The sequence below is a fragment of the Elephas maximus genome, chromosome 10 (genome assembly GCF_024166365.1).
Source record: "Elephas maximus indicus isolate mEleMax1 chromosome 10, mEleMax1 primary haplotype, whole genome shotgun sequence".
NCBI classification, from domain to species: domain Eukaryota; kingdom Metazoa; phylum Chordata; class Mammalia; order Proboscidea; family Elephantidae; genus Elephas; species Elephas maximus.
This window is the reverse complement of record NC_064828.1, coordinates 79,972,569-80,084,386: the sequence shown is the minus strand read 5'-3', so window position 1 is coordinate 80,084,386 and position 111,818 is coordinate 79,972,569. Positions and strand designations below refer to the sequence as shown.

The following is a 111,818-nucleotide window of genomic DNA, read 5'->3' as shown; positions in this document are numbered from 1 at the left end:
GGTCTTAACTGGTTCTGTGGTCTGCAGACCCCAGCCACTTGTTTTTCTTATCTTGGTCAGAAAGTTGGCCAATTGCCTAAAAAACATCTGCAGGAACCAGTTAGAAGGAGAGGTGGCTAATGCTACCCTACTTACAAGTTGGAGGTTGGTAATTGTCCCCGGAGGCTGGGGTCTCAGCTTCATTAAGCATAGATTATGGTACATCCATACAGTAGAATATACTGCAACAAAGAAGAAAAATGAGAAATATCTGCTGTGGTGATATTAAAAGATCACCAAGAATATTAAGCAGGAAAAAAAAGCCAAAAGTTTAACAGTCTGTGTTATTTATATTCTTTCATGTAAATTAAAGTACATGTACATTTTCTTAATTTTCTAGAGAAAATTACAAGAAACGGTTCACCATGTTTCACCTGGGGATCTGGTTAAAATAAAGGTTCTGGTTTAGTATATTGGGGGTGGAAATGCAAATTCTCAGCAAGAGGTCAAACAGGAACAAACTGGTTCAAAGCCCTGGATTATCTGGAACCACCCAGTATAAAAGTAATTTCCTGAAAGAAAAAAAAATCTTTGCTTGTAAAGAAAATGGGTAAGATTGAACAAGTTTAAAGAAAAATTGAAAATATACTGTTCATCTGTATGGTGGGATTTTAAGGGCCTTGTTTTTGTTGGAGGTGGCTGTTGAGTTGATTTTGACTCATGAGAAAATCCAATAAAATAGTTTCCTCAATTTAGTAGTAACAGAAATTCAAACAGGAGAAATTTGGCTCCTGCTCTATTTTTTAGAAGTAAAATGTTAAACTGCTTGTTACGGATTGAGTTGTGTCCCCCCAAAAAATGGGTGTCAACTTGGCTAGTCCATAATTCCCAGTATTGTATGGTTGTCCACCATTTTGACATCTGATGTGTTTTTCCTATGTGTTATAAATCCTACCTCTATGATGTTAATGAAGTGGAATTTAGCAGCAGTTATGTTAATGAGGCAGAACTCAATCTACAAGATTCGGTTGTGTCTTAAATTAATCTCTTTCAAGATATGAAAGACAGAAGCAAGCAGAGAGACAAGGGGACCTCATACCATCAAGAAAGTAGAGCCAGGAGTATGCATCATTTGGACTCGGGGTCCCTGTGCTGGGAAGCTCCTAGAGCAGAGGAAGAGCGATGACAAGGACCTTCCTCCAGAGCTGACAGAGAAAGATTCCGCCTGAGCTGGCACCCTGAATTCAGACGTCTAGCCTCCTAGACTGTGAGAGAATAAATTTCTCTTTGTTAAAACCATCCACTTGTGGTATTTCTGTTATAGCAGCACTAGATAACTAAGACACTGCTCTTAAGCCACCTGCCTCAGACAGAGCCTACAAAGAACCATAGATTTTATTTACTGTGCTTTAGGTGAAAGTTTACAAATCAAGTCAGTCTCTCAAACAAAAAGTTATACATACCTTGCTGTGTACTCCTAGCTGCTCTCCTAATGAGACAGCACATTCCTGCTCTCCACCCTGTATTCCCTGTGTCCATTCAACCAGCTCCTGTCCCCCTCTTCTTTCTCATCTTGCCTCCAGACAGGGGATGCCAACATAGTCTCATGTGTCTACTTGATCCAAAAAGCTCAGTCCTCGCCAGTATCATTTTCTATCCTATAGTCCAGTCCAATCCCTGTCTGAAGAACTGGCTTTGGGAATGGTTCCAATCTTGAACTAACAAAGGGCCTGGGGACCATGACCTCCAGGTCCCTCCAGTCTCAGTCAGACCATTAAGCCTGGTCTTTTTACGAGAATTTGAGATGTGCATCCCACTGTTCTCCTGCTCCATCAGGGATTCTGTGTTGTGCTCCCCATCAGGGCAGTGATGGGTGGTAGCTGGGCACTGTCTAGTTCTTCCAGTCTCAAGCTGATGGAGACTCTGGTTTATGTGGTCCCTTCTGTCTCTTGGGCTCAGCTTTACTACATGTCTTTGGTGTTCTTCATTCCCCTTTGCTCCAGAGAACCACAGATTTTATAGAGCATTCTTTTATAGTGATGTTATTTTATTTTTTCATTCACTTTATGCAACAGATATTGATTAACCAATTAAAAAAGAAAATCAACTATTAAAAAAATACTGATGAAGGTTATATTGTGTGCTGCATGCTGAAGGTATAAAGGTGATCAAAATACACTTAAGTTATCTTCTTCCTGGAGCCCTGATGTCGTGGTGGTTAAGAGCTCAGCTGCTAACCAAATGGTCGGCAGTTCAAATTCATCAGCCATTCCTTGGAAGCCTTATGGGGCAGTTCTGCTCTGTCCTATAGGGTTGCTATGAGTCAGAACTGAATCCATGGCACTTACAAACAACAACAACATCATCCTCCTGGAGCTTAAGTGTCAGCAGATACCCCAGTCACTTGCTATAGTCGTATGTAGTAAATGTTATACGTAAAATGTCCCAGATGTCATGAAAGCACACGGGAGGAGCACTGAATACAGACTTGAGGGAGGTCAGCGAAGGCTTTCTGGAGGAAGTGACACCCAGGATATAAGTACAGGGAGATAGAGGAGGGCTCCAGGCAGAGCGAACAGCTTGTCTGAAGTCCAGAGACCACATAGCGCCTAACTCAGAGAAAGAGAACTCATCACAAGCTGGAGCCTGATCAAGGTGTTGTGACAAGTTCATGTGGGGTCTTTTAAGCTTGTTAAGGAGCCTGGGCTTTATCCCACCAAATAATAGAAAGATACTGTAAGGTTTTAAAAAAGAGGTAGACATGATGCAGTTTACATTTTAAGGTCACTTTGGCTGCAGTGTGGAGCATGGATTAGACAGGGGAAAGGGTGGAGCAGAGAGGTTAGGAGCTGTATTTGTTTCCTGAGGTTGCTGTAAGTACCACAAACTGGGTGGCTTATAAGAACAGAAATTTATTCTCATACAGTTCTGGAGGCTAGAAGTCTGAGATCAGGATGTCTGCCATGTTGATTCCTTCTGAGGGCTCTGAGGAAGAATCCATTCCATGCCTCTCTCCTACCTTCTGGTGACGGCTGATGATCCTTGGTGTTCCTTTGCTTATAGGTGCATCACTTCCATCTCTGCTTCCATCTTCATATGGCGGTCTTTCCTCTGTGTGTCTGTCTGTGTCCCTCCTCCTTTTTTATAAAGACTCCACTCATATAGATTAGGACCTACCCTACTCCATTATGATCTCATGTTAACTGATAACATTTTCAAAAACGTTATTTCTAAACAAGGTCATGTCCATAGTTACCGAGGATTAGGACTTCAACATATCTTTTTGGGGAACACAATTCAGTCTATAACAGGAGGTTTGGGCAGTAACTGAGGCTTCCTGTAGCCCTTAGAATAAAGTCTAAATTCTTAACAAGGACAATAAGGCCCTCCCTTATAAAACCTCTACCTTCCACCAACCCCCATCCCTCTTCTTTTAGTTTCTCAGAGGTGGGCATATTCTTTGCCCCATCTGAACCTTCTGTCTGGATCACTCTTTCCTTCCTCTTCACCTGGTAACACATCCTCAAGGTCTTAGCTTAGATTCCACTTCATTCAGGACATTTTCTCTGATCTCTCGCCTCTATCCTAGACTTGGAGGGGTACTTTTGCCATGTGTCCTTGTAGTGAGGACAGGAACAGGGTCTATCTCGCTCACCTCATATTTCCCCATGCCTGCAACATTGCCTAGAACATTGCCTGTAACATTGTTGTTTTTAGCTTTTGTGGAGCTGGCCTCTGACTCATGGTGACCTCATGCACAATGGAATGAAACAGTGCTCTATACTACACCATCCACATGATCGGTTGGTTGCAGATAGGACTGTTGTGATCCATAGATTTTTTGCTGGCTGATTTTCAAAAATATATCACCAGGCCTTTCTTCTAAGTCTGTCTGAGTCTGGAATTTCCACTGAAACCTGTTCAGCATCATAGCAACACATAAGCCTCCACTGATGGATGGGTCGTGACTGTGCATGAGGTGCAGGGCCGAGGAATCAAACCCAAGTCTCCCTCATGGAAGGTGAGAATTCTACCACTAAACCACTAATGCCTCCGCTTGGAACATGTCGTTGTTATTGTTGGGTGCTGTCGAGTCAGTTCTGACTCATAGCAACCCTACGCATGACAGAAAGAAACACTGCCCGATCCTGTGCCATCCTCACAATCTTTGCTATGGAACATAGTCAATGCTTATTAATTTTTTCAAATGAATGAATGATCTCATGGTAGCCTGTGAAAATCTACAATTTAAGGGGCAGGCAGAGGAAGAGAAACCTGCAAAGATGGTCTAGAGAGAGGAGGAAAACCAGGAGAATGGAGGACATAAAACCCAAGGGAGCAAGTGTTGAATTCTAGTTTCCATCTGGCTCATTTCACTCTTGAAAACCACCGCAAAGGGACAAGGAAGGAAACAAACAGAAATTCTTATCTTTGATAAAACTAGGAGACAATTATCAGAGAGATCTGCAATAAAAAGATTTTAAAAAATTATGGAGCGACACTGTAAAAGATGGAAAGGAAGAAAACATGAGTGGGATAAGGTAAGTTTGCTGGTATGGTGGTGGAAAGTTGAGGGAGCTTATATCTGATGGCTTCTATGTTTTCTATGAAGTAAGAGAAGAAATCACCTGTTAACAGTTCAAAGGGAGCTGATAGGCTTAGTGGTTTATGCATATGGAGTGGATATGAAATAGGTGTTGTAACTTTAGACAGATTCACCATGAAGGTTTTGAAGCTTACATGGGCCCCTGTGAGTAAAGGAAGTTGTTGGAAGTTGCAGTATTCTAGGTGGAGAGGGGCAGCCAGATTGCTATCAGGAAGTTTTTTTTTTTTTAAAGAATTGCTGGTAAATTCCTTAAAGAGATCTCAGAAGACCTGAATTGCCAAGGCTCCAATAACCCGTGATATTTTTTCTCATTCTAAATCAATGTCCACTTTTGTACCTAATTTTGTATCTGTAATTTTATATTCTTTTTCTAAAATATGGTCTCTCAAATTGTGTAAGCTTCACTGGATCCATCTTCGACTGTGGGAGAACAGGTGGCCAGACAGCACTGAAAGCTTGGTTGACACTGGTGACCATCAATTTATGGTGGCTCCAATCTGAGTGATTTTTTCCAGCAGCACTCTTGGCATGTAAAAGTGAGAGAGCTGGATTGCTCCTTGGTTGGCCTTTGCCAAGCAGAAGTGGTAATGGGGCAAGTTAACTGGCAAGGTGATAGGCAATGGAGTCTAAGCAGACAGTGAGAAAAGTAAAAACAGGAAAAGACAAAAAGAGGAAAACGATACAAGTCAGTGGACTGGAGGGTCCAGGATGTTAAAGAGTGAGTATAGTTGAGTAACTAGGGAGAAAGTAAGTTGTGTTACAATGGGATGTTTGAAATTAAGATGTGTGAGGAACAACAAGTTCATGTGATGACAAGATGTTCAGGTGTGGTATGTGTCATGGGAAGGGGGAATTAAAGAGGAACGGAGGAGAAGGTCACTGGTGATGAGGTCAGGAAACTGAGTCTGAGTGAATATATGGCACACTGTCAAGTGGCTAGTGCTTTGGGCAACCCATTAAATGTGTATATAGATAGATAGATAGTATAGATATCCATTCACTTGGTCTTCCTTCAGTACCATGTTATTATTTGAGTTAAGGTGATTACTGTTGAATTATACTCTCTCAGATACTTCATGAGGCAAAATTCGCATATGTTCAGTAAACACTCCATCTTTCTTCCATGCCAGTTTGATATTAAACCACTGTGATATGTACGTGAACCACAGCCTCATCTACCCTGAGACCAGAAGAACTAGATGGTACTGAGCTACCACTACCAACCATTCTAATTAGGACCACAATAAATCGAACCTGATAGACTGTGAGAAAAATATGGGACAACCACAAATTTAAAAAAAAAAAAAAGCAGACCTACCAGACTGGTTGAAACTGTTGCCCTGAGATACTCTTCAAACCTGAAACAGAAACTACAGGTCACCTTGTAGCTAAATAAAAAATTCACTAAAAAAATAATGATTATAAGTAATGTGCCCCTTTTAAAAACCACCTATATGAGACCAAACAGTCAACAATGACTTTAAAACAAAGAAGAGACTATAAAGGGGCAGAGAAACTAGATTAATGGCAACAGAACAACCAGTATGAAAATAATGAGAATGTTCATGCATTGGGAAGAATGTAACCAATGTCACTGAATAACTTGTGTAGAAGCTGTTCAGTGGGACCCTGAACTGCTGTGTAAATCTTCACTGAAAACACAATAAAATATGATTTTTAAAAATTCTATGGAAAATGAAAAAAACACTATGGTAGACACCAAACAGGGTGGCTGCCTGGCACCATGAAAGGGCCTGTTCTCTAAGAATTCCTAGGACTGGGTCCCCAGTGGCCATGTCAGAGTTATATGAACAGTACTGCCCTTAGAATCTTGCAAGAAGGACTCCTGCTCTCATCCACACACTTTAAAAAATCCTACATTTCACAAAAAGTGCAAAGAAAACAGCAAATTTTTTTAAGAATACATGGAAATCTATGTCACTTGGACTCTGATGATAAATACCGAAATAGCACAATTTGATACCCTAAAGTTCTGCTCTCAACACTAACACTGTTTAGGCCCCAGGTAAATACTTCTCAACTCCACCCACATGCTTTGAAGGCATGTAGATTTTGCTGCTACTTCTGAGTGCAAGGAGGACTTGAACAGAGGAAGCCCTACGGTAATAGAAAACATAATTAGCTTGTCAGATTCTTCCCGTACATGAATGTAATACATTCTTGAATTAAAAAAGATATCATTTGGGAGGGGGGAACAATTTGGAAAGGTGAGTGAGAATGGTTGCACAACTTGAAGAATGTAATCCGTGTAACTGAATCGTACATGTAGAAATTGTTGAATTGGTTCCGCTGTGTATGTTCTCAGCAACAACCAAAAGCCAGACCAAACCCACTGCCACCAAGCTGATTCCAACTCATAGCAATCCTATAGGACAGAGTAGAATTGCCCCCACAGGGTTTCCAAGGCTGTAAGTCTTTATGCAAGCAGATCATTAGGTCTTTTTCCTGCGGAGCCACTGGGCAGGTTCAAACCACCAACCTTTCGGTTAGCAGCCAAGCACTTAACCTTTGTGCCACTGGGGCTTCTTAGAACAAAATTAGTGGGTGATTATAACAACATAGTAATTTTGTTGAAATGAAGGTAGAAAAATAACATTTATAGAATAAGCACATAATATATTATAAATTATATACGTCTTTATTTTATTATCCATCCAAACATCACTGGTCCAGAAATGAACCAGCCAGATATGTGCCCCAACTCACCCCATTGCCCTCAAGTTGTTTCTGATTCATAGCATACAGTAATAATTAAATTTGCTATTTTTTCTTTTTTTTAATTGTACTTTAGATGCAGGTTTACAGAGCAAATTAGTTTCTCATTAAACAATTTTGTGACGTTTGTACAATTATTAATTTTTGACTTCCAAGTAAAATGTAAAAATATTCAGCTTTAAAAATTCAAAACATCTTCCATCAATCCTCTTCAGGGACAACCTCTCTTAAGGGTTCATTGTATATTCTTTTAGATCTTCTTCTATGATTTTACATAACTATATACATATCCACAGAAAAAATATAGTATCATTTTTATATGCGTGTAATTTTTTAATATAAATCTTATCATGCTACACACATTCATCATTCTGCAATTCGTAAGTTTACCTAACTATCTATATAATTTTTTCTATAATGCGGCATAGTACTCCATTGAATGATTATAAAAAAAAAAATACTCAACATTATTTAGCTTTTCTCCACTTGATGGACTTTCAGTTTGTTTCCAATTTTTTGCTCATGTAAACGATGCCTCCTCACATGCATGTGCTAATGTTATTGCAGATATTAAGAAGTGGAATTGCTGGGAAGAATTGGCTTTACCACTTCTTCTACTCATACCTGCAGGGTATGAAAATATCTATTTTCATGTCTTTTTACCAACATTTGCTAAGCTTTCTAATTTTTGACAATCTGATGGCTGAAAAGTGGCATCATGGCATCTTGCTTTAATTTGCATTTCCCTGATTACTACTTAGGTTGAACATCTTAGGTGTATTGGCCATTTGTAATTTTTCTATGAATTTCATGTTTTTGCAAAGTCTCTGTTGGGTTCTATGTCTTTTTTCTTATTGAGAAACAGAAGTTCTTTATATAATATGGGTACTACTCCTTTGTCTGATATATATATTTCTGCAGCAGATACTGTGGTGAACCACCCACATTCCTCCCTTCAGAAATAGAACTCATTCCCCGTGGTACTGGGAGTGTACTTAGCTGAGAGCTCTCAACCGAGTCTCTCTCCAGAACTTGCTCTTACCAAAAACAGCCACCCCTCTCAACTAATGTCTTCGCCCTGGAAGCAGCGTACATCAAATGACTGGTCAATATCGGGGTATAAAGGCCAACCCCTTTCTTTAATCCAGGACAACTCAGCTCCGGACCTCCCTGTGGAATCAAGATCCTCTGAGCTACTGTTGTGACTGCATCGAAGTTCCACTTTTCCTTCTGCCCAGTCCTGTTTCCTTCACTCCCCCATAGATATTGATCCCAGGAATATCCCAGTGAGCTTCCTGCTTGAAAACATCTACTTCAAAGTCTGTTTCCCAGGATACCTAGCCTGAAACCATAACAGATACTTTCACCCAATATCGCTTGACTTTTAATTTTATTTTTGGTGTTTTTTTTATATGTATTCCTTTTTTTTCTGTATATTTTTTCCCTTTCATGTCTTAAGAAGGCCATCTCTCTTCCAAGGGCTTGAAGATGTTCTCCTTTATTTTCCTCTAACACATCATGATAAACATAGAAAAGATTGAAGTTGTCAAGAATTTCATTCTACTGGGATCCACAATCAAGATCCGCGGAAGAAGCAGTCAAGAAATCAAAAGACGCATTGCATTGGGCAAATCTGCTGCAAAAGACCTCTTTAAAGTGTTAAAAAGCAAAGAGGTCTTCTTGAAGACTAAGGTGTGCCTGACCCAAGACATGGTGTTTTCAATCGTTTCATATGCATGCGAAAGCTGGACAATGAATAAGGAAGACTGAAAAAAAAAATTGACGCCTTTGAACTGTGGTGTTGGCGAAGAATATTGAATATATGTTGGCGAAGAATATTGAATATACCATGGACTGCCAAAGGAATGAACGATTCTGTCTTGAAAGAAGTGCAACCAGAAGGCTCCTTAGAGGCAAGTATGGCAACATACTTTGGACGTGATATCAGGAGGGATCAGTCCCTGGAGAAGTACATCATGCTTGGTAAAGTGGAGGGTCAGCAAAAAGAGGAAGATGTTCGACAAGATGGATTGACACAGTGGCTGCAACAATGGGCTCAAGCATAACAATGATTGTGAGCATGGCGCAGGAACTGGCAGTGTTTCCTCCTGATGTACACAGGATTGCTGTGAGCTAGAACCACCTCAACGGCACCTAACAACAACAATATATATATATTTTTTAATTTTTCTGGTATTTTTTATGAATTGTATGAGGCAGGAAATCTAACTTTATGTTTTCATTTGGATAGCTATTTGTCCAATACCATTTATTGGACTGTACATTTTTCTCTCACTGATTGAAATGCTCTACACCTGTCACGTTCTTACATGCCTCTTCCCCACTTAGCACAGCTGAATGCTTCACAGTGCGCATCTGACCCAAACCAAACCTGGAATTTTTTTTTTAATACTAAAAACAAGAGAGAGGCACAGTGCTGCTTCAATGCTAAAAACTGTGGGGGTGTGAAGTTTGGGAGTTTTCAGCAGTCAAGTTTCTTGCCATTTATTCTGAAGTGGCAGAGAATAAAGTTCACATTTATTTCTGTTGTTGGTTGCTGTTGAGTCGGCTCTGACCCATAGCAACCTTATGTGTAGCAGAACAAAATGTTGCCCAGTCCTGTGCCACCTTCATGATCGTTGATACGAAGATATGTTTGAGTCCGTTGTTTTAGCCACTGTGTCAATCCACCTCACCAAGAGCCTCCCTTGCCTTCACCAAGTCTCTGCTTTACCATCCACGATGCCCTTTACTAGGTCTTGGTCTTTTCTGATGACATGTCCAAAGTAAGGAAGCCAAAATCTCACCATCCTTGCTTCTAAGGAGCATTCTGGTTATATTTCTTCTAAGACTGATGTATTCATTCTTCTGGCAGTTCACAGTATATTTGATACTATTAGCCAACACAATTCGAATGCGTCACTTCTTCTGTTTTCGTTTTTCGTTGTCCAACTTCTGCATACATATAAGGCAATTGAAAAGACCAAAGCTTCGGTCAGGCACACCTTAGTAATCAAAGTGAAAGCTTTAAAGAGGTCTTTTGGGGCAGATTTTCTCTATGCAATATGTTGTTTGATTTCTTGACTGTTGCTTCCACAGATGTTGATTGTTCATTCAAGTAAAATGAAATCATTGACAACTTCAGTTTCTTCCTCATTTATCATTTAGAGAAAGACAAATATGAGAGCACTAGAGAAAGAATTCTGGAAGTATTTGAGCTCCCAGTTCTGGTTATTCCTGAGATAAATCTCTGGCTTTCTCACATTTCAGTTTCAACTCTTCCTTGAGTTTATGAGCCAAATATACCAATTTTTGACCTAAGTTTGTCAAGGTAGGTGTCTATCTTGCAATGAAAAAGAGCCTAATACACAAGGTAGCCCCTCCAGGGCTTGAAGGCATGGCAACATATGCAGTGCTGACTTAGACGAGGGTCAGTGCCAGCCAAGGTAGTCTGCAGCAGCTAGTCATCACTCAGGTAATCTGTGCTCTGGAACTTGTTTGCTTCTCAACTTTCAGATCATCTCTTTGATTTCCTTTTCCTTTTGTTTCCCAGACAAATTTTATTTTCAAAAATTCAGGCCAGTCTCAGGTGAGCCAAAGGGCAAGGGGATTTCCCATCCCTGGGCCAGGCTAGCTAAGGTTCTCAGAGCATAAGGGAAGCCAGGAATAGTGAAGGCAGTGGGACTAGGACAGTTAGAGAAGCACCAAGGAGAGAAGTCAGGGATGATTGTAATCCCGAGCCTTTCTGTCCGGGATCTTGTATCCTGTATCCTAAGGGGAACTCTGCCAGGCAGGAAGCCATATTTGTAGCATGAGTAGACTGGGAGAAAACGGCCTGTGTGGTCACAGGAGAATCTAGAAAGCAGGAATGACAAGGTTGAATTGTGACTCATACCCAATTTCTAGCATTGCTTGTGCTGTGTCAAGGCCTTTCGCTTGCTTGGCTATTAACTTAGGGCAAGTCTCGTTTGGAAATACAACAAGAGGCCAAGGCTGGCACTTGTTCCTTGCCTGGGCTGTACAGACTAGATAATACTTTTGGCATTGAGCAGGAAGCTGTAGAGAGGCAAGATGTAGCCTGAGCATGGGGAGATTCGGAAGAATTGTGCTGAGGGAGGCTGTGCTTAATGGGGACACTTGGGCACCGTAAGAAATGATGAAGTCTAGAATCTAAACAAGTGGAACAGCAATGGTTAAATAACAACTTTTAAAACCAATATCCACACCTAATTTCTTTTTTCATTCTTTGCTGCTCAATTCTCACACATTTGGTGTCACTTACTGTTAGGTGTAGATGCATCCAACAATTTGGAATAGGATAGAAACCTTCAGATTCAAAATACTTTCCCTGACCAAGTAACATTTCACAAAGCTCCTTTGTATGAGAGGCAGTATAGCATTGTGGTTAGAAGTAACTACCCCCAGCCCTGCAGAGCTTTGAGCTGGGTGAGTTGCAACCTTTGCCAAGGATTGCTAGAAATGACACATGCTTCAGGAGGGAAGGGGCTCAACAGTGTGGAAGTTATGGTTGGGGAACTAGAATTGGAGCAATTTCTGTGTATTCCACAGACCAGGGTTAGATAATAACGCTAGAAATGACACCCTCCTCCCTAAAACCATTGAATTCAGCTTCACAATCCTCTGCTTTCTCCCAAGGGAAAAGATTTCTCCACCAAACACCATGTCCTTAAAATCAGTCCTCCAACCCCCAAAGTTCCTAAGGCCGTTAGGCTATGGGGTAGCAAAGTCCTTCTCTCTTGGGTGGCTAGATGCTAGCTCAGACCGTCTTCCCAATGTTGTACATGGGGTTGCCATGATCTGGGGCCCACTAGAAGGCAGCCAACAACAGCAACAGCAACAACTACTACTACTTCTAGTCCTAATCTGTGGTGGAGTTAAGTACTTCATAATTTAAGCTACTCCTATCACTTCTTAGGTAATAAAATGTTAGAACTGGAAGAAACTTGAGAGAATCACCAAATGGACCATCTTATTTTGTACACAAATGCAATATTATAATAAGGCTATGGGTGGGTGGGTGGGGTGTGAGACTGCTCACTAAACTAGAATGCTGGCTTCACTTCTTTGCTCCATTTCTCCTTTGCTACCCTGAGGAAATAAATAAGGCAATAAGATGAATACACAGTCTTTATTTTCTCTAAAAATTGAGGTAAAGGAAAGTCTTTAGAAAAAGAAACTTCTTCATGATTGAAAATAGGAGGGCCCAGTTTCACAGCAGTGATTCACAGTTGCTCAGCGGAAGGACTCAAACTTGGCCTGGGTTAGCTAAGATCTCCCTGACTGGTCCAGACTGCAGGGCTGTGACTAGTATTTCAAAGAGGAAAGCAAATAGTCAAGAATTTGAGCCGATGTCCCTGGAAACACATAACACTGATGTCGTCTCTGGTGAAGACACAGGCTGGAGTTTCTGGTAGATGGTGAGGGAGGAAACCAACCCAGAGTCCCTTCAGCCACCCTCATGCTCAGCCTGGGATTTGCCTAGTCCTCCTCCCCCCAGAAGGTAACCACTCTCTATGTCTTGGAGAATATGGCTGTGTAGGCATGAACGTCTCATGCCATAAGCCAGACTCACAAGAAAGATAAGTGTGCAAAGGTTGCCAGAAGGATTAGGAGGACAGGAGCAGGGCCCAAGTCACAGCAGCAGCCAGCCAGGAGGGCAGTCCTTCAGGGTTGGCCTTCTCCTCGGTCCCCTTTCATGATGGCCTGGACTGGGCCTAATAAAGGTGTGGCTTCTCCACCAGCTACTCCCACTGAATTCCTAGAAGTTCACAGCTGACGTTCCACAGGCGCTCAGCAGTTTTGTTATTTCGGGCCCTTGAAGACACCCAAGTCCTCTTGCAGTCACTGAAGGGCAGAGACAGAGTGTGAACATACATGAGTGGAGACTGGGATAGAGGGACCAGCCCCCAGCCCCAATGGACCAAAGACCCAGAAACTGCATCAAGTCCTTCCTCATCCTGTCCTGTGTGGCTTGCCCTCTTGGATCCTTAACAAAAGGAGCAAACCTTTACACTTCTTTATTTCAGAGGCTCTAAACCTGTCTTTGTGCTCCAGGCCCCTTAGGTGGTCTGGAAAAGTTTATGGTCTCTTTCTCAGAATATATTTCTAAATGCATAAAATATAATACATTTGATTAAAAGAAGCCAATTGTATTGAAATGCAGTTTAAAAATATTTATGAAACAAATTTGTGACACGGTAATACATAGGGAACCCTGGTAGCATAGTGGTTAAGAGCTACAGCTGCTAACCAAAAGGTCGGCAGTTCAAATCCACCAGACGCTCCTTTCGAAACCGTATGGGGCAGTTCTACTCTGTCCTATAGGGTCACTATGAGTTGGAAATGACTCAATGGCAACGGGTTTGGGTTTTTTTTGGTAATACATATGATTCTTTATTAAGTGCATTCTATAACAAGATATAGTATTCGGCCTATTAACTACCAAATTTCAAAGTAGTGTCAAGCAGAAATGACATTCTGAAATACCTGCAACAACTGTAATACCTGTCACTGAAAATGCAGTAAAACCTGAGAAAGCTGGAACCTGTATAAGGTGGAAACCTGCCAGAGAAGGAAAACTCACATATTTTCCACTAATAGACAGCGATAGAAAAGTGGTAAAACTGTACCCTGTCAATGGTGGAAAACTTACAGGACCCGCAAAAACAAGGCATTCCCATTGAGTTCCAGCTCTCACAGGCTTCCCTGTATTTATTATTTTGTTGCTGACAAAGTCACAGGGATCACTACTACTATTGTGGTTCATTGTCCACATTCATAATGGAAGGACATGTTCATTTCAATTGGATGTCAATAAAATTATTTTTCCATCCAAGTTCACCGAACTCATACACGTTGTCATCAAGTTGATTCCAACTCATAGCGACCCTATAGGACAGAGTAGAACTGCCCCATATGGTTTCCAAGGAGCACCTGGTGGATCCGAACTGCCGACCTTTTGATTAGCAGTCATGGCTCTTAACCACTTCGCACCAGGGTTTCCCCCAAGTTCACAGACCTTTGGAATTCTATCCACTAGCTCCTTTGTGCCCCATGAACCCCATGCTAGTAACCCCTGTTTCATTTGTTTTGGAGGAAATGGGGGGCATGGGGGCTGGAAGAATGCATGGGGTGAGGGCAGCACCCAGTTTTTTAGATAGCATTTAATCATAAAAGACCGTGCAGTGACAATTATGGGTGATGGTTGTGCAATGTGATTAATGTAGCTGATATCACTGAACTGTACACCTGAAAAGTGTCGAACTGGCAAATCTTGTTATGAGTATATTTTTCACAACAATAAAAAAAAAGTCCCATGCAAGACTTGGAAAATACAGTGAAGTACTGATAAAAGGAGAAAAGTCTGTTCTTTATCGCTTTTCCTTACAGTCTTGTTTGCTTTATTGCTGTGTAAATAAATACGCAGTCTTTGTTTCTCTCCTTTTATGCAAAGCTGGGATCAGACTTAACCAGTGTGGGAAGGATTTTCTTTCTCTTGTTAAAAATATGTTTTTAGCTATATAACAAATAAATATATGATCTATTAAACATTTTTTAGTAGTAAAAAAATACCTAGAGTAAAAATTTAAAATCCTCCTTCACTGACTCTCTCTCAGGCTCCTTAGGAGAAATCACTATTGACAGTTTGCTGTGTGTCCTTTTGGACTGTTTTCCATGCCTTTCCAGTGTATAATCATGTAATTCTGTATTACGGTTTCTTTTTCGTTTTGAAACATTATGTCACCAGCATTTTCCTGTTAATTAAATTTTATTTGAAAATCTATTGAATGGCTATATAATATTTAAAGACAGTGAAATTAAGCACTCAGACTCTAGATCAGTACTGTACAATAGAAATATGACGAGAGCCACAAATGTGAGCTACTTACACAATTTTAAACTTTCCAGTAGCCACATTTTAAAAAATAAAAACAGGTGACATTAATTTTAATGATATATTTTATTTATACAATACATCCAACTTACTTCAGCATGTAAGCAATATAAAAAATTATTAATGATATTTTACATTCCTTTTTTTATACTAAAGCTTCAAAATCCAGTGTGCATTTCACATTTGTAAACTATCTATCTCAGTTCAATGTGTCACATGTGGCTAGTAGCAACTGCATTGTACAGCTCAGCTCTGGGGCCAAGCTTCCTGGATTTAAATCCCAGGTCTACCATTTAAAAGCTATAGGATTTGAGCAAGTTTACTTAATTATTCTGTGCCTCCGTTTTCTCATCTGTAAAATGGGGATAATAATATTACTTAGAGTTGTGATGATTACGTGAATTCATATATGTAAGACACTTAGAAGAGTACCAAATACATTATAAGAGTTCAAGCAACATTAGCTATTATCATTTATCCATTTCCCTTTTATTGGGCACTTAGGTTATTTGCAGTATTTCACTTAAAAAATGGTGCATCAGTGAACAACCTTGAACAAAGTGGGGTAAAGTCACAGAATAGAAAGGAGGCTTAATCCTGGGCTCCATTCTTTTCCCAAGCTCTGATTGCCCATTGAGTTTATCATAAGATTCAACACTGAAATTTCTATTTCTGTATTCTAATGGATAGTGCCAATCTTGGCAACAGTGGGGAAAAGAGTTCACACTGAGGAGAAGTGACCTTGCTCTGGTGCTTTGTGCCAAGTGATATTAAAGAATTCATGAAAGGAGTCAACCAAATGTTTCCAGGAGGAGAAAAAGAATCCAGAGGGCCCGTTAATGATCTTTCCATAGCATCACCAGCAGGGACAGTCTTCTCTAACAGCTCACGGAAAGCCACAGAGTTTACATGCAAACATGGCAAGCAGGTATAAAATAGAGCCATAAAAACAACTCTTTCCAAGTTTCTAACATAAGTTTCCTTGGAAAAATGACATTTGGTTTTCAGGCACAACCCAAACCTATATCCTAATATCAGACACAAGCTCAGCCACTGTGGGTGCAAATCCCAGGAAGCCCTGTGCCTCACCACGCACAGAGACAGTGGAAAAGAACCATGCTGTTTCCCACACACCTGAAATACTTGCCACTCAAGGGCTCCAGACCCTCAGCCAGGGCGCAGTGCAGGCTGGTCTGTGCCCCTTCCCGCGCTGACTTGACGAATGGGGAGAAGAGCCTCCAGAGCAGGCACAGGAGGAAAGAGTGCCGGAACAACTCAGAGCGGACTATGCCCGGGTGCACCGCATAAGTGGTGACCCCAGTGCCTAGGGAAAAGCAGGCACAGTTAGACCAGGGGCACACTCCAAACCCAGGAACACAATCTATCCCCTGCAGCTCAATGGACAAATGAGAAGAAAGGACTCAGGAAATGGGCAGTGCCCCCAGGGCTCAGAAGGAACCACTCCTAGCCGTGCAGATTCACACCAGTAACTGATCCCTTCTAGAAAAATCTATAGCCCTCTCAGCCTTCTATGCTCCTTCTATGCCTGGTTCAATGTCACCTTTACACAGCGGTATTAATAATAAAGACAGTAACATGTAGTAGTAAAATTATCAATTATCGACAGTGGTATCTTTAAAATTTATATAGGAGGGGCTTAGGGGTTGCAATCTGTTTGGAAGGTAGGGGCTAGGACCTTGTTTTGAATTACATTTGCCTGGCAAGCATATTTTATGAGGTGTAGATTGAGAGGTGCTAATGGAGATTATAAGGGTTACATGCCCTCCAAAGACACTCCTGGTGCCACTGCTATTTTCAGTGCTCATTTTGTGCAAGGGTTGCACTAGTGCTTTGCATGCATTAACTCATTTAATCCTCAAAGAAGTTTGTGAGGTAGGTAATATTAAGATGCCGATTATACAGCTAAGGAAGCTGAGTCACAAAGAGGTTAAATAAATTTCCCAAGGTCATGCCTTGTAGGCTTCAAGGCCAAAGTCTGAACCCAGTGTAGAGTAAGGAATTGGACACTGGAGCTAGACTGTCCGATCTGAATCCTGGCTCAGCTAGTGCTTTTGCTTGGGCAAGTTATCTTACCATTTCTGTGCCTGTCTCTTCATTTATAGAGCGCAGAAAATCATATCACCAACCTCACAGGGACGTTGTTTTAAATGAGTTAAAACATATATAGTACACGGCGCACAGACAATCCTCAATTACTATTATTATTAATTTTTATGATTATCTTCTTCTTCTACCTTCAGCATTCTGATAGGAAAGACCATTGTTCCCAAAGTCTGGTTTATCCACTGTACAAATGGGTCCCCAGAGTCACGGATGTCAGAGTCAGCAACTCAACTAAAACTCCAGGGGAGCACAGAATCCTAGGATTAAGAGCTGAGTTTATGTCATTTTACAGCAGAGGAGATGAAGTCAGGTGAGGGTAAAGGAACATGTCCACATACACATGTGGTTAACATGTGGTAGAGCTAGGAACCAGGGGTCTGACACACAGCCCTTTCTCCCTGACTCCAGGCCATGGCAGCTCTGTGGTTTGGCTCACTGTGTGACCTTTAGCAAATGGCAAGCAAAAGAAAGCACCCTGGATTTAAAGACACTCTCATTCCAGTCCTGACTCTTACTTGTCATATAACCTTGGGCCAGCCACTTCTTTAGGCTTCAGTTCTGCCCTACAAAATAGGAATATTAATACCTGCTTTACCTATTGCAAATGGTTGTTGTGACAATCAAATGAGATAACAGATATGAAATAAGATATAAGATAAATGTAAGGTAACTTTATGAAGTTCCTTACCCATATTCAATGTTAAGATTCCCGACGGCAAGAACTCTATTTTTATTCCATTTATAATCTCATTCTCCTTCACACAGAGTTACCAATGGAAATATGCATGTCTGACAGCCTGACTTCAAACGTTTCTGTGAACCTCTAATCTTGACTGAGGACCCTGTTTTTGCTATCTTAACCCCAGCCATTACTCTTGACTTACCTTGGAGCTTCTTGGCCAGCTCACGAGTAAAAAGCACATTGGCCAGTTTGCTGTGGCAATAGGCAAAACCCCGGCTGTAGCGCTTCTCACCCTGGAGGTCATGGAAGTGAATCTTGCCAACATGGTGGACCACCGATGACAAGTTCACCACCCGTGAAGGAGCAGACTCCTTCAGTCGCTCCAGAAGCAGGTGGGTGAGAAGGAAGTGGCCTGTGAGAAGAGCCAGCAGGGGAGACTGAAAGGTGGAGTGCCAGCCCAGGCTCACGGTGTAGAAGCTGATGACAGGACTTCAGTGTTAGCTTACTATCTTCTGAGTGTGAACAAACGTGAAGCTATGTGTAACCCCACGCTAATTGTTAGTCAGTGTGAGTTAGTAGATTCCTCAAGTCAAGGGCCAGAGCTAGACTATAGGTAAAACAATATAGACTCAATCTGTACCTATTTGTACGTCTGCCCTTGCCCCAGTCAGGAGTAATGCACACCCGCTTAGCTTCTGATTCCCTGTCTGGCCATGATGCCACAACTCTGGGCATCAGAGAACGTGCTCCATGCTCACCTCACTAGAGCCATCACCTTGATCTCTGAACCCTAGCCTAATTTTTCAAGTCTTTCCCAACTCCTCGAGGTTTGCCTGCCTCCATGGACCAACCCTTGGCTTGACTGCCCTCAGCTATGGATGTGCCCCTTCCTCCCAAACCAAGACTCCTACACCCTCCAGACTTGGTCTTGCCTGGCAAGTCTTACATTGCCACTGCCTCATCCAAGTATTACATTCTTCTCCCAGGTATCTCTTAAGATTTTGGGTTTCTTAATGGTATGGGCAGGAGGATATCACTTTTGTAGACTGGTCAGCAGAGGGACAGTGAATAACAAACCAGTACATCTAGTCTATTATAATCCTGGGCTTTATGAGGACCACTGGGCATTCTCAGCACTGGTATAGGTTCATCTCCCTAACAGAGAACAAGGTGGTGTATGCCTTGCTTTTCAGTCACTAGATGATATTTACCCAGGTGGTTGACTCCCAGGTGGGTCTCAAAGCCATCAGCTGTCTTTGAATATGGACACATCATCACTCCTGCATTATTTATCAGGATATGGAGCTGCTTCTCCTCTGTAAAATACAAGCAAGGAGACCTGGTGGTTATCAAGGAATCTGTTAGCAAGGAACCTGTCACAGCTCTGAGTATTTTTCCCTTGCCTTTGCTCTCGAGCTGTCCTCACTGGGACAAGTTTTTGATAGAAATTGTTCCCTTTGCTTCTGTCTTCTAAGAGAAGATATTGCCTCAGCAGTCAATAACTATTCCCTTTTGGACCCATCCCAGTGAAACTCAATAGCCATTGTCTCTAGAAACAAACCTAAGTTGGGTTTCTCATTTTAGTTAGTTATATTTTCCTGGACACCATTCATTCATTTGTCCGTTCAGCAAATGTGTACTGAGTACCACCAACTCTGGGCCAGGTCCACTCTGGTGGGCACTGGGAATGCAGTAGAAAACAAGACAGAGATGGTCCCTGTTCCTCATGGACTTCATAGTCCTACGCAGAAGCTGGTCATTTTGCAAGACCCAGAAGAATTATGGCCACAGAAGGTTGATTCTCAGGATGAAAGAAGAAAGTGGCATGAGGGCCATAACTTAATGCCAAGGTACAAGCCCAGACAGGAGCTGACAACTCCAACATTCCCACTGCTGAGTCAAATACGAGATAAGGATCCTGCCCAGCTTGCCCATTTTCTATCCCTCTGCCAAGTCCCTGTCCTGCTGGTTCATGTGGCAGAACCTGTCCAGTGGAATGGATGTTAGTTCTGATGTAAGGGCCACAGATGGTCCAGGGTGGAGCAGCCACTCCCACATCCAGCCTACTGTTTTTCTAGCTACCCAGCAAGTCCTCACCTGCCAGAAAGCCCTCAGCAAAGGCTCGGATGGATTTGGTGTCTGATAGGTCCAGTTTCTGCACCAGCACCTGGGAGTTCTTTGTATCTGCTCGGATTTCACTGGCGGCAGACTCCCCTTTTAATACATCTCGGCAGGCAATGTAGACTCGGGCTCCTGGGGCCAAAAAAAAGAGAGAGATCCTAGGCTGAAAAAGAGATCTGTATTAAGTGAGCTTGGGACTGGTGGACAGAGCATTCTCCCAGCTTCCCCTAAAGCAGTGAGTGGTCTTAGTGCCACTTCAGGATTATCACAAATAGTACTGTCTGGTCTTATTACTGTCAGATTAGCCTCAGGCTGGAAACCCTCATTTTTTACACATCTGCCTAAAAACCAAACCCGTTGCTGTCTAGTCGATTCCAAACACAGCACTATTTAATGTTGTTTAGTATCGCCTTTTAGAATAACTGACTTGACCAATATTGTACATGGACTTCGTTGTTTTCCTTACTTTATATGATAGGGAAAAAGCAGGAAAGAAGGGAGATTTATTTAAGACCACACAGTAAGTTGGTGACGCAGCCAGACTTGAATCCCAGGTTCTTTGAATTCCTGATCAGAGCCTCCGGGCCCAGAAGGAAAGGCAAGAAAATGGGAGACAGAGCCACCAAGGAGAAGGGCAGGAGGCGCTGCCTGTGGGAAGACTTGCCTCTGCGAGCGAGCTCTCTGGCGGTCTCCTTGCCAATGCCTGTATTGGCGCCGGTGATCACCACCACCTTCCCAGAAAGCTGCACATTTGTTCTACATACCCCACCAGCAAAGAACTTCCTATGGGAAAGGGAAAAAACAGCATTCATGCACCATCCTTCCCAACACCAGGCTGAAATACATAAAATCTATCAACCTCAAAGAGGCATTTCTTTAATTTGTAGCCAGGAGATCCAAAGAAGCTAATCTTCAGGAAACACTGTTCTGCTGGGCAAGGTAGTCTTCTCTTCGGGGCAGGGCGGAAGCTCGCATGCCCAGAAGCTACAAATGATCCTTTGGGCAAACAAGGTAAAGTGCTCCTGAGCCAAGACCAATGGGGACCTTCCTTGTTAGTTGGCAAAGAAATCTAGCTTTTATCCCTAGCGGTTCCCTGAAGTCAGCATCTCCTCTAGCCTACGTTCAAACCATATGTACAATGAACATTAGTGGAATCAGCAGTCCTAAGCCCTAGGTCTTCAGTAAGCATCATCAGTAAGTAACTGATGAGCAGCACTGCATAGGGACCCCATTCAGAATACCGCTCTGGGGCTGCCTCTCCAGTTTTAGAGAGCTGGCATCTTTAGAGGCTTTCCGCCATGGTACTAGAACCTCTGGACCTCTCTGCGGAGCACCATTTTTATGCAGGGCTTACTTGACAAGTTCCAAAAAAGAAGACTGGATAGGGGCAGAACTAACATGTCTTGAGCATCCTCCCACTTCCAGGCACTAGACTAGGCACTTTACATAGGCCAGCTATTTTAGTCCTCTCGACCACTCTGTTAGTATCGTCTACACTACAGTGGAGAAAAGCGAGGCTCAAAGAAGTTCAAGTCACCTGCTAATGGTGGCAGAATGGTAATTTACACTCAGGTTTCTATGCCAGGACCTACAGAAGCATTCTGCCCTTGTTATTTCCATTTAACCTTTGTTATTATTGGTAGTTTTTCCAATTCTCCACTCAGAACATGTTGTCTCTGATACCTCCTGAAGTCCTGCAGGAAAACAGCCATCTTGAAACTTTGGCTGGGGGTAGTCTCAAGGGGGAGAGAAATTGTTTCCCTCCCAAAGTGCCTGGTGCTTAACAATGAGTCCCTTAACAACGACTACCCATGATAACCTGACAAAAAAACCTGACAAGGCCACCCTAATTAGGGACAGAGAAGAAAGAAAGATCTTCAGATAAACCCAGGGGAATAGGGTGAAAGAACAAGGACTCCCACCTAAGGTGTCAGGCGAGCTACCTAAAAAAGTCATCCACTCAGCCTCTCACTGGCATCAGAATTCAAACCAGTCCCTCCTTCCCCAGCCCCAGGTGCCTCCTTCTCAGTTTTCCACCAAAGCACCCATAACCACTGCCCTCCTTCCTGCTTTTTCTGCCCTAACTTGCTCCCTCTCCCTCCACCTCCATCCTTACCTCCTTCCAGCAGCTGAGAACTGGCTCCCAATTCAGGGCTATGTAAAATATTTTATGAGATGCTGAATTAAGACAAACCTGATGGATGGAGCTGTCATATACAGGAAAGAAAGAAGGAAACTGAGCAGTCCCAAGATAACCAGCATCCTCTCAACTTCTTTTGTTGCTGCTGCTTTTGCTGCTGCTGCTTCAGCTCTGACCTCAACTCTGGCTCGGGCCCCAGCTCTTAATCTGGCTCCAACTCTTGACTGCTTCTCGCTCCTCTCACTCCTGGACGCTCAGCAACAGCCTAGCTCTAAACACAGCCCAGAATCCTATTTAAATCCGAGAGCTGTCAGAGCACACCCTGCTGGGAGATGCAGTCTACTCCCAACCCCCACCCCCCTCAGCAGCCAACGGAGGAAAGGTTAGAACCTCGCACTTACTGGCAAAAAAAATGTAGCGAAATTGAAGCAACTGCCCCCTAACACTCCCACCCTCACTTATTTCTCTTATGTAGGGAATGTGTTCTCCCAAACGCTCCACCTCTACTCCTGAAAGAGAGAATATTTTTGATTTTAGCAACAGACTCTGTGACGTTTGAAATACAAGTGTGATTAAAATAGAAGGATAAGGAAGACACTTCCAGAAAAGTGGTGAGACAGAAGCCTTGGTGGGGAGGGACAGTGAGTGGGAGAGGGCATGTCAGGAGCTAGGGAGGGTGGGGTCTGGCTGTGTTCTGTTCTTCTGAGCTGGGCGTTGGTTATACAGGTGAGCTCACTTTGTGAAAGTTCATTGTCCTGTACTCTTACAATTTGTGCATTTTCTGTGTTTTATGTTAGACCAATAAAGTTAGTATACACGTGCACACACCAAGAAAAAGGAATTGTGGTTAAGGGTCTGGACTCTAGAGTTAGACCTCCTGGTTCAGATCCCAGCTCATCTATTTACAAGCTCCATGGTTCTGGGCAGGTTCTGGGCAGGTTACTAAAGCCCTCTGTCAACTCAGTTTCCTCACTTGTACAATAAGCATGGTAAATAGATACCCCCCTCAGAAACTAGCACATAGTAAACACTGTATAAGAGTTGGCCATTGCAATTAGCTGTGTTGATTCCTGTCTCCCTTGCTCTCCCACCCGCTTTACTCAAGGGTTTGGTGTGAAACAGGGAAAGGTCTAAGAGAGGGTGACCTTAGAGTTGAATGCTATTAGAGAAGAGGGGAAACACATGAGAAAAGCTAGCAGATGTTTTCAGAGCACTTTGCAGGTGTGTGAGAATGTGAAGGGTGTGGGAGGGGTCACTGCCTTTGCTCACTCAGTGTTTCTCTCCTGCACAGGAGGCAGGGACAGATTATCCAATAAGCAAGGTAAGCACAGACTGATTTGTGCTCACTAATCTGTACTGAACAATTTCACATGGGTTTCACTTTGATGTGTCGTTGTGAAACCCATGTGTAATTATTCACTATAGGTTAGTAAGCAATAAGTATGCCCATGCTTACCTTGTTTATTGGATAATCCGCCCCTGACAGGAAGACAGGCAAGGAGCTGGGGCTGGATCCCAGGACCCGTGCACCAGTTCTGCTCCTTCCTAAGATAGGCATTTGCTCCCTTATTCATTCATTCATCCATTTACTAAGTGCTTCATGGCACCAGACAAGAACTGTTGTTGTTGTTGTTAGGTGCCAGTCAAGTCTGTTCTGACTCATAGTGACACTGTGTACTACAGAATGAAACATTGCTCGGTCTTGCGCCATGCTCACAATCGTTATGCTTGAGCCCATTGTTGCAGCCACTGTGTCAATCCATCTTGTTGAAGGTCTCCCTCTTCTTGACTAACCTTGTATTTCAGCAAGCACACTGTCCTTCTCCAGGGATTGATCCCTCCTGATAACATGTCCAAAGTATGTAAGACGTAGTCTTGCCATCCTTGCCTCTAAGGAACATTCTGGTTACACTTCTTTCAAGACAGATTTGTTCATTTTTTTTGGCAGTCCATGGTATATTCAATATTCTTCACTAATACCACAATTCGAAGGTGTCAATTCTTCTTCGATTTTCCTTATCCATTGTCCAGCTTTCGCACGCATATGGTACAATTGAAAATACCATGGCTTGGGTCAGGCACACCTTTGTCTTCACAGTGACATCTTTGCTTTTTAACACTTTAAAGAGGTCTCTTGCAGCAGATTTGCCCGACGCAAAGAGTCTTGATTTCTTGACTGCTGCTTCCACGAGTGTTGATTGTGGATCCAAGTAAAATGAAATCCTTGACAACTTTTATCTTTTCTCTGTTTATGTTGTTTATTGGTCCAGTTGTGAGGATTTTTGTTTTCTTTATGTTGAGGTATAATCCATACTGAAGGCTGTGGTCTTCTCCTCAGTAAGTGCTTCAAGTCCTCTTCACTTTCAGCAAGCAAGGTTCTGAATCTCCACAACACGGGTTGTTAATGAGTCTTCCTCCAATCCTGATGCCCCATTCTTCTTCATACAGTCCAGCTTCTCGGATTATTTGTGCAGCATACAGATTGAATAGGCACGGTGAAAGGATACAACACTGACGCACACCTTTCCTGACTTTGGCAAGTGCTAGGTAGATACAATTCCTGCCCCTTGGGAAGCCTGTAGACCTGCTGAACAGAGCAAGGGGGGGATCAGATAATTCCAGGGGCAATCTGTCTTGGCTGACAGATTACCTCTCCCATCTCTTTCTGCTTCTCCTGCTCTGGCTCCAGTTGCCTACAGTGATGTGGGCTGCAGAGACCTCGAAGTCCCAGGAGCCCCTGAGGAGAGCACATTGCTGGCCCTCCCCAGCATCTGCCTCCTAGAGCTTGATGTTCACTGGGCCAACACAGCCTGCTGATTGGACAGAGTACTTTACCCCCACACCTGGTGACTCTGGGTCTGCAATATCTCACAGATTATACGTGAAAACAAGATCTTTTGGTGTTTTATACTCAGAGTCCCATGTAACGCCGTGTAACCAGAGCTGAAGTCAAGCAGAGGGCCATACTATGCAAGAGACAATACATCTAATACCCCCAAATCTGGGTATCTTTGTACTAATGTCTTCTGGGCTCCCCATTGCTACTGAATCTAATCCAATATCCCCCACATTTATGGAGATGGCATTCAATTTATCTTCAGTTTTCCTAGGAGGCATGAGAGCCCTAAAGAATAGCAAACAGTTCTCCAGAGTAACATAATAAAGAAATTAGAAGGAATATGAGGCATCTAGCATGTGGAAGAGGGCAGCGGTTTTTCAGTGATAGAATTGTCGCCTATGAATCACAATGATCATCATGAGTTGGGGACAACTCTACAGCAGCTAACAACAAACAACAACAAAGCATTGTGGAAATACACAGATAGTTTGCTAAAAACTGATGTTAAATATTATAAGCCAAAGACCACCATCAAGTGATTGATTAGTCCTACCAAATGCTAAACTGTATTATAAAGTTATAATAATTTAAGCCCCATGATATGGGCAGGTGAATAGCCAAGAAATTCAATAGAACAGAATAGAGAATCAAGAAATAGACATATGGCTTCATCTAAAGCACACACACACAAAATTAAACTTTAGAAAAATTAAGGCTAAAATAAAAAACAAATAGACATAAAGGAGTTGGATATGATAAAAATGCCATTTAAAATCAGGGGAGGGAGGGTAGACTATGTAATTATTTTAACACCAAAGTATCTAGTTGGGAAAAAGTAAACTCGATCCTTACCATACTCTTTATACCAAAATTCCAGACAGATCAAAAATACAAATATAAAAAAAAGAATCCATAAAAATATTACAAAGAACCATTGGAGAAATTCTAATACAATTTTAGAGTGGTAAAACCAGAAACTCAGAAATCAAAAAAAGAAAAGACCGACAAAAAGAATCTTCATGACAAAAATCACCACACGCAAGGCAAAAAGGATAAGAAACTGGGGGAATATATTCACAACACATTTCACAGACAAGAAGCTAATTTATTTCATATGTAAAGATTCCTCATAAATCAATAATAATAAGAATAACAGTCCAACTGAAATAACAGTTTATAGGAAAGGAAATACAAGCGGTTCTTCAACTTCACTCATAATAAGAGAGATGTAAATTAAAATTACTCTTGGATGAAGGGAAGGACAACACTCAGCACAGTGGAGGTCAGCACAACTGGACTAAACCAAAGCAAAGAAGTTTCCTGGATAAACTGAATGCTTCGAAGTTCAGCGAAGCAGGGGCAGGGGATTTGGGACCATGGTTTCAGGGAGCATCTAAGTCAATTGGCATAATAAAACCTATTACGAAAACATTCTGCATCCCACCTTGAAGAGTGGCGTCTGGGGTCTTAAATGTTGCTAGCGACCATCTAAGATGTATCAATGAGTCTCAACCTACCTGGATCAAAGGAGAATGAAGAACACCAAGAACAGAAGATAATAACGAGCCCAAGAGACAGAAAAGGCTACATGAACCAGAGACTACATCATCCTGAGACCAGAAGAACGAGATGGTGCCTGGCCACAACCGATGACTGCCCTGACAGGGAACACAACAGAAAACCCCTGAGGGAGCAGAACAGTGGGATGCAGACCTCAAATTCTCATAAAAAGACCAGACTTAATGGTCGGACTGAGACTGGAAGGATCCCGGTGATCATGGCCCCCAGACCTTCTGTTGGCCCACTACAGGAACCATCCCCGAAGCCACCTCGTCAGACATGGATTGGACTGGACAACGGGTTGGAGAGGGATGGTGGTGAGGCGTGAGCTACTTGGCTCAGGTGGACCCTTGAGACAATGTTGGCATCTCCTGCCTGGAAGGGTGATGAGAGGGTAGAGGGGCTTAGAAGCTGGCAAAATGGTCATGAAAAGAGAGAGTGGAAGGAGGGAGCAGGCTGTCTCATGGTGGGGGGAAGTAATTGGGAGTATGTAGCAAGTTGTGCATGGGTTTTTGTGTGAGAGACTGACTTGATTTGTAAACTTTCACTTAAAGCACAGTAAAAATTAAAAAAAAAAAAGGAACAAGGAGATACTATCTGGTATAAAATCAGGAAAGGTATGCATCAGGGTTGTATCCTTTCATCATACTTATTCAGTCTATATGCTGAGCAAATAATCAGAGAAGCTGGACTTTATGAAAAAGAAAGCAGCACCAGGACTGGAGGAAGACTCATCAACAACCTGTGAAATGCAGGTGACAGAACCTTGACTTGCTGAAAGTGAAGAGGACTTGAAGCACTTACTGATGAAGATCAAAGACTAAAGTCATCAGTATGGATTACATCTCAACATAAAGGAAACAAAAATCCTTACAACTGGACCAATAAGCAACAAGTTGTCAAGGATTTCATTCTACTTGGCTACACCATCAACACCCATGGAAGCAGCAGTCAAGAAATCAAATGACGTATTGCATTGGGCAAATTACCAATGGCTAATTTCCTCCTAGCACATATTGGTTATTCACAATTCAAAGTTCAATTTAAATGCCACTGAAAAACTGTAATGGAAATTTCATGTTTTTAAACATTTCTGGAATATTAGTCCTTTATAAATAGTGAATTATGGGCTTTGAGTTGCCATTTTTTTCTTTTCCAAGAACACAAATAGGAAATTTTTATTCAAAATGGGCATTTTCTTGTTATAAAAGCTCAATGCAAGACAAAAATAGGTTTCGATTCTTTCACGGACTCATAAATTTCTTGCCATGTATGAAAGTTTATGTTTGAAATATCTAGATAAATCTTTAAATATGGCTAAACGTCAATCTATTACTTTTAGTATGCATAAACTGTGAAGTAAAATGCATTTTGTACATTAATTAAAAAAAAGACTGGGAAAGATCAAAAAGATTATAACATGGTCCATTGGCAAGGGTGTGAAGAAGCAGACACAGATGCAGGACTAGTGGGGGGGTAGATTGTTTCAGCTAACAACAACTAAATCTGTTTGGCGGGTAGGGCTGGGCATACATCCAGTGATCTCATTCATCTACTTGAAGTCTTCATTGGCTTGATTTTAGGGTAGAGTTCTATCTCTAGCTTGGCATACTAGCCCCTTCATGATCTAACTTCTGCCTGTGTCTCTGACTTCGTCTACAATCCCTCACCCATACCCACCCTTGATTCAGTCTCATCCGATTTCTTAGAACACTTTGAACTCAATCACATTATTGTGCCTTTGCATCTATGTTTGTTATGTGTGCATTGTCCTCTCCACCTCATCTACCAGCTTGTAGTTAGTTGCCTTCAACTTGGTTCCAATTCATGGTGACCTTACGTATAACAAAACAAAGCATTACCCAGTCGTGTGCCATCCGGGTAATTGTTGTATGTCTGAGCCCATTGTTGCAGCCACTGTGTCAGTTCATCTCATTCAGGGTTTCTTATTTTCACTGATCCTTCGCTTTACCAAACATGATGCCCTTTTCTAGCAACTGTTCTTTCCTGATGACGTGTCCAAAGCAAGCAAGACGAAGTCTCACCTTCCTCATTTCTGAGGAACATTCTGGCTGTACTTCCTTCAAGACTGATTTTTTTGTTCTTCTGGCAGTCCAAGGTATGTATATTCAATATTCTTCCCCAACACTACAATTCAAATGTGTCGGTTCTCCTTTGATCTTCCCTTTTCATTGCCCAACTTTCACACACACATGAGGTGATTGAAAAGATCACAGCTTGGATCAGGAACACCTTAGTCATCAAAGTGATATCTTTGGTTTTTTAACACTTTAAAGAGGACTTTTGTAGCAGATTTTTCCAATGCAATACATCATTTGATTTCTTGACTTCTGCTTCCATGGGCGTTGATTGTTGATCCAAGTAGAATGAACCTTTGACAACTTCAATTTCGTCACTATTTATCGTGATATTGCTTATTGGTCTGGTTGTGAGGTTTTTCATTTTCTTTACGTTCAGGTGTAATCCATATTGAAGGCTGTAGTCTTTGAACTTCATCAGTAAGTGCTTCAAGTTGCCTTCACTTTGACAAGCAAGGTTGTGTCATCTGCATATCGCAGGTTGTTAATGAGTCTTCCTCCAATCCTGATGCCACATATAGTCCAGTTTCTTGGATAATTTGTTCAGCATACAGATTGGAGAAAAAAAGTGAAAGGATACAACCCTGCTGCACAGCTTTTCCTATTTTAAACATGCAATTTCCAGAAATGACTGCCTAAATGACAAATGAATCCATGTACAGGTTCTCCATGAGCACAATTTAGTGTTCTGAAATTCCCATTCTTCATAATGTTCTTCATAATTTGTTATCATCCACACAGTCAAATGCCTTTGCATAGTCAAAAAAACACAGGGAAACATCCTTCTGGTATACTCTACTTTTGGTCAAGATCCATCTGACATCAGCAATGATATCCCTGGCTCCACGTCCTCTTCTGAATCCAGCTTGAACTTTTGGCATTTCCCTGTCAATATATGGCTGCAACTGTTTTTGAATTATCTTCAGCAAAATTTTTCTAGCGTGTGATATTAATGGTGTTGTTTGATAATTTCCACATTCTGTTTGATTGCCTTTCTTTGGACTGGGCATGAATATGGATCACTTCCGGTCAGCTGGCCAGGTAGCTGTCCTCCAAATTTCTTGACATCGATGAGTAAGTGCTTCCAGAATTGCATCTGTTTGTAGAAGGATCTCAATTGGCATTCCACCAATACCTGGTACCTTGTTTTTCACCAGTGCCTTCAATGCAGCTTGAATTTCTTCCTTCAGTACCAGCAGTTCTTGATCAAATGCTATCTCCTGAAATATTTAAACATTGACCAATTCTTTTTGGTAGAGTGACTCTGTGTATTCCTTTCATTGTCTTCTTTTTTTTTGTTATCTGGTGCTCCTTGTTCTTTATTGTTGTAAAAATCTCTCATCTTCTTTTGATGTAATTCAATTTTTTGCCACAGGGATCTACCAGGTGCTCCTTGGAAACTCTACGGGGCAGCTCTACTCTGTCCTATAGGGTCAGTATGAGTCGGAATCGACTCGATGGCAATGAGTTCTTTTTTTTTTTTTTTTTACTGTGTATGTAGTAGTATTTTACTGTGGCTTTAACTTGCATTTTCTTATGACTAACGATATTGAGCATCTCTTCATATGCTTATTTACCATGTGTATATCTTCTTTGGTGAATTACCTGTTCAAACCATTTGACCATTTTTTAAATTGGGTTGTTGGTTTCCTTAATCCTGAATTTTGAGACTTCTTTTTATATTCTGAATTAAAGCCCTTTATCAAATACATGATTTGAAAATATTTTCTCCCAATTTGTGGTTTGCCACTGCATTATCTTAACAGTGCCTTTCAAAGAAAGAGCAGAATTTTCTGATTTCGATGAAGTCCAATTTTTCAGTTTTTTTCTGTGAATCATGCCTTGAATGTAGTAAGTGCCTACTTCTTGAAATGCTTTTCAGCACATTCTCCACCACATTCTCCAGGTTCCCTCCTGTGCCAGTTATCCATTTATTGCCTTTTAGCTCCAATTAACTTTTTTATCTGCTCTGTGAAAATGGAGATGAAACTGTGGACGCTAGAAATCTATGTGGAGACAACATTTATTTACTAACCCAGTTAGTTCATAAGGGACATAAAGCTTCTAAAGAAAAAGTCCAGCTGGCCTCTACTCAAGTTAAATATTTGGGTAACCTTTCTGCCAAAGTTGTCACACTAAACCCCAGCCAGAAAAGAGCAATCTTTAACTTCCCACCTCCTAAAACCAAGAGGCAAGTCAGATAATTTTTAGGGCTGTTTTTTTTGGCTATTGTTGGAAACTCTTATGGAGTAGTGATTAAGAGCTAGGCTGCTAACCAAAAGGTTGGTGCTTCAAATCTACCAGGTGCTCCTTGGAAGCTTTATAGGGCAGTTCTACTCTGTCCTATAGGGTCGCTATGAGTCATAATTGACTCAACAGCAGTGGTGGGTAGGTGGCTATTGTCAGACGTGGATTTTAAACTTTTCATTAATGGCTCAACCCTTACACAAATTATTAAAGGGAAGTGCACCTGATCCCCTAACTCTGGGTTCAGATGAGAATAAATCTATTGATAATTTTAAATGTGCTCTGTCCTCTGCTCTGGCTTTAGAATATCCCAGTTATAATTTAGATTTCTCTCTGTTTATTCATGAGAGAGAAGGGACTGCCCTTGGAGTACTAACACAAAAACATAATAGTCAGCAAAGACCTGTATGATCCTTCAGGCTGGCAGAGGATTTCCTCAAATTTGGCCTAAAACCTTCACTAATAAAACTCTGAAAAAACTCACCCTGGAGATGAGACCTAATCGCATGGTGTACGGTAATGCTATTCAGCTATATGCATCCCCTCCCTAATGGAATCAGCTTTGCTCTTCCCCGAAGCATGCTGGGGATGAATTCAGGCTGGACTCGGGCTAAGGTACAAGGCCAGGAGTGGCATGACTGGGCCAGCGGCCAAGGCCGAAGAATGTCTTAGCAACAAGAAGGAAAATATCTGGGCCTGGATGTGAAGTCCCTGGGAACACTAACTGCCCAAGGACGTGGGTCCTAGCTGGAATGGTATATAAGCTTGGGTCCCTTGCTAGGTGGTTGCGGAAAATACTCCAGCTGGCCGCCACTGAAAAGCAGCTGCTTGCCTGTGTCAGTAAGTTTCCCTGAACATACGAATCTGGAAAGGGCTATGTGTCAGCTCTTTGGATTATCTGCCAGGATGCGCAGTGAGGGTCTTCCTTTGCTGAGGCTGTCTCCTGACACATGGCAAGGTGAAAAAAACAACTATGAGGTGAAATAACATTGAAATAAGGTAAACTACAGAGCACTCAATAAGAGGTTTTAAAAAAAAATCCTTGCAGAAGAAAGGTTACTCCATTGTGGGTGATTAGCACCGCCTGGCAGAAGCTTGGTCAAAACGGGGATTTTGTGAAGGCTAGAAATCTATGAAGTAGCCCTGGTGGTACAGTAGTTAAGCACTCAGCGGCTAACTGAAAAGTCAGGGGTTCAAACCCGCGAGCCACTCTGTGGGATTAAGATGTAGCAGTCTGCTTCCATAAAGATTTACAGCATTGGAAACCCTATGGGGCCGTTCTACCCTGTCCTGTAGGATCATTATGAGTCAGAATTGACTTGACAGCAATGGATTTTTTTGTTTTAGAAATTACATGGAGACTAAAACAAATGTGGAAACTGAGCACGACATTTCTGCCAAGTCTGGAGAACATGGCTGAAACCTGGTCTCACAGGGCAAATGTTTAAGATATTAAGTAACCTAAACTTTAGAGATAATAACTAACTTGTTTCTTTAAGTTCATGTGTAACTAATACTCTTAGAATAGCCTTACATTCCAGACAAGCTGGCATCCAGCTATTTAGAAACCTGCATTGGCAGGTACTGATCCCTCAGACCTGTGTCGTTTGTCTTCTTAGCCAAACACAATTCTGAGGAAGAAAGAATTTTAAGAGACATTTTGATGAATATCCAGAAGATTCATCAGAACCACTTGGACTTCTTTTTCTTTGTTCCTTAGACTATAAAAACCCATACTACCTCATCTCTGATGCAGTACCCAATCTCATACTCTGCGTTGTCCAATTTACGAATTATATGATTGACTAATAAATCCCCAGCGTGGTTTTAACTTAATTTCAACTCTTGGAAATTATTAACAGAGCCTTTAATTTTTTTTTTTTTTTTTTGCCATCTGGCACAATGTTAAGCTTTGTTGCTTGTCAATACAGGATACTGGAGAGACATTGCGCGAAGAAAGGGGTTTGTTTCCTGATTATGCTATGCTAGCTCATCAGGCTTCCTCAGTATACTTGGCTTCTCCTAGGCTCCTGTGGCACTCAGTGACCAGCAGCTTCTTCCCAGAGGTTTCGGAGCAGAATACCTTCAGTGCGACACCTCCCTATGGAATTAAAAGAGTTAATATATGGAGTGCCCTTAGGCAGCGCCTGGCACAAAATAAGTGCTGTGTTAGTGTGGGCTATTATTGCCATTTCTGCCACACCCCTTTGTCCCTATGCCCCAGCCAAACCGAGTGTTTTTTGTTGCTTTCTGCTCTCAGAAAGGCAAGGATTTTTTTTTTAAAACCTCTTATTGAGTGCTCTGTAGTTTACCTTATTTCAATGTTATTTCACCTCATATCTGTTTTTTTCGCCTTGCCATGTGTCGGAAGACAGCCCCAGCAAGGGAAAGGCCCTCACTGTGTATCCCGGCAGATAATCCAAAGAGCCCTCAGCCGGGCTTTTCCCTCTGCCTGGAGCACTCTTGCCTGTACATTGCTTGCCCACTAACTCCCTCAGGCCTCAGGGGAAATGTTATTTCTTCAAAGAAGTCTTTACTGATCTTTAGACCAATGGAACTCTTCCTGCTATAAGCTCTCAAAACTTTCTCTGTTTCACTTCACAACCCTCATCATGTTTTATTTACAGTGATCATTTGTTTGGGGCCTCCCCTGATAGTCTATAAACTCTGAGAGTGTAGTGGTCATGTCTGCCTGGTTCCCTGCTGGACCTCAGCACAATTCTTAGTATCCTGCAGGAATACCCCCAAAATTTGTAAAATGAATGGTTGAATGAATAAAGAACAAAAGACATGAAAGGCCTTTCTAAGTTTGTAAATCCAGGGGCTCTGCATCTGTGGATTCAACCAACCACCAATTGAAAAAAAAATTGCCAGAAAACAAAACTTGAACTTGCTGCGGTGCAGAGTACTACGCTGAGTCATGTGAATGAAGTGATGTGCAGGCATACCCTGCTGTAGCCTCCGGCCATTTCTCAGCTCCTCAGTCTCTCTGCAGCACTGCTTTTGAGCGTGGTTCACCTTGCGTCTTGTTTGGGTCCTTACTTGTGTTGCATGCACCCTTTGTTTCTGTGAAAAAAAAAATTACTCCTAAAAACCAATTAAGTGGTCAAAGCAATCCCTCAATGGTTAAATATGAAGGCATTGAGGAGAGCGAGAGGAAGGAGTTTCAGTCTAGTAAGAGATGGCTGGCTAACTGTGGAAGTCGCTACAGCTTCAAGGGCTGAAAAATCATGGGAGAAAGGGCATCAGCTGATGCCCAGGTGGTATCAGCATTCCCCAAAAAGCTCCAGAAATTCACAGAAGGGAAAGGCTACCTTCCAGAGCAAATCTTCAATTGTGATGAAACAACTATTTACATAATATTTACACTGTGATAAATCATCTAGAGATGATTTAAAGTATACAGGAGGATATGCATAGCTTATATGCAAATACTACACCATTTTATATAAGGGACTTGAGCATCCTCAGATTTTGGTATCCTCGGTGGTCCTGGAACAAACCCCGAGACAATATGGAGGGACGACTGTACAAATACTAGGTAACACAGTAATGAGGTAACAAAATTGGGTGATTATTAGATAGTCTAATGTTAGATAAGTAGGAGTTTTTACTGTGTGAAGGAAACTCCTCTCCAGTTGTTATAAAATATATTGATTCAACTCGATTTTGGAACAAGTATCTTTCAATCAAATGGAACTGAATGCTCCAAAAGAACCAGAAAATATAAAACACCCAATCTCCACCCCCAGGAAACCAGATATAAGTCTCAGATGCCAAAGCTGAAAGAACCAATTCAGCTTGAACAGGGAATCTGCTTATTCCCAGAAAACAGTTTCATGGCGTTACATCAAGACAGGATTAAACATTTTCATGAGTTGATAGAACCAACTGTGCCAACCTGAGAAATACACTGCCTGAAGTCAATATAACTGATCCAAGTGATCAGGAGGTATATTCTATTATCATTTAACACTCATCAAACACCAGGAAAAATATGATAGGCTACAATTATTCAAACAACATAATTCAAAACAGATACAATAGAAGTGATTCTTCAGGGAATGTCTTCAAGGTTTGATCACTTCTGCTAGTTGGATGAAAGAATTCCCGTGAAGGAAGGGCTCAAACCTCCGCACTTTACCAACTGTCAGGCTCCAACCGCTCCTCCTGTGTGAAACTGGCCTTAGAACCTTGCCCAGACACCAGTATTTGATCTCCAGGACAAACAATGTGGCAACTGCCTAACCGTGACTGGGGAGAACCGAACCAGGGTCTGGGTTTGGGCAATGGGAGATAGAGAACTGAGATTTGACAAGAATCGTTAGTGGTCAGAAGGGCTGGGGGAGAGCTGGTTGGATGATTCCGATGGCCCTAGATCTTAGATGATTACAGATTTGTCTTCTAAGTGGTGCACGGTTTAACTTTTCTCAGCGACCGCAACGTTCTTGGTGCCTATTAGTCCAACGCCAAGCTTCGGACTACATTTCCCAGAGGGTTTTGCTCCCGCCTGCTGTCGTAATCTGAATTAAAGCGTGTCCAGGAAGAGAGAAGCCAAAGTCGGTGCGAATCGGCGGGTCACAAGCTTCCGCTGCTGCAGAAGCTCTGTCTGTCTCGGCAGAGATGGCTGTGGTCCTACTCCTGCTCATCCCTCTCCCCTTTCTCCTGTACATCGCTGCGCCCCAAATCAGGTCTGTGCAAATTTATTGTTTTCCCTTGCGATGTCGTTTCAGGGGAACATTAAACCCCACTGAAGCTATTTCTCCTCAAAAAAAGAAGAACTCCCCTAGGGGCCCCCAAGATGGCCGAGGCTGGGAGTTCGGTTGGTGGGAGGTGAGGTCTATCCTGTCCTGGATGCTGGGAGGTAGAACTGTGGCTGAACCAGGCGGCCAGTCCGGGAGACCATATTCCATAGCTGAGCCCGTGGGAAGGGTCTGCAGTCCCGGGCATCCTGCGTTTTCCTCTAACCAACCGCTACTTCCAGTGTCTAAGAAGTCCTGAAAGCAAAGCTCCCTCAAACATTTGAGTTTTACAGCTTTGGGGTTTCAGGCCTTCCAATGGAATATGTCTTCCGAGACTGTTTTTCCCTTAACTCTCGCGCTTTGTAGCAGTCCCGTCTAACTTCTAGCCTTTGAGGTGGTACAGAGGAGCGATTCAACTTGTTCCTCTCTGAAACTGCCCTTCGATGGGAATCAGGGCATCTGCAGCCCCATGGCATACTCTCTTTTTGCAGTTAGATTCGATTTTCTCTGAGCAGATGTGGTAAAGGAGAGGAATGAAAGGGGAAGGTGTTTCATTATGAGTCCTATCCTCCTTTCTGATTAGGAGCATCGGAGGGTTTGGGTTGTACTCTGGGGGCAGGGATGAGGACGCTGGAGTTGGGGTTGCGGTGAGGGGGAGTGGCATTTGACTAGATGACAGACCAGCCCTGGCTAACCAAGCACACCGGAGAATCAGGAGAGGGCTGCACAACAGGCAACTGTGCCATTGGCTCTGAGTAAGTCACCTGAAGTGAAGGTGGACCAGTGATTGAAGACATAAACACTCTTTCTACTGGGTGGTGAGAGGTGGATGCCTGATTACAACTTCGAAGCCATGCTCGATCACACTGTGCCATTTTTTTTTACCATGCGTACCTTTTCATTTCTTTTTAATTTTCTTGTCCCCCCTGATGCCCTTCTTCCAGTTGTTTTTTCTTTCTTCTGAATACTCAGGAGCCCTGGTTGTGCAGTGGTTAAGCATTGGATTGCTAACCAAAAGAACGCCGGTTAGAACCCACCAGCTGCTCCACTGGAGAAAGATGTGGCAGTCTGCTTCCATAAAGATTTACAGCTTTGGAAACCCTATGGGACAGCTCTGCTGTGTCCTATAGGATCACTATGAGTCTGGATGAAGTCGATGGCCGTGGGTTCAGAATACTCATCCCTAGGCACACATGGGTGCCCACACTCAGATATAAAAGCTGCCTTTTATCTCTTTCACCACCAGGAGCCTCTTAATTCCTTGTACAATCTTGATGAAAAGTCAAACATTTTCAATGTGTATACCCCAGTGGGAAACCCTGGTGGTGTAGTGGTTAAGTGCTACAGCTGCTAACCAAGAGGTTGGTAGTTCGAATCTGCCAGGTGCTCCTTTGAAACTCTATTGGGCAGTTCTACTCTGTCCTATAGGGTCAGTATGAGTTGGAATCGACTCGACGGCATTGGGTTTGGTTTTTGGTTTATACCCCAGTGAGGTTTTTCTGGGAACAATTATACTCCAAGGGCCATATCCCCAACCACCTCACTAGGTAATAGGACCCACAGTTGGACTTTTATAGTTGATTGTCTCTTACATTCCTAATGGTTAAAGATAAAGAGATATAATTATGAGTCACAACACTTGTGGAAAAGTGAGCAGGGAGGCTTGTTCTCTGAGGAGAAAGTTTGGTTGGCACCATGAATTAGTTTGCTTCCTCGTCGGCCTCCAAGAAACAGGTGGCTTCAGTGGCATTGCATTTCCAAGTTACATGAAAAAGGCTGAGACACTCTTTAAAAATGCATTACCTGGTAAACAGATTCTTTTAACTTTAGTCCCAGGGTTGCAGAGAAGAGAAGAGAATCTGAGGAACGCTAATACATATTCGTGCATTCATTCATTTGGAAAGGCAGTATTTTATAGTGGTTAAAATTGACGACTATGAATAAATTCTATTAAGAAAACATTCTGCATCCCACTTTGAAGTGTGGCGTCTGGGGTCCTAAACGCTAACAAGTGGCCATCTAAGATGCATCAATGAGTCTCAACCTACCTGGGTCAAAGGAGAATGAAGAACAGCAAGGTCACAAGGTAATTATGAGCCCAAGGGACAGAAAGGGCCACATGAACTAGAGAGTACATCATCCCAAGACCAGAACTAGAGACTACATCATCCCGAGACCACAACTAGATGGTGTTCGGCCACAACCAATGACTGCCCTGACAGGGAGCACGACAGAGAACCCCTGAGGGAGCAGGAAAACAGTGGGATGCAGACCCCAAATTCTCATAAAAAGACCAGACTTAATGGTCTGACTAAGACTAGAAGAATCCTGGCGGTCATGGCCCCCAAACCTTCTGTTGGCCCAGGGCAGGAACCATTCCCAAAGCCAACTCATCAGACGTGGGTTGGACTGGACAGTGGGTTGGAGAGAGATGCTGATGAAGAGTGAGCTACTTGCATCAGGTGGACACTTGAGACTATGTTGGCGTCTCCTGTCTGGAGGGGAGATGGAAGGGTAGAGGGGGTTAGAAACTGGCAAAATGGTCACTAAAGGAGAGACTGGAAGGAGGGAGCGGGCTGACTCATTAGGGGGAGAGTAGGTGGGAGTATGTAGTAGGGTGTGTATAGGTTTATGTGTGGGAGACTGACTTGATGTGTAAACTTTCACTTAAAGCACAATAAAAATTATTAAAAAAAAAAAAAAATTAACGACTCTGGTTCAGCAAACCAGGACATGAATACTAGCTACCTTTTAAACTTAATCTGTGTCTTTTCTTTGTCTTATTTTTAACACTGTGTGTGTGTGTGTGGTTTTTTTATGTTTGTTTGTTTTGTACCAGGTTCAAAAGTTTTCCTAATTTTAACTTCTTGTGTATTGAATTAACTATGTCTCAAGGTTATAAAATGTCAGTTGTGGGCAGATTGACATGCATGCCTTCTTCTTCTGGACTGAGTTTTGTGATTCCCTAAGCCAAGTGTTCCTTAAGGGAACTCAAACCAAAGCCAGGTGCCTGACTAATTAAATATCAATCTAGTTCTGATACGGCACAGAGTAGCTCTAAGGTTTGTCTTTATAATAGAATCACTTTTGTTTTTGAGCAGGAGCTGAAAACTTTTGTCTTTTCTCCTCCGATCTTTCTTAAATCTACCAAAGGACAACAGTGGAAGGAACCAAAGTATGTCTTTATCTTGGGATCCAGAGATACAGGGAATCACAAGAACTCCCAGCTGAGGGAAGGGAAGTGAAGAACTGATGAGCTGTCCTCTCTCTGCAGGAAAATGCTGTCCAGTGGAGTGTGTACATCAACCGTCCAGCTTCCTGGGAAAGTAGCTGTGGTCACTGGAGCCAACACAGGCATTGGGAAGGAGACAGCCAGAGAGCTGGCTCAAAGAGGCAAGTTCAGCTGCTTCTAGTTCCCTCCTGCTGCTGACATTTTTGGGGTCCCTAGTTGGTGTACCCGGTTAAGTACTCAACCACTCACCAAACATTTGGTGGTTTGTACCCACCCAGAGAAACCTCAGAAGAAAGACCTGGCAATCTGCTTCTGAAAGGTCACAGTTTTGAAAACTATGGAGCACAGCCCTACTTACTCTGCAACACGTGGGGTCACCATGAATCAGAATCAACTTGATAGCAGCCTGTGGTGGTGGTGGTACTACCGTTTTAGCCCTCATGGTAATGTCATTCTCATCCTTTCCTCCCAATCTGGGAATTCAAGAACACTCCAGGTGCCCCACTGATTTGGTCTGAACCTAGTACAGTGCTCCACATACAGTGGGCACTATATAAATACATACATTATTTTTCTTTGCTGATTTGCTCATCAGATACCCACTTTGTGGAGTAGGGAAGAAAATTCCTGTTTTTTTTAAAAACAGTAAAAATAACGTTAAACATTGATGTTGTTGTTGTTGTTAGGTGCTGTCAACTCAGTTCTGACTCATAGCAACCCTGTGTACAACAGAATAAAACACTGCCTGGCTCTGTGCCACCCTTACAATGATTGTTCTGCTTGAGCCCTTTGTTGCAGCCACTGTGTCAGTGCATCTCAATGAGGTTCTTTCTCTTTTTCACTGACCCTCTAATTCACCAAGCAGGGACTAGTCTTTCCTGATAATATGTCCAAAGTACCAAAGTACGTAAGACAGAGTCTCACCATCTTTGCTTCTGAGGAACATTCTGACTCTACTTTTTCCCAAGATGATCTGTTCATTCTTCTGGCAGTCTATGATATATTCAATATTCTTTGCAAACACTGTAACTCAAAGGCATCAATTCTTCTTCAGTCTTCTTTATTCATCATCCAGCTTTCGCATGCATATGAGGCGATTGAAAAATACCATGGCTTGGATCAGGCGCACTCAAGTCTTCAAAGTGACATCTTTGCTTTTTAACACTTTAAAGAGGTCTTTTGCAGCAAATTTTCCAAATGCAATGTGTCATTTGATTTCTTGACTGCTGCTTCTATGAGTGTTGATTGTGGATCCAAGTTAAATGAAATGCTTGGCAACATCAATCTTTTCTCTGTTTATCATGGTGTTACTTACTGGTCCAGTTGTGAGGATTTTTGTTTTCTTTATGTTGAGGTGTAACCCGTACTGAAGGCTGTAGTCTTTGGTCTTCGTCAGTAAGTGCTTCAAGTCCTCTTCACTTTCAGCAGGGAAGGTTGTATCATCTGCATATCGCAGGTTGTTAATGAGTCGTTCCCCAATCAGGTTGTTAATAAGTTATCATCCAGTCCTGGTGCCTTCTTCATATAGACCAGCTTCTCAAATTATTTGCTCAGCATACAGATTGAATAAATGTGGTGAAAGGATACAACCCCAGTGCACACCTTTTTTGATTTTAAACCATGCAGTATCCCCTGTTCTGTTCGAACAGCTGCCTCTTGGTCTATGTACAGGTTCCATATGAGCGTGATTGAGTGTTCTGGAGCCTTCATTCTTCTCAGTGTTATCCATAATTTGTTATGATCTACACAGTCCAGTGCCTTTGCATAGTCAATAAAACATTGATATTGGGCCTGTAATGCCCACTCAAAAATAGAACTGATGGTTTGTCTCTTACATATGTTGATTGACAGGAGCCCGGGTATATTTAGCTTGCCGGGATGTACAAAAAGGGGAATTGGTGGCCAAAGAAATCCAGACCAAGACAGGGAACCAGCAGGTGTTGGTGCGAAAACTGGACCTTGCTGATACTAAATCTATTCGAGCCTTCGCTAAGGGCTTCTTAGAAGGTAAGTGATTAACTGGAGACTGTGAGGTGAGTCTTGTGATTGACATGGCAGGTAGCTAAAAGGAAAAGATCCTCTGCCTCTCCAATACATAGAAATGCTGGATAAAATATAACCACAAACTTTTGATACATAACCAAACTCGTTAATAACAAAAGGAAATCCTCAGGACGTGAAAGCTAAAGAGCATTTAATGGAGGTAGATATTATCTTAGAGCAGTGTTCATGAGACATACACTTTGCAGTGTTCTCTCAGCTTGGTTATTCGAATGAAAAAATATTGATCGTTAAATAGGTGAAAAGGCTTTCACCCTTGCTTTACTTTGCAGTTATTTCATTACTGGATTATCGGTGAGGCAGAACATACTTGTGTCCTTCTTAGCCACTGACTTCATTGCACATTGTTCAAGTCCTTTGCTTTTTGTATGTTGGTGTCTCAGTGCTTTTATTGTTGTTTGGATTGCATTCTATCAAAGAATTTCAGGTTTTTCCCATTTTTTTTTTTTTTTTTAATTCTTTACGTGTATATTTGGAGGGAATGTGTGAAAGTTTATAAATTTTGTGTGGTCAGATCTATCGGTCTTAATGTACTGTAATCACCCTATTGTTCATAAACTTGGAAGGTTTTTTGGTATCCTTTGAATTAACAAATCACTTTTTATGTGTATTGCCATCTCGTTTTCATATATCTCTGTGACTCCTTTTTGTCTTTTGTGATTAAATCTATTTCTAAAAGTTGGATCAGCTACTACCATGATTTGCAAGGCATTCTTCCTTATCATTTGACTAAAAACGTATATCTTCATAGAGCATGAAAATTTTAACTTTAGGTACTGCTTCTTACTCATATTTTTTTTTAATCTGTGTTTTTATGTTTTTTTATTTCCAGGTCCTCTCCAATTAAATCTTGAAGTAGTGCCCATGTTGCTGTCACTATATTACTGTTATTTTGTATCTTTTCTTTCAGAAGTTAGTTTCAGCTTTTAGTTTAATTTTGCCTGATACATTTGTGTTGGAACCACTATATTTAACCTGGCTTCATTCTCCATAAAGTTTTTATTTTATAAATTCTTATTTTCTCTTAAATCTTTCGTTTCTATATGCGTATGTACGTGTTTACACACTTTTACATATCCGCAATAAATAGAATCCAATACACAAAAAGCAAAATGAGTGAGAGAATTTAAAAAGCCATAGCAATGAGCAATAGCTGAAGTGGAAAATCTCACAGGAGTATCAGAACTCAAAATAGGCCTTTAGGTTTAGTGTCCAGGTCCAAACACCCACACAAGGACAGGGGATGAGGCCTCAGGCTTCTGAGAGCTGGAGAGCTGGAGCTGAGGCTCCACATTAGGTTGGGATTCACAAAGGGCCGCCTGGTCCATGAGATAGGGGCTAGAAAAACTGGCCACCAGCACAGGGATATGACAAAAAAGCTCACCATCTCCTCAGAGCATAGATGAATCAAAGGCCATCAGCAAAAAGTTAGACTCTCAAGGTAACATCAGGTGTGGGGTGTGAATTCACACCACCACCAATGTGAGAATCTTGAACTGAGAAATCAACGTAAAAACAGTGAGTAGCTCCTGAATTAGAAAGATTGGGAAGGCTGTTTGGCAGTGTAAGGTGGAATTCTGTCCTGTAGTAAAGTATGTAGAATTTGACCAAAGTCTTAAGATGAAAGACAGTACAAAGTAAGTAGAAAGGGAAAATGGAAGAAAGATTGAAGTCCCACATCCGCATTTTCAAAGCCCAGGCATAGGACAGATTATCACAGCAGAAGCAAATCCAAGAGCACTCTGTCAGCATACCCCCTCATAACCCAGGGAACTTGGCTTCTGAGGGAAAACAGCTTCTACGATATGAGCTTATAATCTGAAATTACAAACCACGTGAGAAAATGAACCATGACAGAGTCAGCAGATACAACAAAGAGGCAAAACTACTATGCAGGTGGGGGGACTGAATTCCAGTGGCAAGGCTGCATACAGAATGTCCTCTTTTCTTTTCCTTTGGACTCTCTTCCCTTTCAGCTTGAGAAGTCTTTATTTTGGGAGAGGTGCACAGAACACTTACCAGAAACAGTGAGTAGCTCCTCAGTGAGAAAGATTGAGAAGGCCATTCGGTAGTATAAAATGGAATATTGTCCTGTAGTAAAAGTATATAGAATTTGACTGAAGTCTTTAAGATGAAAGACAATACAAAATAAGTATAAAGGGAAAATGGAGGAAAGATTGAAGTCCCGTATCCTCATTTTCAAAGCTTGAGCAGAGGGCAGATTTCCAAGATGTAACAGCCATGGTTGACCACTCCCACACTCCATCTCGTCTTCCCTGCAGAGGAAAAGCAGCTTCATATTTTGATCAACAATGCAGGAGTGATGATGTGTCCCTACTCCAAGACAGCAGATGGCTTTGAGATGCACATGGGAGTCAACCACTTGGGTAAGAGATCTGGCCTCATCAGAAAGCTAGAGGGAACCTAACGTTCTCTTTAGAAAACCTAAGGGTCAGATTGAGCCTTGTTTGTGTGATGTGATTGGGTCTCAGGACTATAATAGACCATATGTGAATAACAGTATGGTCCTGCCTAGAAGCTAAGGGATGAACTTGAGGATCACTTGAGGTCCTACCTGCGTTTCCATCTGTGATTCCAATTCGGTTTATCCTCAGACGTTTTTTGAACAACCTAATTGAATCGGGAGTTGTGTTGCCTTCTGAGTAGTGGTCTGGTGCCAGCATCAAGCAGAGGTGTCATGCTCTTAAAATGTGATGTTAACCAAAGTTGGAATGAGACCAGACGTCAGATTTCACATAATCCAGACCTTCTCCATATAAGGAAGAATCTTGTGTCTTTGGCTATTCCTGTTTCCCGAAATGCTCACTATACTTGTTCTCTAGTTGATAATGAAACGTTGAGGTGAAAGACCTTGTTCCATAGCTGAGCCCTTTTCCTCTACCCCTCCTTGCACGTCAGCCCTGAACTCTGTTAATTCTAGTTTTTTCCGCTCACAGGTCACTTCCTCCTGACCCACCTGCTGCTAGAGAAATTGAAGGAATCGGCCCCATCAAGAGTAGTGAATGTGTCTTCCTTAGCACATCACCTGGGAAGGATCCACTTCCATGACCTACAGAGTGAGAAATTTTACAGTGACGGTTTGGCCTACTGTAACAGCAAGTTGGCCAACATTCTCTTCACCCGGGAACTGGCCCGGAGGCTGAAAGGTAGGTTTGGAAGAAATGAGTGTGGAGATATGAGCCATTGGGAGTAGTTAGAAGCCAAAGAGAGAGAAAATTCTTCTGGAGCCCAATACCTAGACAGGACCTGCTTCCATGACTACAACTGGGCCTGCTTTTAGTAACTGAAGATTGGAAGTGGGCTGCAGGGGATGGGGAGATTCAGACTGAGTCTGAAAGCTTGGCTTTACTACTTACTGTGTGACCCATAGCAAATTACTTAACTTTCAAGATTTATTTCCTCATATGTAAAACAGGACTACTTCACTGGCTATTGTTCTCATTAAATCAGGGCTCATGAACAAGTTAAGGCTTTTTCCTCATGGCCAGATTGTGTAGAAGGGAGTGGTAGAGCTGGGATTTGAAATTGGTCAGTCTGGTTGCAAAGTCCATGCCCTTAACCACCAGATTATGCTGCCTCTGATAGTCTAGACTTAAAGGAGAGATTTGGGCTGTAGTTAAAAATGTGAAGGCCATGAATGTATAAATGTATATAAAAGGGGAGTTTAGTGAGCCATGAGAACTCCAAACATTTAAAGCTTGGGTAGAAGATGATGAACTGGTTGAAGAAAATGAGATTTAGCAGCTAGAAAGGTGTGGAAAACCAGAAAAGGTGAAGGGTCACAAAAGACAGAAAAGAAGGCTCTAAGAAGGGAGCAGCCAACAATGTCATGTCCACCTGAGAGGTCAAGTCCTGGCTCTGCTGCTTCCTAACAGAGTTATTGACCTCTCTGAGCCTTAACTTCCTGATCTTTGAAATGGGGGTATAAATTACTGTGAGGACTACTTGCGATGTTGCTTTGGGCAAGGAGTCCACGTGTGGGGGCCACATGTTTATTCATGTTCTCTGCTGTCTTCGGCTGGTCAGCAACATCAAGTCCTGTCGTTTCTCTACCTGTCACCCCCCGACCAGGCTCTGGGGTGACAACATATTCTGTACACCCTGGCACAGTCAACTCTGAATTGACTCGATACTCATCTTTCATGACGTGGATGTGGTGGCTTTTCTCCTTCTTTTTGAAGACCCCTCAGCAGGGGGCCCAGACCAGCCTGTACTGCGCTATAACGGAAGGCCTTGAGATTCTGAGTGGGAAACATTTCAGGTATGGATGTATCTGTTTCTAAAGATGGAATTTTATTGCCCAAAGGAAATAGCTTGGATTTGTCTAGTATACTGTACCCTTTTTAAAAAGTACGTGGCCTAACAATAGCTTTTGTTTCTTGGCTCTAGGGTTTTTACATTTTTATTTGACCCATTCACATTTTCAGTCGTAACTGCTAGGTTTGATTTTATTCATACCATATTTTATATTGATGATTATGCTTTTGGTTGTTTGTTTTCTTTTTATCTTTTATGTCAGTTCAAGTTTTTTGTTTCTTTTTGGACTATATTTTTTACATTACAAAGAATTCGAATCTGTATTTCTGTATTGTTTGCCCTCAGGACTAAAATAGTATCTATGAACTCACTTTTTTTTTTTTTAACTATACTTTAAAGATGAAGGTTTACAGAACAATTGTTTTATGACATTGGTTAACTACCCCAGGACATGTCAACACTCTCCCTTCTCAACCTTGGGTTCCCTATTACCAGCTTTCCTGTCCCCTCCTGCCTTCTTGTCCTTGTGCCTGGGCTAATGTGCCCCTTTAGTCTCATTTTGTTTTATGGGCCTGTCTCATCTTTGGATGAAGGGTGAACCTTGGGAGTGACTTCATTACTGGGCTGAAATGGTATCAGAGGGCCATACTCTTGGGGTTTCTCCAGTCTCTGTCAGGCCAGTAATTCTGGTCTTTTTTTGTGAGTTAGGATTTTGTTCTAAATTTTTCTCCAGCTCTGTCCAGCACCCTCTTTTGTGATCCCTGTCTGATCAATATGAACTTACTTTTTGACTAAGGCTTAAAATTTTTTTATAAAGAATTTTGAGTATACACAGGAGTAAACAGAACAGCATATTGAACTCCCATAGACCCATAATCTAAGGAACCCTGATGGCGCACTGGTTAAGCACTGAGCTGCTAACTGAAAGGTCAGCTATTGGAACCCACCAGCTGCTCCATGGGAGGAAGATGTGGCAGCCTGCTTCTGTAAAAATTTAAGCCTTGGAAACACTGTGGGGCAGTTCTACTCTGCCCTATAGGTATAGGATTAACCAGTAAGCATGGTCCACACTGATTTACAGTAACTAAGGTATAAAAAAAAAAAGGTATACACAGACTTAATTATGTTTACTTACGAATCTGCAGTGCACAATTTCACATGGGTTTTACCAGATCAAAGATGTGGTGAAAAACAGGTAAATTGTGTACTATAGATTAGAGAGTAAGCATACCGTGCGTACCTTCCTTATTGGGTAATTGTCCCTGCCTATAAAGTTGCTGTGAGTCAGAATGTCTCGACAGCAATGAGTATTTTGGTATACCCATAATCTACAACCTCAACAGCCATTAACCCATGGCCAATTCGTTCTCATCTACTACCCCTTTCCCATATTTTTCTCCTCTCATACTGTTGTAGAAAGTCCCAGGCATCATGTAAGATCAAAATTTTAAGAAGATTTTGTTGAAAGAACCTGAAATTTTAGAGAAGGAATTGTAGCTAGAAATAAGATTGGGAAGAAACATAGATCATGGAAGGCCTATAATGCTAGACCTGTGGAGAAGACACAGAAGTTATTTCAGTGGAGAGAGATGCAATCTGGTCCGTGCTTTAGAAAAACATGCTTGGTGACTGTTTATGAATGAGAGAGAACGAGTTTCTGATTTAGGATAATGACAATTGGAATGAAAAGAATGTGTCATGGTTTCTTAGTGCTGCTACCATAGAAATACCACAAGTGGGTGGCTTTAATGAACGGAAATTCGTTTTCTCAGTTTAGAATGCTAGAAGTCCGAATTCAGGGTGCTGGCTCTAGGCGAAGGCTCTGTGTCTGCTCTGGGGGAGGGTCCCTGTCTCTCTTCACCTTCTGTTTCTCAGTTCCTTGGTGATCTTCATGTGGTGTGGCATCTGTCTTCCCCCCCTTCTGTGCCTGCTTCTGTGCCTAATCTTCCTTTTTTTATACCTAAAGTGATTGGCTTAAGACATACCCTACAGTGATAATGGCCTCATTAACATAACAAAGAAAGCCTGATTGCAAATGGGGATAGCATCCACAGGTACAGGGGTTAGGATTTACAACACATATTTGGAGGTGGGGCACAGTTCAGTCTATAACGGAATGGTTACATGAGAACAGACACTGGCTAACTTAAGTGTATTTACTGGAGTATTATGGGTGCTCACAGGTTCAAATCGAAGACTGAAGAGCTAGACTTAGAACAGTCAGGAGTGGCTAATCAGCTGGCTGGCACACTGCCGTTGGAGTGAGTGAATGTCAGCCATCTTTTGTTTTTGTTGCGCACCATCTACTTTACAAGAGGGGGCATTGGACTCCCTTCTTCCCACCTCCTTGCCTTTCATTCCTGCATCGCTGATCCCTCGGCTAGGGGATGAGAGGCACCTGATTAAAACTGTATCTGGGGGAAGAAGTAATTCACAAAGAAATCAGGTTGCTATTACCAAAAAAAGGTGGAGTAGATGTTCAGCCAAAAAGTAACAGTTGTCCACTATGTAATAAACTTGGCTCTGTACCTGTTGATTGTGGGTTACCTATGAGGTATATAAGTAGAAATATATAGCAGATAGTTGGAAGTGTGTATCTGAAGTGCAAAAAGAAGAAATTTATATTACTTTGCTGGCTCCATATTGTACATTGGAATATTTTAGGGGTGAGTATGGATTCACCTTCCCTGAAGATTTAAAAAAAAAGAATAAATAACCCCTTTATCTTGGTTTTGACTGAGTGCTTTAAAGAAAGTCAGCCACAAATCCATGATTTTGGTCATTATTGAATTGACTTTTATTTTACTTTTTTTTATTGACATGAAATTAATATAAAATAAAATTAATAATTTTAAAGTGAACAATCTAGTGGCATTTAGTACAGTCACAGTGTTGTGCAACTGCCACCTCTATCAGGTTCCAAAACATTTTCACCAGTTAAGCAGTTGTTCCCCATTCCCTTCTCCCCCAGCTCCTGGCAACTACCAATCTGCATTCTCTGTGGATTTACCTGTTTTGGATATTTCATATAAATGGAATCCTATACTACGTGACCTTTTGTGTCTGGCTTTGTTCACTTAGCATAATGTTTTTAAGGTTTATCCATGTTGTAGCATGTATCACTACTTCATTCCTTTTTATGACTGAATAATATTCCATTACATGTATATGTAATGGAATTTTTTTTTTACATGTATATATCACAGTTTGCTTATCTGTTCATTTACTGGTGGGCATTTGGATTGTTTCAACTTTTTGGCTGTTATCAATAATGCTGCTGTGAACATTTGTGTACAAGTTTTTGTATAGACGTATGTTTTCATTTCTCTTGGGTATATTCCCAAAAGTGAAATTGCTGGGTCATATGTAACTCTCCGTTTAACCATTGAGGAACTACTGCCAAACTGTTTTCCAAAGTGGCTGCACCATTTTACATTCCCGTCAGCAGCATATAAGGGTTCACATTTCTTCACATGCTTGCCAACACTTCCTGTTATTTGTCTTTTTGATTATAGCCATCCCAGTAGGTGTGACGTGGTATCTCATTGTGGTTTTGATTTGTTTCTCTGATGGCCAGTAGATATTAAATATCTTTTCGTATGTTTATTGTCCATTTGTATTTCTTTTTTGGAGAAATGTCTATTCAAATCCTTTGCCCATTTTTAAATTGGATTATTGTTTTTTTATTGTTGAATTGTAACAGTTCTTTATATATTTTAGATACAAATCCCTTATCAGATATATGATTTGCAAATATTTTCTCCCATTCTATGAGTTCTCTTTTCAGTCTCTCAGTGATGTCCTTTTAATCACTGTCTTGATGATGCCCAATTTATTATTTCTTTTGTCGCTTGTATTTTAGGTGTCATGTCTAAGAAATCATTGCCTAATGAAGATTTATATCTGTATTTTCTTCTAAGATTTTTATGGTTTAACTCTTACATTTAGGTCTGTGATCCATTTGGAGTTAATTTTTATATACGCCATGAGGGAGGGATCCAGCTTCATTCTCTTGCATGTGGATATCCTTTTGTCCCAGCACTGTTTGTTGGGAAGACTGTCCTTTTCCCCACTGACTAGTCTTGGCACCCCTGTTGAAAATTAGTTGGCCATAAATATACGGATTTATTTCTGGACTCTCAATTCTGTCCCATTAGCCTGTATGTCTGTCCTTATGCCAATACCACACTGTCTTGTAGTAAGTTTTTAAATTGGCCAGATAATCTTATGTATACTGATAAACACCAAAACCTGACTGGAAATATAAATACCATGACTGATGAAGTGCAGGTACCATAAACACACTTTAAGTGGCTTTTACTGTTGTATTTGAATAATTTTTATAGCATGTCATAGCTTAGGAGGCACTTTCATGTCCCTTATGTCATTTGCTTTTTACCGTGACCTTACCAAGAGTGTTAGTTATGCACAGTGCAGTGGAGGATGCAGAGACTTGAGAGGCCAGGTTGATTCTCCAGGGTCAGGCAGAGCGTTTTGGTTCTCAGTGATGGTTTTTTCCCTCGGAAATGGTGGGTTATGGCCTCTGGTAGTGCTGGTGGGTTCCCTTAAGCAGAAGTAATATACTTAATAAGGTTTGTTTTGTAAATTTGAAGACATCTTAAAGTGGTGTTTCTCAGACGTTAGTGTGTATAACTGTCATCCAGAAAACTAGTTGAGACACAGGTTCCTGGGTCTCAGCCCTAGAGACTCTGACTCAGTAAGTCTGGAGTGGGGCCAGAAAATGTGCGTTTCTAGCAAGATTCCAGGTGGTGCTCCTACTGCTGGTACATGGCCCACACTTTGAGTAGCACTGCCTTAATGGACATAGTGTTCTAAGTTTGTTTTGTGTGGTTAATTCAGACTTGTCAACTCTCCATTTCACCTTCAGAATTTGCTTGAAATGTCCAAGAAACAGTTTTTTGAAATAGTATACTTTTAAAAATTGCTTCTCACTTGATTTCAAAGATTGTGACGCATTCATTTAATCATTAAAAAAAAAAAAACCTTCAGTGAATACTTGTACTAGAGTCAAGGAACACAAAAGTGAGTAAGAGGATGTCTTTGAGACTATCTTCTGGGTGGATTGGAGCTGGGATCCCCTTCTTGCATTTAATGGGGATTTTCTTAAAATAATTGGAACTATAGCACTGAAGAGACAGTATGGAACACCTGGTACCTTGTTAACCTTTTTTTTTCTGCTGTTACCTTTTCTTTATTTTGTTGTTTATGAAGCTGGCTTTACTTGTCATACTAGCCTAAAAACAGTTCTATAACTGCAGGTAGGCTAGAAACAAAAAGTGTTTTTTTCCCAATGTAAGCATTGGTGACCTGTGCAAATAGCAGAATCGCAGCTAGATGACACTGTACAAGGCCCTATAGAATGGACCTTACAGACTTAATTTGAAAAAGGCAGACACACACAGGTGTCAGACACTGATACAATGATTAGGTATGTATATACAAAGAGGACTATAAAGACTAAATGATATGCATTATGTATCAAACAAAACATTCTCCTCCTGTCTAGTGAGGAGGTCTAAAAATAGTAATTATATTTTCTGTGGGGTAATGATTGGAGGATCAAGACACAAACCCTATTCATTGAATACTTGTACTAGATTCAGGGAATACAAACGTGAGTAAGAGGATCATCCTTAAGGAAATTTTCTGGGTGGGTCAGAGTTAGGATACCCCTCCTGCTTTTAATGGGGACTTTCTTAAAATAAGTGGAACTATTTTATAGCATTCAGAAGGAAGACAGACACCAACCCTGTGAAGCACCTAGAGGTGCTTCTTCCCTAGGTCTCATCCCTGGGTAGTTTTTCTGTCTTATTCCTTAACCCAGGCAGAGAGCAGACTCCATCCTTCACACTGTGCTTTACGCCCCTCTCTTTCTTTTTCAGTGACTGCCAGGTGGCCCGGGTCTCTGCCCAGGCTCGAAATGAGACAGTAGCACGGCGGCTGTGGGATGTCAGCTGTGACCTCCTGGGCATCCCACTGGACTGACAGGTGGTGGCAGCCAGACCTAAGAGCGGACTATTCAGCACCTGCTGTCAAAGCGACTCTCCTTCTAGGTGGCCAAAAGGGAGCAAAACCTTCCAGCCTTGCCTGCTTGATGTCCAGTAAAAGCCTGGTACACTGCCAGATTTGTCTAAATGCTTTTCATTTGTCTAGGCTGATTTTGCTCCTGATATTACCAGAGTTACTAGAGATGTCATAGGATGAGAAAGCCCTCATAGGACCTGCACAGCTCATCTTTTCCATCAGAAACCTACTACCTAGAAGAATCCAAGCTATGGGAGGGTTGACTCATGGGAATTTGGACTAGTTTCTACCGTCTTTATTCACTATGTAGTCCCTGCCAACCAGTCAATCTTCACTTCAAGAGAGCCACACTGCAGCCTCAGCTCAACCCCAGGAGTCACAGTGGCTTGGCTAAAGAATAGGGATTATCTCTCACCTCTTTAATTAAACCACCATTGCACCAATATCTAGAGTCTTTCAGAAAACTCTTAACTGAATCTGGATTAAGGCGTGGCCTGATCTCTGACAACCTGGAGCCACTCTTGTTAGGACACTTTCCCACATCTACACTGTAGAACTGCCTTTTCTAAGAAGGTTGTGGGGTTTGGTTTTAATTTGGGGGGTGGCAGAAATAAAGGTAAAGTTTGGAATGTCATTCTGCAGTTTCTCAGACCAGCAAGGAGAGGATAAAGGGGACAGTATGAAAAGACAGGCCACCTGATTTTCGTTACTGACTCCTTTCTGTGCTTAGAAAACTAGAAGGAGGGAACGGATATTTGGTCATTCTTAACTGAATATATCTTTGTGTGTGTTCCTGTATAACTATGCAATTGGGAGTATTTGCGCAAAATTCAAAACAGCCATAGAGGAATAGTATTAAACTGAGCCCTGGTGCAGGTAAATGATCAGAGATGGAGCAAACCACTTCATTTGGTCTTCAATGCAAACGGGTAGAGCTGCAAAGCAAAGCAGACCCTGCATATGTTGGTAACTACCTACCAGAAAAGCAAATGGATAACAGGAAAGAAGTCCAAAAAAGAAGCATCCTGGGAGATAATGCAAGCAATGGAGGGACTAATTGAAGATACAAAACAAACAAACAACAAGAACAAGAAAACGCTGTAAAAGAATTGAGAGAGCACCTAAGTTAGCAAGACTGATGAGGTGCTGTCTTAACTAGCACCAGTCAAACAGTGTGGCAGGAAAAAAACCCAAAACAAAACCAAAAAAATACCCAATTCCTATACAGAAAAATTATCTTAAGAACTGGTACTGGTGACTACATCCAATTTTAGGACATTTCCTTACATTATCTTGACAAGGTTAAAACGTCAATTTGTTTAAAAAAAAAATCTGTATTTGGAGAACTTTTATCAAAAGAAATGCTGCCAAAGGAAGTCAGAGGAATTGGTAATGTTCCTATCACTTGTTTGGAGTACGATACTGCAACAGAATTTGTGACTTTCTTGGACTGATAATTTATATGTTTAACTTTGGTGGATGAAAATAGTTATAGGACCACAATCTTCATTTCTTACTACAGTCATGCGCCACATAATGTCCATTTGGGCAAAGTCCAACCACATATATGTCCCATAAGATTATAATAGTTGAGAAATCCCAATCGGAGAACGGGACGTAGCAAACATAACTGGACATAGCCAGTGCAACAGCTTACTGCACACAATGTGTATATGGCATGTCTCTTGTACATAAAGCAATTGTGCTGCCAGGTGTATAATGGTACAGTGCATATATAACCTCTAATACATGTTTTGATAGTCATAGTAAATGCCTGTGTTAGTGGCTTATGTATGTACTACACTGTACTTTCTATCATCCCTAGGTTATAAACAACCCCTGTAAAGCCTATTATATTAAAAATTTGAGGTACACAGTGATTCGTAATAACACATGGGTGCTACTTTGCAATGCACATCAAAACATTACTATTACTCTATTGTTATGTTAAAGATGTTTTAGTGTATCTGGAAGTGTTTCTTTAATGTTTTTTATCCATAGAAAGGTAGACTATATATTATGACAAACACTTGACTAACTGATGTTAGATACAAACCATAACTAACCGTGCCAACTTAATGTACAAATTTGACTTTAAGTTGTACAAATTTAACTTAAAGACACTTAGGAACGGAACTTGTTTGTAATCCGGGGACTGCCTGTATATAATACGGTGTTCACACAATGATCAAATCACATAACATCCTATTGTATCATGGGTGTTAAGTGATGCATGACTGTGTTTGTAAATTAATAATTTTTGGTTGAAATTGTTTTGAGACCATTGAACTACATAAGTAGAAAGGGTCATATTATGGAAAAGCTAGAAATCTTTTGATGATAGTGTAGTAGAATAACTGAATTAATATCTTATTTATATTGAATGGTCAGTGGCAAATAAAAATTTTTTGATTATTTTTCATGTTTTTATTTACCAAAATAAAAACTCTGAGAATTAAGCAAAAAAAAACACTTTTCGTTATTATAGTTATGTAACCATTTCTCATCCTAAAGGATAATTTGTTCCAGAGTTTAATTACAATACAATCTCAAGTGGCCATTAATTTTCGTTTTGTGATCATCTGATTATTCATTTCATCCAATTCCCACTTATTTTTTATAACACTGTTTAAAAATCACTTTTACCCAGGTTTCCTTATCGTCCCAGGCTGTAGTCTCTCCTTTTTGCGCTGCCCCTTTATTCCCTTAGCACAATATGTTACAGCATTGTGAGACTTACTACAGTACAGTGCCACCAACAACCTCAGACTTTGTCATTTCTCTGTGCTCAGTGCATATCAGGAGCTCTTGTTGAATCAGTGGCCAGTGAACTCAATCTAAAATAAGGATCTAAGAGATATAAATCACCAAATCATTTCCCCCTGAACATTCATAAGCTTTTTAATGTTCATGGGCAGTTTAAATATTTCAGAATGTGCTCCGTAGGCAAACCATGAAATCAGTGAATTTCCTGCCACTGAACCATTTGTACCCATAAAGTATTTCCTTATGCCCATGGAGTGCGGGGAACTACATTAACACATTTAAAATCCACTCTTAGTGGCAGACGAGACCTGATGAAGCCAGGTCCAACTTCCCCACCAGATTATAAAGTACTAAAGAGTAGAGAGTAAATTCGTTTTATTCACCAACTTATTATGCCCAAATCCCTGCACAGTGCCTTCGCTTACCCCCTGTGGAGTGAACGTATGTACCCGGCAGCCTGCTGCACTAGGCAAGCACAGCCGTTAGAGATTGAGTGCAGACTTCAGGATCACATTGTCCGGGTTCCTTCTGAAAGCATATGACCCTGCCATAAGTCACCTGACCTCTTCAGTGAAAGTGCTGTACCGGCAAAGGTAAAGCTTTCGAGGGCTGAAAGCTAAAATTCTAGTCAGGACGTACCCCGAGAGCGGCAGGATAGCAGGTGAAGTGCGATAACGCTGAAGACAACGCCCGGATACCAAACCCTGAGAGTCAGGAGCCGCCCCTGGCGGAACCGCCCGTCTCTAACGACGCGTCACGCCTGAGTCGGAGCGTTTCCCACGCCGAACTACAGCTCCCGGCATGCACTGCAGCGCCCGCCCCTCGCCAGCCGGCGGGGCCCGGGAGGAAGGCTGGCCCTGCTGCCCGTCCAGCAGGTCTACCCGGGACCTTCCACTGTGACGCTTTCCCCAACCCTGGATCGGGTATTTCCGGGACTCGGGGACTGAGGTTCGTCCCGGTGTGGCACTGGTCCTCCGGCACCCGTCTGGGCTGCGCAGCTCGCCGGCTTTTCCGTCAGGCATTCACTCCTGGCGCTCGCAGGACGATGGGGAAGAGGGAGTGGGCGTTCCGGCTCCGGAGGACCCCGCTGCTGGCCCCGGAAGCGCCTCGTCCTGGGCGGTGGGGGCGGCGGCCGCAGTGATGGCTGCGGGGCTCGGTGGTTGACCGGTGGAATAGGAGTGGGCCCCGCACCCAGAATCTCGGCGCCCGCTGCTCAAGCGCGGTTTGCACCATGGCCACCTCCGCCGCCTCCTCAGAGCATTTCGAGAAGCTGCACGAGATCTTCCGCGGCCTCCATGAATACCTACGAGGGGTGCCCGAGCGGCTCCTGGGGACGGCGGGAACCGGTGAGGCAGGGGCGGGCCGGTCCTGTGGGAGCTTGGCCCCTCGCGCTCTTGGCGAAAGAGCCCCCACCCTTGTACCAGACCTGGGTTCTCTTCTCTCTGCGCCCCATCACAGACATTCCCCCCCGGTCCTGGCAGGGTCACTGCGCCCTGAATATCCCTGCTGTCATTTCGGGTGGGTCGGAGACGTTCTCAGGGATGGGCCTCAAAGTGTCGTTTCCCTGAGATCCTTTCTCTTGATCTTCTCGTGGCCCTCTCAAAAATTTCTCGCCTTATGTTTATCACTATGGCAATTAACATCACAGGGGTTCTTAAACCTACAGTCCTGTGTTTTAGTAGCACTGTTCTTTTTCTGTAACTATTTTGTTTTATGCGGTTTAAAACATTTTCTTTAAGAGAGATGCACAGTTTTCATCAGATTGGCAAAGGATACGTGGCTCGAAAAAGGTTAAAAACGCAGAGGAGTCATAAATTTGAGAGTTATTTGGGGAAGTTGGTAAATACCAGTTTCTGTTGTTCTTTTGCCGGGGAGGGTGGAGTTTACATGTTCCTATAATGAATTTCTGTCTGCTTAGACCATCCCCTGCCCCTTGATTTCACGATTCAGGTTGCTGCAAGCTCTGCCTGGAGGAACTGGAATTTTCTAGTTAAATCTATAGGCAGACCTGGCTTGCCAGAATGGTCTTGTTGGCATCAAGGCTAAGACTTTGTGTATTGTTTTGAGTGTCTCTGCTGAGAATGAGTGAGGCGTTGGTTTAGTGGTAGAATTCTCGCCTTCTATGCGGGAGACCCCGGTTGGATTTTCCAGCGAGTACACTTCATGCACAAGCACATCTGTCAGTGGAGTCTTGCCTGTTGCTCTGATGCTGAACAGGTTTCAGTGGAGCTTCTAGACTAAGGCAGACTAGGAAGAAAGGCCTGGTGATGTACTTCTGAAAATCAGCTAGTGAAAACCCTTATGGATCACAACGATCCAGTCTGTAGTCTGTCATGGGGACGGTGTAGCACCGAGCAGTGTTTCATTCTGTTGTTCATGGGATCCCCATGAGTAGGGGCCAACAGTGGGGATGAAATTCATGTACTTGATTAACAAGTATTTACTGAGAAGCACTGTCCAGATGTTGGTAATAACAGGCAGCATTAAGAGCTGTACAGAAAAATAAAGCAGAGTAAAGGAATAGTGAGGGAAGCAGTGATTTTAAGTAGGGTGGCTGCAGGGGCAGATTATCCAATAGGCAAGGTAAGCACTGTGCATACCTTGCTTACCAGATCATCTGTAATGAACAATTTCACACTTTTTCACAACATCAAAGATTCTGCTTCTAGCTATGGCTGGCATCTGTATCTCTCTCCTAACCCCACAGCACCTTCCTACAGAATCAAAGGTTCTTCTTAAATTTACAATCTCTGACAGGGGTGGATGACCCAGTAAGGAAGGTAAGCATGGCCTTACTTGTGCATATTTACTAATCTATCTGTAGTAAACAACTTCCAATGGGTTTTACCACCGGTTTGATGTGGCGAAACCCATGTGAAATTGTTCCCTACAGATGATCTCGTAAGCACCATCCTTGCCTTGCTTTTTGGATAATCTGCCCCAGAGTGGCTTGGGCAGATTATTTGTATTAACCTGACTTCCAGGGAATTTCTGATGCACGCTGAAGTTTGAAAGCCACCGAGCTAGAACACGAGCTTTATATTTTGTCTGTCTGTTTTTCATGTGTCTTAAGCACTTGGAAGAGCGTCTAGCATATAGTAGGAATTTCACAAATACATGAAGGATTGAATGTATACTGTGAACTGTTGGGAAGGAGATGCTAATATATGATTGGGTATTGAAAAAGCGTGGTTTTATTTCTACTCTACTGTGTTTTCCATATTTTTATTACTTTTAAAATGGACATATGCACCTGTTAGAACAACAAAAAAGATCTTTACTTTCCCAAGTACAGTCTTCATTCAGTTTCTGCCTTTGAAGAATGGCAGACACGGTGTATCCTGTTTTAGGATGTTTGTGTGGCTTTGCAGTCCATTTAGCGTATATGATAATTATTAATCCACTCAGTATTAAGCACCTACAGCCATAATTTCTAGTCTTGGTTTTGCAACGTCTGAAGAGGTCTCTCCAAATACTTCAGAAAAAAAACAAACCAAACCATTGCTCTCAAGTCGATTCTGATTCTATAGAACAGAGTAGAACTGCCACGTAGGGTTTGCAAGGAATGGCTGGTGGATTCGAACTGCCAACATTTTGGTTAGTGGCCGTAGCTCTTAACCACTACATCACCAGGCTTCAGATACCTCAGAGTGCTGTAAAATTTCTTAATACAGTTAATATGTTAAGTGCCTAGAGCTATAATTTCTAGTTTCAGTTTTGTAGCACCTGAAGGTGTGTCTCCACGTGTTTTCGTGTTAAAATTATTGAAAGTTTTTCAATTTACTTAAATTTCAGTAATTTTATGACACTAATACGTGGAAACAGAAAAAAAATCACTATAGAGTACCATATGCAGCAGCTTGGTAGACACCAATTACTCACTGACAGCAGAATTTTAATTATTCCAACTTTCTTCATATTTTTTGGTGAGTTTTGTTTTTACTCTTAAATCTCTTTCCCTAAGAATTTATTTTCAAAAACAACGGTGCTTGGTATTTAATGAACCCTTACTATGCCTGGCACTTGTTAAGTACTTTATATATTATATAGTGTCTCTTTTAACCCTTTCAGCAACTCTGTGAGGCCAGTACTATTATTTTTCCTATTTCCAGATGAGGAAGCAGGCTTAGGGGGATCTGATGCTGTTAGCTCCCTTATGGTGTGAGGTCAGGTAAACTCTATAGTGGTCTAATAGCAGATGCAGGTCATAAAAATGCCACAGTGGGACACCAAAATTAACCACAAAGCCAGATGTTTCCAAAACTAACCGGCCCGGGCTAGTCATTCTCACCTTGGTTGAACCTTAAGGTAGCCTCCCTCAAGCTGTATCTTTCAGAGCTTGCTGCTTCTGTTTTATTCTGTGTCCAGCAGCTGGTGCCACCATCCATACACTTTACCAAACCAGACAGAGTCTGTATTTCAAAGTGAGGCAGTCACATGTGACTGGTTGAGAAAAATGTGTGGGCTTGGAGAGTTGTTTAAAGTGGCTCATCCTTGTTTCTGGTGCTCGTTTTACCCCATATGCGGTTCTGCTGTTTTGTATGTGTAGTTCTTTTATCTCACTACCTTAAATGGAAAATCTATGTAATCTATGTAGTTTTTTCTAAATTATCAGAAAAAATGCAAGGAAGACAAAATAATGCTGTTTTAGTTATATACAACTGCTTTGAAGCTAAAGCCTGTTCTTTGTTAAAATGGGAGATTCGTAAATTTTAGGCAACAGTGGGATATAGCAGTATATCAACAGGGAACTGCCAAAAGAAGACAGAACCAGGGATATTATTGCTGATGTCGGGTGGATCCTGGTTGAAAGCAGAGAATACCAGAAAGATGTTTACCTGTGTTTTATCAACTGTGCAAAGGCATTCAACTGTGTGGATAGTAACAAATTATGGATTACATTGCGAAGAATGGGAATTCCAGAACACTTAGTTGTGCTCATGAGGAACCTGTACATAGATCAAGAGGTAGTCGTTTGAACAGAACAAGCGGATACCATGTGGTTTGAAATCAGTACAGGTGTGCGTCAGGGTTTTATCCTTTCACCATACCTATTCAGTCTGTATGTTGAGCAAATAATCCAATAAGCTGGACTGCTGAAGGAGAACAGGGTATCAGGGTTGGAGGAAGACTTGTTAACAACCTGTACTATGGTGATGACACAATATTGCTTGCTGAAAGTGAAGAGGAACTGAAACACTTCCTGATGAAGATCAAAGACCACAGCTTTCAGTAGGGATTATACCTCAACATAAAGAAAACAAAAATCCTCACAATTGGACCAATAAGCAACATCATGATAAATGGAGAAAAGATTGAAGTTGTCAGGGATTTCATTTTACTTTGATCCACAATCAACACCCATGGAAGCAGCAGTCAGAAAGCCAAAAGACACATTTCACTGGGCAGATCTGCTGCAAAAGACCTCTGTAAGGTATTGAAAAGTAAAGATGTCACCTTGAAGACTAAGGTGTACTTGACCCAAGCCATGGTGTTTTCAGTTGCGTCATATGCACGCAAAAGCTGGACAAAGAATAAGGAAGGCTAGAGAAGAAATGACGCCTTTGGATTGTGGTGTTGGCCAAGAATATTGAATATATCATGGACTGCTAAAAGAACGAACAAATCTATCTTGGAAGAAGTACAACCAGAGCCCTCCTTAGAAGCAAGGATGACAAAACTACCTCTCACATACTTCGGACGTGTTATCAGGAGGGATCAGTCCCTGGAGCAGGGCATCATGCTTGGTACAGTAGAGGGTCAGCAAAAAATAGGAAGACCTTCAATGAGATGGATTGACACAGTTGGTGCAGGAGTGGGATCAAGCATAACAAGGATTGTAAGGCTGGTGCAGCACCGGGCATTGTTTCGTTCTGTTGTATGAGTCGGAACTCACTGACGGCATTTAGCAACAACAACAACAGCTCTAAAATAACAAAATGGGAAGTCTTGAAAGGGGAATGACTTTATCACTGCAATTCGGTGGTGTTTACATCATATCCCATACCACCACCAGTGTGAGAAACACTGTCACACCATACAGCCTACCAGTAAGTGAGCAGAGTAGGTGGGCTTTGAATGTGTTTTGCAGAAAAGCAGTGGATCAGGGTTAATATAGAGAGAAATGTGCAATGGAGGTGAAGGTAGGGGCAGGTGATTTCCTAGAACAAGGATCAGTAAACCATCTTATTAATGAAAATATGCCTACTTCCTCTGTTGGAGTGGGGGAAAAAAGGTTGAGAATTGTTAAATTTGACCTGTAGTGTCACTATGAGTTGAATCCACCTGAACACAACGGATTTTGGTTTATGACCTTTGGGACCAGATAGTTGTTATACAAGACTGCCCCAGGCATTGGTATCTTGTTCCCTGGGCGCTAAGTGAGCCCTGCTGGCATAACGATTAAGAGCTTGGCTGCTAATAAAAAGGTCAGCAGTTCAAAATCACCAGCCACTCCTTGGAAACCCTATGGGGCAACTTTACTCTGCCCTGTTGGGTCATTATGAGTCAATACTACGAGTTGGAATCGACTCAGGGGCAACGGGTTTGTGTTTTTTTTTTTTTTTTAATTCCCCAGTCATTAGAATAACAAGCACACATACGATTCTAAATACCTTTAGTTGTTGTTGTTAGTTGCCCTTGAGTAGATTCCAAATGATGACAGTCTCATGTGTGCAGTTGCATAGAACTGCTCCATAGGGTGTTCAAGGCTGTGACCTTTCGGAAGCAGATTACCAGGCCTGTCTTTTGAGATGCCTCTGGGTGGTTTCGAACTGCCCATCTTCCAGCTAGTAGTGGAGCACTTAACCATTTGCACCACCTGGTGAGCTGGCAAATACCTTTTAGGAGTGATTAAGTACTACTACTCACCAAGGAGGAGTGCAGGCTCATTCTAAGCAGAAGGAATGGCCTCTACAACTGTATGGAAATGGTAATGAGCATTTAAAACTTGTCTGTCTTTTTCCAGAAGAGAAGAAGAAGTTGATCAGAGATTTTGATGAAAAGCAACAGGAAGCAAATGAAACGGTGAGAACAAGGATCAAGTTCTTGTTTCTTCTTCTATCTAAGGTTGATCTTTTCCAGAAATAATACTGTGTATGAACTAATCACAGATTAACTGTTTCTATCTGTTGATCTTGATTTTGATTATTTCTTACAAAACAAGGCTAGTTGATGGGGATGGGTGTTAAGGGGGTTTGACAAAAAAGTGGGTAAAGCTTGAAGACTCTCCAGAATGAGTTTTTAATAATATGTTCCAGATGTGAGTAGTAAGGACATTCTTGAGCCTTTACCTGGGAGGTCTTTTTTTTTTTTTTTTTTTTAAGAGCTGGCTATTAAGATAAGTTACTCTTCTTTGTTAAACTTATTGTCACAGAAAATGTGGTTCTAGTTACAATATCTTTGTCTTGAAAGACTGCACGGTAGCCGGAATTGGTATTATGAACAGGATGAGTTCCCAGCCAGGACCCAAAGTTTGTCGGAAGTTGCGCCAGGCTGCAGAGTAGTTCAACAACTGCTTCTCTCTTAATCTGTGGCTTTCCTGAAAAAAAGTTTTTGTAACCCTTTGGAAGCTAGAGTCCTTGTCTCTCCATCTCCTTATGCTCTAGCCTCAGGAAACCCATTCAAGAAATTGAGGCTGAAGTCCAAGCCCTGGGTGATACTCTGTAGAAATACTTGCCCCTGGTTTCTTGCTGCCTTAGATGGAGAAGAAAAAATCTTTTTAGGCCAGAGAAGTTCCTTCTTGTGTTGAAGAACTTCTTCCCTATCCCAGTGTAGTTCTGAGAAGATAAGCCTTTCACATCTCTTTAAGAAGAACCAAGCCACCACCAGACTGTGGTAAATATCTCCTTCAAAATTAGAGTGCTAAAAATTTTCTTACACCTGTGTACAGCTGGGCTGTAAAGATGGCGTGGTGGCAGCAGACCTCATCTGACTTCACGAGGGGGTAGAATCATCAGTGTCACTCCAAGGCTGATTGCCATGATTTGCAGTTTAAACATACCTCTACCCTCCAACCTTTTCTACCAGTTCTGACACCAGCCATCCCTCCCACAGCACTCTCTACTTCTCTGCTGGGTTTGATAATTCATTGGAATGACCCCACAGAACTCACATATAATACAATTATGGGATTTATTAGGGAAGTATCAGGTTATAACTCGGGGTCAAGATCAGCAGGCCACAACTCAAGATCAGGAAGTATGTAGGCAATGTCTCCCTTCTTCAGTGCAGGACAGCTCTCTCGGTTACTCTTGGCCATGAGGGCCCCTCTCGGTCCCTGGCCCTTGGCCCTGCTCAGGCCTGGGCCCTGCTCAGGCAAGTGTTATAAAGCTCTTTAGCTCCCAGAGGCACCCCACTCCACCAGTAAGCCTAAGCCCAAAGGCACTCAGGTCTCTGGCTCTGTGGGTTGACACACCCACTGTAGTTGTCTCTCTTGATGGGCCAGGAAGCCCCTGCAACCATCTTACCTCAGTCTTCTGGTTCTGCTGCTGCCATTTGTCTGCCACTACATTCTGTCGTGCTTGCTGCCACTTCTCGCTGTCTCCAGTGTTACAGCTGCCTCTGCCTTCTGGGTCTGGGAAGTTCTTAGTGCAGGGACCCCAGGTCCAAAGGACACACGCCCCTTCCATATCGTCTTCTTGGTGGTAGTGAGGTCCCTTTTCCTGATCTGAGATTGGCTCGTTTTAAGCCCAGCAGAATGGCAAAACTGACCAGTTCCCTCATTAGGGTTCCATGCACCTTGTTAGCAAGCTGTCTGATGCCTTTGGTGGGCCACAAGCACCTTATATGTGTAGTCCCACCCAATCATTTTGTGGGAATTACAAGACCATGGAGAGAAAATGCCATATAAGAACAGTTCATCACATGCATGAGCATACAAATAATATCTGTTATGTCACAAGTCGTCTTTCAGTTAACATCTTGGTAACATTTTTAAAACCTTTTAGCTAATGTCTATTTATTTGTTTGGTGTTCAGATAGTTTTTTCCTATGAACTTAGCAAAATTAACCAGTCCCACTCTAGCCATCCCAGGCACATGAAAATAATCCAGGGCCTCTTGTGACCATATCTAGGCATTACTTTTTACTTATTCCAGAAAAATGGAAATTTGTTTCCCCAGAGCAACCTGGTGTAGGCCCCTGGTTCTCTGACACTGAGACAGACGTAGTTGATTTTCAAAAAGAAGAGGAAGAAGAAACCTGATGTCAGACCCCTATTGTTGCTAGTACCCTGGACCGCAAAGTGCTGCTTGACAGCTACATTAAACCATACCAGGCTAGAAGGTTGGGATATTGAAGAGCTGAGAACTTGAAGATTTTGAGTCCTGACTCCTTTTATTGTGTGATCTTGAGCAAGTCTCTTTAAGTCATATATGAAATGGAGATAGTATTTCCTACATTATAGAGTTATTGATTAAATGAGAGACTGTGTATAAAAAATGTTTTATAAGATATAAGACGCTTGTCAGTTTTTGCATTTTTTTTAACCACATTTTTTAAATACCTGCTTTTGCTTGCTAGGCACTGTACCAGATACTTGGAATAATGAGGTGAACAGGTCAGATGTGACCCCTGACCTCAGGGAGCTTATGATTGAGTGCTTATTTGGGGTAGTCTGTGTTTGATTAGCCTAAACTAGGCATATGCCCAGCTGAGAGAAGAGCCAGGCCAATCTACTGCTATTTTCTGCTTTCCCAGTTGGCAGAGATGGAAGAAGAGCTACGTTATGCACCCCCATCTTTCCGTAACCCCATGATGTCCAAACTTCGAACCTACCAGAAAGACCTCGCCAAATTACATCGGGAGGTGAGAAGCACACCTTTGACAGCCACACCTGGGAGCCGAGGAGACACAAAATACAGCACATATGCCACAGAGAATGAGCACGTGGTAAGCTTTAGCTGTTTTTCTGCCCTAAAGCTTGTGGTGTAAGAACCATATTGTGGTTGTCATGTTATCAGTTCAAACTAAACTTTTGTTTTTCCCCCTTATCCTTTTATGCATCCTTCTTCCCATTGGGCACCCACTCTATTGTATTAAACGCAATTCTTTCTAAACCATATGCTTACTTAAATTTTTTTTGTATCCTTTAAAAGTATATATGTATGTGAGGAAGACCCTCAGTGGGATGGATTGACACAGTGGCTGCAACAGTAGGCTCAGACATAGCAGCGATTATGAGCGCGGCACGAGACTGGGCAGTGATTTCATTCTGTTATACATATAGGATCACTATGAGTCAGAACCGACTCAACAGCACCGAACAACAACACGTATGTGTGTATGTATTTATAAAGCTGCCTGGTACATAGTTCTACATAAGCGTTACCTATTATTATTATATCTGGGCTCTATATTCTGATCCATTGATCCCAGTTTCTTTTTCTTCTTGGGCTTTTGTTCCTTCATATAAATTTTAGAATCGGATTCTCAAGTTTGCCCAAAAAAACTCAGTTAGCTTTGTAACTGGAAATGCATTAAATGTATAGAGTAACCTGGTAAGGAGTCACGTCCTTACCATGTTAAGTTGTACCCGTTCATGAACATGCTGTAAACAAAAAGCCATCACCATCGATGCCCCATTAGGGTTTCCAAGGAGTGGCTGGTGGATTGAAACTGCTGACCATTTGCTTAGCAGCCAAGCTCTTAACCGCTGCATCACCAGGGCTCCGAAAATGCTGTAGCTCACTGTTTATTCAGTTATTTTGCCTTTTAATAAAAGTTTAAATTTTTTTTTCCTAAAGATCTTGCATATTCTAGAATATATAATTTCTAGACCTTTTATAGTTTTGGTTTTATTGTAGGTGGTATTTTATTTTGTATTATAACTTCATATGTTCTTATCCCTAGACATTCCTGTCATAGGTGATATAATTTCTATTTTGAATGTTGTTTATTGAACTCTTTAATTCTAAAAATGTGTTGACTGTTTGGATTTTCTGTTGTCTGCTCTTTAGCTCCTTTGTAACAGGAAGTGACCTATGAGGTTAACGTGGAATGCTCCTCCCTCTGGTGTGCTAGGCACTGTGCAAGGCGCTTGGACTAATGAGGTCCCTGTCCTTGTAGAGCTTTTAGTGAAGTGCCTAGCATATGGCCTGATGAGGGAGAGGAACAGACCAAACTACTCCCTTCTTTCTCCCTTCCCAGCTGACACACGATTCTTGTAACCTGAATTTGAGATTTATCAGTGTTGTTATAAAATTAACCCAAGCTTTCCTTTACATTTATATTAAGATGGCTGAACAACCCAGAGAATGCAGAATGCTTCATGTATGGAAAGAGACATTCTGTTGCAGTGAAAAGTGAGCCAGATGCCTCTCTAACCTTCAGTATTCTGATTTATAAAATTGGACTGACTGATCAAAAGTTTGTATTCTAAAACCATCTATAGAAGCTAGATAGTTGAATAAAATAAAATTTCATGAACATTAAATTTAACATGGATTATATTCCACAGTACAAACTAGAAATGTCCTGGCAAGTAGCATGGAAGAGAAATGGAAGGGGGCCCACGAGTATAGGCTGAGTATATGTAGAAGACTAGTAATACAGTTTTAAACAAACAAATCCTGTTTCATGATACATCCAGATTATAGTTTAAGGGGCATTCAGAATGATACTGGCCTAACATTTTTTTAATTTATTGTGCTTTAAGTGAAAGCTTACAAATCAAGTCAGTCTTTCAAATAAAAATTTATATACACCTTGCTATATACTCCTAACTGTTCTCCCCCTAATGAGACAGCACACTCCTTCCCTCCTCTCTCTCTTTTCGTGTCCATTTGGCCAGCTTCTGACCCCCTCTGCTCTCTCATCTCCCTTCCAGACAGGAGATGCCAACATAGTCTTGTGTGTCTACTTGATCCAAGAAGCTCATTCTTCACCAGTATCATTTTCTGTCCCATTGCCCAGTCCAATCCCTGTCTGAAGTGGTGGCTTTGGGAATGGTTCCTGTCCTGGGCTAACAGAAGGTCTGGGGACCGTAACCACTGGGGTGCTTCTAGTCTCAGTCAGACCATTAAGTCTGGCCTTTTTACAAGAATTTGGGGTCTGCATCCCACTGCTCTCCTGCTCCCTCAGGGGTTCTCTGTTGTGTTCCCTGTCAGGGCAGTCGCCGGTTATAGCTGGGTACCATCTAGTTCTTCTGGTCTCAGACTGATGTAGTCTCTGGTTTATGTAGCCCTTTCTGTCTCTTGGGTTCGTAATTACCTTGTGTCCTTGGTGTTCTTCATTCTCCTTTGGTCCAGGTGGGTTGAGACTCATTGATGCATCTTAGATGGCCACTTGCTAGCATTTCAGACCCCAGAAGCCATTCTCCAAAGTGGGATGCAGAATGTTTTCTTAATAGATTTTATTATGCCAGTTGACTTAGATGCCCCCCGAAACCATGGTCCCCAAACCCCCGCCCATGCTACGCCAGCCGGCCTTCGAAGTGTTCGGTTTATTCAAGAAATATCTTTGCTTTTGGCTTAGTCCAGTTGTGCTGACCTCTCTGTACTGTGTGTTGTCCTTCCCTTCACCTAAAATAGTTCTTATCTACTATCTAATTAGTAAATATCCCTTTCCCTCTCTCCCCCTTCTCGTAACCAGAAAAGAATATTTTCTTCTCAGTTTAAACTATTTCTCAAGTTCTTATAATAGTGGTCTTATACAATATTTGTCCTTTTGTAACTGACTAATTTCACTCAGCATGATGCCTTCCAGATCCCTCCATGTTATGAAATGTTTCAGATTCCTCACTGTTCTTTATCGATGCGTAGTATTCCATTGTGTGAGTATACCATAATTTATCCATTCATCCGTTGATATGGCCTAACATTCTTGGTGTCAAAACTAGAGTATTTGAGAATGACGAAAAAATTTCAAATACTCACAGGGTATTGTTACAGACCAGAAGCTGAGATAACAGGACCCCTGAGGAGAAACTGGGGAAGCAGATGGGTGGGGCTTCTGAAGTGAGAGCTGGGAGAGTGACTTTGCCCATTGTTACTGCCCCCCCCCCAAAAAGAGTTCAGACAGTAATTTTGTTTTTAAATTATTAGTTTCAGAAATTATTTAAAAAATAGATATACATACACCCTTCAGTGGAATTATTGTTCCACATCTGTCTGGAGTTGATTTACGTGATCTTGTCTTCTGCCCTTTCTTTAGGCTAATCAGTGGGAATTTTACATCTTTTATAAAACCTTTTTTTCTGCTTTCTTTAAGCCAGGGTTTATTTGAACCTCATTCAGTGGTTTCCTGATCCACTGGCCTATGTGTCATTTATGAAGTAAAAAGACTTCTTGTTATTTCTGATATGTAAACCCATCTTTTGGCGTCTTGGTGGTGGTGCCCTTGTGCTAGTAGTCACCTGCTTGGTGTAGTAGGCCCCTGCACTGGGCCCTTTGTCTTTGTTAAATTGTACTTTGAATATCTAAGTTAGAACAGCACCCATATCTGTCGATAGTTATTAATTCTGGCTTGTCCTTATGCTGTCTATGCTTAAGATTATAGGTGGAGTAAAACTTTGGTGGGGATTTAGAAAATTAGGGCACTGGAGAAATTAGGGCAGCTGGGGAAGATTGGTAACCCTGGTGGCGAAGTGGTAAAGTGCTATGGCTGCTAACCAAAGGGTCAGCAGTTCGAATCTGCCAGGCGCTCCTTGGAAACTCTATGGGACAGTTCTGCTCTGTCCTATAGGGTCGCAATGAGTCGGAATCGACTCAACGGCACTGGGTTTTTTTATCATTGAATTTGTAAATAGAAGTCTAACATTTCCCTTTCATATTCCTGTCAGAATCGGCTACAGTCTCAAAGGGCATTGCTTCTGCAAGGCACCGACAGCCTGAACCAGGCCAGCCAGAGTATTGAGCGTTCTCATCGGATTGCCACAGAGACTGACCAGATTGGCTCAGAAATCATAGCGGAGCTTGGGGAGCAACGAGACCAGTTGGAACGTACCAAGAGTAGAGTAAGTCTGGGCAGATGGGGAAAGGGGCAAGAGTGGGGGAAGTAGGTGAGCCCACTATAACCCACGGCCAGAAGCTACAGCAGTTCTGACTTCAGGGAATGACCTTCATGTTCATATTGCTTTTCTTAACTTTCAGTTAGCTTGACTGAGGGGAGATCCCCTTTAGAAGTAGTTTTGCCCCTAGGATTTAGAGGTCATTGGAAATTTTGTTTTAATGAGGGGGGAGAAAACTCTGAAGAAACCTGATTTCTGCATTTATTGAAGATTGTCATATAAATATAAGAGTGCAGCCACTCCATCCTTTTATTAGCTGCTGTATTACCTCTCATGGGCATGAGAATAATAATGTGTCAAAAGACACACAGATTTCAAAGCCACCAATCTGGGTTTTGTTTTGTTTTTTTTCTCACACATCTGTTGAATATATGCTGTTCTTTTGAAAGCGTCGCCTGCTTATAAGACCCTAACCTTTCTGTCATTTACAGTCAAGAGTATTTTTCACATCTCATAAAATAGTATCACTGGCAAGCTGTAGAGATTTAATCCTGGACTGTTAACCCTTTGGAAACCCTGGTGGTGTAGTGGTTAAGAGCTACAGCTGCTAACCAAAAGTTCGATAGTTGGAATCCACAGGCTGTCCCTGGAAACAAACCCTATGGGGCAGTTCTACTCTGTTCTGTAGGGTCGCTATGAGTCGGAATCGACCTGATGGCAACGGGTTTGGGTTTTTTTGGTTATAAGCCTTTACAGCTACCTAACGTAAGCTAGATCATTGTGGGAAGAAAACAAATACTTAGGCCAGCTGAGGGCTACTTGGGGAGCATCTAATCCACTGATACGTTAAGAGCTTCTGTCTGAAATACAGAATTCATTTCTTCCTTTCCATAAATGAGTTAATCTCCATAGGAATTTAAAAAATAGTACAACTGGCAGGTAAGATGCTGCATTCTTAATAGCACAAGGTAAATCAAGCTGAAAAGCAGACACTGTGGCCAGGACTAGGGTGGGAAAATACAAGCTCACCGTGGGGGTTTGAGGAGAATTTCTCATATATCTAAATAACTGCGATTCTGCATACGTACATCAGAGTGATGCTCTTCTCTCCTCATTGAAAGCCCACAGTGACGCACTAAACTCAAGGCAAGCTAAGGTGAACGCGGCTTGCTAATGGATTATGCGTTTTTTAATTTTTGAACATTCCAGGTGGATAGGTTCCATTTAAAAGTCAAGGAATGGCCCGGGAGTTCAAATTACCAAGGCCCCTAGGGAATAGGAAAAGGGCAGATGGCATCCTTTGACACATCTTCCCACTATCTAGATTAATAACAGCCAAAAGGGAAGTATCTATGAGCTTCATTGCTTTCACAGTTCAGTGTAAGTGCCTCTTAAAGGGGTAAAAGGAGGTGGGGGTGGGGGACCAGATCCCAAAAGTATAAATCCATCAGCCAGCCTATAAAAGCAACACTAAAGAGCCTGTCCTGGGAGTCTGGCTGATTAAATCCAAATCTTAAGTTGTTCAAAATTGCTTCACAGTCACAGGCTGGTATACTTGAGTAGCCAAGGGAAAGGATTAGCTCAGTCCCAGAAACCCCCCCCAAAGCAACCTCCGGATATGATTCCTAAGCCTTCTTGATTAGTAATAATATATCTTGTCCCTTCCAGTTTTTCCTACTTATAGTCAGAAGCCATCATTTAAATTGGTTTTATTTCTTAAGAGTTTTTCAAGGTATAGCCTTTATGCCCATCTGTCATTTAGGAATGTTCACATTCTACAGTGTATATTCTTGAAAGAAGGGGGAAATAATTGTCATTTTCTCTTCTCAGCTGGTAAACACAAGTGAAAACTTAAGCAAAAGTCGAAAGATTCTCCGGTCAATGTCCAGAAAGTAAGTTTTAAAAATAGTCACAAAATTAATTTCTTTTAATTCTTAATGTCTTTCATCCAAGAATGCCAAAGCTTATAATAGTGACTAAGAAACACCTCAGCTATTGATGCCACACAGTCTCCCTATACTCAGTACCACCAGCAGATCATAAGAAATGAAGGAATAGGGTCTTGTATAGTTAAACATTCCTGAATAGGCCCCCATGGAGAATTTACCCACTGAAAGGACTTTTATTCCTTAGAGAAGACAGCATGTGGGAGTACTAGAGCTTTGTATTCCTTGAAATAATATCTGAAAAACTACTTTCACTGCTACTGCTTGCTTTCGGCACTGCTTGCTCTTCATGGAATTAACCTTTTACTAATTAATTAATTAATTAATTAATGCTCTTCATGGGAATTAACCTCTTACTAGTTGTTCTGGTCTCCTTAGCAAAAAGTTGACTTAAAAAAACGAATTAAGTGCTAACTGCAACAAAACCAGGGGCAAAAGAGAGGTAATGTCACTGAGGCTAAAGTTGAGGCTAAGTGGATAGTATTACGTTGACCACAGGTAGCCTGGTATGAAACAAACTACAACTGAGTCGTGGAACTAGCAGAATTGGATGGAATTTTCCTAAATAGTGGTCAAATCCCTTGTAGAGTACAGAGAAACTTCAATTTAGAATGAACACAGGAACCAGAAATAGGATTCTAGTGTTGACAAAAAAGAAAGTGCCTATACTACCTTTGAAGCCCTGGTAGCTCAGTGGTTAAGAGCTTGGCTGCTAACCAAAACGTTGGCAGTTCAAATCCACCAGCTGCTCCGGGGGGCAATTCTCCTCTGTCCTATGGGGTTGCTATGAGTTGGAATCAACTCAACGGCAGTGGGTTTATACTGTCTGGAGCCTTGGTGAAATAGTGGTTAAGCACTTGGCTGCTAACCAAAAGGTCGGCAGTTCTGCTCTGTCCTATAGGGTGGCTATGAGTCGGAATTGACTCGACAGCAACAGGTTTTTATAGTACCTTTAAAGTCCCTATGTGGCGCAGTTTGTGCTGAACTAACCTAAAGGTTGGTGGTTTGAACCCACTCAGCGGTACTGCGGAAAATAGGCCTGGTGATGTGTATCCATTAAGATTACAGCCAAGAAAACACTATGGAGCAGTTCTGCTCTAACACATAGGGTTGCCATGAGTCAGAATTGACTTGATTGCTATTAACTACAACATACTACCTTTATAATAGAGATACCCATTTGGGTTGATAGACAGTAAGAAGGGTAAGAAGTTTACAAGAAGTTAAAAGGCACAACTAAGCTTCTAGTTACTTTTCCTAAAGCAGGACCCATCCCTGACCTGGGCTTTGACCCTGGAGAGTCTGCCCCAAACCCTTCTCCCAACCTATGCTCACAGCTGTAGTATGTAACTGATGCGACTCAGTATAACTAGTCACATTCTGTTTTAAAATAAGATTCATCCTGACTTCAGAAGTGGTATAATTTTTCACATGTATATTTACTATTTTTTTTCTCTCGCACTCCCCCCTTCAGAAGAGCTATTAAGGGAGTAGCTACTATTTGAAGGCATTTTAGAATTAAAAAAAGAAAACTATGTTTATGCTTTGGTATCTATTTTCCTAGTTTTCAACATTTCTATGAGGTAGATAGCATTATCCCTAAGTTACAGCTAAAGAAACTTACAAGTTTTCACTTACCAGCTAAAAACCTTTACAAGTACTTTATAAGTACTTACTGCTAAGTGACTATGTAATCAAAAACTCAACCCACCTCAGTATCCATTCCTGGCCCTAAGTCAAACCCCATAGAATTACAAATGAGAAGGAACAAGGTTATTCTGACTTCTCCCCCACTTTGCTTCTCTTTATAGAGTGGTAACCAATAAGCTGCTGCTTTCCATCGTCATCTTACTGGAGCTCACCATCCTGGGAGGCCTAGTGTATTACAAATTCCTTCGTAGGCATTGAACTTCCACACAGAGAAAGATTTGTGGACCAGAACTTTGACCCTGTGAATGAATGATATTAGGGACATGAATAAACAAGTTGCTGCTGTGGGCTCACAGGTCAAGGATGCACTGTACAGCCACACTGTGGGAGGAGGGAGGGAAGACGGAAAACCCCTTAAATGTGAAGGAACATCAACAAGACCAGAATGATGTACCAAGGTAATAAATGTTGTTTATGATTTCTTTAAATTCATATAGTACTCCAATGTATCAACATCCTGTGAACTGCAAAAAGCATAGACATTTACAGTCTTATTATTGGTCACTAAAGTGGAAAGAAGAAACTTTAAAATCACCAGAGTGCGCATGCGTTCTCATTAAGGCAATATTGACCTGGCCAACCATTTAGTGTCTGTCCCCTCAGATGCCTTGGGAATGCCCATCGTGAAACACTTCAACACACGGTATTTCCTAAATTCTCACACGTTCTTTGCTTTCTGATTCATCTGGTGAACTGGGAGTAGGAAGTTGGTCATAGACTATGTGCCCTCCTTCCCTTGTCTGACCAAAACTTGAAGCAATCACATCCACTGCCAGGCCAGCTGTAGCCTTCACCTCTTCCTCTGAAGTGGCCACCTGAGGATTGACTTCAACAAGATCCAGTGCTGACAGCAACCCTGAAAGAACAAAGTATGAAAAGCCTCAGCAAATTCCCTAGCAGCTACCTCCCAGCCAAGGTAACAACATGAGTCATTTTCTACTATAAAATGATCCACTGTCACGAAGTCCCTTCTGCCTCATCCTGTTGGTCATGCATTTAAGTTATAACATAGGTATACAAGAGTAGGGTTGGAAAGAAACCTTTAAAGTAAAGAATCATCCTGGTTCAACTAATATAACAGGCACAGCTGTGAGGCCTTCTAGATAGCATAAGGAAAGGGCTTTTGGGAAAGAGGAGATAAAGGAGTTTCCAACCTGCCTTTTGGGCAAAACGTGTGCTATTTCCAATGTGACTAAGAACCTTCCAGATGTACCTGCCTAGAATTAAGTGAAATGTTAAGGCAGGGGCAGTCTCCCACTTGTCACTAGCCAGAGCTCTGTTACCACTTTGGAACGCTCTGCTGTATCTCTACCTCTTAACCCTACCGTGTACCCTGCAAACCTTATTGCCATCTCTGCAGGTCTAATCTCTGAGGGCAGGTTCGAACATCTGACACATTTTTATGTCTCCCAGCAAACCGAGCTGGCTCTTGCACTTGGTTAAGGGAAGACTCGATCATACTGGTTGTTGAATCTGGACGCCAGTTACCTGTGAGGGTTTGGTAACTTTAGAAATGCTGTGCCAACGTTGTCAGCACTGTTCTTGGGCTTGGAGCAGGCTGAGGGGAAGGAATGATTAGACCAGAAGAGCCTGTCCAGGCCTCCTTTTCACCTTCCTACCTTCATACCCCCACTGCCAAAAATTACACACAGGTCCCATTTCTCTGGGGGAGTTAACTTTGTAGTTGGTTATTCTGGGTAAAGTTAATCTGCCTCTCCAAGATTCATCTAAACAAACTAGTATTTGAGAATACAAATACCTGAGAATATTTAGGGTGGCCATAAAGTCTGGAAACACCAGAAAATATACCTAATGGCTTATTGATATTACATTATTATGGACTGAATTGTCTCCCTGAAGAAGATATGTTTAAGTCGTAATCCCTGGTACCTGTGAATGTGATCTTTTTGGAAACAGAGTCTTTGAAGATGTTATTAGTTAACAAGAGGTCATACTGGAGAAGGGCGGGTCCTAATCCTGTATGAGTGGTGTCCTTATAAAAAAGAAGACAGACAGGGCAAACGGCCATGTGAAGATGGAGCCAGAGATTTGGAGTGATGCATGTACAAGCCAAGGATTGCTGGCCATCACCAGAAGCTAGCAGAGAAGCTCAGAACAGTTCCTCTTCAGGGCCCTCAGAAGGAATCAGGACTTTGGCAACTTGATTTTGGACTCCTAGGCTCCAGAATGTGAGATGATAAACTTCTGTTCTTAAAAGCCAGCCACATTTGTGGTAATTTGTTACAGGAGCCCTAGGCAACTATTACATACATGATCCGTTCAGTGCCATTACACCCGTTCAGTGTACCATCCCTTATTAGCAATGTGCAGTTCAGCAGTGCACAACTGCAGTGAGCAGCCATGTTGATGTAGCCTTTCCATCAGTCCTGCATGTGTATCTGTGAGGCGCTGCCTTGGGTGATTTGTGTCTTTGATAGTCCAGTGACTAAACCTGTGCTTTTAGCATATCGCAAAAGAAGTCATTAAGAGGGTTTGAGCTATTAAGAAAATATATTACTATATTTCCAGATTATTGCTACCCTATAAATTAGTTTAAGCACAGTGTCATGACAGTCTTTTGCAACACCCAGGGGGTAGACACAGGGGTAACCACTGCCCCATTTAAGTTAGAAGTTACCATCCCCCTCCTCTAATAGTGTAATTGGGAAGCAATGTCGAGGATTGGACATACTCCCAGGATCTATGGCCACCAATCCAAGGACCATTGGCAACATCTAAAGATTGTGGGTCTGAGAATGAGACTTACCTTGCTACTGTCAGATATTACATACAAGCCAAGCACTCTCTGCCTTCCTGTATGGCTCCAGGGTATAGTGGGCTCCAAAGCCAGGGAGACCATTTGTCAATGTCCATTTCCATCCCAGCTAGTCAAGGGTTCTTTATAGCTATGGACCCTTCCATCTGGGATCTCTATGCTACTGTCCGCACCCATCTCTTGAGATGGTTACTGAAGTATTGTAGTAGCGTTTAAACAGAAGCCTTCTGATAGAAATGGAAGCTGTTTGCAAACAAACATGAGTTTTGGGACAGTAACCCCTTTTAGCCACTCTTGATAATCTGGCATTCATATTCCAATATCCTCATGTTAAAGTTCCTATCAGGTAAGTCCAAGTATAAGACTTATAAAGGACCCAAGGAAGTATCCAATTCTCATATATTTTCAAAAGATAAGCTTTAACTCTGAATTTTATCTCCCAGTGAACTGACCTCTTAAAACATTATAGCTATTTGACCATGCCTTTTGATCTTAATCTGCCTCTTGATAATACAGAGAAAAGGAACTATATCACTTTGACAACTTATTCTTGTGTTTATTAAGTGAGTAGACAAACACTTTTTTATTCAATATCATCTTAGCATATTTTGGTATAAGCCAGGTCCAAACACGGCTGTATCCCTCATTAGCTTGGCCATATGACTTTTAGCTATAATAGTTCAAGCAGAAACAAAGTCTGCAATGACATGGAATGGTAGAAGGATCCCCTGCAAGAAGATGCTTCAGCATATTGTGTAGTTAACAGGCTACAAGGGGTGGTTGCTACATACCTGTATTGTGTATTTCCTCACTAATGTACATGCCTTCTCGATAGGTCAGTCCCCCTGCAACAGGGGTTCCTGTGGCTGGAGCCAGTGTAGGATCAAATGCATCAATATCAAAACTCAGATGGATTGGTCTTTGTCTTCTAGAAAGAATGAGGATAAAAGAATAATCATTTGGATGCGCTTGGGTATTCATCCTCCCTATGGTTGTGACTCCTGATTTTGTTGCTGTTGGCCCTAGTATTGTTAATATGACAGATTTCCAGGTTTCCTCTTCTTGAAAGTTACTGAGTATTATCTTATTACCTTTCTACACACCACTTTATGACACTGCCATTTGTCCTGCATGCCTCAGACTGGCTACCACCAATTTATATTTCTGGCTTAATTAGAGCCTCTTACAGTAACAACTGTCAGTAGAGGCAGAGGGAATTCTTCACTTCCATATGACATCGGGCTCTGATGTATTCTAATTTTAGCTGGATTGGTCTAGGTTACAGTTGCTGTTATTCTCTCAGAGTAGAAAAGCAGCTGAACCTAACTCTGATTTTATGTCTGTAATCTTCCAATTGTAACTTCTGTTCAGCCCAGATGTCCAGTGGCTGAAACTTAACATACAACATCCTTATACCAAATAAGTAAATTTCTTTTTTTTAATTGTGAAAGTTTACAGCTCAATTTCTCATACAAAAATTGCTAGCACATATTGTTATGTGACATTAGTTGCAATCCCTACAAGGTGACAGCACACACCCCCTTTCTACCCCTGGTTTCTTGTGTCCATTCAATCAGTACCTTGTCCCTTCCTGCCCTCTCATCCCACTTCCAGACAGGAGCTGCCCATTTGGCCTCGTGTATCTCACTGAACTAAGAACACTCTTCCCGAGTATTATTTTATGTTTTATAATCTAGTCTAATCTTTGTAGAGTGGGCTTTGAGAATGGTTTTAGTTCTGGGTAACAGAGCGTCTGCAGGCCATAGCTTTGGGGGTTCCTCCAGTATCAGACCATTAAGTCTGACCTTTTTACGTGAATTTGGGTTCTGCTTCACACATTTTTCCTGCTCCATCTGGTGGGAGACTTGGTTGTGTTCCCTGTCTGAGCAGTCATTGATAGTAGCCAGGCACCGTCTAGTTCTGGTCTCAGGCTGATGGAGTCTCTAGTTTATGTGGGCCTTTTGTCTCTTAGGCTAATATTTCCCTTGTCTCTGTGGTGTTCATTTTCCTTTGCTCCAGGTGGGTTGGGACCAGTTGATGCATCTTAGATGGTCGCTCGCAAGCTTTTAAGACCCCAGATGCCACTCACCAAAATGGGATGCGGAACGTTTTCTTAATAAACTTTGTTATGCTAATTGACCTAGATGTCCTCCGAAACTATGGTCCCTAGGCCCATCCGCAGCTATTCTGTCCCTCAGAGTGCTCGGTTGTGTTCAGGAAACTTAGCTTTTGCTTTGGTCCAGTTGTGCTGACTTCCCCTGTACTGTGTGTTGTCCTTCCCTTCACCTAAGATGATTCTTGTCTACTATACTATCTAGCAAATTCCCCTTCTCCTCCCTCCCCACCCTCGAAACCATCAACGAATGTTTTCTTCTGTGTTTAAACCTTTTCTTGAGTTCTTATAGTAGTGGTCTCATATAGTATTTGTCCTTTTGTAACTAATTTCAGGATAATGTTCTCCAGATTCATCCATGTTGTGAGATGTTTTGCGGATTTATCATTGTTCTTTATCATGGAGTAGTATTCGATAGTGTGTATGTACCACAAATTGTTTATCCATTTGTCTGTTGATGGGCACTTTAGTTGCTTCCATCTTTTTGCTGCTGTGAACAGTGCTGCAATGATCATGGGTTTGCATATATCTGTTGGTGTGCCAGCTCTTCAAATAAGTGAATTTGTTAACAGCTTAAGAAATGACATACTACCAGAGGCAGTTGACATTAATTACCCGTAAACAAAGGCTCAGTATTAGAAAAATGCACTTACAACTAGCGTTTGATTAGTCCTCATCTGCCGTCTTTCTATACTACCAAGATCTGCTTAATATAAAACTATTCAGATGTAGCAATAGTGAAGCTGGGAAGTATGAACAGTTGGAACAGTGAATGTTTCTCACCTCAAAACATAAGAACCACTAAAATGGAGCTGAAGAGAAATTCATATAAGAGGATCTGGCCAATGACTTAAAAGAAATTCCCTCCCAACCCCAGAAGAAGAATATGAGCTGTGTTTCATATCAGCCTTACTGAACTATCTGAATTACATGTACATGTTTTGTTTTTTGTGTTTTAAAGAAAAGCTATCCTCAAGAGATAGGTGAAAATGTGCTGTGTGTTGGGAGTTTGCCCTATTCCCTTTGGGACACAGAAGTAGCCGTCATTGTAATTACTTACTTGCCAATCAGCAGATCGAAGGTCTGTTCCATGACCTTCTGGATACCAAGTCGATCAATGTCCCTCATGGAAAAATACTGGATATCATAGTTCTTTAAAATAAAACTGTGGTGAGATATAAAGGAATGAGTCCTTAGTTTAAAAAGCATTTTTACAAATGTATGTTTAGGAGGGACTTTTTATCAAGCATCAACCTTTCAAATGGAACAAAGGTAGCGAAAACAGACCCAAAGTCTAACCCTAACACATCAACTTACTGTTCAGGAGGGTCCACGTCTCTTAGACCAATGTATACAATATCTGGAGAAGAGACACAAGGCTTGAGCCAGGAAAATCCTGGGAGTTGTGGTACCTATGAAAGGAGGAATGAACAGAATTAATCAAAAGTTCTTGGTCTCAGTAGTGTATGCAACCTACCACAGGGTATGTTTAAAGCAACCTAAGACACACTTGGTCTGGGAAAGAACTGATACAAGTGGAAATGTTTCAGAAGGGCAGCTGAAGAACACAGTACAGATTTCTCAAAAAGATTTAAGAAATCTCTTCTCCTAAAGTCACCTCAGTTTCTCATTAACTTATCTGAAGAACAGGAATACTGCTGACTAGCCCTTTTCTACCTTTTTGCACATTACTGAATTGTTACAGATTGGATCTTACAGTATAAGCCAGTTGCCACCTCAAGTTGCCAACAGCCAAAACGTGAATCCTGCCTAATGAATAACCTGTATACCGTCAAGGTTTAACTTGGTCCCTCACTGAGGGAAGGGATATATGGATTCAAGTCTACGCCTGACATGGACTCCCATGTCTGTGTCTTCTGAACAGCTTAGGGGAAAATACTACACAGAGGTAATCATGGTTTTCCTTGTTTTCTAGACTCGTATGTCTGAGAGTGTGGCCTGACAGCCTTTAACCAAGAAGTCCTCTGGCTATGCATGTATCAATCACTAGTTACTACCCATCGCTACCTTGCTTTTTTACCAGATTATGCGCTTCCCTGAGAACAGGGACCATCGTCTGTGCTTTTAGCACCTAGCAGATTACCTGGCCTTATAATGTTTGATGAAGGAATGGTAAGCATTTCTATCAACTGCCACACTCAACCCATCCTTCACAGAAATCTTACTGAACTTGACACTAAAAGCCCTAGAATAATCCCTGGGGGCCATTCAACTTTCTTTTCACTTCAGCCAACTGACCTTGTCCTGTAGTTCTCTGAGTAGGAATGAAACTGGCTGTCCATGGAGATTTCCTGATGGAGTAGTTAGGGGTGTGTTGATGTCAGCATGGGCATCAACCCAGATGACACAAAGGTCTGGGCAATGCCGGGCGTGGCCACTAATGGTTCCGATTGCCAGGCTGCAAAGAACAAATACAATAATCCTCAAGGACTTGTTCGGCAAACATCACCAATAAATATCCTCAGCCAGCGCAGCTTACCCTCTGTCCTCAGAGCAAAGTCGGGGCTCCAGACTGAGACAGGGTTTGGATGACAGAGTCCCGGGGATTGCAGTTCCCAAAGACTAACCTTGACTGAGTTACAAAGGGAGAAATGGAAGGTTCTTAAGATTCAAAGCTAACAGCTGGTTATCCCTATAGTGTGGCAGATGTCATTGCTGCCCCAAATTAATATAATTTGATCCATTATCTCTGGCCCAGCAAAGGACCACAAATATTTGTGCAATGAAATGAAACCCAGTTAAATAATGTTAAATAATATACTTAACAGCTCACAAAAACATTGCTTCATACCTCTTAAGGAAGACTTGGAAAATCTATTACCTCCAAACAATCAGTTAAATCTAACTTTTTAAAGGATGAAAATTGGAAAGTGTTATAGCTTTTCAGAAAGATTATATTGATAACTTCCTAAACACTTGCAAAGTCAAAGATGTTGAAGACTGACATTAAATAAGGGAACCCAAGTAAAGATCTCATTGAGACCAATGAATGAATAGAAGTTTATCTGCATGTTACCTTATATACATTAGCATGGCATTTAAATATTCTCAAGTGTTTCTGTTTTTGCCTTTCTTTGTCCTTGGCCTCTGCTTACATTAGCCAAATACCCCATCTCAACTTACAGTTGATGAGATTGGTGGGAAAGCTGCCCAGTTTCCCATAACCAAGGAATTTGACATAGATAGGAAATGCAACTTAAGCATCTCAGGAACTAACTGCATCCACCTTTCTTGGTCAATACAGCGTGAAACAGAGTTTTAGATACCATGCCTCACGTTAGACCTCTTTTTGAGATGTTGCTTTTAGGTGCCGTTGAGTCAGTCCCAACACAAAGCAACCCTATGTACAACAGAACGAAACACTACCTGGTCCTGCACCATCCTCACAATTGTTGCTATGTTTGAGCCCATTGTTGCAGCCACTGTGTTAATCCATCTCATAGAGGGTCTTCCTCTTTTTCACTGACCTACTTTACCAAGCATGATGTCCTTCTCCAGGAACTGGTTCCTCCTAATAAGCTGCCATCCTCATGTCTACGGAGCATTCTGGCTGTACTTCTTCCAAGAAAGATTTGTTCTTCTGGCAGTCCATGGTATATTCAGTATTATTCGCTAATATCATAATTCACATGCATCAGTTCTTCTTCAGTTGTCCTTATTCACTGTCCAGCTTTCACATGCATATGAGACAATTGAAAATAGCATGGCTTGGGTCAGGCACACCTTAGTCCTCAAAGTAACATCTTTGCTTTTTAATACTTTAAGGAGGTCTTTTGTAGCAAATTTGTCCAGTGCAATGTCATTTGATTTCTTGACTGCTGCTTCCATGGGCATTGATTGTGGATCCAAGTGAAATGAAATCCTTAACTTCAGTATTTTCTCCGTTTATCATGATGTTGCTTATTGGCTCAGTTGTGAGGTTTTTTTGTTTTCTTTATGTTGAGGTTTAATCCTTACTGAAGGCTATGGTCTTTGGTCATCAATAAGTGCTTCAAGTCCCCTTCACTTTCAAAAAGGTTGTGTCATCTGCATATCACAGGTTGTTAATGAGCCTTCTTCCAATCCTGATGCCCTGTTCTTCATATGGTTCAGCTTATCGGATTATTTGCTCAGAATACACACCGAATATGTAAGTATGGTGGAAGGATACAACCCTGACACACACCTTTACTGATTTCAAACCAAACCACACACTATTCCCTTGCTCTGTTCAAATGACTGCCTCCTGGTCTATGTACAGGTTCTGCATAAGCACAATTAAGTGTTCTGGAATTCCTGTTCTTTGAAATGTTATTCATAATTTGTTATGATTCACACAGTTGAATGCCTTTGCTTAGTCAATAAAACACAGGTAAAGGTTTCTGGTATTCTCTACTTTCAACCAAGATTCATTTGACACCAGCAATGATATCCTTCATTCCACGTCCTCTTCTGAAGCCCCTGCTTGAATTTCTGGCAGCCCCCTGTTGTACTGCTGCAAAATTTTACTTGGATGTCATATTAATGATACTGTTTGATAATTTCCACATTTCACTGCATCTCCTTTCTTCAGAATGGGCACAAATATGGATCTCTTCCAGTCAGTTGGCCAGGTAGCTGTCTTCCAAATTTCCTGCCATAGACGAGTGATAGCATGCCAGAAAATAATCTTTGAGGGATAGCATGGTTAAATGATAAAAAGTAGTGGATTATGTCAGTATACTAGGGTTTTAGCCCTGAAGGGCTGTGTGACCTAAGACAAGTCACCCAATTTCTTCAGTTTCCTTTTCTGTAAGATAGGAATAATAATATTTGGCCTGTTTAAGTAAGAGTTGATTTGATGACTAAGGCAAATAGTATATATTATACTATGCCTCTGCCTTTAAAATGTTTAATAACTAATTCCAAGTTATACACTCATACCTTCCTTTCTAGAATCTCCCAAATTGCCTAAGTTTTAGCATTGAACAGGAAAAAGGTGAACAATGACACAGCTGCAATATAGATAGCTATAGGCAAAAGAAACCAAAGCCTGTGGTAATCACATTGATAAAAGGGCCCCCAATAATGAGACTTGACCAGAAGAAAGACTGGACAAATGAACTTCCAGAGATAGCACTGAGCTAGGACACCGGAGACCTATCTTCTGGTTGATTTCATTAAATCTTAGTAGAGAACCTAGGACTGACCACTTTCTTATTCTATCTGAATTTTTATTCCTAGTGAGAAATCTATCTCCTCTGGTTGTAGCAAAAAATGATTCAACTTCTGTTAAATTATCTGAAAAGCTCGAAGGGCAAGTTGCTAGACTGCATCTGGAAAGAGAAGTTCATTGCCACAGGAGTCACACTGACTTTGAATCCCAGCTTTACTACTTCCTGGCTCTCAACCTTAGTTATTTGACCTCACTGTTCTGGGCAGTAAATTAAGATAGATCACCTCAAGGCATCATTAGGAGGATTAACTGAGTATAGATAAGAAGTGCTCAGTACTCATAGTACATAGTGCCTTTCTCCTTCTATAAAAACTTTCATTACTTAGTTCCAATTACAGTCCCCTGTGAAATCTGACTACTCTAGCCCAGACTGACCTCTTCCTTCTTGTAAATCTTGTAGAATTCAGTATTTCATTTTTCATTCCATGTGTTTCATTTCACCTATTTCTGAAAACAGGGACTGTATCTTACTTTATATAACCACAATTCCTAGCAAAGCTGAGACACATCAGAATGTACTTGTGTTGTTAGGTGCTGTCAAGTTGGTCCTGGCTCATAGCACCCTATAGGACAGAGCAGAACTGCCCCATAGGGTTCCAAGGAGCAGCTAGTAGATTTGAACTGCTGACCTTTCAGTTAGCAGCCGAGCTCATAACCACTGTGCCACCAGGGCTCCTCAAAATAGTGCTAAATAAAATACATGCTGATTCACTGGTAGAAGGACTGACTGTATAGTCACCTAGGGTCCACAGTGTAGAGGCAGCAAATGTACTCACACAAGCCAAGGGAATCCAGGCCATCTAGCATATACCAGAGTTAACCTTTTGCAAGTTCAAATGATACAAAGACAGGGATGCCTTTGCAAGAATTCTAAATGATTAGCCCAAAACACCATGTAACTCAGCTTCTGCACTACCCGTCTTCTGGTTTACCTGTGGTCTCCTCCCACTGTGATGCAGCTGTAGCCATCTGACACAGCTCTACTAACCACCTCAGCCAGTTCCTGGTTGGCAAGGCCCACTGAGCGTGGATTTACTATCAGGTTGTTGTAGAGATCATCTTTGGGAACTGGAGTGAAACTCAAATCTCCAAAGTCTTTTAGGTGGCAGCCTAGGAACAAATGAAGGATGACAAGATTAACTGTGTGAGCTATCCCAACTCTTACTAGCCTGGGCCACAAATAACAACTTTTGACAAAGTATACATACTCATTCTGTCATACTAAAATTCAAAATATTGCATGACTACGTGGCAGGACTATCTCAATCCTTGCCACAATTGTGTGAGCACCACTTTACAGATGGCATTGGCCAGGAAATGCAGGTCTGGCTTATGTTCAGAAAAGGATGAGAATGTACTTTGGTGGACAGCTGGCAATCTACCAAAAAAGTATTTTGTAATTCTGCCATAACCTTTAAGTGATTAAGAGCTCCAAATACTGAAGCTTAGGTTGCCCTAGGATTACCATTTTATATTATTTTTAACTATTCTAATTCATTACAGAGCTCAATCACAGTGAATGTACTATGCCATCCCGATGTAACGAGCTTTCTTCTTTCTCTAATTCCCGCTGTACCAACAGCATTGTAGCACCTAGAGGACTAGTAGAGAAGAACCCAGGGCTGGTTTGTAAAAAACAAAGGCTGAAAGGAAATGTGCATGGGAAGTTCGAATATTGGAACAATGTGATAAAAGATTGTAGAGAACACAAATTATGACCCATAGCCAGAGTTTCTGAGATAAGTGAGAAAGCTGATGGGAGGTTAATCTTTTATAAAGAGCAGGATAAACTGGCTAATATTGAAGCTATTACTTTATCAGAGTGCTATAGCAAATTCTTCTCATTCAAAGGGCATAAGAAACAGTCTAATTTTTTAATGAATCTCAGCTACTAATGAAAAGAGCAAATATTGTAATATGAAAGGTATGTTTGCCTGTCATGCCTGTGGGAATTGTCCCTTCCTCTGTGTGCTTCAGGTCAACCTATCTGCAAGTCTAGGTCAGGTGAGCCCTGGTGTTTCATTGCTGCTTTGTTCCTCTCTTTTAAGAAGGCACCATAGAACAGGATGTACCTGAAACTTCAAGGAAGCTCTTAGGTCAAACAGACCAGAAACAAATTTGAAAGGCTTCTCATCTTCCACTTGCAGTGAGAAAAAGGAGAGCTCTCATACACTGCCACAGCCTTGTTGCTTCTCTCCCCAGTGCTGGTAATAAAAACACACTGAGTATTATTCTGATCTTTTAGGTCTAGACGTTACCTTTAGCCTTGATAAACTTCTCCAGGTTCCATTGGAGTGGAATGAGAGAACACAAGTGCACCAACAGAATGATGCAACCAGGCAGTAGGAGAAGAAATCAAAGCAGCCCTACGTGACCTTAGTGGTATCTGTGAACAGCACTTCTATTTCAGGGCCCTGATCACTAGTGAGTGAATCCCTGAACGAAGCTAGTGCCCGGAAAGAAGGAAATGGAGCATAATCGTCTGCCTCCACATGCTACCTTGTGCTAGGCACTTTACTGGTACCTGCAAATCCTCATGTCCCCTGCTGGCGTTGACCCGTACTTTGCCGAAGAGGAAACTGCAGCTCAGCGAGCTGTCTTAGAGCAAGCCTGAAACACTTTTTGGCTAGAGATTCAGATGACCAGGTATTTTTCAGCAGCGTAAGTGTACCCCACTCTCCTTTCTGCTCTGACTTCCACTTACAGATGGCCCCATCTACTATCAACCAAGTCATGACAGTGACTGTCAGAAGACTCCACTGAGCCATAGGTGACCCATTGGCAGAAAAATAGATTTGGAGAAACATAAAAAGCCTTTTCAAACTGTCTCTGAATAGGAGGGAAATGTTGATGACTTCTCAAGAATAATTCAGTAAAACCTGGAGAAAAACTAAGATTGTGAGATCTCATTTGATGCCGAGAGAGTACTAATGGCTTTTAAAGTTACAGAGTTAAATATTATATTCGGCAGATTTAGTCCCATGCAAAGAGAATTCCCAGAATTTTGAAGGAATGCACCTGCTAATTCCTAGAACCTCGAAGTTGTACCCAGAATACCAGCTTATTGAAAACAAATTTGCAATGTTACTAAAGGCCTAAACCAGGAAAACAATACCAGGGTTACTTCAGGCTATTTGAAGTAAGCAGAACTTTCCTGTTATCCCCAAATGTGATTTGAGTAATAACCTTTAAAGAGACTGTTATTTAGGGAAATTTATTTGGCTACCACCAATAAAATGCAGAGGTTTCCATTTTTTACTTGGTGCGTACAACTCCCAGAGGCTATGCAACCCTCAAGATCCATGTGTCTTGAGGTATCTGAAAATCAGTTCTTTGCTTCCTTAAGCTAGGTTTGGCACATTAAGGAAAGAAGCCATATCACACAAGTAGACATATTTGTTGCAATGCACTTCTTCAGAGTCCCCAAGAAGACGGTGCCAACCAGCACTCTCAACTTCTTCTTCCTCCCCACTCTGCTCTCCTATTACCTCGGCAGCTGGTGAGTGTTGTCAGAGGGAGTGAAGACCATAACGAGGAGGACAGGAGCAGGGACGGCAGCAGTGGGGGTTCTAGGAGGGAAGGTCACCCAGGAATCCAGGCCAATCACTTCAGACATGTCCATCTAGCATATACCAGAGTTAATCTCATGCAAATTCAAATGACACAAAGACAGGGATTCTTTTGCATGAATGTGATCCTAGAGTAAAAATATTCAAATACAAAACAAACTCTAACTTTAGGCTCAAGAAATGTAGCTGACTCCCTTTTACTCAGTACTGAAGTCACTCCTGAGGTTCACCCTTCACCCAGGGATTAGACAGGCCCATGAAACAAAAGGAGACCGGATGGGCACACCAGCCCAGGGGCAGAGGCGGGAAAGCAAGAGGGGACAGGAAAGCTGGTAAGGGGAACCCAAGGTCGAGAAGGGGAGAGTGTTGATATGTCGTGCAGTTGGCAGCCAGCGTCACAAAACGATATGTGTATTGTTTAATAAGAAATGAATTTGTTCTGTAAACCCTCATCTAAAATGCAATACAATAAAAAAGAAATGTAGCTGACATGACTTCCAGCACCACTTATATATTTCCTGCTAACTGGTTCTTTAGCTACATCTGTCCTTCTTGCCAAAGGAGAACAGATGGTATCATCTTCAAAAGACAGACTGAGTAACATTTGCAACTCTGAACCAAAATCATGTCAACCCTCTAAGCACCTTTAGATCATGGTGAGCCAGCTCAGGCTTTCTCTTAGCAGCTTGATTCCAGCACAGGCAGGGTTAGGTAGGTACAAGGGGGTTCCTCTGGCCTTGTAAGCCACACCAACACAACCACTGTCCTTCTTCAGAACAAGATTGTCGATCTTAAGAACAAGATTGTTAACATGTCGACAAGGCCTCAAGTTGTTCCAATATCTAATCACAGGATGAGATGGCAGAAAATCCCTGCAGATAGAAAGTTCTTTACAACATGTGATTTTTTGTTCAGTTATTCTTTACATGCTGCCTTGTTCCAGAAAGGACTTAAAAGGAGAAGACATCAGGACTGGGATATGAGATGGACCAGTTATACTCCTGATGTGTAGCTTTCCCTGCCTCAGACCCTGGGCTACCCTGACATTCTGGTGAGTCTGCAGAAGGAACCTCAAGCCAGACAGATCACATTCCATATTACTCTAGGCTGAAAGCACAGGGCACACACAAGATGGCCACAACGGGCCAAGTGACACACCAAATGCAAAGTAAAGAATTCCTGCCCTCTGGCCCCTAACTTCTAACCAAGTTCAGTTTCTAGGCCTGTCCTACCTCACACAGTTGTTATGAGGATTACCAAAAATGAGATGACAAAAAAAACCCCTGACACATGGTAGGGATTACATATTCAGATGATGAGGCATCTTCATGGTTTTTCTCTCCATCCTACCCTTTTTAACTTTCCCCTGAAACTGATGGTATAACCTAAGACTTCCCAAAACCTGTCTGTAATATGACTGTGTCATTTTGAATAAAAACAGAGTTTTTGGTGAGAAGTTGGAAACAAATGTAGGCCCACTGATTTTTCACTGAAATGGCTCCTAGAGTCCAGCTCTCACACACAGTTCCTATTTTCTACATTCTCTATGAAAGAATATAAAAAGGCAAGGCCAATTTAATCTTGAAACACCAATTCCCTGAAAGCCCTAACCACAATGCCACACCCTACTGTGACTCAATTCTTGGATCACACTCTTAACCCTTTGCCGACAAGATTCCAACTCATAGCAGAAGGATGAGGTGAACTGCCCCATAAGGTTGCCAAGGAGCGGCTGGTGGATTCGAACAGCCAACCTTATGGTTAGCAGCCCAGCTCTTAACCATTGCATCGTCAGGACTCCTTGGGTCACACAGGAAGGTGTTTTCCGATTCAGAGGTTCAGACCTCTTGATGGGGAGGGGGTAGAGAGCAGGGAAGATTCTGTCTTCTCTTCAAATCTAAGTATTACCACACCTGTTTTATTAACACACTCTCAATACCAAGAAAGTCTGGTCATTTATAGAGAGGGACAAGTAAATTTATGCAGGGATTAAATTATTTAAACCAACCATAAAAACTCTTAGATTCTAAACCTCTGAATTGTGCTATTTTGAATTAAAAAAGGAATAACGCAGCATCTGTCTAAAGTAAATAACTAGAGGTCAGCCTTACTTGAAAGAAAGTGGTCATCATTAGCTACTCATGTCTTGGTTAAAAACAAATATGTTTCAAAAAGGGGATAACTGGCCACTGTAACCTACTAACATTTAGCATGAATAAATATATCAACCAGTAGACAATCACCTTGTAAGAGATAATGAAGTTTGATAGATGACAGTTATGCTTTGAGTCATACATACTTAAAAATCTGGGAACCAGGTGGCTTCTGAGTAGCTAGTCATTTTGAAAGGAAGGAAATAGTTATCCAGGGAAAATCTCATGAGTCAAGACATGAAGTGACAGAAGAAAGCTGTGATGCACTATCCCCTTTCTTCCTTCAACAAAAATTTACTGTGTACTTTCTGAGTCTGGTACTCTGAGCTCTAGGGAGATAGAGGTAAGGCATGGTTGCAGCCTTCAAGGAGCTCACAGCCTGGTAAGGAGACAGGAAAAGTGTAAGCACAGTCCAGTGCTAACTCTGCCATGTGGCTGTGCACAGTGTGGTGGGAAGAGAGGAAAGGTGCTGACTGAAACCCAGGAAAGCCAGGAGGACTCCTCAGAAAAGGCAGTATCTGAGTCTTTTTTTTTTTTTTAATTTTTATTGTGCTTTAAGCGAAAGTTTACAAATCAAGTCAGTCTCTCACACAAAAACTTCTATACACCTTGCTACATACTCCCAATTGCCCTCCCCCTACTGAGACAACCCGCTCCCTCCCTCCACTCTCTCTTTTCATGTCCATTTCACCAGCTTCTAACCCCCTCTACCCTCTCATCTCCCCTCCATGGAGGAGATGCCAACATAGTCTCAAGTGTCCACCTGATCGAAGAAGCTCACTCCTCACCAGCATCCCTCTCCAACCCATTGTCCAGTTCAATCCCTGTCTGAAGAGTTGGCTTTGGGAATGGTTCCTGTCCTAGGCCAAGAGAAGGTCTGGGGGCCATGACCACCGGGGTCCTTCTAGTCTCAGTCAGACCATTAAGTCTGGTCTTTGTACAAGAATTTGGGGTCTGCATCCCAGTCCTCTCCTGCTCCCTCAGGGGTTCTCTGTTGCATTCCCTGTCACGGCAGTCATTGGTTGTAGCTGGAAGAGGCAATATCTGAGTCTTAAAGTTATTAGCCAAGTAAAAAGGGGAGGAGCAAGGGCTTACCAAGCCTAAGAGGCACACAATACCTTCAGCCCTCTTGAACAGTTGAGAGTTCCCCTGAGTCCAGGGTGCCTTCAGGAGGACTGTGGAGAGATGAGGCAGGAGAAAGGAGCAAGCTCCAGATTAGGAAACCACTAAGATTTTCAAGTCAGGAAGTAAAAAATCATATCAGCATTTTAGATCTAGTGCTCTGGTAGGAATGTGGAAAAGGGACTGGCCTGGAGAAGAGGCCCCTCAAAGAGCTATAAAGATAAGGCAGTGGGAGAGAACAATGGTGGTTAGAGAGGGATTTGGGGGAAAGACAAAAGATCTGCCCTTGAACTTTCTGGGTCTGCTACCACCAGAGATGGAAAAGACAAAGGAAACGGAGATGGAGAAGACAACAAGAAGTTCAGTTTTGGATGTGTTGGCATTGAGGTGTTAAAGACTACTATGGATTGAATTGTAACTCCCCCAAAATATGTGTTGGAATCCTAACTCCTTACCTGTGGGTATAATCCCATTTGGGAATAGGGTTTTCTTTGTTACGTTAGTAAGGCCATATCATTGTAGGGTATATCTTAAACCTAATCACTTTTGACATATAAAGAGCAGACTCAAACCTGAGTCTATTCTGACTCATAGTGAACCCATAGGACAGAGTAGAACTGTGCCATGGTGGATTCAAACTGCTGACCTTTTGGTTAGCAGGCGTAGCACTTGACCACTGTGCCACTAGGCACAGATTAGGCACAGAAAAAAAAAAAGGACAAAGTGGGAAACAAAGATGCCACTTGAAGATCACCAAAGACCTGAGGAATGCTGGGGTTACAGAAGCTGAGACCAGTATCTTCTTCCCCCTGAACCCACAAAGAGAGAGCCTTCCCCTGGAGCTGGTACCCTGAATTCGGACTTCTAACCTCCTGAACTGTGAAAAAATAAATTTATGTTCTTTAAAATCACACACTTTTGGTATCTTTGTTACAGCAGCACTAGCTAAGAGACTATACTGTTGAAAATACATGGAAACAATCTAATAGATGAATTCTAGGCAATTATTAATGGCAGATAACACTGCTTCTCAAGGAACTGTACGCCATCATCTATGAAGCTGTCTTACCAAAATAAATAAATAAATAAATACTGAACCTGAATCTGCCCCAGGCTCTAGATCTAAGGGTTCTGGGTCTAGATCTAATTACCACTTTACAGGAAATGCAAAAGACAAAGGAACATGTTATACTACACCATGGGGATGCCATCTTCAAAATTCAAATTGAGTGAAATTCCACAAATGACCTAGTTTATTCTACAAATAAACTGCAAGGAAGAAGAAAAAAAAAAAAAAAAACAGAGAGGGACCTATCAATTAAAGAACTTAAGAGATATCAATCAATATGGACCTTATTTGGATCTCAATTCAAACTTTAAAAAAAGAAAAGTGTAAGTCAACCAGGCAATGTGAACACTGATGAGATATTCAATATTAACTTAAGGGTGATAACGGTATTATGGTTAAGTTTTAAATAATTTTCTTCTAATAGAAAAACAACTGAAAGAGTTAACAAGACCAAAAGCTGATTCTGTGAAAAGATCAACTAAATCAATAAACCATAAGCCAGACTGACAAAAGAGAAACAGGAGAGGAAGCAAATAACCCAAATAAGAAATGAAACGGGCGATATCACAACAGACCCAACTGAAATTAAAAGAATTGTAACATAATACTATGAAAAATTGTATTCTAACAAATTTGAAAGCCCAGAGGAAATGGACAGATTTCTAGAAACACACCTAAACTAACACAAACAGAGGTAGAACAACTAAATAAACCTGTAACAAAAGAAGAGATAGAAAAGGTAATTTTAAAACTCCCAACAAAAAAAGCCCTGGCCCTGACAGCTTCACTGGAGAATTCTACCAAACTTTCAGAGAAGAGTTAACACCACTACTACTAAAGGTATTTCAGAGCATACAAAGATGGAACACTTTCAAACTCATTCTATGAAGCCAGCATAACCCTGATACCAAAACCAGGTAAATACATCACAAAAAAAGAAAACTACAGACCAATATCCCTCATGAACACAAAAATCCTCAACAAAATTCTAGACACTAGAATTCAACAACATATCAAAAAAATAATTCACCATGAGCAAGTGAGATTCATACCAGGTATGCGGGGATGGGTCAACATTAGAAAAACAATCAATGTAATCCATCACATAAATAAAAGACAAGAACCACATGATCTTATCAATTGATGCAGAAAAGGCGTTTGACAAAGTCCAACACACATTCATGATAAAAACTCTCAGCAAAATAGGAATAGAAAGGAAACTCCTCAACATAATAAAGGGCATTTACACAAAGCCAACATCATCCTAAATGGAGAGAGTCTGAAAGCATTTCCCCTTAAGAATGGGAACCAGACAAAGATGCCCTTTATCATCATTCTTATTTGACATTGTGCTGGAGGTCCTAGCCAGGGCAATTAGGCTAGAAAAAGAAATAAAGGGCATCCATATTGGTAAGGAAGAACTAAAAGTATCTCTATTTACAGATGATATGATCTTATACACAGAAAACCCTCAAAAATCCACAAGAAAACTACTGGAACTAACAGAAGATTTCAGCAAATACCAGGATACAAGATAAACATACAAAAATCCATTGGATTCCTCTACACCAACAAAAATGTCAAAGAATTCACCAAATCAATACCATTTACAATAGCCCCCAAGAAGATAAAATACTTAGGAACAAATCTAATCAGAGATTGTATAGAAAACTACGAGACACTACTGCAAGAAACCAAAAGACACCTACATAAGTGGAAAAAATACCTTGCTCATGGATAGGAAGACAACGTTGTGAAAATGTCTGTTCTACTCAAAGCAATCTACAGATACAATGCAATTCCAATCAAAATTCCAATGGCTCCCAGCCACAACTGATGACTGCCCTGACAGGGAGCACAACTGAGAACCCCTGAGGGAGCAGGAGATCAGTGGGATGCAGACACCAAATTCTCACAAAAAGACCACAGTTAATGGTCTGACTGAGACTAGAGGAATCCCGGCGGTCATGGTCCCCAAACCTTATGTTGGCCCAGGACAGGAACCATTCCCGAAGACAACTCATCAGACATGGAAGGGACTGGACAGTGGGTAGGAGAGAGATGCTGACGAAGAGTGAGCTTTTTGTATCAGGTGGACACTTGAGACTGTGTTGGCATCTCCTGTCTGGAGGGGAGATGGGAGGATGGAGAGAGAGGGAAGCTGGCAAAATTGTCACGAAAGGAGAGAATGGAAGGGCTGACTCATTAGGGGGAGAGCAAGTGGGAGTATGGACTAAGGTGTATATAAACTTATATGTGACAGTTTGACTTGATTTGTAAACGTTCACTTGAAGCTCAATAAAAGTTAATAAAAAAAAAAAATTCCAGTGGCATTCTTTAATGCAATGGCGAAAACGGCCACCAACTTCATATGGAAAGGGAACAGGCCCCAGATAAGTAAAGCATTACTGAAAAAGAACAACAAAGTGGGAGACCTCACACTACCTGATTTTAGAACTTATTATACTGCCACAGTAGTCAGAACAGCCTAGTAGTGGTAAAACAACAGACACATAGACCAATGGAACAGAATTGAGAATCCAGACATAAATTCATCCACTTCCTTATGAGCAGCTGATATTTGACAAAGGCCCAAAGTCTGTTAATTGGCCCAAAGACGGTCTCTTTAACAAATGGTGCTGGCATAACTAGATATCCATCTGCAAAAAACTGAAACAAGACCCATACCTCACACCATGCACAAAAACAAACTCAAAATGGATCAAAGACCTAAATATAAAATCTAAAACAATAACAATCATGGAAGAAAAAATACAGACAACGCTAGGTGCCCTAATACATGGCATAAACAGTATACAAAATACTACTAACAATGCACAAACACCAGAAGAGAAACTAGGTAACTGGAAGCTCCTAAAAATCAAACATCTATGCTCATCCAAAGACTTCACCAGAAGAGTAAAAAGACCACCTACAGACTGGGAAAAAGTTTTTAGCTATGACATTTCTGATCAGCATCTGATCTCTAAAATCTACATGATACTGCAAAAACTCAATTACAAAAAGACAAATAACCCTATTATAAAATGGGCAAAAGATATGAATAGACACTTCACCAAAGAAGACATTCAGGTAACTAACAGATACATGAGGAAGTGTTCACGATCATTAGCCATTAGAGAAATGCAGATCAAAACTACAATGAGATTTCATCTCACTCCAACAAGGCTGGCATTAATCCAAAAAACACAAAAAAATAAATGTTGGAGAGGCTGTGGAGAGATTGGAACACTTCTGCTGGTGGGAATGTCAAATGGTACAACCACTTTGGAAATCGATCTGGCACTTCCTTAAAAAGCTAGAAATAGAACTACCATACGATCCAGCAATCCCACTCCTTGGAATATATCCTAGAGAAATAAGAGCCTTTACACGAACAGATATATGCACACCCATGTTTATTGCAGCACTGTTTACAATAGCAAAAAGTTGGAAGCAACCAAGGTGCCCATCAACGGATGAATGGATAAATTATGGTATATTCACACAATGGAATACTACGCATCGATAAAGAACAGTGAGGAATCTATGAAACATTTCATAACATGGAGGAACCTGGAAGGCATTATGCTGAGTGAAATTAGTTGCAAAAGGACAAATATTGTATAAGACCACTATTATAAGAACTTGAGAAATAGTTTAAACTGAGAAGAAAACATTCATTTGTGGTTAAGAGAGGGGGGAGAGTGGGAGAGGGGTATTCACTATTCTTTGATGGTTACGAGAGTGGGGAGGGAGGGAGGGAGAAGGGTTTTCACTAATTAGACAGTAGATAAGAACAATTTTAGGTGAAGGGAAAGACGACACACAATACAGAAGGGGTCAGCACAGCTGGACTAAACCAAAAGCAAAGAAGTTTCCTTAATAAACTGAATGCTTCGAAGGCCAGCGTACCAGGGGCAGGGGTCTGGGAACCATGGTTTCAGGGGACATCTAAGTCAACTGGCATAACAAAGTTTACTAAGAAAACATTCTTCATCCCACTTTGGTGAGTGGTGTCTGGGGTCTTAAAAGCTAGCAAGTGACCATCTAAGATGCATCAATTGGTCCCAACTTACCTGGAGCAAAGGAGAATGAAGAACACCAAAGACATAAGGAAGATATGAGCCCAAGAGACAGAAAGAGTCACATAAACCAGAGACTTCATCAGCCCGAGACAGGAAGAACTAGATGGTACCTGGCTACCACCAATGGCTGCCCTGATAGGAAACACAACAGACAGTCCCTGATGGAGCAGAAGAAAAGTGGGTGCTGAACTCAAATTCTAGTAAAAAAAAAAGACCAGCCTTAATGGTCTGACTGAGACTGGAGGTACCCCAGAGGTCATGGCCCCTGTACTCTCTGTTATCTCAAGACTAAAACAATTCCTGAAGCCAACTCTTCAGACAAAGATGAGACTGGACTATAAGACATAAAAAATGATACTGGTGAGGGGTGTGCTTCTTAGCTCAAGTAGACACATGAGACTGCATGGGCAGCTCCTGTTGGGAGGTGAGATGAGAAGGCAGAGGGGGAGAGGAGCTGGTTGAATGGATGAGAAATACAAGGCAGAGGGAAAGACTGTGCTGTCACATTATAGGGAGAACAACTAGGGTCACATAATATATAAGTTTTTATATGAGAAACTGATGAGAATCGTAAACTTTCACTTAAAGCACAATAAAAAAGTAAAAAAATAAAACATCTGTGCAAAGAATAAAATGATTTTTCCAGATCTTAAAAAAAAAAGTTTGTATGTTTTGATGATATATACTGAAATATTTACATATGAAATGTGATATCTGTGATTTGCTTCAAATGGTCTGGAGGTAGAGTGAAGAGCACAATTAAAAAGATGGCCATTTATTGATGACTGATGTGGCTGATGGATATATCCAGTTCATTATGTTATTATTCTACTTTTGTCCTGTTTGACCACTTGCATAGTAAAAATTTGAGAAGATACACAGAAGATATCTTGTATACAGGTTTTAGAGCTGGGAAGAGATAAAGGGTTAAAATAAAGCTTTAGGAGGCATCAGTATACACATGACAGTAAAGCCATGAAAATGGACAGACTGCCAAACAAGACAGTGTAAAGCAAGAATCCTGGAAACACCAACGGTTAAGGAGCAAGTGGAAGAAGAGGCTCTGTCTAGCAAAAGAACCTGAAGAGTTAAGACAAAAAGAGAGTAGTAGTAGTTTCTGTTGAAACTGACACTAAGGAAGGAATGGTTTACGGTGTTAAATGAATGTTGCCGTGTCCACTGTATTAGAGACTAGGAGGTTGGAGACCTTAGCGAAACCAGTTCCACTGCAATGATGGGCCAGGAAGCCACGTTACAGGGAGGTGAAGTGTGAAAGGGCAGAGAGGAAACCAGGAAGCTGGCTCTGAAAAAAAGGGAAACAAAATAACTGGAAAATAGCTAGAAGGCTCCATAGGGCCAAGGAGAATGACAGATGGGTAAGATCTGGCTGCATATTTCATTTTATGGATATACCACATTTTGTTTGTACCTTCATGAGTTGACGGACATTTGGTTTGTTTCCACTTTTTGACTATTGACAATAATTCTACTGTGAACATTCATGTACATATGTGAATATATATTTTTTTCAATTCTGTTAGGTATATAGCTAGGAGTAGAATTGCTGGATCACATGATAACTCTATGTTTAACTCTTTGAGGAAATGCCAAACTGTTTTCCAAAATGGCTGCATTATTTTACATTGCTTTCAGCAGCGTATAAGAGTTCAATTTCTCTACATTCTACGCAACACGTGGAACTGTCTGTCCTTTTAATTATAGCCATCCTAGTGGATGTGAAGTGGTATCTCTACTATAGTCTTTATTTACATTTCCCTAATGACTAAATGATGTTGAGCATCTTTTCATATGCTTATGGGCCATCTGGAGCCCTCATGGCTCAGTGGTTAAGTGCTCAGCTGCTAGCCAAAAGGTCAATGGTTCGAACCCATCAGCTGCTCCACAGGAGAAAGATGTGGTAGTCTGCTTTCATAAAGGTTACAGCCTTGGAAACTCTATGGCACAGTTCCACTGTGTCACATAGGGTCGCTATGAGTCAGAACTAACTCGATAGCAATGGGTTTACTGGCCATTTGGATATCTTTTTTGGAGAAATATCTATTCAAATCCATCACCCATTTTTAATTGGATTATTTACCTTTTTTACTTCTCAGTTCTAAATGTTCTATAGGGTCGCTATGAGTCAGAATCGACTCAATGGCAATGGGGTTTGTTTTTTTTTAATAGTTCTTTATATATTCTTGATGCTAGGCCTTTACCAGATGTATCACCTGCAAATATTTCCTCCCAATCTGTGGGCTGTCTTTTCACTTTCTTGATAGTGCCCTTTGAAGAACAAGTTTTTCATTTTGATGAAGTCCAACTTTTTTTTTTTTTTTTTGGTGTCACTTGTGCTTTCAATGACGTATCTGAGAAACCACTGCCTAAACCATGAAGATTTAGTCTTACATTTTTTGCTAAAAAGAGTTGCATAGTTTTAGCATGACATTTAGGTCTTTGATCCATTTTAGGTTAATTTTTGCATATTGTAAGATAGGGGTCCAAATTCATTCCTTTCTATGTGGATATACAGTTGTCCCATCACCTTTCTTGAAAAGATTCTTCTTTCCCCACTGAACTGTCTTGGCCCCCTTGTAAAAAATTAATTAACTGTAAATAAGAGGGCTTTTTTCTGGGCTTTCAATTTTATTCCACCTACATGTCCATCCTTATGCCAGTACCGCATTGCCTTAATTACTGTAAATTTGTAGTAAGTTTTGAAATGGTTAGTGTGTGCTTTCCAATTTTATTCTTTTTTCAAGATTGTTTTGGCTATTCTGGGTCCTTTGCATTTCCGTATGAATTTTAGCATCAGCATGTCAACTTCTGTAAAGAAGCCAGCTGGGATTCTGTCAAGGATTGTACTATTTATCGGTTCATCAGTTTGAGGAGTACTGCTACCTTAACAATACTAAGTCTCTGATCCATGAACATGGAACATCTTTCAATTTAAGTCTTTTCAATTTCTTTCAACAATGTTTTATAGTTTTCAGTGTACAAGTCTTACACTTCTGTTAAATTTAAATTTATTCATATATATTTTATTCTTTTTGATGCTATTGTAAGTGGATTATTTTTATTAATTTCATTTTTGCATTATTCATTGTAAGCAGATAGAAATACTGTTTTTTTTTTTTTTTTATATTGATCTTGTATCCTACAGCCATGCTCAACTTCATTAACTCTAATAGTTCTCTTGTGTATTCCTTAGGATTTTCTATATACACGATCATGTCTTCTGCAAATAGATAGTTTTACTTCTTCGTTTCCAATATGGATGCCTTTTATTTCTCTTTTCTGGCCTAAATTGCCCTGGTTAGAACCTTCAATACAACACTGAATGGAAGGTGCAAGAGCAAACATTCTTGTCTTGTTCCTGGTCTTAGAAGGATAGCTTTCACCATTGAGTCTGATGTTAGCCACGGAGTCAAGTTAAAACTTCTGCCAAGCTCACTGTTCTTAATGAAATTCAACTGCTTTTCTTGAATAAACATTCCTCAGATTGCTACAAGCCTTTGGTTAATCTCCAAAGTTCTGAAAAAAATTCATTTTGACCATCTTTGCTAGTGTCCTCATTGCTTTTATGGCAGAGAGAGTTTTTGGAGGTCCTTACCCCACCATTTTCACTGATATCACTATAGTATTTTAAAACAAGCTCAGATTTTCCCTTTTCTTGAAAAAAATGGAGATAAGGGAGTAGAAGGCCCTCCTCTTCCCATAGGGCAACCACTGGTTGGGAGATCAGTAATGGCTTTTTGTTTCCTGAACAACCAGACACCTTCCTGCCTCAGGGTCTTTGTACTTGCTGTTCACCCTGCCTGAAAAGCTCTTCTCACAGATAGGCACATGGCTCCTTTTCTCATCTCCCAAAGGTCTGCTCACATGACACCTTCTCAGTGAGGCCTCCCTCTTTACATTTATAGTACCTATACCCCTTTTCCAACACTCACTATTCTACATCCCTTACTTTTATTGGAGCCCTGGTGGCTGTGGTTAAGAGCTCGGCTGCTAACCAAAAAGTCTGCAGTTCAAATCCACCACTTGCTCCTTGCAAACCCTATGGGCAGCTCTACTCTGTCCTATAGGGTTGCTATGAGTTGGAATTAACTCGATGGCAATTTTTTTTTCTTGCATTTATTCCATACCACTCATTACCATTTGACATACTATATGTTGTACTTAAGTCTATTTCCTACAACCCCTCATTAGAATGAGAATCCGGTAACAAGGATTTGTTTTGTTTACTACTGGATTCTCAAGACCTAAAACTTAGAAATGCCCAATTTTTTTGAATATATAAATTAGTGAACGGATGAATTTGCTACAGTTTTTAGTGAATAAAAGCTGCTCCTACAGAAAATAAAACTGAAAAAGATTCTTTTGAATAGCTTTGAGGCATACTTTCTATTAATTCCATTAGTGTTAAGTTCAATGAGTCTTGTAATTAATACCTTGCCGCTAAAGATACAGAAAATTGAAAATGATTTTTAAGTTACTGTGGTACATTAAACTAAGTTTGTTTACTACAGTCAAGTATGCCTAGAACTTGAAGATATTCTTAAGCTAATTAAAATTTTAGTGGCTGCTATCTTTAGAAGTCACATTAAGGAACTCGATGGTTCAAAAATCAAAGCACCAAGAGCTGGGAGTTGCTGAAATCCAGAGTTTCTAAATACAGTCCCAGATTAACTAAAGGTCAAAGAAACTACAACCTAAGGAGTTACATTAACTTACAAGAAGGCAGTGTCGACTATTACGGAAAAAAAGCAAACAAAAGAACAAAAATTTATCACCAAGATGCTGGCAAGAGATGGCTTTGAGTATTCCACTCCACTTGGCAGTTTGTTTCTCACTAGAATCTGTAAAACTGGTTTATCAGTCAGGGTCTTTAAGCAGTAAACGATAAAAGCCTGGCTAATTTCAGCAAAAAAAATCAATTATTAAATTAGGGTAACTCCCACAATCCTTCCCATTGTCATCAAGTTGATTCTGACCCATTGCGACCCTACAGGACAGAGAACTGCCCCATGAGGTTTCCAAGGCTGTAATCTTATGAAAGCAGACTGCCACATCATTTTCCCACAGAGCGGCTTGTGGGTTCGAACTGCTAACCTTTTGGTTAGCAGCCAAGTGCTTAACCACTGAGCAACCAGGCCCTTCCAGAATCTTTAAGAGGGCCCAAATCTGGTTTGAAGGCTACAATGGCAGGAACAATGACAAAAAATCACATTGCAGAATGGTCCAGTGAAGATACTATTGCAGGAAAGGCACTGCAACTTGTATGACAGACCCCACTGACTGGACAGAGGATACTGCTAGAACTGCTGCCACCACTGCCAATCACAGAACGGATTCCTTGCTGCTCCTTCTTTCTGAATGTCAAATCAAAGTTTGGGATGGCTATTATCAGAAACATGGAAAACAGTAAGTGTTAACTAAGATGTGGGGAAACTGGAACCCTCATCCATTGCTGGGGGAAATGTAAAATGGTGTAGCCGCTGTGGAGAACAGTTTAATGATTCCTCAAAAGTTAAAGAGAATTACCACATGACGCAGTATTCCATTCCTGGATATATACACGAAAGATTTGAAAGCAGGGACTCAAACCGATACTTGTACACCAGTATTCATTGCTGCGTTACTTACAATAGCTAAAAGGTGAAAACAACTCAAGTGTCCATCAGCAGAAGAATGGATAAACAAAATGCGATATACAAATACAAGTGAATATTATTCAGCCATAAGGAGAAATGAAGTTCTGATACACGCTACAACACAGATAAGCCTTGAAAACATCATGCTGAGTGAAAGAGTCAGACACTAAAGGACAAATATTACATGATCCCACCTACATGAAATATCTAGATAGGTAAATGCATAAAGACAGAAGTTTATCAGTGGTTACCAGGGGCTGGGGAAGAGAAGGAATAGGGAGTTATTTTTTACGGGTACTGAGGTTCTGTGTAATGTGATGAAGAAGCTTTGGAAATAGTGGTGATAATCTGTACAACATGGTGAATGTAATTAATGTCACTGAATTATACATTTAACAGCTGGTTAATATGACAAATTTTTTATTACATATTTTTTACCACAACAAAATTAAAAAAAAAAAAAAGGTTTAAGATAGGTGCTTCAGTTTGTGGAACCTAGGTCAAGTGCCCACAACCCTAGGTGTAAAGACAATGCGATGGAATGTGGGTGGAGATAAAGCTAAAAGAGGTAGGCAAGAGTCAAATTATGGATGGCCTGTCCTGTTGGTTGGTCAGTATGAACACATACCACTAGTGGTTGAAGGGCAGACACCAGTGAAGAGTATAAAGTGTAAAAATCATTAAATAAAAATGTATTAGAAAAAAACATATCTACCATAAACCTGGAAACCCTGGTGGCGTTGTAGTTGAGAGCTGTGGCTGCTAACCAAAAGGTCAGCAGTTCGAATCCACCAGATGCTTCTTGGAAACTCTATGGGGCAGTTCTACTCTGTCCTATGGGGTCACTATGAGTAGGAATTGACTCAACGGCAACGGGTTTGGGGTTTTTTTGGTTTAGCATAAGCCTGGGATTTCATGGTTTATTGTAGGGGCAGGCTACATTTTAAAAGTATAAAGCTTTAAAGCCAATTTAAGAAAAAATACCAAATAAATAATACAAGTAGAACATGAATATGATAAATTTGCAAAGATAATATATGAATGACTAATGGTTGAGAAGCATGGATGCACTTAAAAGAAAGTCAGGGAGAGCCTTTAAGCAAGAAGGAAAATGTAGTCAAATAGGCATTTTAGAAAGATCACTATGACAGCAGTGAAGAAGGCATGGTGAATTGAGGAAGGCAAAAATGGGGCAAGAGATATCTTTTGAAAGTTACAGTCAGGTTTGAGAAAACAAAAAACCCTGTTGTCGAGTCATTTCCTACACATAGTGACCCTGCAGGAACAGAGCAGAACTGCCCCATAGGCTTTCCAAGGCTGTAAGCTTTACGGAAGCAGACTGCCACATCTTTCTCCTGTGGAGCAGCTGGTGCGTTCGAAGTGCTGACCTTTTGGTTAGCAGCAGAGCACTTAACCACTGTGCTACCAGGGCTCCTTCAGGTGTGAGAAGAGGGCCAGAGCTAGAGAAGTACCATATGGGAAGGATTCTAGTATTTTAGGAGGTAAAATCAACAAGCCTTGTGGTCAACAGATATAAAGAATAAGAGGGAAGAAGGGAATTGTGGGTGATGATGTGAAACAGACAATGAGAAGATAAGCAGGATGTGTGGGACAAAAAACTAGGTATGGCCTTTGTCTCAGGTTTCAGGAAAATAGCCCTTGGAATTTGCCAGCAATCAAGGTGTCTTTGTTTTTTAAAATAGCCAGGCAACACTTAAACATGTTCAAATGAGTATGGGACACACAGGCCCCAAACTGGCAACAAAACTCAGGGAGGGGGGCACGATGCAATCATTATGCATTAAGACCTCAATGACTATTATAAGGGTCCCTGGACCTTGGAGCTTCTTTTGGGGCTTCCTGAACTAACAAGTACATCCATCCACCAGAGAGTGTGGCACATCCCTGGGGACAGTGGAAGTCTCGTGCTGGGACCTCTCTCAGGCCTTGCCTGACAGTTTCTCCACTTGTATCCATTCTAGTTATAAGAAACTGTTAAGTATAAGGTAGTGGTCTCCCTGAATCTTGTGAGCTGTTCCAGAGAATTCACGAACCCACAAGGGGCAATGAAACGCTAGCTTACCTCAGGGTGGTGGATACAGGGAAAGGCTGCTTAGGCAGTTGATGAAGGATAGAATCCTTCCAGTTTGTGTCCTAGCCCCAGGAGTCTGAGGGGAGGGGATCCAACTGGCCTCAAATACAGGAAGTTGTGCAGCCTCCTGAGCCTATGGCTAGTATCCCGTGACCTGGACTGGGATGACCAGGCATATATATTTTGACCTGTCTCTGCGTGGCGGGGGATGAAGTCTGACCTAACTCTGGGTGGTTAGGATCAGAGTGAGAAGGCTGGTGATGAGGAATGGAGCAGTGAGGAGGTGAAGTCTGAATCCACTTCCAGGTGGGAATTGGATTCATACTGTTCCTGACAAAACCATTTTGATTCTTCTGGAATCCAGATTTCTGGGTTCATGGAATTGAGGTGACCCACCTAGGCCATTTGCCCTTAGGTTATCTTTTGAAGCTTCAGCCCGACTACCCATTGCCATCGAGTCGATTCCAGCTCATAGTGACCCTTGCAGGACAGAGTAGAACTGCCCCATAGAGTTTCCAAGGAGCACCTAGTGGATTCAAACTGCTGACCTTTTGGTTAGCAGCTGTAGCACTTAACCACTATGGCACCAGGGTTTCCTCAGCCAGACTAGAGGCTGCGTTTTAGGGCATATGGTGTGCCTTTGGTGACTGTGTTTCTGTAAGAGACTGATCCTGAAACTCTGCACTGTGCTTTGATGTTATCTCCTGGAAAATTAACATAACAATGACCTATATAACCTGATCTCACTGTCCCCTCTTTGGAGCCCCTTCCCTTTCCTGTTAGGTTGACTCTTACCCATTCGCGATAAATATATTTTACACTAATTTTTGGTGTTTCTCTAAACATTTAAGTTTTTGACAGTCCTCATCATAATTTAGCAATAAAGATAGGGTTTGCCCACTTTGCCCCTTTAATGGTGCACCTGGTGCACAGGAGAAGCAGATTTGAGGGAGATGTTGATTTTTGTTTTGAACATGTTGAGTTTGAGACATTTGTGAGACTGAGATGAGGTTTCCAAGAACAAAGTTGGAGGAACAGGCATGGCACTCCAGAGGAAGGTCAGGGTTGGAGCAGAATTGAAGGGTACAGTGAGAGTGGAAGAGATCGGGTACTTGAGGTATCCACCAGTGAGAAAATGCCAGGGATAGAACAAGGGACATCAACATTTGACGGTCAGGAAAAATAGGAGGATCCCACAAGGGAGAATGGGAAGGACCACTCAATGCACAGAGAAAATCCAGGAGAGAGTAGTGTCTTGGCTAACAGAGGAGAGTATTTTAATAATAGAGTGGTCAATGGTGTGACAGAGAGGTCCAGCAAAATAAAGGCTGGCAAATCAGTGAGTTTGCTCAAGGCAATTTCAGTGGAATGGTAGGGTGAAAGCCAGGCTGAACTATCATACAATTAAACTCGTGATTGTTAACATTCCCAACCAGCCACTGAGAGAATATAAAGACCCCTGAATTCACACACTGATCTGTTCCAAGTAAACAACTCTCACATCTTATGTTTAAATAACTACACCTCACGTTATCTTCCTGAAACAGATCAGATTCTTAGGTCACAATCGGTCTCATCCAAAGGAATTACTGTTCTACTATCTGATAGAACACCAAATGGACCAGGAAGAATCAGTGTTCCTAGCTTAGCTGAAAGAAGCCCTAGTGGCACAATGGTTAAGCACTCAGCTGCTATCTGAAAGGTTGGCGGTTCAAACCAAACAGCCACTTCGCTGGAGAAGGATGTGGTAATTTGCTCCTGTAAAAATTATATAGCCTAGAAACTCTATGGGGCAGTTCTGCTGTATCCTATGGAGTTGCTATGAGTCAGAATCAACTCAATGGCACACAACAACAGCAGCCTAGCTAAGGAGAAACAGAATGGCTCCCAACTGGCTTCCTGAACTCCAGAACACTTGATCTGGCCACAGTGACAAGTTCAGTTAGACAGCTGTCCCGATGCCTGTCATCTCTCTGCAGTACCACAGCTGGGTCAAGTTACCATAATTACAAAGATAGAGAATGCAAAGTGTTAATCTCAGCTTAGAGCTATCTCTAAGAAGCTCTAAGACTTACCCATAGAAGACTCATTCTATTTCTGAAGGGAAGAGGGCAAACAAATTACCATGACTATCAGAGCTAACCATAATCAGGAACAGATACATTGCTCCTGAGCCATGCCAGGGCAATGCCTCTTCATTTCTCTTAGGCCCTCTTCATACCCTAAAATAAGTGGTTACATGAGAGTGGAAACACTAAGTGTCCTTACTAAGCCCAGGGAAAGGTACAGACAAGCCCAGACACTAAGTCAAACACATTTATTCAAGAACAAAGAAAGTTTAACTAATGCAGTGGTTAACACTGGCAGCCTGTGACATCAGGGCAGAAGATGAGGAACAAAGGGGTTTGTGAAAGTTACCTTTCCATGGGTCTTCTCTCCCTTAAATTTTGACCTATGGTGCTTATTTGAAAATGCTTGAAGGACTTAAGTTATGTTGGTACTGCTTAGGAGTACAGCAACTGAAACTTAGTACTTTTCTCCAACATATCCCGAGATGAGCCAAATGCACATACTGGAAATCTGCTGAGTGTCACAATCTTATTCTTATGCAATGAGATTCTATTTCAGACTGCTGGTGATACCAGGCCACCAATCACTACAGGGTAAAGATATAAATTGGAAAATTAAAAACACTTGAAAAAAAAAGAAAGAGAAGTCCAAATAAACTTAGACTTCATCACGTTAGGTTGGAAGCAGGGCTTCACACTGGCTCATTCCAGTCGGAACCCCTGTTCAGAATTTGCACTTCCACCCCAGATACCCTGAATCAGAAATCTACATTTTAACAAGATCCTCAAGTGATTTTTATGAATGATCAATTTTGAGAACTGCAGCTTTACTAGGTTCTCAGAATTGGTCTCTAACCAGCAGTGTTAACATTGCCTGACAACTTGGTAGAAATGCAAGTCTCAGCAGGGGTTCTAACCAGAAGGAACAAGTTCCAAGCCCTGGTTGGAAGTTTAATGGAGAAACAGTAGAGGGAACAGTAAAGAAGAATGGCTTCTTCCCCCCAGGTTGGAGTGGAAAAATACCATGAGCTGGGACAGGAAAGGTGTCCAAAGCAAGAGAAGCTGCTACAAACGTGCCCCTCCTCCCTCATTCAGCAGCCTCCGCTGAATATCATAAATGTCCTCTGTGTAAGAGGCAGAAACTGCTTCTTGTCAGAAGTCTCTTAAGGCCAAATCTAGAGACGGTAGAGCAATTCGAGCAATGCGTGACTCAGTTGCATCAGATCAGCTGTGGAGGCTCATCCAATATTAAAAATAGTGAGTACCAGAGATTGTTGCCTTCAGCGTAAAATGATTCTTTTAAAATGGCAGAGTATGTACAGCTGATTTAAAGGGACAGTATACCACTACTGACTGCTCTGACTAGAAACACAATAGTAGGTCCCATTTAGAATGGGAGAAAAATGTAGAACAAAATTCAAATTCATGAAAAAGACCAGTCTGGTCTGATAGAGACTGGAAGAACCCCCAAGACTATAGCCCTAAGATAATCTTCTAACTTGGAACTGAAGCCACTCCTGAAGATCACCTTTCAGCCAAATAATGGGCCTATAAAGTAACCCATAACACCCACGAGGAACGTGCTCCTTAGAAAAGCCAACTGTACTAGACCAAATAGGCAACATTTGCCCAAAAGCAAAGATGAGAATGCAGGAATGGGTAGGGAAACCTGACAAACGGCCACAGGCAACCCAGGTAGAAATAGGGACAGTGCTGACACATTGCAGGGATCGCAACCATTGTCACAGAACGATTTGTGTATGAATTATAGAATGGGAAACTGATTTGCTGTGTAAACTTTCACCTAAAGCACAATAAAATGTTCAAAAAAAAAAAAAAGACTGCATGATAAAATTCCCTGCAGATTCCAGAATGACAAAATAATAGTGGGACAGTATCCTCATTTATAAGTGGAAATAAAAATCTCCCATTAGTAACTTGTGACACATTAGAAGACTCTTAGCAATTTACCTTTCATCTTTGGTGGTGAACTTGGAGAGTTATTAAAACAATTAAGACAGAGAGCCTATTGAAGAAGGAACTGCAATTATGTAACTGAGAAAAGAAACACTTTTGAGTATTCAACTCAAGACACTATATCCATATGTAGGTTGTGGCATTTGAAGGACACTTGAACTCAAGGTGATTTCAGTAACCTCATTGTTCTTTTGTGTTTGAGAAAAAGATGATCTACCCTTGAAATAAACTCATGATCAGCAGAAGAGGTTTCAGAGAAAGAGTGGGAAGAGGATTTGTAGTTTAACTAGACATTGTGCTACTATCTCCAGGACCTACAGATCCCTGCTGCCACACCTTCTGCACTACAGCTTCGGATATGTGAAAGGTCCTAATATGAATGGAGAAAATGGTCTTGAACAGCAGCTAGAAGCACTTGGGTTAGATACAAGGAAGAACTCTCCTACCATAAAAAAACTACCATAAGGTAGTAGAATTTGTGCCCTGTAACTAAAAGGATTCTCCCTACTATATAAATGACATTTATTTTTAGGTCACATTTAGTTCTGGTTCTAAAAGTTTAGAATATTATCCCAATAACAAGAATGCAACTTCTGATGACCTGGTGTGCCTGTGAAAATGCACATGTCTGGGTCCCACCTCAGACCCACTGACCTGGACACTCCCACAGAGGAAGCTAGGAATCTGTATTTTTTAGTTTTTTTTAATAATTTTTATTGTGCTTTAAGTTTACAAATCAAGTCAGTCTCTCACATAAACTTATATATACCTCACTACATGAGTCAGCCCGCTCTCTCCTTCCATGACCGTTTTGCCAGTTTCTAACCCCCTCTACCCTCCCATCTCCCCTCCAGACAGGAGATGCCAACATAGTCTCAAGTGTCCACCTGATGCAAGTAGCTCACTCCTCATCAGCATCTCTCTCCAACCCATTGTCCAGTCCAATCCATGTCTGACGGGTTGGCTTTGGGAATGGTTCCTGCCCTGGGCCAACAGAAGGTTTGGGGGCCATGACCGCCGGGATTCTTCTAGTCTTAGTCAGACCATTACGTCTGGTCTTTTTATGAGAATTTGGGGTCTGCATCCCACTGTTCTCCTGCTCCCTCAGGGGTTCTCTGTTGTGTTCCCTGTCAGGGCAGTCATTGGTTGTGGCCAGACACCATCTAGTTCTTCTGGTCTCAGGATGATGTAGTCTCTAGTTCATGTAGCCCTTTCTGTCTCTTGGGCTCATAATTACCTTGTGACCTTGGTGTTCTTCATTCTCCTTTGACCCAGGTGGGTTGAGACTCATTGATGCATCTTAGGTGGCCGCTTGCTAGTGTTTAAGACTCCAGATGCCACACTTCAAAGTGGGATGCAGAATGTTTTCTTAATAGAATTTATTTTGCCAATTGACTTAGATGTCCCCTGAAGCCATAGTCCCCAAACCCCCGCCCCTGCTCCGCTGACCTTCTAAGCATTCAGTTTGTTCAGGAAACTTCTTTGCTTTTGGTCCAGTCCAGTTGTGCTGACCTCCCCTGTATTGAGTGTTGTCCTTCCCTTCACCTAAAGTAGTTCTTATCTACTATCTAATCAGTAAATAACCCTCTCCCACCCTCCCTCCCTCCCCCCTCTAGTAACCACAAAAGAATGTGTTCTTCTCAGTTTAAACTATTTCTCAAGATCTTATAATAGGGGTCTTATACAATATTTGTCCCTTTGCATCTGACTAATTTCACTCAGCATAATGCCTTCCAGGTTCCTCCATGTTGTGAAATGTTTCACAGGGAATCTGTATTTTTAACATGTAAGCCAGGGGTTATGGATTGAATTATGTCCCCCCAAAATATGTGCTGTAAAGCCTAACCTCTGTATCTGTGGTTATAAACCCATCTGGGAATGAGTCATCTTTGTTATGTTAATGAGACAGGATTGAGTTAATCCCTTTGGAGATATAAAAGAGATTAAACAAGCAAGCTAAGAAGCAGAGAGACACCAAACCACATGAAGACTCCCCAGGAGCAGAAGCTCAAAGAGACAAGGACTTTCCTGCAGAGCCCAGGAGAGAGAAAGCCTTCCCCTAGAGCCGACACCCTGAATTCACACTTCTAGCCTCCTAAACTGTAAGAAAATAAATTTGTTAAAGCCACGCAGCTGTGGTATATCTGTCATCAAAGTAGTAAGTCAAGTCGATTCAGACTCATAGCGACCCTATAGTACAGGGTTATAGCAGTACTATATAACTTAAGGCACCAGATGATTTTCATCATCAGGGAAGTTTGTAAAACACTACTTACAGTAACCCTAAGGAGGAAATGAATAGCTTGAAGAAACTGGGAAGACTGATGAATCATTAGCACTCATGACTGAGTTAGAAAAGCTAAAGTTTTAGGGTGGGGGAAAGGTCGACTATGCAATTCAAAGCTGGAGCTAGCATTCTCAGCACCACTTTGCAGCCACTGGCAGCTTGTTCCAGGCCCTGCCTCACTCCACCTTGTCTTCCACACAGTTACTCCCTTTATCACAAGACTTTCCCTGAAGACTCTCTAAGAGATCTTAAGCTGCAGGTGGAATCCAAGGGAGGATGGGAGACGTGGCAGACTGTTCCCAAGTACACAATTAACACTGCAGTCCCTAGATACAAAAGATAAGCTGGTGAACTGGTCTGTTAACAGCCCTGCAGAGACATCTAATATCCAGCCACTTACCCAAGTTGGAAAGCCTTTTCATCAAGCCAGCTTCTCTTACAGCAGCTGGACCATATTCCACTCCTTTTCTTTTCTGTCACACAAATTACACAGTTAGATGTGAGGAAAGATCAGTGGGGGGGGGGGGGGGACTTTAGTTTACAGAAATTCAGAAATCTGAATTTTTAGTTCTCAATAGATTCCTCTGTATAACTGTGACAGCATCAGCCTTCCATCTATTACTTCCATTTCTAAGGTCTGGTGGCTTCATCAGACACTTGGACGGTAAGAAGTGACACCGAGGAGGGGAAAACAAGCCCATCGCTGGAACCAACCCAACATTCCAAGCCCCCCTTTGTGGGAAGGTCAAGACAGGCGGAGAGGCTGAACCGGGGTCAGGGTCAGTGGGTGAGTGTGCGGCGCTGGAGCCAGAGCTCAGGCTTTCCAACCAGCGAGCCCTCGGCGAAGGCAGGTTTCTTTCATTGACGAGAGGACAAAACAGCCCTCCCTTCCTCCAGCGGTGGACAGGTTAGCGCCAATTTCCTTCCCAGTTAACGCTCTTTCTGAGAAAATTGGCCCTGAATGCTTAAATCCTCGGTCGCTTTCTTTAACCTTTTCTCCCTCGATTTTCCACCGGCGATTCTGGCCCGTTTTCCCTCCTCCACTCCATATCTCTATGGAATGCTCTCCCTCCTCCCCTCCGTCCTACCAAGCTGGACCCAGCGCTGTCTCGCCCTTTCTGGGGAAGCCACAGAAACCCGCGTGCACTCTGGCCCCTGCCCGCACCCCCCTCTCTTCCCCATCTTCCTTCGGGGATGACCCCACATGCTGTCCGGATGCCCAGTCGCGGGAAGCCACCGGCTCTCCCCGCTCCGCTTCTCCCCATCCCCTCCTCGCCTCCGGTTCCTCCCCGCCCCCGCTTTCTGCAGGCTCTAAGGGGCGGGGATCCTGCCCCACGGCGCCGGCCCCCGTTCTCACCTGTCCCCCTGAAAAGGGGGCTCCTACCACAGCCACGGAGTGAACGGACTTCTTCAGGACGGAATGGACCTGCGTCTGGAGGAACCGCGGGAGACTGCTGCTCAGAGACATGATCCGCAGCGCAGGGAGTCGCCGAGGCAGCAGCTGCTCCGTGCGCCCGCCGACGCGCTTCCCACCCGCGCTCCGGCCGCCCCGCCCCGTGACGTCGCCGCCCCGGGGCCACGCGGCCCGCGCCCCCGCCCGGCCCCCGCCCGGCCCCCAGCACACCTTCCCGGCCGGCCCACTCGCCGCCCGCCGGGGCCCGGGCACGCCTGCGCTGACGTCACGCCGCCGCGGCCGGGCCTCCCGGGCTCCCCCGGCAGGGACACGCCCCTACGCCGGGGCTGCAGGGCCAGAGTCAAAGCACGGCTAATGCGAGTCGGTGACGGAGCGGCTGGCCGGCGCCCGCCAAGAGGGGGAGGGTGGTGAGCTCGGCGGAACACGCGAGCCGGTCGGAACAGCGCCTCCGTGATCGCGCCACTCTGCACAAACGCACGCCTGACAGCGGGCTCCCTGGGCCGGTCTTGGACTGGCCGGATCCCGGGAGAGTGTCCTGCCACGACCTAGTGGGCTTCGATCCACTCCATTCCATCTCAAAGCTCAAGGTCCAGAAAACGCTCTTACCCTACCTTAGAGGGTCGAAGGCTAGGAGACCAAATATAATCAGACCTCTCCGGCCCGACAGGTTAAGACCCACCTATTTTTTTTTATTTGGGGTAGGGAGGTTTCAATTGCTTACCTGAACAACAGAAGCGTTAGTTATTAAAAATCAAACACTGCAACATATTTGCAATATTTCTAAATTTTACGGAGACTAAAAAAAGTTGAAAATGTTAAAAATGTAAAAAAAGTTGAAAACTACTTGCAGTCTCAATAACAATTAATAATAATAATAAATAAAAATAATAATAACAACTGAAGTTCTAAGAACCTTAACTCTCAACAGTTCTTTAAGGTAGGGCCTATTTTAAAGACGAGGAAACAGGATCAAAGAAGGTAAATAACTTTCCCAAAGTCACACAGCTAGCAGAGCTATTTGACTCCAGATTCTGTCAAAGAGAAAAATTAATAACAGACATCTTACTTTGATTTTAGGGTTTTTCTTACCCATGAAACAAAAATATGCATCATAAAAACTCCTGACCAAATCTTGCCTTTTTTTTTTTTAACCCATGTTGCCAATCTTTTCTTTCCAGTTGGAAGCCAGGTTTACTTAATTTAAATCCCAAAAAGACATCAAGGCTGCAGATGGGTGGAGGGTCAGAGACCACTTTTTAACCAGACAGCAGTCAGTCTCAGTATCAGTAAAAGGGGGAGGGCAGGGTTCAATCAATCATGCTAAGATTAGCCAACAGTTGATCTTCTATTCTCTCTTCTCTTCCCTTTCTAAGCCTCATTGTAACCAGCTTACTTTGAACCATTTGCCTCCCCCCCCCCTTTTTTTTTTAATCAGGATGGTCTCCCTATGGCTCAGAATAAACCTTACGTTTCAATTTTTTTGAGTTTTGAGTCTTCTGAACAACACTATGGCATGCAGGAATCTGGACAGCTGTCTTTCCCACCAAAAAAGTTACATAAATCCACCAGAAAATTATTTCAGCAATGCCAAGTTACATGCTGCTCTCTAAACTTTTTCAGAAGTCTCCATGGCAACATCATAACTCCAAGAAACTTTAGTATTATAAGGCACTGTATTTTTAGAGGATAAATTTTATACTTGTCAACTTCGGTGATGGGAAAGACAACATATAATATAGGGAAAATCGGAACAACTTGACTAAGGCAAAGGAAGGCACTTAGAAGAACAGAAGAAAAAAAAAAAAAAAGCAACCAGAGTAAATACTATAGCATATACAACCCTACATGAACAGTAAAAACAAACAACTTACAAGCAGATATGTATACTGAATAGGGGAAGAAGGGCTTATAGCAATACAGGGCTTATAGCAATACATCCATGTACATATATAGGTTAGGCTGTGGATATTTTTACATATATATTTGTATGTGTTGCTGTCAGGTGCCATTGAGTTGGTTCTGACTCAGTGACTTTATATACAACAGAATGAAACACTGCCTAGTCCTGTACCATCCTCACAACCGTTGCTATGTTTCAGCCCATTGTTGCAGCCACTGTGTTAATTCACAGCATGTATATTCATGTATATAATATAGCACAAAGAGGCACAGACACAGAAACTTCCTAGACACATCCAAACACCTTGAGGGACCAAATTACTGGGGCTGAGGGCTGGGGACCATGGTCTCAGGGGACATAAAGGTCAACTGGCATAACATAGTTCATAAAGAAAATGTTCTACATCCTACTTTAGTGAGTAGTGTCTCGGGTCTTAAAAGCTTGTTAGCAGCCATCTAAGATACATCTATTGGTCCCATCCCATCTGGAGCAAAGGAGAATGAAGAAACCAAAGACACAAGGAAAATATTAGTCCAGAGGACTA

At 41.8% G+C, this 111,818-nt stretch overlaps 4 protein-coding genes across 5 annotated transcripts; 2 read left to right on the top strand and 2 right to left on the bottom strand.

Annotated features, from left to right (window-relative positions):
- Positions 1-12,468: 12,468 nt before the first annotated feature.
- On the bottom strand, positions 12,469-22,541 carry RDH12 (retinol dehydrogenase 12). 2 transcript variants are annotated; one of them, XM_049898050.1, is made up of 7 exons: positions 22,358-22,541; positions 20,828-20,946; positions 20,140-20,295; positions 19,254-19,358; positions 18,245-18,454; positions 16,371-16,560; positions 12,469-13,186 (listed from the first exon to the last, which is right to left on the bottom strand). In XM_049898050.1, exons 1-7 carry the CDS (start codon positions 22,423-22,425, stop codon positions 13,084-13,086), a joined length of 951 nt encoding a protein of 316 aa, XP_049754007.1. In that variant the 5' UTR covers positions 22,426-22,541; the 3' UTR covers positions 12,469-13,083. The 2 variants fall into 2 exon arrangements, with proteins under 2 accessions (XP_049754007.1, XP_049754008.1); XM_049898051.1 differs by lacking the exon at positions 18,245-18,454.
- Positions 22,542-35,597: 13,056 nt separating this feature from the next.
- Positions 35,598-53,796, top strand: RDH11 (retinol dehydrogenase 11). The gene is made up of 7 exons (XM_049898436.1): positions 35,598-35,739; positions 39,065-39,183; positions 40,874-41,029; positions 43,366-43,470; positions 44,041-44,250; positions 45,176-45,365; positions 51,265-53,796. The coding sequence occupies exons 1-7, from the start codon at positions 35,672-35,674 to the stop codon at positions 51,365-51,367; spliced, it is 951 nt and encodes a 316-aa protein (XP_049754393.1). The 5' UTR covers positions 35,598-35,671; the 3' UTR covers positions 51,368-53,796.
- Positions 53,797-55,108: 1,312 nt separating this feature from the next.
- On the top strand, positions 55,109-72,261 carry VTI1B (vesicle transport through interaction with t-SNAREs 1B). The gene is made up of 6 exons (XM_049897944.1): positions 55,109-55,518; positions 61,140-61,198; positions 63,872-64,063; positions 67,953-68,126; positions 69,951-70,012; positions 71,878-72,261. Exons 1-6 carry the CDS (start codon positions 55,404-55,406, stop codon positions 71,972-71,974), a joined length of 699 nt encoding a protein of 232 aa, XP_049753901.1. The 5' UTR covers positions 55,109-55,403; the 3' UTR covers positions 71,975-72,261.
- Positions 72,262-72,360: 99 nt separating this feature from the next.
- Positions 72,361-109,519, bottom strand: ARG2 (arginase 2). The gene is made up of 8 exons (XM_049897943.1): positions 109,318-109,519; positions 108,361-108,433; positions 82,813-82,990; positions 78,925-79,084; positions 77,983-78,077; positions 77,726-77,830; positions 75,344-75,480; positions 72,361-72,632 (listed from the first exon to the last, which is right to left on the bottom strand). Exons 1-8 carry the CDS (start codon positions 109,426-109,428, stop codon positions 72,427-72,429), a joined length of 1,065 nt encoding a protein of 354 aa, XP_049753900.1. The 5' UTR covers positions 109,429-109,519; the 3' UTR covers positions 72,361-72,426.
- Between the last annotated feature and the right edge of the window lie 2,299 nt (positions 109,520-111,818).

Coding starts and splice junctions, on each gene's coding strand:
- RDH12 (XM_049898050.1), bottom strand. CDS start 22,425: ATGCTGGTTATCTTGGGACTGCTCAGTTTCCTTCTTTCTTTCCTGTAT. Junction 18,455..19,253: donor CCTGGGAGTCAACCACCTGG/GTAAATATCATC, acceptor CTCTTCTCACAG/GCCACTTCCTTCTCACCCAC. Junction 16,561..18,244: donor GCTGGCCAAGAAGCTCCAAG/GTAAGTCAAGAG, acceptor GCTTTTCCCTAG/GCACTGGGGTCACCACTTAT.
- RDH11 (XM_049898436.1), top strand. CDS start 35,672: ATGGCTGTGGTCCTACTCCTGCTCATCCCTCTCCCCTTTCTCCTGTAC. Junction 44,251..45,175: donor ACTGGCCCGGAGGCTGAAAG/GTAGGTTTGGAA, acceptor CCCCCCGACCAG/GCTCTGGGGTGACAACATAT. Junction 45,366..51,264: donor CTGAGTGGGAAACATTTCAG/GTATGGATGTAT, acceptor TTTCTTTTTCAG/TGACTGCCAGGTGGCCCGGG.
- VTI1B (XM_049897944.1), top strand. CDS start 55,404: ATGGCCACCTCCGCCGCCTCCTCAGAGCATTTCGAGAAGCTGCACGAG. Junction 61,199..63,871: donor AACAGGAAGCAAATGAAACG/GTGAGAACAAGG, acceptor CTGCTTTCCCAG/TTGGCAGAGATGGAAGAAGA. Junction 68,127..69,950: donor TGGAACGTACCAAGAGTAGA/GTAAGTCTGGGC, acceptor TTCTCTTCTCAG/CTGGTAAACACAAGTGAAAA.
- ARG2 (XM_049897943.1), bottom strand. CDS start 109,428: ATGTCTCTGAGCAGCAGTCTCCCGCGGTTCCTCCAGACGCAGGTCCAT. Junction 75,481..77,725: donor TTCGATCTGCTGATTGGCAA/GTAAGTAATTAC, acceptor CATTCTTTCTAG/AAGACAAAGACCAATCCATC. Junction 72,633..75,343: donor TGAGGAAATACACAATACAG/GTATGTAGCAAC, acceptor TTGTTCTTTCAG/GGTTGCTGTCAGCACTGGAT.